Below are 122,260 nucleotides of genomic sequence, written 5' to 3'. Positions count from 1 at the left end.
ACATGAAATCTTTCCACCTTTATCCACCTTTGTCATGGTAGGGAGAACACGTCAGTGTAAGGGTGGGCTCATCTAAGATAGCACAAGGGTTAACTGTATCAAATCTGTGTTTTTATGAGTTGCTAACAAGTTTGGGTGTTATATATATGCCAACGCAGCCAACATGTAGCCTATTGGGTGTTTTTTAACATGTTGCTAAGAAAGGTTGAAAGTTAGCATAGTCACTGTAAAGTTTGTTTTAGTGGTATCAGTGTTGTTTTATAAGTTGTGAACAAGTTGGGTTGTTATTATGAAAAAACTAATGCAGCTAACATGTAGCAGTGTTTTTGCTAACAAGGTTAGGAATTAGCCTAGTCACAGTAGTGTTTGTTTTAGTGGCATCAGTCTGTGTTTTTTACGAGTTGTGATCAGGTTTGGGTGTTATAAAAACGCCAATGCAGCTGATGCATTGTTTTTTTTTTTTACGTGTTGCTAACAAGGTTGGACGTTAGCATAGTCGCAGACCGTAACATTTGTTTTAGTGGCATCAGTTTGTTTTTTTCTAGATACAAACCCATTTGGGTGTTATAACTACGCTAATGCAGCAAAGGTGTAGCCACGTCGGGCTGTGTTTATCTTTTTATGTGCTACTAGCAAGGGCTGTGGATGGTAGTTTGTCCCTCATGGTGCACCATAGGCTAACATTCATGGCACCACCTTTCTGTTGAGCTGTGATTGGCCCATGACGCTGATAAATAGCAGCTGTGGGAGTTCCAGCTAAACCCTGGTTTCCTGGTTTGGCCTTGGTGGTGGATTGAGTTCTGACCCTGGGGCATGAGAGAGTTGCCACTGCTTATGGTACACATAAAAAATAAAATAAAATTTGTTAATGCGCCTAATGGTTTTTATTAGTGATTCTCATCTTGTTTTGGCGTCTAAACAAACGTGATTAAACCTGCTACAAAACTAAGAAACTGATGAGAAGTTTGGAGAGTTTAGTTTAGGTTCAGCTTTTCTCTACTGGCTTTACGTCACATGGTGCAGGTCAGGGAGCAGCGTGACCTCGTGAACCTTTACGGCTGTGGAGTTTCTCATTCTGTCATCTTTGGTTAAGAGACGTTTCCCAGTCAGGAAGCAGCACCTGGGGGGTATTCCTGAAAGCAGGTTGTGATAGTTACCACGGTAAGTTTGAGGCTATGGAAGTGGATAACCTCAGCTTTCGGTTCCAAAAACAGAGGTATGTTTCAGGGTATGTCAAGTTGTCATAGCACATAGTTTTCAGACAGTTATTTTACTTTCATTCAAATTAATTCAGTTAAGTGGGTGTAACTTTGGTGCTGCTGTGAGATCGGCAGCACAAGAAATTGTGGGATACCATTCCCTTTGCCTGTCTGGACGGATTTGGGTTTAAGTGTGGGTTTTTGTCCAAATGTGTTTAGTTGTTTAGCAGTTTTACTGTGTTTTGTTATTTTTACCTGTTATGTTTAATTCTTTCTGCACCATGAGTGAGAGGGAGGGAGAGGATGATGAGTTTATCTACCACCCCTAGTCCAATATAAAGTTGTAATAACTGATGTAAAAGTTGGAGTCATGCTAAACAATTAGGGGTTGTATTTTACAAATCCACATTGCATCATTCATTTAATTCAATGTTATAAAAATGAGAATATCTGCAGCCTCAAACTTTGACATATGGGATTTCAAAAAGTACAATAAATTAAGATCGAAAAACATTTAATTGAATTGGAGTAATATGACATTTAGTTAGATAAATATGTAAATTTTACTTGTATAAACAATTACTGAGTTGGATACCCCTCTCACCCTCCGCGGGTGGTTTCTCCTCCAATCTCGGGTCCTCTACCAGAGGCCTGGGAGCTTGAGGGTCCTGCAGTATCTTAGCTGTTCGTAGCACTGCACTTTTCTGGACTGAGAGGTCTGAGGTCTTTCCAGGTATCTGTTGTAGCCACTCCTCCAGCTTGGGGGTTACTGCCCCGAGTGCTCCAATTACCACAGGCACCACTGTCACCTTCACTTTCTAGGCTTTCTCCAGTTCTTCTCTGAGTCCCTGGTATTTCTCCAGGTTCTCATGTTCCTTCTTCCTGATGTTCCCATCGCTTGGCACTGCCACATCCACCACAACGGCTTTCCTCTGTTATATATATATATATATATATATGTGTGGTGTGTTGTGTGGTTGGAGATCTCATTATCAATCATTTGATGTATGCTGACGATCTAGTTGTGTTAAGTACAAGTACTGCTGGTCTTCAACAATTGCTTAACATCTGTTCATCTTATGGGCTTGATAAAGACATCATATTTAATGCACAAAAAAGTCTGATTATGATTTCTCGGACAAAAGAAGACAAAAACCAAAAATTCCCTGATTTTTACCTATCAAATGCTGTGCTTGTGTGTACTAATAAGATTTCTAAAAAACACCTCAGATATAGTTCGGACTTACGGCCTATAAAATAAAGGTTTTACTTTTTTCTTTAACCAGAAAAAAGCGTCAAGCATGTTCCATTGCAGCAACTTGCAGATGAAAAACTGATCATGTGGGGAAAAATATTGATTTGAGAAAAAATAAACAGGATATATATATTTATTAGCAGGTAAAATTGAACTCTTTCATGCCGTTTAGCATCACTGGACTCTAATGATGAAAAAAAACATCTCAGCTGAAAGAAAATATAAAATGTAAAAACATGTTAACATTGAAATGATGGTTTTATACACAGCTTTACTTCTTAATCATTCTGGTTTTTTGTTTTACATTTCAAAGGTTTCAGATGAATTTTTTAGTATGTCGAAATCCAAAGCAAATTTCAAGATTCTATCAAAAAAAGCACATTGTCATCTGCAAACCTGCTCACACACCCAAACATGAAACTGTTGTTTCCATCAGACCTGCACAGGAATTCATATTTTAACAAACACATTTATTAAGTACAACAGTAACAATTGTTTGTTGAATTCACAAAATAAAACACGACATATGTATATAGTCTAAGGATCAATTAACTGAAGTTCCCCCAGACTTATTAATCATTATATTTTATGAATCAAATGTGGCCAGAGTGTGTTTTTATTTATTTATTTATTTATTTTTACTTCATCGTTTCTGTAATGGGTTTGATACATCAATGTGATTTCTTTTATTGTATTCCCTCATTAAATGTTTTTATTTTTAAAACTTGCTTCACCTGGAACAGAAGTATGGACCATCAACGCGATCAATATTTCAGCAGGGATTTTTCCCCAGCAGCTAATTGATTTGTATAAATGTGATTTAAAACATAAAGCAAAAATAAATAAACAAAGGTTTATTCTGTAATTTAAAAAATCTCCCAACCCATAAAATAAAGTTAAAATAAATAAATAAAACAAAAATAATAAATAAATAAATAAAAAGTTACTAAATTTAGACAATTTATTTAACACATCAATCAATAAAAAATAATATTTTCCACAAATTTTAAATGAAAAACAATCTATACACATTAAATAAAAAAAACGTTACATTCAAAGGCTTTTATTATTTTTCACAAGTTTAATCAAAAAGTAAACAAATAATTTATTTTGATAAATTTCATGCTTGTGATTAATTTTTATATAATACATCCAGAGAAGTGACTCGGCGCCTTTTTACCACAAAAGAAAAAGATGTAAATATTTTTTACAATTAGTTTTCATTTTAATTGAGTCAAACAATTGGAAAATTTGGCAATCAAAAAATATATTAATTTTAACCCTTTTTTGTGTTCCTTCTAAATAAATCAACTTTGGGGGGGAAAAAAATAAGACGCATTTTTTCTGTATAATTTACAAAAACAAACTTTAAGTTGACTTGATTTACAGTCAGAGGAAAACAAAAAATATTTGGCCTTTTTCCTTCAAAATAAAACAGCTTTATTGCTGCAAATGTAATAAATAAAACATTTAAGAAAAAACTTACATTCAGTGACTAATTACTTTTCATAAGTTTGACTAAAAAAGAAAACAAATATTTCATTTGGTACATTTTGAAAATTGGTTTTACGTTAATATGTTTTTTTAAAGATTTATTAGATAGAAGTGACTGAGCGCCATTCTTCTGCTTGCTCTGAAAATATTCCCTGAAAAAAACAAATGTTTTTTCCTTTTGTGTCTTCATTTTGTTGCACAATCAGAATGTTTAGCAATAAATGAATAGATTCATTTAAATGTTTTTTTGTGTTATCTTAAAAATAAATCTGCCTGATAAAACAAAAATCATATAAAAGATAATATTCATGTCACGTGACTTGCTTCATAGTCAAAACAACAACCAAAACAATAGTTTTATTTTTTTTCTACAAAATAAAACATCTCAATGGTGCAAATTTTTTTTTACCCGTTGGATTTCCCAACAAACACATGTGGTTTCTGGTTGGAGGATGCATCGTCATGCAGGAACGTTCATTCACGTGTCGTTCGATTCCCTCGGTACATACAGGAGGAAACTCGGTCATGCTCAGCGACGAGTACAGAGAACTTTCACGGATGACGCTCACGTCCAGAGAGGGTCACATTCACATTCGAGCGCGAGCGCAAAAGGCACAAACGTCGGAAATCATTTGTCCGAAACTGCAGAGAAAAAAACAACCCGGAGAGGCGCTGATGCAGGTCAGGGAGCGTCTGATTGGCCGATCAGACTGCAACATCCTGAACAAGAACCGATAAATACGGAGGTCTAAACAAGACTAAATTAATAAAACCTTGATACAAATAATGTGTAAACAATGTCCGGAGGTTTGTCAAGAAATTTTGTGACACTAACTATGGTAATTAGGTGGGCGGGGCCTCAGTTCTTGGTCCTAAATTTAAAACCTTAAATGTACAGATTGCTAGCGTGTTGAGCTTGATGTAAAATAATTTAGCGTTCAAATATAGAAAATTTGGGGACAAAAATCTAAAAAGTGCTACTAATTGTTTTAGCTAGCATTTTGTAGTTACAAAAAAAGCAGTGGCTAAGCTAAAGCTTAATTATTACAAGTTAGAGTTTTAAATACATAAACAAAGCAAATATTTGTTTTAAATGTGTTTGTAGGATGTTTTTCTTTCATTTGTGAACATTCTAATTTCATGCCTTATTTTTCCCCTCAAATGAATTTTGTCACTTTGGGTGTTCCATAGGTTTGCATCACAACTATTTCACTAGACCGTAGATCTGCAAAAATGATGCAGGACGAGAAAAACGGCAACAAATGGAATATTTGAGAGCATTTTCTTTTGTGGATCCGCAGTTTTGCTAACGTCACAAAACCTTCAAGTTTACAAAAACAAACCATTTTTATAGATATGGTTTTAGACACAAACTTTAGACAAATGAAGGACAAAAATGAAAATGACGAAACATTCAAATGTCTGCATTTGTGTGTTTTCCTTGTTTGTTGCTTTCTTAAAGGGTGTGTTTTGGGTGGCGCTCCTTCAGGAGGTCCGGCGGTAGGCGTGTTCCGGCGGCATCCTTGTCTTCCCCTCCAACAAACTTCACCTACAAGAGGAACAAAAAAAACTACCGGAAAATGGGGAGGAGGCTTCCTGACGGTGCCACAGGAGGAGGGGGGCGGGGCTTGTTGTGGGCATGCGGAGAGTTGTTTACTGTCTGCAAAATAAAATTTTAAAAAGCGATGAAGCGACAGTTTTTAGAGCAAGAAAAGCCATCGACGGCCGCCCAGAACCTCACCTGTGTGGGAGTTCAGTTTAGGAGCGGACCGTCCCGGTTCTGACGGAACCACAGATCGGGGACGCCGTGGGGGGGTGACCCGGCCTGATGGGTTTGGCTGAGGAGCAGAACCAGTTAAATTTAGAGCAACCTCTTTGGATCAAAACTACCAAAAAGCGGGTAGAAGCTCACCGATCTGCGCGGAGAACCCCCTCCTGGCCATGTTCTTGGCGCGAACGGCCTCCTTGATGCGGTCCACCTCCTGCTGGTAGCGCTTGCGGTCCCGCATGGCGTTCTCCTTGGCCTCCTTCAGGGCGTTCTCCAGCGCTTTGACGCGCTCGGCCGTCACTCGCAGACGCTTCTCCAGCTTCGGCAGCTCGCAGCGGAGGTCGGCGTTGTCGCGAACCAGCTGGAAACACCCGTCTGAGTTAGCTTACCCCAAACAACAGACTTTGCAGAAAGATTTTTTTACGATTTTGATCACATGCTTCGGGTAGATTAATGAACACTAAGCAAAAATCTGTTTGAAGAAAAATAAAAAACGTGCCCGTGTTTGCTAATTTTTGCTTTTAAGATTTTTAGTAAAATTCTCGAACAGATTTGCTGAATTTGTTTTTTTTCTCGTATTTTAGCGCCACCTATGAATATTTTGTGGAACTACATGCTGGGTTTAAGTTAAGCCACAAAACTTATTGAGTTTCAACTTCCCTCATCATGATGCTGCCATAGCCGTGCTTTAGAATAGGAAACTGGTCGGAAAAGGATTTCTTCAACTGTTTTTCTTTTTTTACAAAAATTAAAAAATGAAACAATTTTTGATGTTTTTTGTTCCATTTACTTAATTTTTCTATGAAGCCATTCAGCTAAGTTCCTCATTTTAGCAGAGGAGCCTCAACATTCAACATCCCTCAACATGACACTGCCACCACCATGCTTCACAATAGGGATGTACTGGTAAAGAAAAGTTTCACTGGCTTTCTTTGTTGTATTTTTTTTTTTTTGACATTAAAAATGACTTCTGATGTTTTTGATTTAATTTACTTAATTTTCCCATGATGCCACGCAGCTGGGTTCCCTATTTTAACTGAAGAAACCTCCAATCAATTTGATTGACGTGAATGCGAAAATATAAAACTGTTTTCTAAAACTAGCTGCGTTGAAAACAAAGAAGTCTTTAACCGTTAAAGGAAAATTTGTTGGTTTTGCGATCTAAAAATGATAGAAAATAACGTAAACAATTCCGAACTAAACTCACTTGGCTGAATGTTCTATTGAAAGGATAAAGTGTGTTTCTCAGCGCTTGCTTGTCTGGATTCAGCTTCGCCGTCTGTTTATCGTCTTCTCCAGGAGGAAGCACGGTTTACCTGCTTGTGGACCTTTGTTAGCTGCTCCAGGTTGTTCTCCAGGAAGGAGATCTTCTGCTTTTGGGCGACGTTGCTCAGGCCTTCCTCACAGTCCAGCTCTGCACTCTTCAAACAGACAAACAGCAGCTTCAGATCAGAGAACCAACTCTACAGGAAGTCGAGGCCAGTGTGTTTCTGAAGGATCTGCACCTTCTTGACCCGAGCGGTGAGGTCCTGAACGAAGAGTTTGCGCAGGTTGTGCAGCGTCTGCAGCTCTTTGGCCTGAGAGAACGGAAAAAACAGAATCATTAAAAAAAAACAACTGTTTGAGCGAAGCTGCAAGGCGCAGCGAAAAATAGAAAAAGAGGGGCTGGAGAGGGTGGGGGAAAGCCATCCCATAATTATTTTCTCACTTTTGCACAATATTGGAAATAAAATTATTCACGCAGTCTACACAAAATGTCACACAGTAGTGCCAGCTTAAGTGTCTTAACGACAACCAGAGTTTTGTTGACCTTTGACTTTGAAAAGAGGCAGCCATTTTGGACCCCCTTCAGTAACGTGGGCGTGGCTAACAAAAACCTCCGCTGCCCAGGAAATTCAAAAATTAACTTTTGCAGATTCTTCCAAAAATACATAGACGTGTTCGTCACCCCCAGGCGACCAAAACATCAAATGGTTGCTATGGAGATAAACCAACATAAAAGCTGCCGTTTTGAAAAAAAAGAAAAAGGTTATAATTTCTACTTTTTACAACTTATTCAATGATGCCCTGACTAGGGTGGGACGGGGCGTGTAGCAGCCGCTCAGGCGCAGAGGGCGGGGTCAAGAGGAGGTGGTGAGGGTGGGGGAGGGTAGCACCTGTGGGCCATCCCACACAAACTTGGGAAAAAACTTGTTGAAGCAATTTTTACATGATTGCACACACACACCACCAGCTTAGGTCTATCACCGCATCGAAAAGTTTTGTTGACCTTTGAACTCCAACAGAGGCTGCCATTTTGGATTTTCTAAAAAAAAAAATCCTCTTAGTCGCAGCTACAAATGTAACCATCTCTAAGAGATTTCGATCTATCACCTCCTAACACCTTAAGCATCAATGGGAGGCTAGTAGCGGAAAATAAGAACTTGCAGATTTCAAACGGCGTCAGCGTGGCAAGCTCGCAAAATGTGGCGTTCCCTTGTCGCTTGCACGTCTTTTTCTCTGGGGATATTGTAAACCTTTATTATAAGTTGTTGGTTTAAGCTGAACAATGGCATACAATGTAGGCATGGTTAACAAAAACCTCCGTTGCCAAGGAAATTCTAAAATGTACTTTTGCCGATACTTCCAAAAATTACACAGACTTGTTCGACACCCCCAGGCGACCAAAACATCAAATGGTTGCTATGGAGATAAACCAACAGAACAGCCTCTTGCAACTCTGACTATGGTGGCAGGGGCAGAAAGAGAAAGTGAGGGGCGTGTGAGCTACAAAGGGTGGGTCAAGCGGGGCTGGTGATGGTGGGAGAGGGCAGCACCTGCAGTAAAAAATTTTTTTTTTTTTTGGTCTCACCACAGTCTCCTCCAGACCTTTCAGCTCCTCTCTAGCCGTCTCCTGCTCTTCATTGAGCTGTCTGAAAGAAAAAAATCCGGGGAGACGCCTTCTATTGAGACAATTTCCTGAAAGAAGCTTCATAAAGGAGCAGCAAAAACTTCATTTGGTCCCTACGTGAGCTTCTGCAGCTTGGTGTCCTTCTCCTGCTCCTTTTCCTTCAGTTTGCTGAAGTCCGCCATGAGCCTCTCCTGCTCCAGCAGCAGACCCTGGTTCAGACTGGGATCAACACAACAACCCGTCAACACAACCCGTTCGCCGTCTAACGGCTGAGTTGGACGCGGTTGGACGTTTCCTCACTCGGTCAGCTCGTCCAGCATCCTCTGCTTTTCCTTGACCTCGTCCCGGAGGCGGCTCAGCTGCTTCTGGTGAGCTTCTCTGTGGCTCTCCAGCTGCTCGTCCAGAGATTTCTGGATAAGGGAGACAAAAGGCATCCGGTTCAGTGGTCTGGATCAATCATCAAAACATGTGAAATCACAAAATTACGCAAAAACAAAATCTCCTTCAAATGCCTCGACTGTCATTTGAACTGAATATTTAAACTCATTTCTGGGTTCAAAGATTCTTCTTTTGATTCCTGACACAGCTTTTGCTATAAAACAGAGGTGGAAGTATAAAGATGTGGGGTCATTCTGCTTTTGTATGTGATTCAGATGAAAAAAATTAGGTTCATTTTGAAATACTAAGAAATAAAAATGCACATTTTTATTTTTTTTGTCCATTAACAGTTTTTGGGCTCTGCTATCTAGCTCCCTTCTTTGCTAGCTAATTGCGGCAAAACATATTACTGCTCAATTACGTTGTGTTTGCTAGTAAAGATGTTTTTTTTTTAAGATAAACAAACAAGAGAAACAAAATAAATCTATACTATGCTAACTTGTGGCTGCTTTGCTAACTTTGAGAGTATATGCACAGCTAAGCTAACAGACAGATTAATGGTCCAAGATATGACAACTAACGCATTGTAATAATATAACTACAAACCAATAATCATTTTTACTTTGCTAGTTAGACCTAGCAGTTGAAGAGATGATTAGCTAAAACTAGCTAACTAAGTCTAGCTACAGCTTGTTCGGTAAGTTTAATTACGCAATGCTAACTTCTGACCTAACAGATTTGCTAAATATGAAGTTAAGTGATAATGCTTTTAATGTGTCCTCCTTTCTATTCAGATGAAAACAAGAATATTTAAGTATGCTAACAAGTATGCTAGCAAGTTTGCTAGCAGGCTAGTCCGGTGGGGGACTCTTCTTTTTTACTAACTTCTCTGATTCTTCTCTTGAATATTTTTCTCTCTCTAGTATGTTGGTTAGGGTTAACTAGCTGTTAGTGCTGTGGCTAGTTGTTTCCCAGTTATCAAATACGCAAACTGCTAATAGCTAAAGAACAATTAGCTTTTTTGTTGTTGGATGAGGCTTAACAAAACAGATTGTGGAAAATGTGTTCACCTGAAGACTGAGAGAAGAAGGGTCATCCTTATATAGTCATAGTGACACGTTTTTTGCAGACGATAGCTTAGTCTGTCTTCATCTAATTTGGTCAAGTTCTTCCGTTTTTCTTTCTTACCTTTATGTCGTCGCCTCTGTCCTTAGAGAGGTCCACCGTGGCCTCGCCTGACAGCTCATGCCTCTTACCTGGAAAAACATCGGATCGTGTAAGCAGACGATTGTCGCATTAACCCTTTAACTTCACTGCTCAACGTTTTATTGAATTATGGTAACTCTTGTACCGTTTACGCATTGACATAATTCCAGCTCATTCTAAGGCGGGGAAAAGCAGCTTTGCGCTGATAACAACATTTTACAGTAGTGAACACGTTTTTAAGTTATTTATGTGAAAACTTAAAGTAGCTACGTTTTGACGCAGAGAAAAGCGGCTTTACGCTGATTTGCAATCATGGGTAATCATGAGTGGCAAATCATTGTAAACACGCAAAGTTTTTAATTATTTTGCGTAAAAAGTAGCTAATTGTTTACGCAATTATCGTAGATCCGCTAAATATGAAGCAGAAAACAGCGGTCTTGCCTGTTGCGTAAAGTGTTTAAAGTGTTAACAATAAATTCGTAAACACTTCACAGTTGTAAATTAACCCAAACTAGCTGATTCTGATATGGAGAAAAGTGTCTTTAAGCTAAAACTTGACAGTCGTAAAGTTTTGCATATCAGTGTAAAATGATTGTATTAACGTAACTGGCTGTTGACGAAATTTATGTAAACCAGCTAATTCCAACACAGAGAAAAGCAGCTTTACGCTAATATGCAACACTACAGTAATCACGGGTTGCAAATCAGTGTCAACACGTAAAGTTTTTACGTATTTTACATAAAAACTTTATTGTAGCTAAAGCGTTTAAGTATTTGTCGTGAATCAGCTAATTGTGAAGCGAAGAAAAGGAGCTTTGCTCATTGTGTAATGTGGTTTTACTGTTAGTGTTAAATGTAAGCTAGCTGATTCTGACGATGATATAAGCGCCTCCGCGGCAGAATCAGCTGATTTATGTTGATCGCGTCAATGGTCATAGAGTTTCCATACGACCATCTCTGCTGTTTAAGGGTTAGGACGTTTTTCTTTGTGTTCTCTGCCGACCCTGAGCCTGAAGCTCGGCGAGCTCCTCGCTCAGCGCGTCCTGGCTCTCCTCCAGCTGCCGCTTCCTCTGTTCCAGGTTCTGCATGTAGTCCGTCAGAGACCTGATCTTGGCCTGATGCTGCACAAACAAGCGTTTAGTGTTTGGAAGTGATGGCGTCGAGGCTGGTCAAGGTTTGGTGGTTACCTGGGAGACGAGCAGCTGACAGGAAGCCAGCTCCTTCTCGTTGGCCTGGATCTTGTGGTGGGCGTCGGCCTGAGCACTCTCCAGCTGTTTGCAGCGGTTCACCAGAGACTTGACCTCGGACTTCATCTTGCTGATGTAGAGGCGAGCGACGGTAAACTCCTCCTCCATGGCGGAGCCGTTCCCGTTGGTTTCTGAGGACTACAGAAGGTCAGAGTTAGCTTTTGTCGTCTCGCTCTTTAGCTGACGGACTCCAACGTGTCCCACGTACAGCGGCGGCCTTGACGTCGCTGGTGCAGATGATGGCGCCAATGTCGCTGAGGTCCCGTAGCAGCAGGTTGAGCACCTCCACGGCCCTCTTCCTCTGCAAACCGTTGATCTCCTGCATCTGGCTAAGTTCCCGCTGTGCCGCCAACAGCAGCGCCTGAAAACACAACAGAACCCGTTTTCCGTCAACTGTTCTTCGCTCTGGAGTCCGCCGCGTCGAAAGGGTCAAAGCCGGGTCGTCGCACCGTCTTGTGCTGCAGCTCTTCGCTCAGCTGCAGGTTGGCCTGCTCCTGCTCCTCCACCTTCTGGCTCTTCTGGTCGTAGTTGACGGCCAGCTCCTCCAGCGCCTGCAGCACCTCCTTCACTTCCTCCTTGGCCAGCTCGTTCTCCATCTGCAGCCGGCACAGCTCCTCCTGGATCTTCTCGTAGTCGCGTCGCGTCGACGCCAAGAGCTGAGAACGCCAGCTTTCGGTTAACGTTGCGCAAAAAAGAAGAAGGTTTATAGAAAGAAACACAAACCTCTTCTTGGTCAATCATCTGCTCCTTCAGCTTCTCCGCCAGCTGGCTGTGTTGGTTGATCTCATCGTCCTGCACAGAGGAAAAATACAAAATCTGAACAAAAAAACTCAATTTAAACATTTCCAAACTTTACGTTAAAAAACAACCAGACTTGGGCCTAATGGCACTAAATTCAGTTGTGATCTATACTTCATTTGAATAAAAAAATCTAATCAAAGATATTCACTCGGTCCTGCAGATCCCAATTCCGCCAAAATGTTGGATGTGAAGGTTTTTAGGTCAGACGTTTCCGTTTGTGACGCAATTCTAAAAAAACACGTCGGACACTCAAAACTTGAACATTTTTCAAAAATCGTCAATATAAAAGTTTTATATTATATTTAGCTTTTCAAAGTTCAGCTTTAGTACATCACTAAGTGCCTCAATTTACAAAGGAAAAATTAAAAGGTTGAAGAAAAATGTTTGATTTGAAAAATCTGTTATAGTTTACATCGCAGCCAGGGGATTTTTTTTTGTGTTTATGTTTATCATTTCATTTATTAAATTAAAAACCAAAACAAATACAACAAAATAACAAGAAATCGAATCAATGAAATAAAATAAATTAAATCAATTACTCAAATCAATAAAATAAAATCAATCAAATAAAATAACAATTAATCAAATCAAAAGCAGTCAAATCAAAGTATTTGATATCTATGTCCAAAAAACTAAAGTATCATCAACATACAGTAGTATTCTTTAAAGCAGGGTGTAACCAATTAATTTTTCTACACACTGTTTCCAGGCAGAAAACAGCCTAAACGAGCCCACTGATTGGCCATGGGGTAAGCTTTTTTTAAGTTTATTATGTTTTATAAAATTTTCCCCTTTTAAAAAAATCTAATCTTAACTAATCTATTTTAATTCGTTTCATTTTTATTCTAATATTTTTATGGAAACTAGGGAAGTAGTAGTTCCTCCAAAGTCCACCAGGGGTTGGTGTCAGTGGTAAGCGTGCTCCCACTGTTGATTTATATACATAGTATTAATACATAACATATATTATATATTTCATTGTTATATTTAATTTTAAAAAATGTGCATATTCAGCGCTGTACTTTTTGATTTGCGGGTTTTTTGTTTTGTTTTTTGTGAGTCCGTCATTTTTCAAATATTATGAATGTGGACGGAGCTAATGCAGATCAACAAGTTTTTTATTCAGTTTTATTTTATAAAGTCATAATTTTCACCACAAGCAAACATACTTTTAGCCTTTTTAGCTTATATATGGCTTTATATCTAATAACTGTAATTTTAATATATAAATTAATTTGTGCACACACAATAAAGTGCACGTGTCCTCATGTGACAGAGGACTCACCTTGTCGTCCAGCTGCTTGTACAGGTCGCCAATGTCCTCCTCGTATTTGCGCCTCTCCTCGCCGCACACGGAGACGCCTCCTCCAGCCGGCGGCAGGTTGTCGATGGTGGGAGTGTTGTCGTACGGCTCGGCGCTCTTCTGGTCCTTGGCGCTCAGCTGCTCGTCCTCAGGAACGTCCTCGCCTGTGTCGGACATTGTTCTCGTTTAAACGATTGTCGCCCAAAAAAAAAAGACAAAGATCCCATGCAGGTATTTGTTGTGGAGCACCACTAAGCCATTTTCCTGTGATTTTCATCAAGTTTTGAGGGATTCTTAAAAATGTGTTCCTTTTTGCAACAATTTTTATTTTTACTTTTAATGGCTCCGTTTGTAAAAGTAGCTAGAAAAGTTCTAAATTTTACGAATTTGTAACACATTTTCCTTTTACTTTTTTCTAAACTATACAAATTGTGTTTATTTTACCTATATAACTACCATCTATTGTCATAAGTAGGAACTGCAATTGAGTAATAAGTAATTTAAAAAAAATATGCTTAAACCATTAAACGTAAAGTAAAAATAGGTTTAAAAATACTTAAAGTATTGAGTTTGGTAAATGAAAGAATGAAACTTAAAGGAACAAAACGATAAAAAAAGGGGTGTAGCAAAGAGCGGACAGGGAAGATGGTAAGAATCCAGTCTGAAGGGAGCAGCAACGATCTGACTCAGCAGTTCTGAGGTCATTTAGCACAGAGAAAGTGGGGGCGGGGCTTGAGGCATTGCTATGCAACAGGGACCAGGATGACCAGAGGGAAGCGCTGGCACGGATGGCAGAGAAAAGGTTGGAACGTAGGAGAAGCTGACCCCTCCTCCAGCGCTCTAGCTCCGCCTCCAGCCTCTGGATGACGCTCTTCAGGCTCTTGCTCTTCTCTTTCTCCTTCTCGTATTTCTTCTTCCACTCCTCCGCTGTCAGCTCCAGGTTCACGCAGACCGTGTTCTTGATGGTCTTGGCTCTGGAAAAACGCCAGAGGTTCATCAGATTTAACAAAAGCAAAGTGAAGCAGAGTTTAGATCAAATTTGGATTTTATATGCAGCTAAATCTAAACAATGACGCTCTAAAATCATTCATTTTTTTGGTTACAGTACATATTTGCTGGTTCTGCAGATGAAACACAAAAAAACAAAAGGAGGGGAATTAATAACTTACCTCATATGTCTATTTTGAAATCCAATACTTATTTTTACGCATTGAACTGTATATTTAGGGTTTTTTTTAATATAAAAAAACTGACGTTTTATCATTTTCCACAAAGACAAAAGTTAAAATTGGAAATCTTGGCGCTAATAAGAATTCCGATTTTATTAGATCCTTTCTCCTACTAAACACAAACTATAGTAAACCTGATAACACTGATCTCCATATTATCTCAACTCTTCAAGCGTTTACAGAATTAACATAATTATAAGAGATTCTGAAATCCGAAAAAACAGCTTTGCGCCGATATGCAACACTCTACAGTAGTAAAGCGTTTACGCAATTTACGTAAACGGCTTTTGTCCGCATCAGAAGAGGTTGGAATTACAAATTTAGTTTGAGTGTTGACGTTTGAATTATCGTAACTCTTCAACAGTTAACGCAGTTAACATGACAACTTTGCGACAAAATGCAACACTTTGCAGTAGTGAAGTGCTCATCCGATACCCATTAGGCAACTTAGCGTAAACGGTCGAAGAGTTACAGTATTTTAAAGAAAGTTCGTTAACCTACTGTTGCCACCAATATCTCCCGTATTGTCATATTGAATTGTCATAAGTTGACCCGTTTACGCAATTAACGTATAAACGGTCAATTAGCTACGGCAGATCAAAGTACGTGCGTTTTTATTTTGTTGTCTTTGGCGACATCTCTGGTCTTAAAGGATTTATCCTTTGACACTGGAACTTAAAGCTTCAATTACGTTCTTTCATTAGTCGTCACTCTTTTACCGTTTACGAAGTTAATATCATTCCGACGGATTCTGAGGCGGAGACAAGCTTCCATTGATATGCAACACTTTACGGTCATGACGACTTTACGCAAATAATGTAATTCCAACACATTCCAACGCGGAGACAATGAAGTTACGTTAAATTGCGTAAAGAGTCGAAGAGTTGTGATCGTTCAAAGAGCGTGCGTATTTTCCTGTTGCTGGCAACATCTCCGATATTAAATGGTTATTCACCCTTTATTGGCAAAGTTCGTCAAAGGGTTAAGCTCCAGCATTGGTATTCTTTCAATTATCGCAACTCAACCCTTTACGCATTTATCATAATTTCAACCGATTCTGAAGGAAAGAGTAGTAACTTTGCGTCAATATGCAGCATTTTACAGTAGTAAAAACTGATCGTAAATCGGAGAAAAACTGTTATATCTATATCAGAATCCGATGGAATTAAGCTAATTGTGTGAAGAGTCGAAGAGTTACAGTAGCTAAAAGAGCGTGTTATTTTGTGACAGCTATTCCTGAAACTTTTTCAACATTTGTGACGATATCCAAACTGACAGATTCTCAAAGGCGTTGCGCCAATAAGCATCACTTTATAGGAATGAAGTGTTTAAATAATCACATAAACTGTTTTCGATGTAGAGAAAAGCATTTTTCACACATATGCCACACTATGTAACTCAATCCCATTTATCAGTAACGTAAAGTTTTTTCGTAAAAATCATAATTATGCTACGTAAATTAGGGCTGTTAGAAGTATCCGATACGTAATCTATCTCATGGCAAAACTGCTTTTCTCCATGTCAGAATCTATTGAAATAGCGTAAACAGTTGAAGAAGAGTTAGGTCAAAGACTGTGTGGTCATTTTGCCGTCACCGATGAAGCGTCAAAAGCTAAAATAATGTTTTTCTTTCAAATAATCTAAACGGGAGCCCTGGAGGTACCTCTGTCCAAACATGAGCGTGGACTTGGTCTCGGCCTCGTTGTAGACGGACGGCGAGCAGCAGATGATGATGGTGGTGCGGCAGTTTCCTCCCAGCGAGTCCTGCAGGATCCGCGTCATCTTGCTGTCTCTGTACGGCACGTGGGTTTTCTGGGGGAAAAAAAACACACCCACTCATCACCAGGAGGAGGAGAGGAAGCTCCTCCTCCTCCTCCATCTTCATCCTCCTTACCGTTCCCTCTGCTAAAGCGGAGATGACGTTCCCCAGTGCCGACAGAGACTTGTTGATGTTCTTGGCCTCGTCCAGGACGGCGCCCTCCGCTCCGGTCTTACTGACCTGTTCCCGCACAGCACAGTAAGAGCACAGGAAGCTGCTGCTTCCAGAAACTTCTCCTCAATGGTCACCTTCTCACTGCCAGCCAGGTCCACCAGGTAGAGCTTCCCCGACAGTTTCTTCTCCGTCTCGATGTTCTCCTGCTTGATGTTGATGAGGAAGATGCTGTGGCTCCGGGAGCTGTGCTCGTTCATGTCTGGAACAAAAACAATCTGTCTGATGAGTCGATAGGCACGGCCCCTAAAACGTCCCAGTATTGATCAGTTGATACGGACTGGTCACGGCCACGTGTCGATTGGATTTTCCCTCGTCGATGACGTCCATCACCTCCTCTGGGCTGGACACGAAGCGCTCAGTGCAACCCTGACACACAGAAACAATCTGATCGTGACCAGACATACAGTACACAATTACTTTTAGCTACTGGAGGAGTCTGCGGAAAAAAAGTGAAAAAAAGTTTAATTTGGCCATCTAAACCTTATTTAAAATCAACCAAAATAGAACATTCAACTTAATTAAAGTATCTTTGAAAAAAATGGGGTTACTGCAGATCCCAATTTAGCCACTAGAGGGCAAGGAGAGGGCGGAGTCAAAATTTCGAGGATGTGAATGTTTTTAGCTCGGATACTGAGGGTTGGGCATTTCTGAGCTGCAAATGCAGGTATTCCAGAATTTGTATAAGAAATCCTACAAAATTCGTTGGAGACTCAATATTTAACAAATTTTTCAGAAATCATCCGGGCAAAACTGTTGTCAAGGTTTAGTTTTAGTACGTCAGAAAATGCAATAATTTAAAATATAGTTTTTTTTTGTAACATCAATATAAACAAAATAGCATTTTGGATAATTCTAGCGTTTGACTTTAAACATCTATCATGTGTTTTATGAAACTGCATTTTCTCCTTTAAAAGCAGATCCCAATTCAGTCACCAGGGGGTGCAAAGAGGGCGGAGTCAAAATATCCGGGATTTGAATGTTTTTTAGCTTTGATTCAGAGGATTGGGCCTTTCTGAGCTGTTAAAAAAAATTGTAGACATGTCGAACACTCAAAAGTTATATTTCAAACATATTTTTCAAAAACTGTTTGCGCAAAACTGTTTTTAAGATTAGCTTCAAAACGTCAGAAAATGCGTAAAATGGAGGGGGCGGAGTCAAAATGTCAGGAGTTTGAATGCTTTTAGGTCAGATATTAAAAGTTGGGTCTGAAAAAATCCTTAATGTGTCGAACACATTTACGATTTAAAAAATTGTTTTTTTAAATGTCGCTTTAGAAAGTTTGACAATTTAAAGAGAAAAAGCTAAAAGGTTGAAGGCAAAATTTTGATTGTGATTTTGATTTTCATCTGAAGGGGATTAAAAAAAACGAATCTAATCTGAGGTCCTTTGGTCTTTCCCTCACAAGTAAAACATCATCAGCATAGAGGAGTCATCTTAAAAGCAGCGTGTAACACTGTTTCTAGGCAGATTAAAGCCCAAACGAACTAAGATTTTTTTTTATGCTCAGCATGTGTTTCTCCACATTTACAAAGAAAGAAACTTGATTTTAAGAACAAAAATGTTGAAATATCTGAGGGTCTTTTTTCTTTGTCAAACATAATCAAACAAATTCTTGAATTTAAGCAAACTCCTTTTATGGGCGTTCTAGAAGTGTAGCTATATACATGTAAACTCCTGTATATTTAAGATACGACATGGAAAAAATAAACAAAAAAAAGCAGTAAACAAACCTTAACATAGGGCACCCTGTTTTTGTCTTCGTGCACGGCAAGGTTGGTCTTCGACACTAAAGGACGAGCAGAACATGTGGTCTGAAAAAACTGAAAACACCCTCACACACTGAGGTGACGGACGTGACTCACCATCCAGCAGGTCTCTGATCTTGTCCAGGTAAATTTCAAAATAAGAGACCTACACAGACCAGACGGTTTTTAACACGTGTAAATCAAATAATCTCTAAATGTATACATATATTTGACATTTAAGTGTTACGAACTGCTTGAGAAAAGTCTTACGTATGAGCACAAACCATTTAAAGACAGTCATAAGAAATTTAAAACAGTTGTAAAAGTTGGACAGAAAGTCCGAAGAAGTTCTCCACCTTGATGTGAAATTCCAGGTTCTCGTCCATGGAGTAGATGTGGTCAAAGATGTCATGGGCGATGCGAGGGATGATCCCCATCAGCTGGGGGTCGTGCAGTTTGCCCTGAACACAACAACAACACAATCACTGTCTATATTCCTGTTGCTGCCAACTTCTCCCGGATTAAAGGGTACAAGAGCTTCAGCTCCAGCATTGATGTTCTTTGAATTATCATAACTCTCAACCGTTTACACATTTTTCCTCATTTCAACCAACTCTGAAGGAGAGAATAGTAACTTTGCGGTGATGTGCATCAATTTATAGCAGTAAAAATGTATCTTCAATCTGAGAAAAACTATTTTTGGCCATATCATAATCTGATGGAATTAAGTTAGTTGAATAAAGAGTTAAAGTAGCTAAAAGAGCGTGTTGTTTTGCTGTCACTGGCGACATCTACTACCCAGATCTGAATTCTGACGGATTCAAAAAGGCTCTGTGCCGATTGGAAACACTGTTTTTATTCAAATGTTTACGTAAACTGTTTCTGATGCGGAGATAAGCCTTTTTGCGCTGATATACAACACACTATGTAAATCGATCATATTTCACAGTAGCGAGTTGTATTTTCGTAAAAATCGTAATTATGCTACGTCAATTAGCGCTGTTAGAAGTATCCGATAAATTAACTACGTGTTGTATCTCAGTCCAAAACTGCTCGTCTCTGTGTCAGAATCCACTGAAATCACATAAATGGCGTAACCTGTTGAAGAAAAGTTCGTTTAAAAAGCGAGTGTTAATTTTGCCGTCACTGGTGACGTCTCAGGCGTTAAGGGCTAAGCTCAGGCTTAGAAGAACTGAAATGGGAAGACCAGTGTGGATGTGAAGGCGTCACCTCCATGGTGTGGGTCTTCCCAGACGATGTTTGTCCGTAGGCGAAGATGGTCCCGTTGTACCCACCCAACACATCTGCAACAAAAGCACCATTTCCTTGACCTTATCCTAAAAAAATATATATCAATCAAATGTAACATAAACAACATTAAAAATATTTTGTGGTTTTGGTTAGATCTAGGAATCGTGAGTAGAATCATTGTGTTTTTGTAAAAATCATTACAAGTATCCGAAAACTAGAATATACAAGATCTGTTCCAGAAGATTTAAGTACAAATATCAATTACATTTTTGTGGATACAAAAGTTGATTTAAGTCAGGTTTACTGAAATAAGTTCTGGAAAAAAAAGGTTTTTTTCTTTTAAATATGGCCGGGAATTTGAATACAAATATAATGAATATGAAGTTAAATAGTTTAAAAAAAAAAAAAAAGTGATTTTGATTAAATCTGTGAATCGATGATCTTAATTTGTAAATAAAATTGGATCGTCGCCTAAGTAACGATCAACAGCCCTAGAAAAAAAACATATTCGAATCATTGTGTTTTCGTACAAATCGTAGTTATGCTACGTCAATCAGGGCTGTAACAAGTAAGGAATAATCGTATATCCACGATCTGTTACAAAAAAATTAGAGTATTTGTGACGTCCAAGATCACTTATTTGTGATTTTTATAAATATAGTGAGAGTCTAGTAAAAATACAATTTGAGAATTTTAGCTGTAATTATCCCTCTAAGATGGAGAATAGTCATGAATTTTAAGTGTATAAACAAAGCTAATCGAACGCGCTACTGTTACCAGAAGTACATACATCTTCAAAATAAAGTTTTGGTAAAGGTCCTTAGTTTCAAAGTAAAACTATCGAAGGTTTTTCATGTATAAAAAATCTGATTAAAATTCGGTTTACTAAAACAGGTTTTGAAAAACTGATTTTTTAAAAATATGGTCGACAATTTGAACACTAAATATAATCATTGTTAATTAAGAAGATTCCAAAAATGTCGTGATAGTAGTTTGATCTGTGCATCGTTAATCTGAATTTGCGAATGGAATCGGATCGTAAGCAATATGAGATAAACGGGTTGTATTTTCGTAAAAATTGTAACTATGCGACAACAATTGTAAGCTGCTGCGGTAATTAAAGCCCAAACTTATAGAATTACAAAAATATAAATAATTATTTTTTCCCTTTAGCAGCTAGCTTGAGTTTTAGCCCCAAAACATTTTCAAAAATGCACTGCGAATGCAGAAACACTTCAAAAGTCATGTCCTTTTTATAATGAGGCTGATAGCTCCACCCACCCCTGATAACCATGGAAACCATAGAGTGGGCAGACACATTCTACTTGTAAACTTTTTTAACATTATCACAGCTACAGTCTCAAACTACGGACGCTTAAAAGGCGCAACAAATAAAAACTTTAGCGTCACTCAAACAACCTTAGGAAATGTTCGGAATAAATCTGAACTAATATAATGAGAGTGTCAGCAGTGAACAACAGTTGCTATGAAGAAGCTAAAATTTAACTGTAACGTAAAGAAACAAAATTGACATAACAATAACTATGGCAAGTGATTGGTGTGGCAAAAATAAAAAAAATCGTGAAATAAAACAACAAACCCAAATTATGCTTGAAATAAAAATCTATGAACTAAATATCAAAAATATCAGGAGTCTTTGCTTTACTACACGCCTACATTTCCGTCTCATTTTTGGCTCTACAACATCGTAACATGTCTAAGCCCACAAGATGATACCTATACCGCCGTGCTTGTGACTAGAAGTCAAGGTCTACAAGCTTGACTTTTTTTTCAGCTTTAAAAGGATTTTTCCACAGCTATGTTCAAATACAAACACACAAAATTTGAATTAAACGCTTTAACGCCAGAGCTTTAGCTCCATTGTCCCGACTACCATAATTTGACTGTTTACACATTTAACGGAAGCAACGAATTTAAAGGCGTAGAAAATACGTTTTCTGCTAGCTTTACAACTGTTGGTTGTCAGTCCGAAGCCACTTCTCTTATCATTCAGAACCTGTTGGATTTGCGTTAAAAGCAATAAACGGCCCAAGAGTTACAGTACGTCACAAAATGTGTTATTTGCTGTCACCGGTGACGTCCCCAGTGTTAAAGGGTCCATGATAAAAGAATCATTTTTTTAAAAGAAGGACATGATGATAGTTGTTGTTGTCTTACCTTTGACTATCTGTTTGGCACACTGGTCGTAGACCTGCCCCTGTGTGGTGTTGGGCGGCAGCACGCGGTCGAACACGTATGGTTTGGCCTGTTTCCACACAGAAAAAACAACGACTGAGACACACACGGACACAACTCTTTTCTGTTAGACAAACCACTCAATAACCACTTCTCAAAGAAAACCGTACAGATTTAAGTTACTCCTTCACCCAAAAAAAAAAAGAAGAAAAGTTTTACCGAGAATCCAAATCGTATAAACACAAACAGTGATTCGGTTTCTATGAAAAGCAAATTATGAAGCTTTTCAGCAATAATTGGTAATTTTTCATCTCTTATCTGTTTAGAACAAAACGAACTAAGAATTCACAAAACCTCCTTTTTTTCACTTAGAACATTTTTTCGTCAAATTTCTACATTTTATCAAAAAATTGTAATGTTCAAAATTTGCTTTATTGTTGAAACTTTGATAAACAATAAAAGAATAACAATTTGAACGTTTGGAAACATTTTAAAGCCAAATGTAAAAAATAACAAATTACATTAATTAATAATTTATGTAATTATGAATTACTAATTGATAATTAATAATTATTACGGAGCTATTCTTAAAATCTAAAATGATTTACTTTTACAGGACTTGTAATTGGCAGGAATATTTTACCAAAACAAACCAAATAAACGGCTAAAAACACAAATCATAAAATCGTAGTGATTTTTAAAAATAAATGTTAACATTTTCATTTTTTTAATTTTTAATTTTTTGTGGCTATAATTGAGCTAAAATACCGCTTTATTTTGCGCTGAAAATTTTCAGCTGGATTTATGTAACTTATCAAAATCATTTTTGATTTAGACAAAAAGTCCGAACAGAACCATTTTACATGCAGTATCGTGGTTTGCCACTAGAGAGTGGTGCTACAAAAAAGGGAAAAAAATGAACTTTAAATCAAAAATATTATGAAAAACTTTGTTAAAAACATGCTTTGATTTGTTTTGTTTAGAAAATTGAATTTTTATTTCATTTTTGGAACCACAAATGAGACAAATTCCCCATTGCACTTTTTTTTCCTGCACTAAAACCACAATTTTTGATGAGAGTTACACAAATTCTATAAACGTTAAAATTTATACCAGCTACACTATTAACTACCCTCATGTGTAAAAAAACGAAAAAGGCTACAAACTGAGTAAAACAGCAAAACAGAACCACTTTACATGCAGTACCATGGCTGGCCACTAGAGGCTGGGTCCTAAAAGAAAAGCAAATAAGTCAAACTTAAAAATAAATTGATGAAGAAAATAGAATCAAAAAGACGCTCAGGTTCTTTTTTAAAAACTGGAATCTTGATTTTATTTATATTTTTTGGGGGTGGGGGCAAAACTGAGCTAACATTCCGATAATGGATTTAATTTAAAGACATAGACAAAATTTACAACATCTATATTTATAGACAATTACTGTTAAACACCCGGTTTTGTGGAAAAAACAAAGAAACGCACAGACTGTAAGAAACACACAAAACAAAAACAGGATTACCGAACATGCAGTACCAGAGTTGGCCACTAAAGACTGACACCCAAAAGAAAGAAAGCAAATATTCAAACTTTAAATCAAAAGATGAGATGATTTTTGAAATTTGAAATTTTTTACTTTTATTTTTTAATGAAACACGTCTTCAGTGACTAAACGCAAATAAGTGAGTCTCCAAACTTCAGCAGCTCGTTTCGTTACTCCTGACTCTCATCCTCTTGGGATCTGAGTTCTTATTTGGACCTATTTCTGAGGCTCAAAACACCTCACCCATAATGCAACAGGGGGGTATTCCAGGAAGCATGTTTAAACTAGCCTGACTTTAAGCCTGAACTCTGGCTGAAATCCGCCTGAACTTGCTTACTCTGGGTATGTCGGTTCCAGAAGACCGGATATGAGTTGGCGTAATTACTCTCGACTTGGTAACCCTGGGTTAATGCACAGCAGGTACATAAAGACATTCTCAATAGATCGCCGATTTACGGAGTCACCATGGAAACGCGTGTTGAAAAAAAAAGCGCTATACTTCGGTGAGACGGAGTCTGAGATTTTAATGACGGCGTATAAAGATTATACGTCCATCAAAAAAAGTAATACGGCTGCATCATCATCAAAAAAAAAGAGTTTCTGCTTGTAGTAGAACAGACAAAGTAAACGCACGAGTTTCTGATCTTATTTCCATTTTCCTTGTGACGCATATATATGTAACTTATCCAATTTTGCCAACTTAAACGAATTAGTTCTATTGACAACAAGTAATTGAGTTAAATTTATTCAACCTAATTTCTTACGTCTATAAAACTCAGTAATTTTTTTTACAACTCAAATTTACAAATTTATTTAACTAAATGTAATATTACTCCGATTCAATTAATCTTTTTTCCATGTTAATTAATTATGATTCTTGATCTCTCATATGTCTAAGTTTGAGCCGGCAGATATACTCATTTTTATAACAATTAAAAGGACAGGGGGGGGGGGGGGGGGGGGGAATGCATGGAGTGCAAATTTCATCAAAGAATCCTCCGTCATTATAATTACAGTCATAGAAGGTAGGGGTGCTATATAAACTCATCATCCTCTCCTTCACTCTCACTTATGGTGCAGAGACGTAAGCATAGTAGGACATAATAACTCGGCAAAACACAGTAAACAGCTAAACAACTAAACACATTTTGTCAAAAACCCACACTTAAACCCAAATCCGTCCAGACAGGCAAAGGGAATGGTATCCCAGAATACCTTGCGGTGATGATCTAACAACAGCACCAAAGTTACACCTACTTAATTGAATTAAATTGAATGAAAGGAAATTAATTGTCTGAAACTACGTGTTATTTTTAAGGTGACCTAACAAAAAATGATTTATCTTAACTGAAGCAAATAATTAAGTTAGATCAAAGTAAAAAAGTTGATCTTTCCAACATCCATGCGTGGTCATATCACCCTCTCACGGTGGAAAAAGTATTATCTGAGCTTTTTCATCCACTAAATTATCTTCAAATGGACACGCCATGCTGCTTCACCTCTCTGAAAACAAACTAACCTTCAACTAAACCTGCTCCGGACCAGGTTATGTTCAGACCACGAGTTGCTATGGCAACTTGACCTACCCTGAAACATACCTCCATTTCTGGAACCGAAAGCTGAGGTTATCAACTTCCTTATCCTCAAACTTATCGTGGGAGCTAACATAACCTGCTTTCTGGAATACCCCCCTGAAGAAGATAATGCTCTATTTATTATATGATAAATATTTGAATAGAACAAAATACCTTTTGATTTCATATTTTTTGTGTGAATTAACATGATTAAAACAAAACAACCAAAAACAGCAGTGACGCAACTTTTTAAAAAGTAATATTTTTCATAACATCAAACACCAAAACAGTGAGATGGGTCTCACTCTTATGCAGATGACTCCCTGTTCTACATGCGTCTGGGTACCACCCAGGACAAATGACAACAACCCCCCCCCCCCCCCCCCCCCACACACACCTAGATGTGCTATAGCTATAATAGTCCAATAATGAACCTGCTTTTATTTTGAAATACGAATAAGCTATAGCAATAAAAGTTAAATAATCAACCTGCTTTTATTTTGAAGCAAGAATATGACACAGTAAAAGTAGTCCAATAGTCAACATGCTTTTTAATTGACACTCTAAATAAAGATTTAAACATTCATCTATGCAGTTAATAAATATGCCCTAGAAATAAATGTCCACAATTAACCAGCTATTATTTTTGAAACACTAGTATTTATTGTTTATTAAACTGTTTGAATAAAGATTCAAAACAGTTTGAAAAATAAAACAAAAAACTTTGGATCGGAATTTTTAGGACATTCAATCTTTATTTAAACAGTTGGATATTAACAGTTTCCACAATGAAAGCTGGTTAATTTTAAGACAAGAATTTATAATCAAAATCAAGTTTTCAGGCTGGATTATAAATTAATCAGGTCTGCTAGGATTTAAAATTTAAATTCAATTTTTTCCCATTATTTTTTTTACTGATTGTTTTAAGGAAATGACTCTCAGCAGTCCTGCTTTTATCCTTAAATTGAATACTGACATTTTCTGGGACTGATCCAAACAAACTTGCGCCATCATGTTGCATCTTTCTGCAGCGCGCGCACTGCGCAGTCAGCGCGCGGCCTTCCCAGGTGACATTTCCCTGCAGGTTTGTGTGTATGTGTGCATCCGCGCGCGCGCTCACTTGCCGTTATCAGCACCGTGTCGTCGCCCTTGAATTTGGGGATGTACTGGTCTCCCCGCTGGACCTCGGCCTGGTTCAGAGGCCTGAAGCGGCACATCACCCTCACGCCGCACTCCGACGCATCCACCATGACTGCGGCTCCGCTGACGCCCCCCTCTCTCTGGAAACAAAATTCAAAAAGGCCCCAAAAAATAAACCAAAATAGACCTGCGCAGTCGGATTTCAAAACGACAGTCCCGTGTTGATAGAGCTTGAGCTTCTTCCGGTGCTCTCCTGAGCGCGCGGCTCCCGTCCCGGCCGGAGCTGCGTCCCGCTTAGGACCGGCTTCACGGCGGAGGGACACTTAGGCTGTTGCTCGGCTGACAGCGCGGAGGATGCACAGAGAGGTGCTGCGTACTCGGCCGCGTGGAGAGGGCGCGCTTCTGTGAGAGCTCGCGCCCCAGCATCAGCACCGCAACTGTCATGCGCATGCGCTGGACGCGTCCACTCATACAAGCTAGCAGTTTCCATGGCTAGTTGTGTTTTTAAACATATTTTCCAAATAAATGTATCAATTTAAAGTATAACAAACTATCTATACTAAAATTTAATCACAATTTAATTTCAATTTGCCATATACATTTAATGTATTGTTACATTTTATTAGTAATTTCTTGTACTTTAATAAATAAGTTTTCACAGGAATCATTTCAAGACTAAATTAAATAGTAATAGTTTTTATAGCACAGATTAGCCATGTTTGAAAAGTTAACAGGTAATACTAGAAATAGTGATCTAAATTAAAGGATTAGATACTTTTTCTGTCCAAATGTAATGGTATTAGAAATGGATAAAAAGAACAGTTTCGTATTTGTATTTCTCACGCAAACACAGCCTAGTATACAAGTAAGCTAACAGTAACTAAAATGAAAAATTTTATAGTTACTGAACTTTTTACCCCTTAAAAAATATTTTGTCTGATGAAAATGTCACGCAACCGCTAATATGAATTTTTAGCAAAAATTCAAATATTTATGAAAAGTGTACACGATTGTGACGGGTAAATTACAAGTAAATCTCTTCAATAAGCCAATATTGTCCAATCAGGTCAAACACGCCCTTCAAGTTATCCAATCATTTACTCATTTTTCAGTTCAAATGTTTATTTTTTAATAATTTAATTTAAATAAAGCTTTCATATGTTCAAATTCCTAAACTATAAAACAAACTCGAGTTTTTTTACTTTTTAATTAGCTCACGCAAACCCATCCTAGCATACCAATAGGCTGATCAGCAAATAAAATGAAACATTTGATATTTACTGACCTTTTTTTATTTTAGATCTTTTAGATTTTATATTAAAAGTAATTTAAATAAAGCTTTCATGTGTTTGTATGTTTAATTAAAATAGAAACGTATTTAATTAGGTCAATAAAACAGCTTAGCTAACGTTAACTTATCTTATGTTGACTTAAATTCAATGTTTGATAATTACTTACCTTTACATTTCACAGAACCTTTCGAAAGTTTTATTTTTCAAAAGGTTTGTACCTTTTGAAATTTGTCTTTTATAGCTAACGCTAGCTAACCTTTGTTTGACCAACAAAAACTAAAATGACACTTCTATTTACTCACTTTTTCAATCCATGCAACTTTTTAAAATTTTGAAGTTTTCTTTTAAGTTCGATAAAAATGTCACAACCAAGAATAGGAATAATAAAAAAAGAAAGAATGTAGTAGGTTTGTTGTTTTTAAAGGAAAATTTACTCAATAGTGATTGGATAAAACACTTGTTAATGTTTTTAAGCTGCTGATATTGACCAATCATGTGAAAGCTCTTCAAATTACCCAATCCTCTACTTTGTTTCCGAAAGTATTTATAGGTGTATCGTACAACCCGCATTTTTCATTTCTCCCACTAAGGGGCAGAGTCCAACAACAAACTACTATAGTTCAACACTTGTACCTTATCATATTTTTAATTTTCAGGGAAAATAGAAGCAGAGAAAAAAAACTTTGTAAACAAATATTCAAGTAAGAGTGAACATGTTTTTAATATCTTAAACATCTGTGCAACATTATTCAAAATGTTACATCACTGCATGACCTGTAATGTTTCACAATATTTACAAAATATTCTGCTGCTTACATCAAACCATTTAAAAAAAATGTCCCGACAATTTCAAAATAATGGACTGACAAACTATCCCTAGCCCACATTAATGCAAAAAAAAGAAAAAAAGAGCAATCAAGTACACATCATACTTCACGCAAAGTTTATTTTTCTGTTAAGTATATATTAGGGAGAAAATATATACTTAATTACAAGCTGAGGAAAATAAAATACTGATGAGAAAAGGGAAGAGAGATCTGAAAGAAGAAAATAAAAGTCACACTCACACCTCAACACACAGTAAAAGGCAGAGGAAAAACAACAACCTCAAACACAAAAAATGCTTCCAACTTTTGACCACGAACATGAAAACGGACAGATCTGTAACACGTAGGGGGGTTGGGCCCACCCCCGGTGGGTTGGGGGCGGGCCCCTGGATGTCATTGCACAAAAGAAACGGGGCAGAGAGCAGAATGAACTTTACCGAAAGAGCTCACGTTTTTAACTATTTTTAGTTTGCAGAAAAAGAAAAGGTCTTTACGGTTCAAATCAAAAAAGCTGTCGATTTAAAAAAGTCGCTCGTGTAGTAAAGCTAAACAAATGTGACACACTAAAGAAAGACGTTTACAATCAAATGCTCTGCGGTCAGGCAGGTTCCTCCGAAACGCTTAGTGTTTTGAGTCCTAAATAAAAGAAAAAGCTTATAAAGTTACTAGCAACAATTAGGGAACAATTTTGCTTCCGCAACTGATGCTGCGTTCACACAAACACGCGTTCGAATGAGCACTTTTAACGGAAAGTCTATGTAAGCGTACATGTAAAAATCTGCACGTTTTTCAGTCCGTTTTCATACGTACAAAATGCGCTGCAGTTGAACCCGCGACAAACTGTCAATCAGTTGTAATTTTGACCAATCTGGGACGGGTAACGTCTTTTCCAAAATGCAGAAGTGCCGGCCGTTTGATAAGTGATAACAAAGGAGAAATTAATAATTGCTGTTATACGATATGTTTTGGGACTGAAAGAAAAAGTTTGCACTGCTTCGATATTCCGCACTAAGCGTGCGCTAGTATTGGGTAGTGGACAGCCGTATGCTAAAAGAGCGTACAAAAACGGTGCAGTGTGTACGTAGCATCGAATCTCGCAGCTGCTCAGACACTGAGGAGAACTCCTAAAGAAAAAGCGTTTGAAATTCGAGCACATCAAAAGAAAAACAAAAACAAACGTAACAAACGACACTGATCAAAGGGACGCCAGCTGCCGCCTGTTACCTAAACGTTTTTATTGCACTCGATCGTTCTGTAGCGATTTCGTTCGGGTTCCGAGCAGCTTCAGCACCGCCGGTTAAAGTCTGCCGAGTTAAAACGTATCAATCCGAACCCCTCTCATAAACTTACGTTAGAAAAAACCAAACAAAGAACCTGCGTGTCACTTACTTCCTGTAACACTAAAACCATAAATAATATAAAAAAAACGTTATGATGAACATGATTTCTCACCGTGTCAGCTGAAAATCACACATATACACACGTAAGGCTCGAGTTCTCAACTCCTGGTAGTATTATTGCCATTATTATATTTGTAAAGCTTAAAATAAATATGCAGAACTGTACACAAATAATTTACATTAAAAAAAGGCCCCTAAATTAAAAGTTAGTGTTATATATCTAATAATTCTATCTAAAGCTATAGTCCCGGCATAAATGAACACAATCAAAGGTGCAGGCTGGTTCTCTAGAAGGAAAAATCCACCCCAACAAGAACCTTTTGCTGACGTTAGAACTGTTTTTCTGTCTTTTGATGACATCATCGGTTTAAAAACATCCCCCAACTTTGAGAAAAAAACTAAGAACCCTCCACCTGATATTACTAATCTTGGGACAAGCGGTCATCGTTGCTGCGCTAGTACTTTTGGAAAGAAGTCAAACAGAATTACTGCCACATAATTGTCCTTTAGTCAGATTACGCTCCAACTATTTATCATCCAAATATTTCAAAAAATTTTACCTTGAAAACAACTTGAAACTGGGTTTGGCTAAAACCCAACATTAAGCTTAGATTGGATTCGATTTTTTTAATGAGGGATAAACTAAAATTTGCACAAATATTTATCAACACAAGATTTGAATAAAACTCAATGGTTGCTATGGACTTTAACCTTCATGGCTGCTGTTCTCACCCCAGTATTAAAAACTATTGAACATTTGAGCTTGTCCTGTTCTGAAAGTCCTCCAAGTTGAGTTGTTTTACATGAGTGGTTTAAAGTTGTCATAAAAGCTTTACTGAGACTTATTTCATCATTTGCTGTGACACAAAAATGGATATCACAAGGAGTTCAGCAATACTCAGAGGTAGAAATCAGTCTGACAGGTAAAGACGACTAGAAACATTTTGTGGTTAAAACACAGTGAGATGGAGTTGTTTCAATGTATTTGTGCTGGGTTTTGAGCACAAACGCTGGTTGCTAAGAAAAAAATGGAAATTTTTTGTGCGACAGATCAACCAAAATTAGTGCCAATATTTATCAACCCGAGAATAAAATAAAACTCAATGGTTGCTATGGACTTTGACCTTCATAGCGGCGGTTTTGATCCAGTTTTAAAAACAACTGAAAATAGTAGATGTCTTTTTTTCCTGTCCTCAAAGTTGTGGGTTATTTTACTGGTTTAAAAGTGGTTTAAAAGAAACTTCTTTCATCTGAAACTTTAAATATAAAAAAAGTGATTTAGAGACGTTTAAATGTAAAAAATTTCCCTCCTTTTGGTTAGTTTATCCTGACAACTGACAGCAATACTGAGAGGTAGAAATGGATCGAACAGGATTCTGTTAAAGGTGGACTTTTCCTTCTTCACACTCTTGTTAGTCAGGAAAACATCTTACCCATAAACCAGGCTGCTTTGAAGAACTTTTTCTGTTTGTGATGGCAAAATTGGAAAGACTGAACACTTTCAGTTGGTAAAGTTCATTCTGGTTATTTTTTTTTGTAATAATTTCTCCCCAGCACAAATAAACACTCAACTGGTGAGAAGTGACTTTTGTAAAGGAGAGCTAGGAAACTCATGCCTGTTCCTCTGCTGCTCCCTTACAAAAACAAAAAGATGGTAAAAAAAAAAAAAAAAAGTAAAAATAAAAACAGTTTGTCATATAAAAGTTTAGGCTGTATTCTTATTTATCCTATGCATGCGGCCGTACGCAGCCGCATTTCTGATAGAAACCAAGACCTTGGTACACTTCTTCTGCTTTGATTTTGTACAATAAAAGATAAAATGTGCATTAAGTACGCTTGTACATGACATTGTACAATATTTACATACAATTTTTAATAGCATGAAATTTCAGGATAATCTATATACATATTGAAAATGTATCAGAAATATTTGGACTGTCTATTTTTCTTAAATATGTAAGGTAATGCTTGCAGCTTTTTTTTGTTTGATTTTTCTATTTATACTAGAAAAAAATAGTTAATTCAGTGAGCTGTAGACAAATTGCAACAGTTTTTTGCTGTTGTTGTTTTTTCATCTTCTACAGTTAAAACTGTATCGGTGATTGGAATCTCCGGCACCTTCCGGGGGTCAGTCGAGTCGTGGTAACGGAACGGTACCACCAAGAGTCCATGTGTAGCACCTGTGAGAGCTCGGATCGCATCGAGGCTTGAACGGACGAAGTCTCTGGAGGCGGGGGAGGGGCAGACACATTCAATGTTATCTGGAGATCTTCCTCCTCTTGGGCTTGGGGAGCTTCACCTGACAATCCCTCGATGAGATCTGATGATAGAAACATTATGGTGACCGCTGGACGGGACAGGAGGGAGGGGGGAGGGGAGAGGAGGAGGAGAGGAGAATGCTTTTAACGGCGGGAAACGGAAGTACTCACTGTGCCTGACATCTTATCTAGCTCGCTGATGGCCTCGTGGAAAACAGCGTGCAAGTGATTCAGTTTCGCCGGTCTGTTGAACAACATTTATATTTGACATTATTCACATTTGAGCCGACTGGGCAGGGACCCCCACTCTAACCACTAGGTGTCAGTGTTTCCCTGGACAAACAGAGTGTGTGTGTGTGTGAAGAATCAACCCTCTGGTTGATGTCAACACATCTGTGCGGTTTCTTACTTCAGGCCTCGTTTGGCAGCTCGGTCCAGTGCCTCCAAGTCATGAGTTAGTGTTTTAAGCTTCTCCGGCTCCACCTGCAGAAAGGGGGCGGGGTGACAGTGAAGCATTGGGAGTGACAAGTGTTTTTATTTATTTTTGGGGGGAGGGCTCACCTTGGCCTGTTCTCGCAGTTGCATGGCGGCACCGTGCACCTGCTCGTCCCCGGCTAGCTTCGCGGGCCACGGGGGGAACCCCTTCAGCTGGCCCCACACCAGCTCCCCCATGTTGAAGGTCCGGGAGCGGTAGTGGAGCAGCTCCGAGGAGGGGGAGTCTGGCTGCCGCAGGTCCTCCTCGCTGCTCAGGCTCTTTGTGTCCGACGGGCTGGGCGCCATGCCGTTGAAGTGGCCATTGTAGTGGCCGTAGTCTTTGGCCGTGGCCAGCGGCCCTTCCAGGCTGGTGGACGAGCTGGGCGACTGGTCGTCTCCAGTGAGCTCCTGCCTCGGGGGGCCCAGGACGTCGCCGTAGCCCCGAACGTTGAAATGCTGGGCAGCGCCGTTGATGTGGGCGCAACGCTCTACGGTCTGCTCCAGGTGTTCCTTGTAGTTTGCAGGCGTCCGGTTGCAGTTGTTGTACCGGTAGCCTTCTTCCAGGAAGGCCTTGTCGTGGACCATGGCCAGGGCGTGGTCGCCAGACCCGTCGCCGGGGCATGGAGGGGCAGGGGCTAGACTGGCAGGCCTCTCCATGCAGGGACTACTTCTTACTTGGGTGGAGCAATCCACCATCTCCTCCCCAGTCCAGACACTGTTGTTGGTCTGAGTGTCAAACCCTCCTCCGTGCTGCACCTCCCCATCCCATTGTCCTCTAGGAGTCCCCCGGCCGGGAGAACGGAAGTAATCCCCGGCCTCGGGGACCTCTGGAGTCCTCTTTCCAGGATCCAGGCTCTTCTGGCCACGCCCTGACCTCACGTGCCTTGCTCGGACCTGCTGTAAGGCCTCCCCCTCTTGCCGGCCGTGCAAGACGCTGTTAACCGCCTGGGGGAGGTTGACAGGCTCCCCGATTGAGGCGGTGAAGGCACTCATGGCACTGAGCGCGGGCACGGGACTGGCCTGCGTGGTCCCGCTCACGGTGGTGGTGATGGTGACGTGCATGCCCTTGCTCGCAGCGTCCACCACGGCTCTGTAGATGGCATCCACCACTTCCGGGCCTCCACCGGGGCCCCTGTCAGATGCCGGTGTTCCTAGGGGATGGCCCTCGCCTTGGGGCTGCTGCTCCTCGCCAAACTGTGGGTGTGACATCGTTCCTTGCTGTGGAAAAAAAGGGGAAAACATTTTCTTTTTAAAAAGAGTCAACATTTTTGTGGAAGACATACTGAATGTCTGCAGAAATCAAAGCATGGCTCCACCTGGTAGTTCTGGTAGAGGCAGGACATGGAGCTGGCGTTGCCGTCTGTGAAGGCAATGCTGTTGGAGAAGTGCTGCTGCGCCTGGTAGGCCGGATGTGGAGACATGCCTTGCTGCATGCTTTGGTGCACCTGCTGCTGGTAAACCTGAGGCCCGACTGCGTTGACGTGCGGCTGTAGGGCGCCCATGCCGCAGCCCAGAGACGAAGGGTTTGCTGAAAACGCAACGGGACACGAGGTCAGAGAATTAAGCCTGGTAGTTCAAACTCCAGGGGAAAAATAAAAACATAAAAAGTCAAATGCTTAAGCCCCGCCTCCAACCGCAGCTAGTCACTTTTCATGCTGCTGTTAGGAACCACACAACATTGTTGTTGAAGATTGTAGCTTCAAGGAGATGATCCACGGCAACCATAGACTTTCTTACACATATGGGGCTCTTAAATATGTATTATGAGTTTTGTGTCTGTTCTGCAAAATAAATTTAAACATTTTCCTTAGCGACCAGTGTTTCCACTGCTAGGTCACATTAAAGTGCTGCTATTTACAGAAACGTTTTCACTTTTAGACAGATTTAAGATGAAGGAAAGTTGTCAAATTTTAAGAGAAACTATTGTCCCATGTGCAAGCGTTTAGCCGATTACCGCTAGCTCCGTGGAGAACGTATGCGTATGTTAGCCTGGGGGTAGAGCAGACTCTTCTCACTTTCATAAAAATGAATAAGAGAACCTGCTCATTTTCCTCCTCTGTAAAACCACCATTTACAAAATTGGCTTCATCCGTAGCCGCTCCCACATGTAAGGAGCTCACTGCCCCATGAATTAAAGATGACGCCAACGGCCCCCTCTGATAGATGATGATGATGAGCACTAGTGCCGTGGCAGAAATTTAAAAGTACCTGCTGTCAATCGTAGTATTGTTCACATCCGCTGCCATGTTTTTGAATCATGTGAGTTGGTTTGTGTTTCTTTGCATAATTAGGATTTAATCGAAGCAGTGTAGCTCCGACATTTCTAGAATTTTGATAAAAGTTTTGCACATGTGTGATGAAAGGATAGTTCCTGGTCTTAATGCGAGGAACACGTGACAGTTTGTTTTCATTTTTATGCCATAGATTGACCATAGAATTATGGTTTGCCAAATTTGGGGTGTATATCAAATGCCTTCAATGTTTTAGGGGTGCCTTTTTATTTACATAGGGGCTTTATGCTACTTTTTAAAAAATGTATTCGGGTAAATTTAATTGAGGGACTGAAGGACCTAGCAAAACCAGGATAGTTACTTCTGTACATCTTTGAATCCTCGTCCAAAAGTCTTCGGTGTTGAGCGGGAAAATCAACGGCAAGGCTGTGAAGAGGAGGTTTCTGCTACAGAGAGTTGTAATGAAAGGAAAAAGTTGAACATTAGCAATCTGTTGCAGCCAGAGCTAACAGATGGACGAGCTGCCAGATGAACAGTGCAGCAGACTTGTTAGCGGAGCGTCCGAGGGCAGGGCAAGGAGGGCCCGCATCAAGGCCACAGATGCATCAATGAATGAGGAGACGGGCCCGCCAGCGACGTTGTGCAGACAAAGGCGGAGCGGGTTCTCAGAGGCCTCGTGTGTGGTATTTTTTTTTTTTTTTGGTGGGTGTGTGCGTGGACGAGCGGCGACGGAGCAGCTGGTGTGATGCTGCGTAGCTGAAGGGCAGCTGTGTGTGCGCTTCCCCCCTCCCCCCAAAACCCCTCCGCCTTCTCGCTGCTCTCCAACGCTGAGAGCCACGACTCGGCCAACCCCCCCCCCCCCCTTCCTCCCCACGTCCTCCGCTACTGCTATGATATAGTGACGGCTGTTGCCGGGGGAGGTTGCCATGGGAACCGAGTGATGATTGGTGGTGCTGTCCGCTGCCAGGAAGCTTGTTGGTGGAGTTGGGTGGGAGGATGAGGGTGAGGGTTGGGTGCAGTGAATTTAGACTGCTGGGGGATGGGGCGCCGGTCAGCTGGGGCGTAGTGGTGGGAGGTGGGGGGTCCGGAGGGGTTTGAAATGAACTTTGGCGTATTTGTTGATGGAGAGTGTGGTTTGGTGGGGGGCAAAGCTCCTTGGCTGTATAGCAGCAGATGGCTAGAAGCTAGTGCTAAAGCTGAAGAGGCCACTTTCAAAGACTTCTGTCTGCTCGTCAGATCTTTACCCAGAGAACAGAAAGCAGAACATCTGTCATCCGCTAACAACACATTGTCTCATCCTCTCAGCGTCTGAGGGCACTTTTGCTAGTAAAAATGACCAATTTAAGGGTCGCTCGATAGAATAATACAGCCTTTTTTAGCCTCTGCAGTCTGGTTTGGTGCTACCCTAACCAGTAGAGGCTAGTATGAGCGCACAACTAAGCTAATGTGACAAAAATAAAGCCTTTGATGTCTTCTAGAAGTAGAAGATACTAGAAACGTCAATCAGATTGATATGTTGGCAAAATAGAAACAAAAGGCTAGCCAAGTTTGCTTCGTACAGTTGGCTGATGAAAGATGAAAAAAGAACATTTTCTCTGAAGAAGCAGAACATTTGACTGTCAAAAGCCTTGCATCAGAATTTAATCATGGGAAGCGCTTATGCTACGTTCACACCAAACAGGAATTCATTCGTGTCCTCCCCTGTATTTTGAACTGCAACAAATTTGCAACCGTGCGTCAAATTTTCGCCTTACACGCCTTCAACACGCGTCAAATACCAATGCTTTTGTTGCTTCAAATTTGCGTACTCTCTTTTTTGTAGTGCGTCACATTTTGTGACTGTCATACTCTTGACGCGCCTGGAATTCGCATCCTTCGCTCTATTTTCACCTACATCAAATTTGCATCTGTCCATCTATGTTGAAGCGCCACAAATTACCATCAGCTGCTTTTTTTTGACACGTGTCAAGTTTGCACCCTCTTGTTGCGTCAAATCCGCGTATTCTTCTCTTTTTGTTCGTGCGTCAAATTTGTGACAGTCATACTATTGACCTGGAATTCTCAGGTTTCACTTTCATCCTTCGTTCTAGTTTATGTTAGCAAACCACAAAGAAAAAAGCTAGCCAAGTTTGGTTTGTGCGGTTGGTTAACGTAAATTGTTGGAAAAAGAACGTTTTCTTTAAAGAAATCAGAACGTTTGACCTTCCAAGCCTCCATTTAACACCAGAATCCAACAATGGGCAGCGTTTATGCTACGTTGTTTGCGAACACGAATTGGGTGTCAATTTTGCGTCCTCTGTTCCATCTTGCTAACTCTGAAAATATTGTGCAGCACTGCAACACCCAAAACACGCCTTCCGCTAGGTCGCCACACCACGCCTGACAGATCAAAACCTGCCACAGGACCTCTTAACCCATCTGAGCATCCGTGACAATCGTATTTGGTGTGAATGTAGATTAAAATTTCCTGCCTGATTCTGTTTTAAAAATCAAAATACCTGGAGCCCGACCAGTTCAACAAGTTACCATTAGGAGGAAGTTTCTGTTCACATCAATGAGAAATCAATCCCCAACTGCCAGTTTGACATGAAAATTGTGTCTTTTGGGGGTGTGGCCTCTTGATTGTTAGATCCTAAGCTTTAGAAAGTCTCGCTGGGCGTCTTCCAAGTATTAGACTCATCTTCTTTAGCTACTTACTTATTTTCTCAAAGGTGAAAGTGGGTTCATATCATTTTCTGCCAAAACCGGAAAAGCGCAAATCAGACCAACACAAAGCAGTATCGCTGAGTCATCATTCGGCCCAGGCGATGACTCATTCATCTGCTAAAGGCTTTAGAGGTCAACAAACAATCCTGGGAGATGGTTGGTCCCCATTTAAAATCCATAACCGTTTTGGCGGCCACATAAGGTGATACCAGACGATGTTTCGTGCTAACCCTAAGTCCATTTACAAACAAAACTATATCAGTTTGTGGAGTCAAATCCGTGGAAGGGTGATTTTTTTCCACCCTCTGGAATCACCGGCGTCTGAATTTCAATGAATGCTGGGGCTGATAAGAACAGCTGGCCTGCAGCGGATCTCGGTCACATCTCTATTAGAAACCATATGAGGACACATGGACTCCAAATGAATACTAAAGCTCAGTCCAGTCCTGCAGCAAGCGGGCACTCAGGGGGGGGGAGGGTTCAGAACAAGCACCGACATGTGCGGCGACACACAAATGCGGTCATGTGCCTCGTCATTCATATGCGCAGACACACACACACACACTGTAACACGTAGACATGTACACACAAACCCTCATCAAAGCCTTCGCTCGGGGCTCTATTCAGGGTCTAACGTTACTATGGCGACCGGCTTGCTGGGAGAAGCTCTTTAGAGCTGCGTATCTGGGCTGCTTCCCTTAAAAAGCGGGATGCAGAATCCCATTTCTATCTTCTTTTTTTAAGATGCTGAAATACAATTAAAACAAAGACTAACACTGAGTGACTCGCAATTAGCCGAGCCTCCAAAAGATAAGGGGGCCCAGCTTGTCAAGCTTCGATACAGCAGGAGCCCCCACTGTCCAAACGCAGGGGGCCCCAGCGCTGTAGCTCACTTAAGTGGAGAAGCCTCACGCTCATCTCCATCATCTATATCCAACAGAAAGGATGAGGTCAGTGGAAATATGAATGCCTTATTTTGACCTTATGAATTTTGACAACCTTTTTTTTTTAATTTAAAGGTTGTAAACAACACTTATTGTTTTTTCATACAATATGGCATCTTAATTTTCTTTTAAAAAACGACTTATATTCTATAACGTCTTACGTGGAGTAATTCTGGTTGTGCGTACTAACGATAAAGTGATTTTGAGACATTACTGCACTCCGTCAAAACATTTGCTTAATTGTGAATACGCTAAAGTGTCGCTGTGTCGGACTGTTTTTTTTAAGTGTTACTACAAGGTTGGGAAAATTAGTGGGGTCACAGTAACGTTTGTTTTAGAGGTATACGTCTGTTTTTTAACGTTTAAAAATGCATTAGCATATTCAAAATACGCTAATGCAACTAACAAGGCTAGCATATAGCTGTCACACTGCATTTTCATTTTTACGTTTTACTTATGAGGTTACGAGTTAGCATTATTACAATAAAGTTTGATACAGCGGCATTGATAAAAAAGGTTGGGCGTTAATGTGAATATGCTAGATAGGCCAGTGTGTAGTTGTGTTAGCTGCATTACCGTAATAACTGTATGCTAATGCAGAAAACATGTAGCTGTGTCAGACTTCATTTTAGGTGTTACATACGAGGCTGTGAGTTAGCCAGGTCAAAGTAACGTTTGTTTATAGCAAAATTAGTCTATTTATGGTGGCCACCAAGGTTGCTCACTAGTACGGCTAGTGTGCAGTGGCTTTAGCTGCATTGCCATATTCACAATTTATAAATGCTGCTTTGCTGCAATGCTGTTTTCATTCTTACGAGTTACTAACGAGGTTGTGAGTTAGCTAGGTCACAGTAGCAATTGTTTTAGCAGTATCAGTCTGTTTTTTTACGTGTTGCAGACAAGGTTGGCCGTTATTGTTGATAAGCTAACGCGGCTAACGTGTTGCTACATTAGCTGGATTAATGCAATTAAAATATGCTAACCTGGCTAACGTGAAGCCGTGTCAGACTTTATTTTACATGTTACATGCAAGGTTGCGAGTTAGCGAGGTAACACGTTTTAATTAGTCTCAGTCTATTTTTTTTCATGTTGCAAACAAGGTTGGCCAACGAGGTATTGTAAACATGCTAGTATGGCTAGTGGCCAACGCTTCTAATACAGCCAACGTGTAGTTGGTTACAAATAAGTTCTAGAGTTAATGTGACCGTAATAAACAGTCTGACAAACTAATAAACAGTTTGACAAACAATTCTTTGACTGGTCTGTCTCGTTTACTGCTCCTTATAATCTGGCGTTCCCTATAGTGTATGATATACGGTAAATAAATGTCAACAGAGAAACCAACTCTAAGGTTTTGCCCACCTGTCTCAGACAGACTCTGGTTGCAGTTGACATCCCCGCCTCCGTGTGGCGTCACCATGTTGGTCCTCCCCATGCTTTGAAGCTGTGAATGGTGAGGGCCAGGATGGGACAGTGGTGGTGGGTTGGTGCGCCCCACCGGCGGCCCGCCCTGCCCCATCTGCCCGCAGTTGCTCATGGAGGAGACCTGCATCTGAGCCATCATGTCGGGAAACTGGCCTGTCCGAGATACCAGGTGGCCTCCAGGGGCCTCCATGCTCTGGCAGTGCTGGACGGCTTCTGCTGGACCCCGATGTCTCTGTTGTACCAGGAGGTTCTGTGGAGGGGCGCCGGTGGGGACCATCCCCACGTTGTCGTTGTAGTGCATCTGTGGCCCTCCCTGAGGGCCTATCCCCAGTCCCGGGCTCAGGCCTGGACGATGGCTGTTTCCAGTCAGGTTGTGGGAACTCTGGGAGCTCATGGACTGCAGGAGCTGGGACATGGAAGTGTTTGGGGGGAGGTTCCCCATTCGGCCCACTTTACGCAGCTGCTCTGCAGCACTAGGCCCGGGCATGAGGTTCCCTGCCATGCCTGGTTTGTTGATCACATTGTAGACAATGTTGTTGGGGCCGTCGTGGGTCACGGTGCTGCCCGACGACTGCTTCCGTTTGCGCGCAGGGTCCCTCTGCTGGGCCATGAGTTTGTCTCGGAGGGCGGCCCGCCCACTTGGCGCCTCGGGGGTATTGAGCAGCATGCTGGAGTTTGGGGGAAGCATTGCGTTTAAAGTGCTGTGTCCCTCCATGCTTCGAGGGCCACTCATAGAGCCGGGGTGCCCGCTGCCCCCTCCGTTACTTCCACCACTTGCTCCCATGCCCGGCATGCCAGCACCACCAGTCACGCCTGCCGTGCTGTTACCAGAGGAGCCCAGTTTGTTTTGATTTGCTAGCTGTGCTTTGGCTGCAGCTGAGAGGAGGCTGCTGGCAGGGAAGGAGGCAGCGTTCTGTTGGTTCAGGATGTGGTTCAGGGGCATCCCAAGCAGTCCGGGGTGGCCTTTCTGGGAAGCACTGGGCGGGGCCAGGGAAGATGACAACATTGGGGTGGATGGGGTGGGGGAATACATGGGACTAGTGTGCTGGTGAGCCCCAGCCGAGTTGCCCATCCCGGGAATCAGCTGGGACTCTTTATACTGGTGGAGTGGGTCGGTTTTGTTGGTTGAGGGGCTCGAAGGCATGGATGGCCTGGGAGACCCCATTGCCGGCCTCGGGGAGCGAGAGGGAACTTTCATGGTGCCACATGGGGCCTGATGCCCGGAGGGCATGGCAAAGTTTCCGTGGTCGGAGGAGGTGGAGGACGAGCGAGAGCGGTGAGGCGAGGCCTCCAGCCTACCGAGCACGGGGCCCGTCATGTGCACAGGAGACGTGACGGGGGAGGGGGACATGGAGGGGGGTGGGCCACTCTGCTGAGTCCTTTGCACATGACTGCCATGCCCCACGGGCCCAGGCTTCACTGTGGGTAAAGGTAAGTTGCTTGGCAGGGGAACGATGGCAGGAGGGGGGATGTTTACATTCATCATTGGTACCTGAGAGTGAATGTTGGGCTGGAAGTTGGAGGGGTTTGGGGTGCTCATGGCAGGCTGGCTAACTGGCTTACTGGGGATGGGGTCAAGGATGCCTAACGGGTCCTTTTCTGATGACACTGGTCTTTTCTGGAGAGAGCAGGGTGGGGGTATGGATGGCGGGGGCGGGACGGGATGCAAAGGGGACTGAGTCTTATGGTGAAAGGCTGCACGGGGCACATCAACTCCTGGGGGAAAGTTCCCCCGGGACAGGTTCATGTTCATGACGGGGCTTTTGGCAGTGGCCGTGGGGGAGAGGGGTGTGCTAGTCCTCCCAGTCATGGCGCAAGAGGGCTGGCCAGCGGGGGAGCCGTGAAGCATCATGCTGGGCGGGGAAAGAGGCGTCCGTGGGTTTCCGTGCATGGAGGCCGAGCCAGGGCTCCCCACCGCCGGAAACCCACAAGAATTGGTCCTTGAAAAGCCCTCAGGACTGCCCAGAGTGTCTGCCCCAGGCGATTGAGACCCGTCTCCGTAAAGTTTAGCACCGGAAGGAGGTGGGCTTAGCATGCCTCCATACCCAGCCCGGTACGGGGATTTAGGGCCAGGCTCTCCACTTCCAAGCCGAGGCACCCTCGAGTATCCAGAGTAGAGCTCTGGCTGCTGGGCCCCGCCCACATCCTGTGGCGAGTACAGCCTCTGGTGCTGCTGCTGTCCCGCCATAACCATTTTGTAGGGATTCTTGCAGTCTGGGTTGATGGCGTTGGGCGGGCCCTCGTGGGGTTTAGCTCTTATTGCTCGATGAGTTGCGGAATGAACTGTGACCACGGACGACGTACCTGTGATAGCACAGACGACAGAAAATTTTTTTTACTACTTCGGTGCGCTTAGGGGGTAAACCAAAGTCCAGACTGGAACCACAAAGCCCTGGACTCTCACCTGCCACTGCACTGTTGAGCGTCAGGGGCGGGTGCGTCTCCATGCTCTTGTGCAGCGTGGCCACGGCCAGCAGCTTCCTCTTATGAATGCAGAGCTTGGTCACGTCTTCATCCGCTTTCACGTCGTCCGCCGTTCGCTGCTTGACAGCTGCCCCCGGGTCGAAGTTGAACACCTGAGGAGGAACATTCAAGTATTTGGATCAGATGCACACAAACCAGAGTCATCACTGGTCAGGATTCAGACTCTACTAGACGTGCGTTGTATACAGATGAGGGGGATGACTGTAGTTTTGGCTCCAGTGTTAACGTTGTTTGAACTACCGAAGCTCTTTAACCGCTTACAAAATTGACATAATTCCAAAGATTCTGAAGTGTAGAAAGCCAGGCAACAAATGGTAAATGTCATAAACTTATACGTTACTTTAATACCTTCTAAGAATGCCGAAAGTGCTACAGTCACAGTCCCATTTACTAGGGGTGTGCCAAAATATTGATATGGTGATATATCATGATATTTAGTCCTGTGAGTGATTCTCGATGAGTCTTCATCAAGTATCAACCTTTTATTTACGTTTAAAGACTCTGTAAAACGTTATATCAATCATCCTTTGGTAAGACGATTCTTCGGAGGGTCGATAGGGGACGCTCATTGCGAGATTGGCTGTCGCGGGCAGACGAAGAAGAATACACGTTCAAACAAAGGGGAGGGGAAAAACAAGGAAAATAGCGAGAGCAGCAAGTTAAAAGACACGCCGGCTGTACTGAAGCTGCATCACCCGGAGTTGTGTGAGAAAGCCGTGGTTGTTGCTGGCCTGAAGCCGACACAGCCCGGTGTGGATACCCTTTTCCGGGCGAAGCTACCACCGTCGTCTGCGAGAGCAGAGACGATAACAAACGGGATTGCTGTTTAAATGTACAAGGAGCTCCGTCCCTGCAGCGAGGGATTTTGTTTTTTACTGGACGCATTTGACATTCCCTCTCAAAAATACTGAAAAAATGATTCCTGCACTGTCCGCCCAAACCAGAGCTATGGTTGAGATGGAAACAAAAGAAAGAGTGGCATCCCTGCCCTTAGACCCCCCTTCTCCTCAAAGTAGTGGTAGACAAGCAGCGTCTTGACGCTAAAAAGCCTGTGGTTCTCAAGAAAAACATAAACATATAAACATACATCACATGTATGCATGTACGCTTTTCCCCAAACGTTTTGTTCACAAAAGATGTTTACTTTTAGATGCACTTTAAGTTCATGTATTTTATCCCTGGTCATTTATTTTGAAAGCAGTTTATGTCTTAAATAACTTAAAGAAAGTTCCTGGCTACCTGATTTTTTTTTCCTGGGAGAATTTTATTTTTGGTTACACCACATTTGCACCAAATGGTGTCATTTATTTTTAACAAAGACACTAAAATTTGTTCACAGAATTAATATATGATTTACAGCTATTTTTATAAATAATGTGATGGCTATGGCTTTGTTTTTCAAAAGTTAACACCAATGTGCCTGGGAGCTACTTGACTTATTCATTTATCATCCTGTTTACAGCAATTTTGTACTAAATTATGGCTGCTGTTCATGTTCATTATTGTTTACACTGAATTTTACAGACATTTCCAAATGAAAATTGTCATTGTCAAAGACAGAGTGTTACTGATTTCAGCAATGTTACACTTAAGTCTGTTATTCATTACACCAAATTGGACACAAGTTGTTTATTATCATTGGGTTTAAAAACTAAAAAAATAAATGGGGAAATATTTTCCATAAAGCAGTTTTTCATTTCTTCTTTCTTAAAGTTTGATATATTGTGAGTTGTTAGAGACGATATATAGCGATTATCGCATTATCGCCATATCGTAAACATGAGTACCGTTATTGTGAGCAATGTATCGCAAATCGTATCGTGAGGTACCCAGTAATTCCCAGCCCTACCATTTACACACCGATAGCAGCTGCGGTGCCTGACACTGTTTTTACGCTAGTCAGTTTGTGATGCGTCTCCATTGCGATGGCACAAAAATAGAATGTAATTATGTTTTCAATGCAATGCAAGCTTTACAGAGGAGTTTCATTTCCTGTCCGACACGTCTATTCCGTGGCAAAAAAAAGCCAGAGGAACACGCGGCCGTGGTGCAGAGGTAGGGCGGTCGACCCATGATCGTGAGATTGCAGGTACGATTCCCGCCTTGCACACCCATGTGTCGAAGTGTCCTTGGGCAAGACACTGAACCCCACCTTGCCTCTGGTGGGAGGTTGGTGCCAGTGTTCGGCAGTGGAGCCACCATCAGTGTGTGAATGTGTGTGTGTGCATGGGTGAATGGGACTGTGACTGTAAAGCGCTTTGGGCCTTCAAAAGAAGGTAGAAAGCGCTATATAAGTATACGCCATTTACCATTTAAAAGCTTTCCTTGTACTTTTGAAAAAAAAAATTATTTAAACTTTGAATTTATACTTAAGCTGACTCGCCTATCCAATAACACACAGCAACACTGTAGATAACACCGTTGTCAATTTTTGCCAGGGACAACAAAAGTTTAATTTTGGAAGTATACAAAAAGATAACATCATTTATGACACAAAACAAGCATTTCACAAAGTCTCAGCGACATTGAAGAAAACATGGGGCCTGATTGTCAAGGTTTTGGATGAGTTACTCAACACGGGGGTGGCAGGACAAACCACTGCTCCGGAAGTTGGGGGGGGGGGGGGGGGGGTGTCAGAGAGGCAACAGAGACCGTGTAAACTAACCAACGAGTGTGAGACAGACACCCTGTGCAACGCAATGGAGAGGCCAGTAGGAATTAAGCATTATACGGGCGCTAACCTATAACCACCAGGACCAATAAGGGTTTCCGGGTTTTGCCCAAGAAAACTTCAAGACTTGAACTCTTTTTGCGAAAAATGCTTTTTCCCGTTTCCGAAACTGTTGGATTTACGTTACTTGCGTAAACTTTCTACATGCTTAGGTATTCCGAAGAGCACGTGTTTTTTCCTGAGATCGAATAGCAGATGATAAATAGTAATCAGAGTATAGCACTTTTCCATCATCTATACGCATTGCGCATGCATATCGGTCCCCAAAGCTGATGTGAAACGTTGCATTTATCCATGGCAGAATTAGCTTTGACTTACAGAAATACAGGAAGTCAAAGAGCGTATGTTATTTACGTGACACCGGTGACATCTCTGATGTTAAAGTGTTAATGTAAACCAACGGACTCAGAAGCAGAGTAAAGCAGTTTTGCTAATTTTTCCGGTAAAGTGAAGCGTTCTGGTGCAAAAAAGTCGAAATCGAAAAATCGAAATGGTTCAAGAACTACAGTATGTCAAAGAGCGTGTGCTATTTAGTTGTCCCTTGCGACATTTCTGGTGTCAAAAGGAGTAAACCAAAAGATTAGGAAGCTAAAAATCGTATGGTAAAAAGTGGTATATTAGCGCAAAAAAGCAGTATTGAGCAAAACGCAAATTTAAAAAAATACGCAAATTGCGTAAATGTTCAATTGCGACGGTAGTCCAAAGAGCTTGTGTTATTTCCTGTTGCCGCTGACAGCTTTCTATAAAAGCAGCCGATATATGGTAATTGGCCTACCTTTTTAGGAGCCACAAAGCACATGCAGTAGCTAATTCACGTTGATAGCGTCCAAAAATTACAGCAAGTCAAAGAGCTTGTAAGCGAGTAAGCGTCGTCTGTGACATCTCGGGTGTTAAAGGGTTAATGTAAAAAAAACAGATTAAGAAGCGGAGAAAAGCAGTTTTGCTAAACTTTTATCGTTAAAAATTAGCACGTCGCAAAAAAGCTGTTTTGCAAAAAAATTTTTTTGCCACTTCTGAATCCATTGAAATTATGTTAATTGTGTAAACCGTCCAAGAATTACGGTAAGTCATGGCGCGTGTGTCATTTAGGCGACACTGGCGACATCTCTGGCATTAAAGGGTTAACGTAAGCCAATGGACTCAAAAGCCGAGTAAAGCAGTTTTGCTAATTTTTACGGTAAAGCATGGCGTACTGGCGCAAAAAAGCTGTTTTGCGCAAAGCAGCGTTTTTCAGCCTCTGAATTAGTTAAAATTACATTAATTGTGTAAACGTTTGAAGAGTTACGATAGTGCAAATAGCATATGTTTCCTGTCAGCGGGGACAGACCCAGAGAAAAACAACTGATCAACGCTAATTAGTGTACACTTTACTAGCCATTTCAGAATCTATTAGAATTATGTTAATTGCGTAAACGGTCCAAAAATTACAGTATGTCAAAGAGCGCGTCTCCTTTAGGCGTCACTGGTGACATCTCCGGCGTTAAATGGGTAAACGTAAACCAAAGGTATCAGAAGTGGAAAAAAGCAGTTTTCCCAAACTATATAGTAAAATTTAGCATATAGGTGCAAAAAAGCAATTTGCGCGAAACCGTTCTTCGCCTCTTGTTGAAATGACGTTAATTGCGTACATGGTCGCAGAGCGTCTGTTATCCCCTGTCGCCGGTGACAGCTTCGGTGTTTAAGGGTTAATCTCATCATTCCTAACGTCTTTTTGAGGGACTCTGTGTAAGAAGGCATTTTCCGAGAATCCAGAATTAAAGATGTGTTTTTTTTTTAATCTACTCATAAGATCATCTGTAAGGAAGGTAAGTTGCGATTGGGCGACCCTCACACCACCCCAGCTTTCGCTGCTTCAGAGATCAGTCAAGTGGTGGTCTTGGATTTATGTCAGCCTGGTGTTGGAGGCAGGGAGCAGAGCACGCTTCAGGGAGGTTTTCAAACATTTTCTGACATCCCTGCACCATGAAATCCAGTCTCTGCGGGGATTAAGAGTAGCTGAGGTAGATTCATGTTGCTCGTGGGCCGACACCCTCGTGACAGGCCAAACTGCAGGCTCTCTGAAGCACTTTAATCCACAGAAAACACTGCACCAAAAATGAAAAAAAGGAGTCTGGGCTTCCTTCTGCCCTTCAGACAAATACACCACTTTGGTATTTGAATACATGATTCTACTTAACATGAGTCTGGTGCAACAGCAACGCAGAAAAAAAGAGGACAAGGTAAAAACCAAGACAGAGGCTTTTAAAACCTGTCTGGTGGTGGTTTAGTGGACCATGTGAGCTGCCATACTTGCTTGTTTCTCCTTGTGGGTCTCCTCTCCTTGCTGTGTTCGACAGTTGAGATCATCTCTTAGCTACAATGACGCATGTCGCCGCTCTGACATTGGCCTAAAACACAGGACCACCATGCCCTTTAACATCGCAGAGGTCGCCAGCCACACCTCAAGGCCGTGTCACACAACCGATATGCACATTTCTTTGTATTTTCCACGCATGACATGTCTGTCTTTCGTGATACGAGTGATGATATACGAGTGATGATATAAAAGTGTTTGAGTTTGTCATTAGTGGATAAACGCAGATATCCCTTGAGGCTTTAGATGAATTCCGTGCAATTATTACGTGCATCATACGCAACTGTGTAATTTTTGCGACGTGCATCCGGCTATTTGTGTCTTTCCATGACCATTCCACGTACGTCTGACGGATTTTTCACGCATGTACCACCGACGTATAACTTTTCTATCGTGCACACATCGCGTGAAAATTTCACGCAAAGAACCACAACTTTTCAAACTTTTTCCAGGTATGACTACTCCTTATGCCCAAAATGTAAGAGGCACCATGACTCGGCAGCTTTTTCTTAGCGACTTGCTTACCTTGTGGAGGATAAGCGGGCACTCCAAGCCACATTTGCAGGTTCCATCCGTCAGCAGGTAGGTCTTCACCTGCTCCAAGCTGGACAGGACCGAACCACTGGGGCTGAGCGTGGGGGGAGACATAAGCGCTGTGTTGGTCACACCGGCTCTTTCTTTTCACTTCACAACAACAAGAAACAAACAAATCCAAAGGGGGCAGGAGTTTCCTTCAGCCTTAAAGCAATGCTTCCACTTTCTCCGTATTCCAAACATGACATTTTTTTGGGGGGTGACGCAGAACCTGAACATGGGTGATCGGCAACAGCTAAGAAAACACGGACTTGTAAGACGTTAGGAAGGTGGGATCCCATCCAACAATGTTACAGTTTGATGATAAAATAACTGTAGAATTCAAAAAATTATTATTAAGAAAGTTGGTAAAAAAAAACATTCCTGTGACTTCATGTGACAGGTCGTTGAATGTTCAAACAACTTTATTTAAAGATTCGGCTCATTTTAGTTAAACTTGGAGCAAGTTTCATTGAGACTGTTGAGCCAAATGGAGGTGATTCAAAAGGTTTTTCAAACTAAAAGCACAAAATGGAAATAAATAAATAAAATAAAAATACTTTTTTACTGATCTTCATTTCCAATGTGCATATTTTGATTCATGATTACACCTTTTCCTCTACCGTTGCAACATAAAACCTCATTAGCTTTCAGTTGTTATTGTTAGCATTCGGGGACAGGTTGAAGACGAAAAAAAGAAGCAAATATTGGGATCACTTGATCTTTATGGTTTCAGTTCATCCAATTTATGGCTCAATCGCCTTGAAACAGTCCATCTATATAGGTTTGCCTTATTTTGCAGTGAACCCACGTCTATCGTAATTGTAGTCTTGTACGGTGTTCTGTTCGATTTTGCAGGTTTCACCGTTGTTTGGTTTTAGGGTGTATTCCGACCAGAAAAGTCATTTGGTCCATTTGGTCATTTGGTCGGGTCGAGTCCTAAGCTTTGCCTTTGGTCTGTGTTCGGACTCCCGTCTACCGGACATTTCTGATTCGGACCAAAGGTTGTTAACAAAATGACGTGACTAAGGATTTCATGAGTCGTTGGCCAGGAATGATGAGGGCGGGGATAAAGAAACTAGAGAAAGCATAGTAGACGTCTTGCGCTTTGCAATCCTTGTCGACGTAGTTCAGCAATTCAAACTTTCTATTTCGCTGACCAATTTTGAATAGACATCGGGTACACCATTTGTTGCTTTGGTACAGTGGAGGCGGGCTGCAAGGCGGTTCCTGAGGAGACGTCCACTAATAAATTTATGAAATCTAAATCGTTACTTACACGCGTTTCCAGCCAATGTGTGTCACATTAAGAGTTGTTTTAATGAGACCGCATTCACATTTAAATAGGTTGTTGTGTCTAATTTGAACAGATTCCGACACGTACAGCTACTTTTCTCAGCATCAGAATCTGTTGAAATTTAGCTAATTGCGTAAAGGATTGAATAGTTTGGTAGATTAAAGAACGTCAGAGTTTAATGATTAAATTGTTATGACCAAGAAAAAAATAGTTTTTTAAAATAGTAAATTGAAATATTAAATGTGTAAATTCTACCTCTTTTGCAGCTCTGGACACAACTAAACAACAGTCACATAACGTTTTTGCAATTCTTAACAGAGTAGTACCAAAACTCTTTGCTCTCTTTAAGACCACTAATATTTTTCCTGCTGAACCTGAAACCCTAACACAACTTTGGATTACAATCAGTGACTGTATATAGAAAACTGGACTGAGTGACCCCTCTCCCCTCGCGTTCCAAACAGGAAATACCCACTGGTGCCAAGAAGCCAAAATCCCATAGACATCTATTAATGAACCAACAGTTGTTACACAGTCATTCTATTGGTCAGAAGAAACATGATTCGATGAATTGATTCGACACATTCTTCTCAACACTGCCACTATGTCCATTTTGCACAGAGGAAAATTGGTCATACATGAATAAACGAGGAAAAAGTGAGAACATTGCGTGAAACTTTCACAGATTTATCACGAATGAACCACGTTAAGACCAAGTAAGAAATTTGAATAAACCACGCAAAAAAACATGTAAATCGACACAGAACATGAACCGTTGTTCACCGCGCTGTTTACATGTTATTCATCAGCAATTTGTGCATCGATTTCGTAATTTTAACATATGTGCGCTGTACACGCCATATAATATATATGTATCACAACATCGGTGGTACATGCGTAAAGACATATCATGGAAAGCCATAAACTTGCGTATACATCTCACAAAAATCACAAAAAAAAAAAAATTCCACAATTACAGTAGATTTACGTAATAACTGCGTATAAACTGTGTACACTATGCCGAAACTGCGAAAAATAACAACTAAAAAATTTGGACAGCTCAAACCCATATTACCAAGAAGACCCGTCGTTCCAAACCCTTGACGAACATCAAGAACGCAAGCTCGTATGAATTACGTATATCATAATTGTATTGCGAAAGACCGAAATCTAATATGCGGAAAAAATACGGTAAATGTACATAGCGGCTGTGGCCTGCAACGTCTTATTTTTTCCATATTTTTCTCAAGTTATTAAAGTTATAAACTGACCAATCAGAACCCTCAGTCAAAGCATGTGGTGCTCGCTGGCCCCCACATGGAACGTTTGATTGACAGATTCTCCCGTGCTGCTTTCAGTGAAAGGGGTGTGGACTTTGAACAACATTATTCATGATTGGCGACAGTAGTTGCCATAGAAACGTTGACTCATTTGCCTCGAACCGATTACTGTCGCCTGGCTTCAACAAGGCGACGTCTGTCTCGTGGAAAAATGGCAACTGAATTGGCTTCATTTCGCAGGAGGGGTAAGACATTTTCTATGGGTGATGTCACACCTGCCCGGTCCAGCTCTCCATATACAGTCAATGATACCAATGATGTAGCTGATTTCATCTGATCATTCAGACACCAGGGAATTTTCGGGGCAATGTTCTTTTTGACCAGGAAGGAAAGGTAGTCGAATAGTTTCTGGTGTGACCGGCAACTGTTCTTACCTCACATACACGACACCGCCATGCTCCGCCCTGCGCTGCCAGCCGATGGGGACCTGGACGGGGCCGGCCGGCCGGTCAGCTCCCTCCTCGCAGTCCTTGCCTCCGTTCATTGCTCCGCTGGTTTTACGCTCGACACCTCACAGGTTTTTACATCAGACATCAACCAGCGTCTCCACGACAATCGTCATCTTCCGTCTTGTACAGCCGTGGTGGGGGTGAGGGCAGGGTGGGAGGGAGGAAGGGGTGGGCGGAGGGGGAGGGCGCGGTGGCACCTCTCTGCTCCGGCAAACGGGGAGGCGGAAGGGTCTGGGTGAGGCGAGCTCACGGCAAACCCTACCCTTCCAGCTGCTTCATGGCGATAGTGCTGAGTGGCGCCTGGACCTCCGTCGTCGAGTCACTCTGAGCCATCCGACTCAAGGGGGCGGGGGTTCGGTGGGGTAGTGGTTGGGGGCCTTCTCCGTGACTTTGAGAGGAAAAACCTTCACTCTTAATCCTTCAACATTTATCTGTCGACAGCCTGAAAATGGTCACTCAGTCAGACGCGAAGAGTCTGCTCAGCATGATGCTTCCGGAACACGGTTGGGCGCCTGTTTTCCCATGATTCCTGTGAGGGTAAAGCAGCACAAACACACATCAATGCACGTCTCTGCAGCTCTCTGACTGGAACACACTAAAGGTATCATCTACAACTCTTGTTTTTAGGACCAACGTCTATCCTTTCTGTTCCAATGGAGAAGGGATCAAAAATTTGACTGGTCTCAGAAAGAGTGCACCTGAAATCGACTGAAAAACGATAGTCCCGTAAAATAGCGAGTAAAAATAGCAACCATTGCATCACAGCTTTATTCAAACCTAACATGTAACCAACCCAGTACAGGTTAGGGCATAACCAGCGACTTTCTGAATCAAACTTCCCTCATGCGAGTCAGAGACTCACATTTGAGTGGTCAGGTAAAAAAAGACTATCAGTCTAAATCAGCCACTGTGTGCAAAGATAGACAGGCTCTAAAATACCCCTTGACCACTTAAGTTTTAGCTCCAACGATGGGGTTCTTTAAACTACCGTAACTCCTCAACCGTTTTCGCGATTAACGTAATTCTGGCGGATTCTGAACCGGAAAAAAGCATTCTTGCGTTGATGCGCGAAACTTTACAGCACAGTATTTCCACGATTAATGTAAGTCCATAGATTCTGTTGGAGACAAAACCAGTTTTGCATGCAATTTAAAAAAATAAGTCAAATGTTAAAGTGAGTGTTTTTTGGTGTTGTTAGTGTTCGAACGATCTGTCTGAGATTTTTTCAGAATTATAGCCATCCAACTATCCTTCCTACCTTAACAGATAATGCTACCTATGAAAAAGCTTATTAATGATTGGTGACAGTAGAAACGTTGACTCATTTGCCTCGGACCAATGACTGTCGTCTGGCTCCAACATGGCGGTCTGTATTGTGGAAAAATGGCTCAATTGGCTTTATTTTGACGTTAGGTCGAAAACACAGCAGAGAAGGAAAGATTCATGGGGCCAGTAGCTGTTTCACCGGTTAAATTGTATACGTAGATTGTTGTCGTGTGAGCCATCAGTGTGGAAAGCTAAACAATGTCGACGTTGCATCTCTGTCTTTGCGTGAGCAGCGCAGAATTTGAATCACACCTTGGCTCATTGTAAATTCATATTCCATGCCATGCTCATGGCGTTTGGTTCAACAGACCTCGAGGGTCTTGAAAAGTTCACCGAACAAACAAAGAGACATTGTAGACAAGGATTTGTCGGTGTAAAAATGTACGAGTTTCAAAGCTAAGTAGCACGCTAGCCTAAAAGTCCAGAGGCAAGTTAATAAGTGAAGCGCTGCAATAGTTGCATAAAACATAATTAAATGTAACCAAAAGTCATGAAAACTGCCAAAAACACTGTACCAACCACAAGATCAATTTCGTATTGTGCAGTGTTGGTGGGTAGGACGGATTTATAGACTACTGGAAACATGTCCGATGTTAAAGGGTCAACAACGAAAGCACTCAATGCAAACCAGAATTTTCTAGCGCTGAGGTGAAGTTGAACAGTCATTCTACATTGGTAATTTGGAGCAAAAATGTCTGTCATTAGAGGGAAAAAAATGTCCAACAGATCCTGTTCAAACAGGTGGGAAATAAAGAAAGATAAGGTCAAGAAACTTTATTGTCCACACTACGTACCACATACATGGTACATAGTGAAACGTGTTGTACCTAATAAAGTGGCCGATGTATGGGTTAAACTCCCTTTTTTGCAACTCAAAGCAGAAGTTCTTCCCATTAGATGAAGTAGAGCTCTCAAATTACGAAACGTTCACCACCATATTCAAATCCGTAAGCACAGGAAGTGAGGGCTGCCTCTTCCTCGCTGTAAATCTTCAAAGCCTTGGACTGAGGGGGAAAACTCGGACTGAAGCCATTTTTCTCCCTCCATTGATTGAAATGGTGTTGCAGGTACATCTTAATAAATCCACCTCTGCGCGTCTGTTTTTTTTTTTTTTTTTTAGAACAATAAACGTGAAAAGGCCGAAACTTCAAAGGATCAGGGTGCAGGAAAAGGTTTTTTGACCACCGCCTCGGTTCAATGTGAAGGTAAAAATGTACACAACGTCATTTGCTGTTGTGACGTCAAATATCATCCGAAGCGGCGACACTAAGGCGAGCTCTTGGCTTTCTTCATCGGGAACAAATTAGAACTGACGCTCTCGTCGTTTGTTCGTCTTTGGCGCTGAAGGAGAAATTAGGTTTTAATGATTTGGTGGTTTCGCTGATCGCAGGCTTGGGAGACAAATCCACAGTTCCTGCTGCGTGTTTTCTCAATAAACATGGAACCGCTGCTATTTTTTTTCCTTCCTCACTCTCTGGCCTCCTTTGTGCTTCTGTCACTGGGTTTGCTAGTGGCGGCTCATGCGCCTTGTGTGAGTCAGCAGCTGAGAGGAGGCGTCACACGGAGCCACTTCCTGAAAGCTTTGAGGAGCATCCTTTAGAGCAGGGGTGTCCAAATCCAGGCCTCAAGGGCTGGTGTCGCAATGGTTGGCACTCTTACACCACAGCTAGAAGGTTCAAATCCCAGCTGCTGGACCTGAACAAGAATCACGTGCAACCGGGGACTCCGGCTTCCTCCCACTGTTCTTCATATGTAACTGCTTACTGTGAGTTGTCCCTAGGTGTGAATGCGAGTGCGTATTTGTGTGTAATTGTGGCCCTGCGACGGACTGGCGACCTGTCCAGGATGTCCTCTGCCTTTGCCCGGGTCTAGAAGATGAATGAATGTGTTAAAAAAATGAATTCTAAAACTCTAAATAAGTGAGATGACAACGAGGCAATAAATCGGCCGGCACAGCAGGATACGCGTATAGCTTGTTACCTTAAATGTGTACAAAAATGCTAAAGTTATCTCTTTGCAGTTTGAAAATCTGTCATACCCGGCAAACCAAGAAATAAAAAAAACCCTAAATATGTCGTAAACCTAAACAGATGGCTACGACGCAAACATATCCCAATATGGCTCGTGCAATAAATTGTAAATTTACAGTTATGGCGAAATGAGCTTGTGTGAAACGCAAAGAATGGCGAAAACTTAGATAAAATGTTATCTTAAGTGTTTAGAAACATCCCAAAACAATCTCGTGGCAGATTGAAGTAGTTAACGCGTTGGACCAATCGTACAGAGCCCTTCACGCTGCTGACCCCTGCCTGCGTGGACGTGGATAAATTGGGAGATTTATTTACGCAAGGTTGGCTTTCATTTAAATAAAACTGTCAAATTAGAATGGAAATGATGTACTAGCCATTTTTTGATTTGCAATTTTTTCATGTATAACAAGTCATATCATCATTGCAATATTGATCGCTAACGCGCAACGCCTATTTTTTTTTCTTCTGTCGTGAAAACCTAATTTTAATATTAGAAAAACGACTCCTGGTTTCACTTTGACTTGCTAAGTTGCTCATCAAGCCTCTAGAGGAACCGTCAGCTTTGGAAAAGAGACAAACTTCCACCGTTTGAAGTGTTTTTGGATCGTCGTTGCTGTAATCCAGGTGACTGGTATTTTCATATATAAATATATGAACGCAGAAGCATACACCTATACGAACATAATTACAGGTAACAGAGACGGCCAAATGCTAGCTCAAATTAGAGCTAGGTATTAAGACTCAAGTAATGAATACGCTTGATTTTTATTGACGAGTTCATGATTTTGTTTATTTATTTTAACTTCGGTTAATAACTAAGCTGTAAAAAACACTTTTGACAAATCAGTAATATAGATTGAAAAAACTGGAAATTCTAATAGTAAACTAATTATTCTACATTTTATTTATTTATACCAGTTTAAAACATTACCGATTTAATTTGTTTTTATAGAATTTTGCTTATTTTAACTTTAATCCTTAAATATAATCTAAAAGTCTTTAAGGCCCCGTCGCTAAAAAAAAGAAGCTGAGTGCTGGACAAGTTAAGGTGGACTGGATGTTTTTTCTGTAGCACCTGAGAATACAATCGATCAAAACAGCAATCGAGGGTCGGTGCGGTCGCTAACCGGTTGTCAGTTACTGTTTGCTCAAACTGCTATTCTAAAGCCGCAAACTGGAACAACAGTAAAAAAATAAAAATAAAGAATGTTACATGAGCTAGTAAACGGCAAAAAATATAAAGAAAAAGAAGTTCAAGAACTCGTGTTCAAGCGACCACGTCCAAAGAAAAGTGTGTAAACAAACATTTTGGGCTTCCAAGCTCAAAACTTTCACATTTATGCAGAGCTACACAAATTTCTATGTTGGTTTTCGGGCTCTCGGACTACGTCGGCATTTCGCACTAAGCCACTTCACTTCCAAATGTAGTAGGCTAGTAAACAGTAAAGAAAAGGAAAAAAGAAGAAGAAGAAGAAGCCTCTCTCTGCTTGTCCAGTGTGAATATAGAGGACTAAAAGCATTTTCAAGAACAAACCCTTTTTTTTTCTTAAACACATGCCACACCGCCCTCGGCAATGCGCATTCAATAGTCCACTTCCGATAAAAGTCTACGTAAATGTGTGTTGATGCATGTTTTGGGTTTCCGCGTAGCTATGCAAATTTTTAAGACCTTTTTTATACGTGACATGCAAAACGTGCTGTCATTGAAATAATAAAAAACAATAAAGAATGTACCCTGACAAAATAGCAACAATTAAGTGAAAAAAACTGTAACGCACGAAACAACATAAAACTTAACGTTGTTCAAGTCTAAGATGAATTGCGAAAAAAAAATTATGGTTTTTTTCGTAGAAACGGTCTGAGGAAATAGGCAAAAAAACCTACTTTCAAACTAAGTGTCCAGATATTTTAAAATTGACAAATAATCAAAGTTGACGTAGAAAAGCTAACTTTTGAATTTACCAAAGGAAAAACCCGCCTTCAGACCCTATCAAAGTAAAAGTGCGATATGTTTTGAAATCAACAAAGATCGGAGGTTGATGTTGAAACTAACTTTTGAAATTAACAGAGGAGAAAAAAGTGCTTGAAGAGCCTTTCAAAGTAAAAATGCAAAATGTTTTGAAATGGACAATGAACGGAATTTGGCATAGAAACACAAGCTTTTATTTCCGCATTTATTTTTTTTCCTTAAAGCTCAAACGGAAAAACCAAACAGCTATTATTTTTTGGAATTAATGTATTCATGAAATATTTATCAACACTTGTTAATGGAACGGTTAATTTCCAACATTTATTTAAATCTATTTCATTAGAAATCAAACAAAGTTTTCACGCTGATAGGAAGACGGGCGACGAGGTTCCAAATATATTCCTTCTTTTAAACACGCTACTGATTTTTAGGTATTAGATTTTAGGCTCATATTTTTTACAAATTTAGCTCATATTTAATCCAAGAAGCTTAAATATAAACGTTAAACCTGGCTTTTGCAGCATAAAAGGATATTTTGATCATCTGATCATCATGACAACATCATACCGAACGTCGTTGTGAACTTTGTGAAATTCCTGTCCTCTGGGAGAACCGCTGTCCTTAACCTGTCACCGTGAAACTGCAGCAAGCAGAAATGTCCTTAAAAACCAAAAACCGACCAAAGAGGCGGTGATGAAGCAGACAGTGATGTCTGCTGGGGGGGAAAAAATGACAGTTGAGAGCGCCTAAAGCCGGATTGGTCTCAACAAACAGCAAAATGGGATCGATTGTCTTAAAACTGCAAACGAATCGCTGTGCTTTTTAAGGTGACATTTTTAGACAAAAGACAGAAACTCCAATGCCAAAATAAGAGGCAGACCCATCAGAAAAATTCAAATTAACAAGAATTGAAGGCCTCTGAATTTTATAGCATCCTCACATCATTAAAGAGGCGTAAAATTTGATGTTTCATTTGTCGGATACACACAAAAAAAAACATTCAGCTGCCAATTATCACCTTAGGAATCAGGTAAAAAGCAGCAAAAACTGACTATTAAAACAAAAAAAAAGGTTTTTCAGTCAAAGACTAAAATATGGACGCCGGCAGTAGGGTTGTGCCGATGGATGATACCATCGTGATGGCTGACTGGCATCACGATGGAGAGACACCATCGTGATGCCACGCCCCCGCCACGCTGCGAGTTGACACCATAAGCCACGGTTACATGTGCAAAATATCTTGATCGCATCAATGGTCGGATGTACATGGGCCCAGAAATACTTCTTCAGAATATAACAAACATTCACATGGTTACACTTTCGGTCAGAATAAATTATTTGGGCATGCGCAGTAGTGTTTGAAATACCGGAAAAAGTAAATGAGTCCCACTAAGAGATGATCTTCTAAACGTGCTTTTATTATTGTTATGGTTCTTATGGAGCGCCGGTTCGCTCATCATTTTAATTTTAATCCGTCTGGTCAGTGCTTTGTCTGTTGAAGAACGGAGCTGGACGAAGCCAGGGTTAGGAGAAGGCTACCACGGGCTAACAACATTACCCTTGGATGAACATAAAATCCATGCGGGACTGAACGACATTTCTGCTTTGAAAAGCTCACACACCGCCCCAAAGCCGCTGCCCGGACACACACTTTTACCGGGAGACCCGGTTCTCCTGAGTTCGGTAGCTCGTTCGCCTAGAGCTGCGGGACGGATCGCAGTCCGAAGTCTCCCACACATAGCGCACACGTAACAAAGCATCCTTCCTTCCCCTCAAACACAAAGTCCGTCTGCTCTGCTCAGAGACACGGTCGCTCGGTCCACAGGTCCACTCGACTAATCAAGTGCAGGAGTGGACTACCCCTGGGAAATAAAATAAATGAAGTAAAATGATAATTATATAATAACGAAAAATAAAAAAATATTACACCCCCCACCCCCGCCCCACCCCGCGCAATGATATCATCGTCCATCCCGATGGTTTACTGCAAACATCGTCAACTGCCAATTTAAGGGACATTGCCCAACACTAGCCGGCAGCGTACGAAGAGTCTGAAGATGAAGATGGGCCGAAAGCAGAAGCAGGGGGGGGGTTTACGAACAAGTTCATGAGAAAAGATTCACTGCGTATAGTCGGAAAATTAACAGTTTTGATGAATGAATTAACACAACAAAAATTGACTGTACCAATTTCGACAGACGAAGATCAAACAACAAAATTCATCAGGTATCGTTTTGTCTGAAATGAACAATTTCAATGAATGAGTTTACGCAAAAAATTTTTAAAAAAAAATCTTCAACAATTGTCTAAAATTACCGGATTCACGGAAGACGATACTGCAACTAAATTCATAAACTATTGTCCAAAATCAACTATTTCAACAAACAAGTAAAAAAATTCACTGGTTAAATATCTAAAATTAACAAGTTCCCCAATTGACTTTACGCAACAAGATTCAAAGTATCGTCTGAAATTGTGACGATTCCAACGATTCTCCAAAATTTAACATTTCAACAAACAAGTTTATGCAAGAAACACAGATTGTCTGAAATTATTGATTTCCAACGAACAAGTGTATGCAACAAAGTTTATGGATCATCTGAAATGAACAATTTCAATGAAGAAGTTAAAACAATAAAATTCCCAGATTATTTTCTGAGAGGAATGACTTTAACAAAATGGTTTACGCTAAAATGGATTATCATCTGAAAGTGACGATTTCACAGATGATTGTCTAACATTATTCATTTCAACGAACAAATTGATGCAACAGAGTTCGTGAATCGTCATAAATGACCAATTTCAACGAAAGAGTTTACGCAAGAAAAATCAGTATATTCTCTTAAAACAACGATTTCAATGAAGAACTTTACGCAAGACTCAGATTTTTGGAGATTACAAATGTTAACGAACAAATGTACGCAACATAGCTCACAGATTGTTTGAAATTAACAATTTCAGCAAAGGAGTTTACATCCAAAAATGTACTGATTGTCTGAAATTAGTTATCGTCTAAAATCGTGATTGTCACCGTTTGTCTAAAATTAGCGATTTTAATGAACAAGTTTACGCAAGAATTAGAGATTATTGGATATTATTGATTTCTAACAAACAAATTCAGGCTGCAAAGTTCATGGACTGTCTGAAATGAACAATTTCAACAAAAGAGTTTACGCAACAAAAATTTAGAGTATCATCTGAAATTAATGATTCCTATAAGACTTTTACGAAAAAATAACAGATCATCATCTGAACTTGACAAAAATCAATGAAAGAAAAATCACAGATTGTTGTCTAAAATGATTGCCAACAAATTCAGGCAACAAAGTTCACGGATCGTCTGATTTGCAATTTCAACACAAGAGTTAACGCAAAAATTACTAACATGAAATCCGTCAATTAATCAAAACAAAGTGGCTTGAGATGACGCCGATTCTTCACCTCACATATAGGAGATGGTTTGTTTTTCTGCTTCTAACTGCAATTTAAACCTTTGTTATGCTGCTTTCAAGTATTTTTACATGACGAACTGCCTCAACTTGCATTAAAAAGGGCGTTTACTTGGTTTCAAACGAATGGAAATGCGTGGATTTTGCTCGAAAACGGAATGAAAACACAGACGGGTGAGTCACTTTCCTCCATCCGAGCGCAGACGCGGGGATTCGGAAGCATCTACGGGACCGTCACGTGCGCGCACACCGCATCGGATGCAAAGCAGCAGCAGCAGCAGCAGCAGCATCCCTCATCGTAAATGGTCAGAACCGCAGCACACGCAACCCGGCTGCTCGGCGGGGCAACTCTCCCCCCACTCCACCCCCACCCCGCGAGCGCGGCGGCATCAGAACTGCAGCCGTGCAGCACTTCCAGGTTCGGGCTCCGTCCCCGGGCTGCGGACGTCCCGCAGCCGCCGTCACAGGGTTGACAGCTAACACCAGCAGCTAGCGCGGCGTTCTGCGCTCAGACCCGGAGGGGGCAGGTGGGGGAGGGGGGGGGGGGTCCTCGACGGACGCTTTTGTGCGGCACCAAAACAACCGGAGGTGTCAAAAGATAATAGCCAATTAGCCTGGCAGACGCTAGCCCCGTCAACACTCACGGCTGCCGTGACCGTAACGTGAGCCGAGGCGGGCGCGCGGGTCAGGCTCGGCGGGGGAGGAGTGTCGGCCTCTGGGGGGGGGAAGGCGGCGGGTCGTCTGTCCCGGCCGAGCCGCTCTTCGGTGCAGCGCTGCCCGCGTCTGCTGGGCTAGATGGGGGGTTAGCGAGCGTCAGCTGTCTGGCTAGCTAGCTAGCTAGCCTGCTACTAGCTTGTTGTAACGAAAATGAATCGGACGGACAACTCGGCCGCGCGGGGGGAGGGGGGGGGGTCCTTCTCCCGAATCTTTAATTGGCGAACCGAAACCGGACTCGAACGCTTCAACGAGCCAGCAGCCCATATTCCGTCTCCCAATCTGCCGAGGTAAAAACAAGAAGGGCCCACGGTGGGTGTCGAACCCAAACCCCAGGCTAGGCCCGGGGCCAGGCCGAGTTAGCTTAGGTTAGCTTAGCATGCTAACTAAGAGCCGTGCAAACCCGTTGCGTTTGCAGAGGCAGACGCTTTTCAGCCGCCAAAGCTCCAGTCAAATGACACCGTGAAGCAGCCGTTAGGACCCGGACCGAACCGAGAACACGAACCGGGGCTGAAACGGGGAAGTTTGAGAGCGGAACGCCGCCTCCGCGCTAAAGAAAAATAGGAATAAGAAGCCTACCCATTAGTTCTGTGCCTCTGCTGGTTCTCCTACACTGGGATATTGGAAATGATGGAGAGCCGCACTGCGCATGCGGGCCAGGAGCAGCAAGCAGATGCGAGAGGTGATGCACGTTTCCTCCAGAGCGCGCAGTCGGGGGCGCGCATAGTGTAGAGAAAGCATTTAAAAAGCGTCCAAGAGAAAAATTACAACGTTTTATGAACGCAGAATAAGAGCAGTCATCTGATTACTAACATTTATTTACATTTGACAAACGACTAAACTTAAAATGAACGCAATTGATGAGCAAACGAGAAAGTTTGGGTGTTTTTTCTTTTTTTTTTCAATAAAGTTTTATCCAATAAAGATTTTTTAAATAAACTTTTGACATATTTTATAATAACTACTATATATACATATCATAGACCCGGCCCATTCATTTACGTCCATTATAATATATGTCATCATCATAACCCAAGGTGTAGGCTGTGCAAAGAAGCGCCTGAAACAATCCAGCACATAACTGCAGGGTGTAAGATGCTGGCAGGTAAAGCATACATGGAGCACCACAATCAAGTGGCTGAAATAATATGCAGAAACATGTGTGCAGAATATGAACTGGAAACCCCAAGGTCAAAATGGGAAACACCTCCGAAGGTGGTAGAGAATGAGAGGGCAAATATCCTGTGGGACTTCCAGATCCAGACTGATAGGATGGTAATGGCGAACCAACCAGACATTGTAGTGGTGGATAAAGAACAGAGGAAAGCCGTTGTGGTGGATGTGGCAGTGCCAAGCGATGGGAACATCAGGAAGAAGGAACATGAGAAACTGGAGAAATACCAGGGACTCAGAGAAGAACTGGAGAAAGCCTGGAAAGTGAAGGTGACAGTGGTGCCTGTGGTAATTGGAGCACTCGGGGCAGTAACCCCCAAGCTGGAGGAGTGGCTACAACAGATACATGGAAAGACTTCAGACCTCTCAGTCCAGAAAAGCGCAGTGCTAGGAACAGCTAAGATACTGCGCAGGACCCTCAAGCTCAATTCCTGAGCACTACTTTAAAGTTTTTTAGTTGTTAGGAATTAGGCTGGGAATTCTACGGAGACCCTAAAGGGACACTGAAGAGAAAAAAAAATCCAAATAATAAAAAAAAATATTTAAAAATCGAAAAACAAAAATCTTATCCCTGTCATTTTTTTTAAACTTTGATTTCTTTTTTATTATTGTGTTCTTTTTACTATGAGAAAAAAATTAAAGTAATTACAAAATCACTATTATTTTTTTTTCTTTAATTTTCTTTCCTTCTTCAGTGTCCCTATAGGGCAGGGGTCGGGAACCTTTTTGGCCAAGAGAGCCATAAACGCCACATATTTTGAAATGTAATTTCGAAAGAGCCATACAATAATGTAGTGTCCCTTTCCCACACTGAGGCACGGAGACTTAACCTCTTTTAAGGTTCTTTATTCGGGTTACTGCAGACCACAACAAACGCCGAACAATTAATTCAGCAACTCCTGAATCTCTCCCGCCGAGACGAGACGAGAGCGCGTCTCCCAACTTTATATTCCCCTGCTCCCGCTGCAGCCCTCCCCTTTCCCTTATTCGGCCCATAGCTGAACCCCATTGGTCCAAACTACCTAACAACAGGCTGAGCGACAGAACTGAGAGCCAATCAGCTCTCTGCTTGATGCGGTCAATGAACTCCAGAACTTTTAACGCGGCCCAACAGCCATCCAACTCAGTCCGCGACAATATGTTTAAAACTAAAATACAAGTGAATGTGTGCATTTGATGTAATTTCAACATTTTTAAAGTACAATAAGTCTGTGGATTCTTTTTAATACCATTGTTATGCTGTTTCTAATAAATGATGAGTATTTCTCGTGGTAGTTTTGCTGATGGTCTAGTCTGGTTTACGTGGTGAGTTTCTGCTTCATGCAGGCGTTGAGACTTTAAACGTGATCTTAGGTTGGTATGAATGTTTTGTAGATGTGAGACAGACTGCTCACATGCGGACCTGGAGCCAAACACACACTCACACGCTGCAGTGAGTGACAGGCAGTGGGTTTTACCTATTTACAATCCCTGCGCGATTCACCTGCTGTCCCCACAACCCCCCACCCCCACCCTCTGCTAGAATTTCTTGAATTGGTTTCATAATGAAACAAATAAGTAATTCAAGAACATTTTTTTTACACGTGTATTTTCTTTATAAAAACAAGAAACCATTGACATTAACACATAAACAAACATTCATAAAAGCATCCAAAAATTGTAATTTTATTTAAATGGGATGATTTTGACAACGTTGCATGTAAGCATTTATAATAATATGATGTGTTGATGAATAGTTAATGAAAAAGTGTTTTTTTCAATGCTATAAATCAGCTCAGCTGCAGGTTTTTTTCCCCTCCTGCAGCTTCTTCCTCTCTAGACGGATGACAGAAGCACCGTAAAGCCTCACATGTCTGCGCTCGCACTCGTCTGGTCCCATTACTGTAAAATACGGCGTGGACGCCTGGCTGTGCTTTTGCTGGCGGACACGCCTCAGCTTTGACCTTCAGAGCGGCGTGGTCCTCACATCACTCAGTCTTGATGCCCTTTTTTTTTGTTGCTATCTTTCATCCTTGTTTTTATTTTTTCTTTAACCGCACACGCTGAAGATGTTGAGGATGAGGGGAAGTCAGAGCTTTTCAGCTCACATTCACCTAAAGGCCGTGTCACACAGCCAACACGTACATTTTGTGCATATTGCATGGATGAAGCTTTTGCATTGGAATATGGAGTTTTCATTGGAAGTGGTCGCTTGAACACGCGTTGCTGAGGGCGGTGTGAACGTAGCTTAAAGCTACGGTCAGTCAAAGCGTTCAAAAACGTGCTGAACGCGAGTTCTAGAATGTGCGTTTAGCCGACGGTGTTCGCACTGGACGCCGTCCATACGTCACGACCAAATAAGAGTCCCTGGTTGGCCAAAGTTGGACCCACTTTAACTTGCAACATGCGTTCAAGTTTAGCATGTCCAGCACAAAAATGGTCGTAAAGACTTGCGTAGCTACACAGAAACCCGAAACGTGCATCGACACACATTTACGTAGAGTTTTTATCGGAAGTGGCCTCTTGAATGCAAATTGCCGAGGGAGGTGTGGCGAGTGTAAAAAAGAAAAAGAAAAGGCTAAACGTGATTTCTTGAACACGCGTTTAGTCCACAATGTTCACAATGGACTAGCGAGAAGGGGCTTCTGTTGACTAGCGCCTTACCACCACCTACAGTTGAAAGAGGCTTAGCGCGAAATGACGAATTGGTCATTTAGCCCATGGTTGTAGAAATTTGCGCATCTCTATGTAAATGGGAACGTTTTAAACTTGGAAGTCCGAAATACGTGTTTATACACTTTTATTTTTTTGGATGTGGTTACTTGAATGCAAGTTCTTAAACGTGCGTCTAGCCCACGGTTTTCACAATGGACAAGCAGGGAGGGATTCTTCCTCTACTTTTTTTTGTTCACTGTTTACTAGCGCATGTGCGCCATCTACAGTTGGTAGTGGGTTAGTGCAAAATGTTGAAGTGGTGCGAATCTTGGGAATTCTTTTTTGTTTTTTTTCTAGCACAGCTCTATTCCGGTATGAAAGACTTTTCAACATGTTAATTCTTCCATGAATCAAAAGGGACGCCGTTTGTTCATCACAACCAGATCCGAGGGCCCCGATTGGTCAAAGTTTGACCCGCTTTAAGACACATTCAATGAACATTTCGTTAGTCGAGCCCAAAAATGGCCATAAAAACTTGCCTATTTATGTTTTGAACTTGGAGGCCTGTCACATGCATTTACACCTGTTTACATAGACTTTTTATTGGAAGTGGTCATATGAACGTAGACTGGTAGCTCAGAAGAATTCTACGGAGCTCCTAAAGGGACATTAAAGAAGAAAAGCATTAAGGTAAAAATAAAAAAGGTGGCAAAAAAAGCTAACTGGTTTTCTTTGATTTTTGTTCTTTTTTGTTACTTTGTTTTTTTCCCTAGTCATTAACAACAAAATTAAAATATTTAAACAAAATAAAGTAAATTTTTATGTTTTATAAATCTGTGTTTACATCGAGATAATCTCTTTTATTTGCATCATAAAGAAAAAATGAAAAATAGACCCCCCAAAATTATTATTTTTTTCCCAAACTTTTTTCTTAGTTTGGTAATAAAACCAATTAAAAAAAAAAAGAAATTGCACATTTCCAATGAAAATGAATCAGTAAAAGTCATCATGGGATTTAGATTAAATGTAATTTAAAAACGGACACAGCACTGAGAAAACTCACAAACCATGCTTCTGTTTGAAACAACATTATAATATTATTATTTATCAATTATTTACATATTTTAATGCCGTTTCTGATGTTTTAAAGCGTTTTACTAACCTTTATTTTAAAGAAAAAATATACTCATCCGCTTTCAGTCAATCACGAGTTTTCTTCCAGCCAATCAGAGACCGGAGATTCAGCCCATGCCGGAAGTAGTCATCTCGTGTGTCGCAAAAGTCGCGGGAAGATTCCGGGGGGCTACTGTTTGGTGTTTTCTGGAGCCGCGTGAGTGTAAACAACTTTTGTTTACTAAATGCAACTTTTTGTGCTCAACTTCTCAACATTTCGTGATCACGTGGGGGTGTTTTTTTCTTCAACGTGATGTTTCTTTTAGGTTCATCTCCAGCAGGATCACCGAATAGCCGAACTTCCGTTTTAAATGTGGTTACATTAAAATAATGTTTTCCCACGACGTATTTCTTACGTCTAGAAACGGAATGCGCTGTTTATATTTGATAAATAAAACTTTATTTACAATTCGGCTGACATTATAACCTCAGCAAATTCACTTAAAGGCTTCATTTTGACGGTTTAACATGTTCAAAGCCCAATCATTGGAATCAAATCAAACTTTATTTATAAAGCCCTTTTCATACAACAGCAACGCAACATGTTTTACAGTATCTACCCGGCACTAGGAACATCGGACTTCCTGTTTACATTTCTTTAAATATAGAAATTCCTTTTTTTGGGCGGGGTTTATATGTCTACAAACACAAAAGACTTCATTCTTGATACATAAAACTTTATTTACAATTCGGCTTCCAATGTGACGTCAGGTGGGATACTTAAAGGGATCATTTTAACGTTTTAACTTGTTTACTTCAAAGTCTGATCATTTGATTTAAATCAAACTTTATTAACAAAGCACTTTTTTCTCGTCAGGCCATCATGAGTAAGAGGAAAGGGAAAATCTCCCATCAGCCCCTGGGAGAATGCATCACACAGGCTTGTATCCCTTCCTTAAACCTTGAGTTTGCGTGGTAGTGACTTGGAACTTAATGAATTTGTTTGTGTTTTTATGAATTTCTAGGTTCAACGGATCTTGAGGGAGCGATACTGCCAGCAAAAACTAGCCAAAGGACTCGATGGAGTTGGAGCTCAACACAAGTGGGTTTTTATTTTTATTTTAGCTATGTGTCTGATTAAAGCAAAGACGACCCGCAGCTCTGTGACCCAGTTCAGGCTGACGGCGCCGACCTAGTTTGGTGCCCCACCCCCCATCGTTTGTCAAAGCTCACTTGAAGCTCCGCCCATACAGGCACCTGGAGGAGCTGCTGAGGCGCACCGCTGTCTACGGGGAGAGCAACTCGGTGCTGATCGTCGGGCCGAGGGGAGCGGGGAAAAGCTCGGTGAGGAGGCGGCGAGGGAGGGGTGCTGAGGGTGGGCAGTGCTGGTTGTCTGACGGCGTCTGCGTTTGCGCAGCTGCTGAGGAGCGTTCTGCAGGAGCTGCTGGAGGAGAAGGAGGTGCAGGAAAACCTTCTGCAGGTCCACCTTAACGGTAATTGCGACTTTGTGTCCTCCAAATCTGCCTGCTCCTCTAGTAATTTAGTAATTTTCTTTGTTTTTGTTTTTTGTTCCAGGCCTCCTACAGACCGACGACAGAATTGCACTTAAAGAAATAACCAGGCAGCTCCACCTGGAGAACGTCGTTGGAGAGAAAGTTTTCGTATGTTTTTCTTTTTAGTTTGGCGGCCATTTTTGCCTTAAATCGGATCCAAAAATGTTTTCTTTTTTTTTCCCCGTTTCAGGGAAGCTTCGCTGAGAATTTGGCTTTCCTGCTGGAAGCTCTGAAGAAAGGTTGGACGGGTTAAATTTAAGTGGATGACGGTGAAATCCGGTCCTCTCCAGCACTCTGGTTGTGTTTGTGGTTCCGTCAGGTGATCGCACCAGCAGCCGCCCCGTGTTGTTCGTCCTGGACGAGTTCGACCTGTTCGCCCACCACAAGAACCAAACGCTGCTCTACAACCTGTTTGACGTGTCGCAGTCCACCCAGGCGCCCGTCGCCGTGGTGGGACTCACCTGCAGGCTGGTGGGTCTCTTTTTTTTTACTTTTTCGTCAGGGAAGAGTAGCACCCCTTTGACGTCTTCCTGTCTTCTCAGGATGTCCTGGAGCTGCTAGAGAAGCGGGTGAAGTCCAGGTTTTCTCACCGACAGATCCACCTGCTGAGCGGCTTGACGTTCAGTCAGTACCTGGACCGAGTCCGGGCCCAGCTCAGCCTCTCCGATGATTTCTGCGACAGCAGGTTCGCTCAGGAGTGGAACGCCAGTGTAAAGGTAAACCAAGTGAAATGTTTCACTAGGTGATCAAGAATCTAACAATGTGTCATTTGATATTGTGTAGCAGGCAACAATAGTCGTTGCTATGGAAACTTTTCACACATATTTTAGGATAGAGATATGAAACGTGTCGTACTTGTTTATCAGCCCAAAACATGAAAGAAAGAAAAAATCTATGGTTGCTATGGACTTGATTCCTCTAGGGAGCCTGTGGAAACATGATCTGGTAAAATTCACTGATTTAGTTTGTTTTTTTGTCTTGCTTAATTTTGAGTGAGGATAAGTGTTCAAGACATTTGGCAGAAAAACTTAATTGCACCAAAGACCTCTGGTCGGTGCAACTATTTTTGATCTTTAGTTATGCGATCAATGTAAATCGGCTGATTTTGACTCAGGGGAAAAAGTTGCATATTGGTGCAAACATCATTTGCAAAGCTGCTTTTTCTCCGCATCACAATCCGTTTCCCAATTCCGTTAATTATGTGTTAATTGTGCTATTTTCATGTCACCGGCGACAGCTCCCACGTTAAAGGGTTCATGCTCGTGTCGAGCTGAATGCAACATTGTCTGACAAGCTTAAGTATTGGTTGCTATGGAAAGCATTGATATTTATTTAAGGATAGAGATATGAAACTTGTTTCACCTGGTCATCAGCCAGAGACGTAAAACATTTTCAATGGTTGCTATGGACTTGGTACCTCTGGAGACCTGATTTAGGACGACTAACATTTAGTTTTTCTTCCTTAGAATCTCATCGAGGACAAGTCTGTTCAGGACGTTTTGCAGAGACACTTTGACTGCAGCAAAGACTTTCGGTCGTTGCACGTGCTCCTGGTAAGGGATACGCCACTGTCCTTATATTAATTATTGTCAGTCGTTTATAACTCTAAAGTTACAGATGTTGTGTCTGAGCCGGGTCACCCTCGCCAAACCCACCATCAAAGCTTCAGACCTGCTGGATGCCAGCCGCCTCTGCCTCGCCGACTGCAAGACCAACATGCTGCACGGTAAAATCTGTCGACGTTTGTTGGTTACGTCAGTTTACCCGAGTCACGTCTAACGGCTGGCCTTTAGGTCTGTCCATTGTGGAGCTGTGCCTGATCATCGCCATGAAACACCTCAACGATGTTTACGAAGGAGAGCCCTTCAACCTGCAAATGGTCCATAACGGTACAGACTTTGACTCATTTTTCTCCAAACGTGCGACGACAGGACAGAACCCGGAGCGTTTGTGCTTTCAGAGTTCAAAAAGTTCCTGCAGCGCAAGTCCAACTCCATGTATAACTTCAGCCCGCCCGTCATCGTGAAGGTGAGACCTCTTCCAGCCGTCCAAAGGAATTTTAACTGTCCAGGTGTCACCCACTTCGGCCTTGTCCGCTTTGTCTGCAGGGGTTCGAGCACCTGCAGCAGCTGGAGCTCGTCCGGCCCGTCGACGGCTCGCCTAAAACCCAGAGGGAGTACCAGATGATGAGGCTCATGGTGGACCGCAGCCAGATCATGGAGGCGCTGCAGAAGTACCCACAATGCCCCACCGACATCAAGCAGTGGGCCCTGTCGGCTTTTGCCTAAACCCACAAAACACCTCAGAGGAAACTGTTGAATTCCATTGAAGAGTTTTTTTTTTTTTAATATATCTATTTAATAAAACGATAAAATATGGCCTTGTTTTATTTTTTTTATATCAACTTTAAAGTTCTGGATTTAGAATATATAAGTGAAGTTTTTCACAGCTAAATGCTGCCATCTAGTGGTAATCTGTGAAATCTCTTTAAAGAAAACCTCGAAACTTATTACGGCTTTAAACCAATTATGATCTTTAAGATCTAGACTAACCCTTGTGCTATCCTAGGCACTTTAACATTGGGAGTTGGGTCATCTAGACCCACTAGACAGTGCGCTGAATCTTTTTTCTTCAATGATTTGTGATCTTCACTGGTGTCCATGGATTACATGAAATCTTTCCACCTTTATCCTGGTAGGGAGAACACGGCAGTGTAAGGGTGGGGTCATCTGGACCCCATAAGATAGCACAAGGGCTATAAATACCATAAGGTAGATTTTATTTGAAACATTTAAAAGTATATGATGCAGAAATTAACTAGAACTGACATTTGTTTTCTAATTGTTTTTTTCCTAAAACAGGTATATTCATATATTGATTGTTGTGTACTTGATTGAGACTTTATAGAATTGTTGACATTTGAAAGGGGTAATTATAATCTAATTACAGCCAAGTAAAGCTAGAAACTAAAATAATTAGGTTGAAAATACATTGCAAGAATAGGCTGAAAATAACTAAACACTAAGTTAAATGCGTTATTGCTAAAATATAAAAAAAGGGCTAAAAACACAAAAACTTAAAGCTATGTTACAAGATGAAATTATGTTAAATGGCTAAATAATACTAGAAACTCAATTGCTTTAAGAAATCACACTAAATTCTATATTGCTAGCCGCTAGGCTAATATGTAGTCAAAAACACTACACGTGTTGAAAACGTGCTCTAGAAGCTAGCAGAAAGCTAATTAAGGCAAAATATGCTAACTTGGCTCCAAAATTCTGTCTCAACTGTCATTAGTTGTGGTTTTTTGTTCAAATCTATTTCCAAGTGTGTAACCTTTTTGCAAATTTTTGAGTCGGAACACTTTCATTAACCCTTGTGCTATCCTAGGGACTTTAACATTGGGAGTTGGGTCATATAGACCCACTAGACAGTGCTCTGAACCTTTCTTCTTCAATGATTTGTGATCTTCACTGGTGTTCATCGATTACATGAAATCTTTCCACCTTCATCCACCTTTGCGATGGTAGGGAGAACACGTCTATGTAAGGGGGGGTCATCTGGACCCCATAGGATAGTACAAGGCTTAAAAGGTCAACAACAAAAGCTGCTGTGGTTCAATTTCCCCTCATCTTTGTGAAAGTATGCTGGAAGCGTGACAAAATGACAAAAACACTCACAATCTAAAAACACATTTATTTACATCGCGTGGATGAATTCGGCTGATAAAAATCCTTACAGGCTAACGGCAGCCCAGAGCGACAGCGCTGACCTGGGATCAGTCGTCTCCTTTCTCCGCTCGTCTTCATTCCAACACTTTCCAGTTTCAGAGCGCCTCATCCATTTTTCACATTTTTGTCAGTAACATGAAATTTACAGTCACATGTATCAGGAATAGAACGTCATCTCCGAGGATCTCGGATCAGCGCTGCCACTCGCAAGCCTCCAGAAATGTACGGTCAGAAAATCGCTTGTAGTGTTTGTTTGTGTGGTTTCCTGGTCAAAATTCCAGATGTGGGTCCGACTTTGCAGTCGCAGCAGCGGGGGTGACTGCGTTTCAGTGTTCCCTCGAAATTTCCCGCCGAAAGGGGGGAAAAAACAGAGATGCTGGAATGAGTTGTCACATAACGGGGAGTACTGCAACCGTTGGGGCATCCGAACAGGCTCCCTGAGGAACTCCTCGGGTGATTGCATTGTTTCTTGAGTTGTAAAATTCATGTTGCAATTTTTTTTTCCGTTTTCTTTTCTCAGCATCGATGAATGTAGAAGGAAACACTGAAGTTCAACACGTACTTATAAAGATTCAGCTCAGAGTATATAGTTGATACAAGTATTTATGTCTGTACAAATCCTGCGTAAAATAGTGGGGGGCGGGGCAACAAGACACAAATGTTTCACTGGTAATATATGCACAGCAAAGTGAGGTGCTGGAAGGGGGGGAGGGGGGTCGCAGCAGAAAATCGTAAAAGCTTAGAAAAGTTTGGACGTCTTTAGATGGCGGGCAGGACTGGAGGTGGCCAAAGATCGGAGATTGTCCGCGATCACCTTGTTTGATTACGTTTTGATTTTGGTTTTCTCAGCCCGCTAGCTTACAAAGAGGCGCTCAAACCCACACAAAAAAAAAACAACCTTTTTACTATTTTCAGCTTTTACTATTTTCTACCGGACGGGGCACAATCGCAAGACACAAGCCCTTGACGGTTCGGCGGTCCGATCCGTCAGGTTCCGCGCTGTACAACCAGGTCCAGGCGTCTGCTGAACATTCATTCTCTGGTCGCTTTTGTCCGTAGATCAAATAGAGTTAAGCGGGTCACAGTCCGTTGTCTGTTCATTTTGTCGTTTTGAAGAATTCCTGAATCGTCACACCCCGCCCACCCCGTCCCACCCTTACACAACAAGAACAACAACCACGAGAACAACGAAACACTTATCCTCGAGCTGCACACCTGAGCTCCGAACCCCTACCTCAGAAAACAAAACAAACAAAAAAAAAAACCTCAGGCCAGTAAATTAAAAATAAATACAACACGTCAATATGCAAAGGTCACGGGGTCAGAAAAATGAAGATGCTACAAGTTTCTGGTGTCTTGAAAGTCCCTCCTGCAGCGGTTGATTGCGGCACTGGTTGCATATAACTCACGTCGAAGAGCATAGTACTGAATCCCTGAATGGTGTTTGTCGGTTGGGGTTGGTTCCGCCGGCGCAGTTTCAGCTATTTTTCTTCCCCAGAGGAACCGGCAAAAATGGAGGACTTCTGGTTTCGCCGTCCGCACCGCGAATGAGGTAGCTCTGACCGAGCCGATCGTCCATGGAGGGCGGCGGCAGAGGAAGCAGCAGCTGCAGACGTCGCTCTCGTGCTACGGTTGGCAAAGATGGCTTCGACTTCCTTCGCGCGGGGCGGGCGGGGGTTGTTTGCGTGTCTGTTTTTTTTTCTCACCACGTTTGAAGCCTTAGTGTAAAACTGCGCCGCGCGGAACCGACACCCCAAGCTTGAGGAGAGACTGCAGGTCTGCCGACACCGGAGTTTCGACGTCCCTCGGAGAAGGTAAAGACTCGAAAGAAAAAAAAAAAAAAAGGTCACGGCAGTGACTGATACATCCGTTTCGCCTGACATCGATTAGAAGAGCTGATGTATGTGTGGGGGAGGGGCGGGGAGGGGCAGGGCGGGGCGGGGATGGCACCAGGGTGGTTAGCGTCGATGTGAGCAACACCAAACTGCATAACCGGCAGATTTTTTATGGCTGAAATAAAAAAGAAAAATCCATCAAGCAGAGCTGGACTCCACCAACGACCCGCAGTTAACCTGGTTAGTGGTATGAGTCCAGACAGGAGGAAGTGAAGGCGTTCCAGCTCCCGACGGGTGAGGAGGACAGTAGCAAAGATTCCTGAGGTGTTTCGAAAAGAGAGGACAAGCTGAAAATAAAACAAAAATGTATATATATATATATATTTTTTTTAAAAAGCAGGTTGGCCCAGCTGAATATGATAGAAGGGATTAGGGGGTAGGGCCCCTCAATCTGGCACCTCCCCACCAAAATAATCACCAAACCCCGAGAGAATCCGTCGGGTTTCTTTGAATTTTTGTTAAATCGGGGGGGATGAGAGGAAACCCAAAATAAGGATTGAAAAAAATACTGACAGACATCGCAGTGGGAGGGTAAGGGGGGCGTGTCCCATGGCCAAAAAAACGATGAAGGTGACGATGAGCAGGGGGTGATGATCAAGTCCGTCTGAACTGAGGTATACCTGGTTGAAAGAGGTTCATGTTTTCTTTTTTTTTTTCTTTTCGTTTTTTGTTTTGTTTTAAATTGTCGTAATGCTTGAAAATGGACCCGCCCCCCCTAAGCCCCGCCTCCCCTGGTTAAAGTACGCCTAATAAACAACCATCAGGGTCCATGATACACTATGTACAGCAGCATTACACTATGAACATTCAGAAGCCGTTGCTTGTTGGCAGAAAGACAGCCGTTTCTTCAGAGGAACGCACACAGGAAACAGCGATGCATCAAAAGCGGAGCCCTCCCCCGCCTTTTTATGTGTTTTCCTCTCCAAATGCTAAAATGCAGTTCAGTTAAAGTCTGAGAGCCAAACATCCTGCACGCTTGTGTGTGTGTGTAAAAAACGATGCGTGGTAAAAGCGTCCGCCGTTCCCGGCTCGTCCCAAGCGTCTGCTTGGGGGCGACGGGCTCGAATCCTCAGGCACACAGATCAAAATGACGTGGACTGATGTAGTGAGGTGGGCGCGGGTGTTTCCTGAAGTAGCGGCCCGCACTTAAAGATTAAAAAAAAAAAAAAAAAAAAGCTAAAAAAAAAGAAGGAAAAAAACCCAAAAACATCAAACCGACCAACCAGGGTCGGAGGTTTCTCTCCTCCAGCTGATTTGTCGCTGATCATAGACTAGACTCCTTTGGGGGGAGGTCCACGTTCGTCACCATGGTAACAATCTCGTCCGGGCCGATGATGGGGGCCTGGCGCTGCATCTGGCCGATGCGCTCCTCCACGCAGCCGGCCGACAGGCGAGCCTCGGCCTCGTGGTCCCAGCAGTCCTCGATGGTTTCGCAGAGGATGGTCAGACCCTGAGGAACACCAAGGGACACATTTTAACCTCTGCGCTTCTCCGCCGAGAAAAAACGCCCAAAATACGACAGTAGCTCACCGCGTGTTTCTGCCAGCAGTCCCTAAGGCAGGGCCGCAGCTTCTTATGCACCACCACCTCCTGCATGTCCTCTAGGGACGGGTGCTGACCCACCTCTTCCTCAAAGGGGAGCATGTACTCGTCCACCGGGCCTGTTGACATGTGTCCCCCCATGAATAAATCGCGGTAAATACCCCTAAAAGAGCGTTTGTGTTGGCGTCACTCACCATCTGCAGCGGTGCAACGAGACGCCAACTCCCATAGGACGAGACCGAAGGCGTACATGTCAATGCGCAGGAAGGAGTCTCGCTGGAAGTTGATGGCCCCCTCCAGGACCTCAGGGGCCATGTAGCGACGGGTTCCCACCTGCGTGATCCAAAACCGGCACGGTGAAAGTCTCCATATGCCCCAACAAGTGATGAGGTGGCGTTGTGTTCGCCGGTCGTACCTGTCCGTGCGTGTCTCCAGCAGATTTTCCGGCCTCAAACTTTAGAGCAAGGCCAAAGTCAGCGATGCAGATGGTCAGGTTGCTCTTCAGAAGCAGATTCTTACTCTTGATGTCCCTAACAGAAAGAAGACGCCCTTTCAGTACGACAAATCAGAGCTGGGAGAGCCAAAATATAAAAAAATACCGCAGTTCGCCGATGTCAATCACCTGTGGGCAATGGAGGGCTTGTGCCCATCCTTGTGTCCCGGGATGTCCTCGTGCAGGTAGGCGAGGCCGCGGGCCGCCGTCTGAGCAATGTGGCAGAGCTCGTTCCATGACACCACGTTGGCTTTAAGGAAGTCTGTCAGGGAGCCCTGAAAGGGAGAAGATGCAGCTTCTTAATGGCGGCTGCTGACCATACCTCAATTGGGTGAGAACAAATTCCAAATAGCGGCCCTAAAAAAGGTGATGGCCCATAGCAACCATAAACCTTTTTTCTTCTCTTGTTGGGATCAATGTCTGTACAAACTATTGTGTCTCTATCACAAAGTAAATTTTCCTATTTTCGTTAGCAACCAGTCATTTTGTCTCCCTCATCAAATCCACAACAAAATAATGTAGCTTTCACATGGTGCATTTTGATTTATAACATCAAAGTTCACATGTAGCTGTGTTTAAGGTGGTCTTTCAGGGAGTACTAAGGAATAGAATATGCAGCTTCCAAATGCTTCTGCAGATCATATCTGTATTGTGTGAGAACAAGTTCAAACTAGCAGCCCTAATAAAGGTGATGGCCCATAGCAACCATAAACATTTTTTCTTCTCTTGTTGTGGTAAAAGTCTGCACCAATTACTGCGCCTCTACCACAAAGTAAATGTTCCTTAGCAACCAGTCATTTTGTGTCCTACATCAAATCCACAACAAAATTATGTAACTTTAACAGGGTATATTTTGATTTATAACATCAAAGTTCATATGTAGGTGTGTGGTAACCTAACTAGCTAAAGTTTCGAAGACTTTTGCTAAGATGTCCCCCCCATTTTGACTGAGGATGGTGCGATTTGTTAAGGTTAGAGACAACCTAAGAGTTTCTATACCATGTTGTGGTGTTTTGCAACTGAATGTGATAGCTAAAATTATGATGAATTGAGTTGGTTGCCATGGCAACATAATGTCGGAGTGTAGGAAGCATTTCTTAGGTTTTGAGATCAAGAATTCAAGCTCTTTGGTGGTATTTTTTTCAGATTTTCAAGCAAAAAAGGAAAAAAAAAGAGTAGATACTTTCAAACTGATCACCTCAGTTTGTAAACAAAGTCCCGTTTTTCACAATAAAACGAGGAGTTCGAGCATCTTAATGAATCCTGAGGAGAATGCGAATTTATAAGGAACACACTAAAGACACAACGTTTCTATGGCAATGACAAAAGACTTCTAAAAAAACAATCAAATTTCCTGACCTGAACTAACCTGATCGTCAACTTCTGGGATGTTTTTTTTCCCCATCAGGCTTTAATGGATGTTTAAACACTTAACTACTTTGTGAGTTGACCTTAAAGCTCCCGACACGCTCCTTCTGTTTACTTCCTTTCTCCTTACACAACATCTCTGCTCATTTATTAAACATGCCGGTATAACACAAGGTCACTTCGGCAGAGGCCAAAGGCACCCGCAGCTCTGGACGTCCGCCACTAGAGGGCAGGCAGGACCAACAGGAGGAAAGGGACGGGTCGTTCTCTTCTTTCCAGGTTTGGAGAGCGTTTCTTTGTTATTCCCTAAGAGTTTGAGAGGTGTGAGGCAAGCCCCCGCACGCCGCCGCAGCCGCCACAAAATCCTAATCAAAGATGGGGGCAAAATCAGCGGTGAAGGAGGCGCTAAGCCCTCCCAGCTGTGCGGCAGGAGGTTCAACCGCGGTTTCACACCTCCTCCGGAGGGTGCGCCAGGAGTGCCAGGTCCCATGCTGCGTGGACACAAACATGCTGCATGATGGGGAAAAAATGCGATGCTCTGCGTCGGACTCACCTTCTCGTGGTAGGCCGTGATGAGCCACAGCTCCAGGTCGAGGTTGTTGTTGCGCTTCTCCACGCCGATGAAGTGCAGGATGTTCTCGTGCTTCATGCCACTCACGGTGTAGATCTCGTACTCGTTCTGCCATGACAGTTTGTCCTGCGGGGAGGAAGGCAGCGGCGTCGTTAAGCGCAACCGGAAGAAAAACGGACAAAAAAATTGGACCTCAGGGCTCCGCTCCGACGCCGGCGCACCTGGATGGGGAAGATCTTGACGGCCACGTATTCGCTCAGCAACTGCGCCTTCCACACGCAGCCGAAGCGCCCCCTGGCTTTCACCTCGATCAGCTGCAGGGGTTTGTGGCCCAAAATGGGAGACGGGGGCGAGGGCCCGGGATCCTGCAAAGAGAGGACACAAACAGACAGAGGACATGAGGGCGGGAGAACTCACACGGAATGATATCGAGCAGCGCAATCTGTGAAGAGTTGGTTTGGTTTTTCTGTTGTTTTTTTCTTTTGAGAAGGGTGGGGGTGGGGGGCTCTTCTCTCAGGAGGAAGGACGTGGTTCGAATCCCGACTGAGACCTTTCTGTATGTGTGTAATCCTGTGGGATTTCTCCAGTTTCCGGACACCATGTTCTGGATGGATGAATAGATGATTGGATGGATGAATAGATGATTGGATGGATGAATAGATGATTGGACGGATGAATAGATGATTGGATGGATGAATAGATGATTGGATGGATGAATGAATAGATGATTGGATGAATGAATAGATGATTGGATGGATGAATAGATGATTGGATGGATGAATAGATGATTGGATGGATGAATAGATGATTGGATGGATGAATAGATGATTGGATGGATGAATAGATGATTGGATGGATGAATAGATGATTGGATGAATGAATAGATGATTGGATGGATGAATAGATGATTGGATGAATGAATAGATGATTGGATGGATGAATAGAGGATTGGATGGATGAATAGATGATTGGATGGATGAATAGATGATTGGATGAATGAATAGATGATTGGATGGATGAATAGATGATTGGATGGATGAATAGATGATTGGATGGATGAATAGATGATTGGATGGATGAATAGATGATTGGATGGATGAATAGATGATTGGATGGATGAATAGATGATTGGATGGATGAATAGATGATTGGATGGATGAATAGATGATTGGATGGATGAATAGATGATTGGATGGATGAATAGATGATTGGATGAATGAATAGATGATTGGATGGATGAATAGATGATTGGATGGATGAATGAATAGATGATTGGATGGATGAATAGATGATTGGATGGATGAATAGATGATTGGATGGATGAATAGATGATTGGATGGATGAATAGATGATTGGATGGATGAATAGATGATTGGATGGATGAATAGATGATTGGATGGATGAATAGAGGATTGGATGGATGAATAGATGATTGGATGGATGAATAGATGATTGGATGGATGAATAGATGATTGGATGAATGAATAGATGATTGGATGGATGAATAGATGATTGGATGGATGAATGAATAGATGATTGGATGGATGAATAGATGATTGGATGGATGAATAAATGATTGGATGGATGAATAAATGATTGGATGGATGAATGAATAGATGATTGAATGGATGAATAGATGAATGGTTGAATAGATGAACAGATCATTGAATTGATGAATAGATGATTGGATGGATGAATAGATGATGGGATGGATGGATGAATAGATGATGGGATGGATGAATAGATCATTGAATGGATGAATAGATGAATAAATCATTGAATTGATGAATAGATGATTGGATGGATGATAATTAGAAGATTGGATGAATGGATGGATGAATTAATAGATTAATGGATTGACGGATGGGTGGATGGATGAATGGCAGATGCATAGTTAGATGGATGGCTATATAAATGGGTAGATTGACCGATGATTGAGGAGGGAAAGATGCATTCATGGCCGTTGGAGCTGCAGTGGGACGGCGGCCAGTCCCGACTCTACCCATCAGCTGTTTTTCCTGAATGTTAATAAAAACCTGGGGGCAGCTGCTGGTCTTCGGTGCGGTAATGGCGTTACTGCGGAAGCACGCAAAGCGCCACGGCGTCTGCCTTCCGACGCCACACACACACACACATCAGCAAAACCCGCTGCTCCACATCCAAAGTGGGTTAAACACAGCTGGCGATCGGCGTTAAGCTGATCACTTTCACATGTGACTTCACAGAGAAGGCCGCCAGCCAGCGGAGACACGGAGGCGTGAGGGGGAGGGGGGGTCAAAAACAAGCATGCGGTGCGGGGAGTCACATTTCCGAGGGATAAAAGGTGGAGGAGAAAGACGAGCACATGACGGATGGCGCTTAGATGAAACCCGATAGGCAACAAAAAAAAAAATCTGGAGGAAAAGCAGGCGTTTGGTTCGGCGGACCCAGGGAGCGCCGCCGGTCAGCACGGCGCTGTTTGCCTGACCTCCCCGTAAAGAACCCGGCTTTGAGTTACGAGCTTTGTGGCAGACTTAATAGCTGGAAACATCTTACACCTCGGAGCTATCTTTGGGATGAAACGCCCCGGCCGCCTCCAAGGTCCAAGTCCTCCTCAGGAAGCCTGTTCGGACAAGAACGGCACAGCTCGGGGGTGGGGGGTGGGGGGGGGCAAACTCCCATTTTACGAGTCGGATTTTTATCGGGAAGTTTTACAGCTCCTGGTGAACTTTGGCCTTTTGGTGAAGCTCCAGAGGCTGAACTGAAGAGAGTTCTTTCCCTCTCTTTGTCGGCTGGATGATGCAAGTGAAGGAAAAGACGAGAGGCGTCTTTCCTCCAGGTATGGGGGTGGGGGCTTTCAGGCCAGGGAGGGGGGTAGTTCCTTTGTTTACTTAAAATAACAGAGAGCTGTCAGGCAGACCTGCCGTCGGCGTGAACCGCGAATGGCGGAGAAAAATACTACCCCGCTGGGGGGATCGGGTTTGGATGTCAGAGCGACGCGAATGCACCAGGACTAAACGGTTTCACGGCGGGGTCCGCCCCCCCCCCCTCCATCTGGTTCCAATGCTGGTTCTTGAACACAAACGGGTTCTCGGGGAGTTACGTTTTCCCCTCGTCAGTTGTTGTGCTTTAGTTTTAGGTCGAGGGAGACGAGAGCGATGACAGATCATTGGTGGGAGGTGACCGGGTCACTGTTGGAAAGACTGTTCCGGGTCCATAGTCTCACGCAAAACACACAGTTCGCATCCGAAGTTAGGAAACTGGGTTTTTTTTCGGAGTCAAGAAAAACAAACTCTTCCATTTAATATGACGGGATTTCTTTTTGGACTATACGTTTGGTACGATATTTAAAAGTTTTTTGCTATTTTACAATTATTTTAGATATCGTTGTCAAAGCGGTTGACCGAATAAAGTTTAGGTCCTACTAGGTCAAAGGTTCTCAGTGTTCATGTGGGGAAGCCAAAGGCGCTTACAAATCCTTTTCATCAAGTCTCAGGTCTTTATGTCTCAAGTCTCAAGTTGTAACTTAATTTAAGTCTCGAGTCTCTGATGTAATTTCAATTCAAGTCTCAAATCTTTACTTTTATTATCAAGTCAAGTCGTCATAAATTCACGTCCAATCTCTGTTCTTTATGTCTTTTTTCATGTCAAGTCTCAAGTCGTAAACTCTAATTTCAAGTCAAGGTTCGAGTCAAACTCTAATTTCAAGTCAAGTCTCGAGTCTTTTACTGTATTATCAAGCCAAGTCTTGAGTCATAAACTGTAATTTCAAGTCAAATCTTGAGTCTTAAACTGTAATTTAAATTCAAGTCTCGAGTCTTAAACTCTAATTTCAAGTCAAGGTTCGAGTCTTAAACTCTAATTTCAAGTCAAGTCTCGAGTCTTTTACTGTAATTTCAAGTCAAGTCTCGAGTCTACCTGTACTTTATTGTCTAGCTGTAACTTTAAGCCGTCGTTTTTAAGTGACTTGTGGCAACACAATAATAAAGACAGATTTTTCTACTTCGAAAAGAGCGCTTTTTTTTGACTCAGTCATCAATGTCCTTAAGACAAAAAAAAAACAAAACAAATGGACACTGTACACAATTCTCACACCTCGAGTCTCACGGAAATCTCCTGTCTTTGAGGTAGTCAACGTCTAAAGTGCAACTTGTCTCAAGTCCAAGTCTGTGGTCCAAGCCATTGTATATAGAGATGGACAAAGATCTGGATTATACCACATTATACGACACCCTTTAGTGTTCTCTCTTTTCCATTGACGATGCCTCCGTGTTGGGAAATTCCGTCATTTTCTTTTCTTTGGCTCCAGCGTTTGAGTCCTTCCTGTTTCGCTTCCATCAGGTCTCAGAAGCTCCGCTGACGTTTGGTCACGCCTTTACCCTCCAAATATTTCTAGCAAATGACATTTTGACTTTCGTCACGTGACGCTGTCCTTGTTTTACCCGCGGTAATGAAGCGACATTATAAATGAGAACACCAACAAAGGGGCTCTTTGCTGAGAACTGGATGTAGATCATTAAAAAAGTGAAGCATCTGACGGCTATTGACATGACAGACAGAAATGTTGGATCCAGACATACAGGCTGAGCAGGAAACGCGGCAAAATGGCTGCAGCCCAACGCTTTTAGGTGATTTTGATGATCCTGTCATCCCGTCAGAAAATCCCCTCAACACTATTCCGATCACTATAAATCACTATTCCGAAAAAATTAAATTTCTAAAAGTGGAAATTAGCATGAATCCCAAAAATGCTTAAAACGTCCCTGTTTTCCAAAAACACTTCATGAAGAATAATGTTGGAATTGGTTGATACGTTTGAACTATTTGGCCAAATAAGGATCAGTGTAAAGTGAACAAAAAAATCAGATTGTAAACTTTTAAAAACATTTTAAACTCTAAATTACACATTGTTAACTTGAAAGGAGCATTGAAAAAATGTACGTAGGAAAAACTATTTTAAAAAATCTTGGGAAAAGCGCTACTACTGCTGTATGCCACATCAGCGGAAGGCGCCGCCAACAACAGACGCTGTTCTGGAACACAAATGACGTCCTATTAAACTTTACCACCCAACGTCAATCATGTCACGTGAATTGAGAGAAACCAAAACACCAAAATGGACAAAAGCAGCTGTTACAAAAAAAAAGAATTTGGTTTATTGAGTTTTACGTACATCTACTTTTTTCGCATTTTTATTATTTCTTTTAGGACAAAGATCTGGATTTGTACAATGTGTACTTTTAAATTTTAAAGCGTTTTTAACTTTTTTTTTCCTTCAGATTTCCAACTTTTTACTTTATTTTTTTAAATTTAGGCTAAAATAATCTTGATTTGACCCCCTAAAATACTTTGGCTGAGATAATTCCAAAGATTTAACTGCTCTTTTAAGAAAATAAAAGCCCAAAGGTTAGCTTTCAAATTAAAATTTAAAAACGTTTCATTTCTTTAGCGTGGTTCTCCTAAAAAGAAAACAAGCAAAAATTTCCATCCATTTAAAATAAATTCTCAAAATCTGACTTTAATTTTTTCCTGTAAATTGCGATATATCGAAAAAATGCAAAATCTTTCATGTTCTGCCAGAAACAGGAAGTGAACAGTCACATCAAAATTGATGGTTCTATTGTGTTTCATCGCAGGATAAACCAAAAGCGTGCGACGAAAACTGATAATTGTTAAAACGACAGAAGTGATTCCCAACTTTGTGTCGGGAAAGCGGTTTAGTTCTTGGTTTTGACACAAACTCCTGAAACAGGGGTCTTAACCCTCCACTGTGACTCTTATGTGTACGTTTTTAATTTTAAAGAGTAAACTAACTCTATGCTAAAGTTAGCCTGAGCTGGTGAAGCGTTTGTCGCTAGCGGGAGAAAGTGCTAACAAAGGCATGCTGGGAAATTAGCTAGATTAACATCTGCGCCAACAGTCTCGCCCACAACGCAAACGCAAGTTTCTAATTAGCTACTGCCGAGGTGCAGAAACTATGCCTTGAAAAAGGACACAGGCTTGTAGCTGCATAAATATAAATACATGACCACTAGGAACGATTTTACGATGGACAAAAATATAGTTGGAGTGGGACTTTAAGGTGGATTGTAAAGCTACGTTCACATTAAATTCGGCAATATGCGTTGAAGTGGCCACTTCCAATGAAAAGTCTATCTTAACAAATTTTTTGGGCATCCGCGTTCCAAACTGCCACGTTCATGGATAGCAACGGACGTTTTTACGACTTTTTTGGGAGGCTCTACGTACAAAATGCGTGGCTAATGAGCGCGTGTTGCTAGCTAAACCAGGTCGAACTTTGACCATCAGGGAGTTGGATTTGGTAGCGACGTATGGATGGTGTCCTTTTTGAAACATGGACTTGCAAACTTTAAAAATTAATTAAGGAGGAGAAATTTATAATCGCGGTTCGTACCCGACTGGAATTTAACGGAGCGAGATTTCCTGTGACATTTCGCAACAAGCTGTTGGTGGTGGGCAAGCGCCAGAAAACGGTAGATAGAGAAAGAGAAGAAGAAGCATCCTGTGGATTGAAAATACGGTAGGCATCACTTAATTAGCTCTTATTTCACGTTAGTATTTTACATATATGAATTTCTGGCTGAGAATGTATATTTTATTAATACCGCTGATATCAGACTGCCTTCTACCACATTTGCTCAATTGAGGAAAGAGGCACAGGGAGTCTTTTATTTTGAAAGGAAGCCATGTCAAAAGTTATAAAAAATTTCATATATTGAAAACAGGCTGTTTTCTCTTTGTTTTATTTATTCCAAAAACAAGACTTCATGTATATTTATAATAATAGTAACAATAACACAACTACAAATCATTGTTTTCTTTTTTTTTAAGGTTGAAATGAGACTTTGTGGTTCTGGTCGGGTTGTAGTTGGTTAGATATAGACCCAAATAGTGCTTTAAGTGTTAAAGGTTGCAGCCTCCATCAAACACCCTGCTGTTACTCCCCATGTTTTTGGAGCCGGTTGACGCCGAGACAGACTGTGCGATGAAATGTAAGCCGCCGATCCCTGAAGGAGGGAAAAAACAGCCACGCTTTGGACGCCGTCTTTTAGCCTGAAGGTGAATTCCTGCTCGGGAGCCGCGCGATGATGGAGCCGGCTGACTTGGACGGGAGTGCTGACACCTGGATTTGACGACGCTTGCCCGATCGGAACTGCTTAATGCGGCTAATCCTGACTATCTGGTCCGCAGGCGTGTTCCTGCAGGAGCTCTTATCTCGGTTGCTCTCTGGAATCTCGTGCCTTGTTTTTTTGTTTTTTTTTTGGGTCTTTTTTTTCTCCCTGACGAGGCGAGGGGGCCTCCCGCGGGAGTCATCAGATCTGCCGTCCGATCCAGGGGCGCCTCGGCCTCCGACGGGGCGCATTTCACTGATTCAGCACACCGCAGGAAGCAGAAAAACACAAAACTGCTGGTTCACGTCGTTCTTCTCAAGCTTCTCCCGTGGCCTGCTCGGGTTTCCCGTCTGACCGATGGCATCAAAACACGTCCTTCTAGCGTTTAAACCGGCGTAAACAAAGAAAAGGACGGCGAGCGGCTTCCAGAAATTCAGTCCTGATGGCGGCTTGTTGACTTGAGACGACATCACCAGGCAAAGCGGCTGATGTGACCTTAAGAAGAGCTAACCTAAAGTGACAACACGCCAGACTTTTGTTTTCTAGAAGAAAAGGCACAGATGTTTGCAGCGCCACCTCAACATCTGACCAAAGGCGACGTTGCACTTCGCTTCAGTCTGTGGTTTCGGCATCAAACCCACCACAGAACTCCCTCAAAAGTTCGGAAAAAAAAGCTGGTTCACACCCATTGACTGTATCTGAAAACTGGACCGAGTGAAAATGATTTACAACAAAATCAATACGGATGTTGCCATGTAAGCAGAAATTGGTCAGAATTGATCCAAGTCGACATTTCCGTGGCAACCACTCTAGCCAATCAGTAGTGAGCTTGTTGGAAGGCCACACCCCTACCGTTTCGAACATTCTAAACACTGGACATAAAGGGCCAGCAAGAATTAGCAATAAACACCTTAACCCTCTTTCAACTGCCGTAACTCTTCAGAGCAATTAACTATGGCCAATCAGGAGTGAGCTTGTTGGAAGGCCAAACCCCTAACGTTTTACATTTTTTGAATGTTTCGAATGCTGATGTTTGGGCCAGTAGACACCGCCTAATTGTGGAAGCATCTGATTGGCTAGTTTGTGACTTTAATAGTTAGCACTATAGAAAAAAATATGAAAAAAAGTTCAGATTTGCAAGAACACGCTAACCATCTTTCGATAACCGTGAATTTTCAACTGTTCACACAATTAATTCTTGCCAATCAGGAGTGAGTTTGTTGGAAAGGATTCAAACATTGGATGTAGATGGCGCCCAAGCATCACTTTTATGGAAGCGTCTAATTGGCTAGTTTATAACTTGAATAATAAGCACTATAGAAAAAAATATGAAAAAAGGTTCAGATTTGCAAGGACATGCTAACGTTTTTTTAAACTGCCGTAACTTGTCAACCATGCAATTAACTCTAGCCAATCAGAAGTGAGCATTTTGGAAGTCCACACTGCTACAGTATGAACATTGCAAATGTTTCAAACTTTGGACATGGGGGCCAACTTTACTTAGCGAGAAAATCCACCTAATCATGGAGATCGCGGAAATAGGCGAGGTTTGCGATCTATCAAAGCGCATTATTTAGACGTCGCAGGTGACGTCTTCGGTATTAAAGGGTTAAAAGAAAAAATGTTAGCAAAATTTGTGTTCTGACAAATGACAGCTGTTTATTTCTCCATAGAAGTCTGCAATTTGGGCTTCTTGAAGCCACTTCCTGTTTGGAACTCAGTCCAGTTCTCATATACAGTCAACGGTGAAATCACAAATACAAACGATACAAACATCACAGGCGGTTATTCATACTGTTAAATGTGCGTGTGTGTGGGGGGGGGGGGCTGCATTCATTTTCCCACCATGCACTGAGAGTTCTGGCGTGAAAACATCAAAGGACGTCCGTCCCCATGCAGCGGAACCAGGCAGAGACAGAGAAAAAAATGCGACGGAACATGGGAGAAACTCAAACAGGAGGTGCGTGAGACTGAGTCAAGCTCGGAACCCAACGTAAATAAATAAAATCAATAAAAAAATAAGTGAAGGAGGGGGAGAAAAGGTGGTAGTTTGAACGGTAAACTGCTCTTACCTCCACCATAATGTGAAAGGCGTGCTGGTTGAGAAGGAGCATAAGAAGCACAGAGAGAAATCAATGCTACCATCTGCCAGTTAGTGATGCAGCAGAAGCAGGTTAAAGGTAGGCGAGGATGAGTCCAGCTTTGTTCCCGCTCTTCATCCGCAAATGGCTACGGGGGGGGGGGGGGGGGGGGATGGGGAGGTTCATATCACACTGATGAGGTAAGGAGCAACCTGAGCGTTTGGCGACGGGAATGCGGGAGAACAACTACGACTCCAATGATGAGGAGAAAAGCAACAAATGAAATCATGTATTTTTGATTGGATTTTTCTCTCTAATGAAGCTCGTTTGACTCCCACATTAAATATTTAGCTACTTCAGAGAACGTTTAAAACAAATTTATGAATTGAAAAATAAAGGTTTGATCAAAATAAATGCCATAAATAAGAGAATTGATCAGTGAAATGAAAGTCTGCTTCCAATAACTGGTGTCTTCAATCACAAACATTCAAATTTTCCTTTATATCTTTAAAAAATGTCACTTAAAAGTGAAATTATTGGTCCCTCTTTGGGATTTAAACTATTATTACTGTTGCTTCAATTTGAAAAACATGCAATAGTTCATATTTTTGAACAAAAACACGCCCCCAAAAAATCGTCACTTCAAGACCAGTGCAACTGTTTCACTGAAATTTTTATATTACAAAATAAAAAAACTATTTAAAAAAACTGTGGTTTTTCGCATTTTTGACTAGAAAATGAAGAAATTCGCAATTTAATGACAATAAAACCATTTGAAAGTAGTTTTTATGGAAATTACAAAAAAAAAAAACACAAAGGAAAACAGTAGATTCTATTAAAATACCTGGACCATAAGTCAGACGAATTTAAGACTTCTTCAAGGTTTTTGAGACTTTTCCTTAAGTTATGACAGAAACAGCCAGATCTGTTAAGCAGCTTTCGAAAAAGAAAAAAAAGCACCTCCTCATCAAAAAAAAAAAAAAAAAAGGAGTTAAGGCAAAATGGGTCCAAAATGAGAGTGAAGGTGTTAGCGCTGCACGTATCCGAAAGGTCGGATATTTGCGATCTTTTCCCAAAAAAATTCAAGCGTGAATATTTGTGATGTCAGGGATACAATCACAAACATTCATGCTCAATTTTTAGGAAACAGATCGCAAATATTCCATTCCTCCGAAATTTGCGATCTTTGCCCAAAATATAAAAATAGCTGATCTATGATCTCTGATGTCACCGACAATTTCTACCCAAGTTTTCCGTTCAGGATCGCGAATATCAGAGAACTAGAATATTTGTGATGTGTTTTAAATAATTTAAGGACACCCGAGATTGCTCATTTGCGATTTGTGACATCAGAAAATATTCATATTTTAGTTTTTAGGAACAGAACACAGTTATCAGACTACTATTCATGATATGTTCAACGAAAATGTAAGTACAAATATTTGAGATTTCTGAAGTCGCAGATTTGCGATCTCTGATGTCAGAAATATTCATACTCAAATTTTGGGTTACAGATTACAAATTTGCGATCTCGGATGTCACAAATGTTTGTACTTTAATTTTCAGGAAAAGATCATTAATAAGAATAATCGGATATTTGCTATTTGTTTCCGAAATTTAAGGGCAAATATTTGGGATAGGAAAGATCAGCGAGTTGCGATCTCTGATGTCACAAATATGTGTACCTTAATTTTTCGGTACAAATTCCAAATATTAGTACTTGGATATTTGTGATCTGCGCCTTGAAAATTAAAGTACAAATACTTTTGATTTCCGACATCAATCTCTGACATTACACATACTACAAATTTCGGGTACAGATTGCGAATATCAGAATACTTGAATATTCTGTTGCAAAAATTTAAGTAGAAATATTTCTAAAATTAGAGATTTGCTATCTTTTTAAAAATAGTAGAGTTAACATACACTGTATTTATGGCTCTAAACTTGCATATTAATGTTGGAATTTAGGGATATAAACTAAAGTAAATAAATCTGTAAAAAAAACTATTACGTATTTTCATAGTCGAAAAAAATTCCAAACTTTTGACCAGAAAAGTCACATGGAAACGTTTTAAACATCCCAATTTTTAAGACCAAGACATTTAAGACTTTCTTAAGACTTTATAGGACCCCGCGGGAACCCCAAAATACAGTCAATAATGATAAAAAAAAAAAAAAAAAAAAAAAGACGAATATGAAATTAAGAACATTACGGGGAAGAAAACAAAAGAGACCATTGAATAATGGAGGCTGGGGAGCAACGGAATGATGGCGCCAGAGAGCCAATGTATGCTGAAGAGACGCCAGCACGCCGTTTTTCTTCATCTGATCTCCCTGATTAATTCCACCTCCGCCAATATGAAGACGACAAGTGGACGAGGAGGTGCAGGAAAGGATCACGAATGACCATTAAGTGGGAGAACAATCCTTCCTAACTAGAAGCGGCGAGATGTTGGCGGAGGAAAAAAGCTGGATGAAGATGAGAATATGACCGTCAAGCTCGACAACCGCCTATAGAGAAGAATCCATAATGTTCTGCCAGATATTAACAACATTTAAAGGTGAAATACACAAAAATGAATAATAAAACAAGCAAGAAAACCCCCAAAATCTGACCCGAGTAACGTCGACAACGTGACGACAAACAAATATGGTGGGAAAACCAAAATAGCAGAAATATGAGAGAAAAAAAAAACCCAATTTGGAAGAAAATAGCACTTAAATGCAAACCAAACAACAAAAGTTAGACTACAATGTCCGGAATTCTGGGAAAACAAAGACAAAAGACAATCAAAAGAAGACAGAATTATAAAAAAAGTGATGAAATAGATGCAAACTATTACAAAAAAACAAAAAAAAAAACAGCAAATGTTGGGGGGAAATACTCCAAAATGAAAAAAATAAGAGATGTGAAAGAGCTTATTCGGACCAACGTAAGCAAATATTTCACCAAATTCGTGCAGTTAGGACCACATTTTACTCAAACGATGGAATGCAAAAAGCATCTTAAAAATGCAATTTCCTCATTTTGTATTTTTTTCTCTAAAGGATTTAATGTCAAGAAAAATGCTTTAAAAATTGTTGGTAGTTTAATTTGGGTTAGATATTTAAAACTATTGTTTTAAAATAAAAAAATGAAATCAAGGTTGCTTCAAAACCTTTTTCTGTTTTTTTTTGACTCTACCTAAACAGCAGCTTTAAACCAAAACAGTGGCTAATGCGGAGGTAAAGGTCCATAGTAACCATAGATTCTTTTTGGTCAGTTGAGCTGATAAACACAACCTGATAATATCAAGCCTCTAGGTTAAAGCAAAATGTCATAGTTTCCTTAGCAACCAGTGATTTCATATGATTGATATGGAGCAAAATATTGGAAAAATCATTGTGTTTCTAAATAGGAAGAAACTGTAAAATAAACCAGAGGTTGTTGCTGTAGTTAGATAACCTTTTTTTGTTAAAAATTTTTAAAAAATTAATAAAATTGGTCTGTATTCTTTAAGACAAAAGTTTCTACACTCCTATCTTACCATGTATTCAAAAATATCTTCATTAACGACTGTAAAAGTATTTACAGTCTGGTTTGTCAGTTGTTTGTATGTAACAAGCCACCTAATGGCTAATTAACGATGCCCTTTAATGTCAAATAAAAAAAAAAAATCAAAATTGCTTCAAAGCCTTTTTTTCTTTATTTTGACTCTGAAGCTTTAAACCACTTGGTTGCTAATGCGAAGGTCAAGGTCCATAGGCAACAATGAATTTATTTGGGGTCAAATGAGCTGACAAACATAAACCTGTTAATATCAGACTCTAGGTCAAAGCCAAATGTAATTGTTTCCTTAGCAACCCGTTTGTTTTCGACTCCGCAACTTTAAACCAAAATGGCGGCTAATGTGAAGGTCAAGGTCCATAGCAACCATAGACTTTTTTTCATGCCTTGGGCTGATAAATACAAGCTGATAATTTTAGGCCTGTAGGCTTAAGTAAAATTTTAGTTTTCACATATAAACCACTGTTTCCACACTATTAATATGGTGGGAAAGAAAATCCATAAACACTTTGGAGTTTTTTTGCTGCTGTAGTGTCTGCGAAAAACGTAAAGATGGATCAAGTATTAACCCCCCTAACTCAGAATTGGCGCAAAGGGTGTATTAGGAAATATCCTATATAACTGAAGGTAGTAAGGAAACGTTTTTGTTGCAATGTGAAAAAAAAACGTTTAGAAACCGAAGTGTAAAAGTATAGATGTTTTTCTGTTTTTAATCGTAATCTGCCACCTAGTGGCTAATTGTTTATTTGCGTTTCTGATTTCTACAAAATAAAATCAGGGGGTTTTGCTTTAGTTACGCAAATATTAAATATTGAAACAATAAATGTGAAAAATACCAAACTTTTTTTGTTGAAAAGTAAATAAATAAATAAAAATAATAATAATTCCAACATGGCGTCTATTTTAAAGATGTAATCGATCAATACTGTGGTGAGAAAAACAAGGGGCTACAGTCGGCAGCAGCTGCATGCAGCCACTGCAAACAACTGAATCAACATCTCCCAGAAGCACACGGGAGCTGCTGCCCCCCCCCCCCCCCCCCCCTGCCTCCGAACACCTACTCATTCGTGGAGCGATGCACACCCAGTTCCACACCAGCGGCTATTTTCTTTCATCCATCCGTGAATCTGGTTTTATAGCCGCTGCCTCGTGGGTCGATACCTGATCTACTGCTTTCAGGTCATGATCTCGTTATACGTTGTTTATATTCCCCCCCCCCCCCCCACCCCCACCCCCCAATTTATCCCTTTCCAGGTAAGATGCTCCATAAGCCTCTTAGCCGGGTTGTTTTCCCCGATGCGCAGCAGCTTTGTTTCCAGATTGCGTTGTGTAACTGTATTTTCATCTCCCGCCGAGCAGCGCAAACACAATCGAGTGAAGTTGAGAGAATAGCGGGACGCTGCGCTCACTCCCCTCCCCCACACTCCCACCCACCCACCCACCCACCTCCATCCTCGGAGGGCAGAGCTGCAAGCTTCTCTGTGTTTAGTTTTGTTTGCCTATATAAAGCCTCATCAATAATGCAGAGGCCCCTGACTCCTCTTCCATACGCTGGAGAGCTTCGCTTTTCTTTTCACTGTTGTGGTGTTGTTGTTTTTTTCAGAGCAGCATATAGCTGCTGCTACCGATGCAACCAGAAAAAACCCCGCAGACACCAGCAGAGACCATTAGAAAATTGCAAAAATGAGTGGAAAAATACGAAACTTTGCAAAAAGCTGAAGAAAACCCGTCGAATCCAACTGGATGGACCTCACAGAAACCATCTACAATGGCAGTTATTGGCAGAAATCTGTGGGAACTCGCAGAAACCGCCAGAAATCTGCAGAGACATCCGAAAAGCGTCCAAAAATCGCAGTTATTTGCAAAATTCTGCAGAAACCCGAAGAACTCGAATAGAGGAGTAACTAGTCGAAAATCGGAAAACTCGCTGAAGCCGCCTAAAATGTCGGAAATTTGCGGAAACTGGCAAAGACCTACAAAAACCCGCAGGAACCCGAAGAAACTTGTCGAGTGCAGCAGAAACTGGTCGAAAGTCGGGAAAAACTCAGAAAGTCGCAGAAAGTAACTAAAACATTGGAAAATCGCAGTTCTCCGCAAAAATCTGCAGAAACTGGCAAAAACTCGTAGAAATTTGCAGAAACCCGCAGTACGTCGCAGGAACCACAGAAACCCTGAAGGAACTCATGAAATGGAGCAAACTCACAGTAGCTCCAAAAGATTTTGCAGAAATCCACAAAAAAACTGTGAGAAACTCGTAAAAATCCACAGAAGCTCGCTAAAACAGGCCAAAACTCACAAGAACTAGCGGAAACGTGCAGAAATGTGCAAGAATCAGAAACGTTATCATTTTGGGGAAAAGGCCCTAAACTGAAGCAAAACGTTTATCCTTTAAGCTCCGCAGACGTCTGGAGCCGGGACAGCGGCCATCCTGAAGTCCCGGCCTTCCTCTGCTGGGTCGGGCCCGTCTCCAGCTCCGACGGACGCAGAGGCCTGGCGCCTGAAAGTGGGACGGCGGCTCGGACACTTACGTGGGTGGGGACCAGGGCGGCTGGGTAGGCCAGTTTGTGGTGCCTCCACATCCAGAAGGAGAATAGGACGACGGCGGCGAGGCCCACGATGGGAACCAGCGAGTACAGCATGGTGCTGAAGAGCTGCGGCTTCTGGGGGAAGGGGTTGGAGGTGGCTGCGGGGCGGGAAAACAGAAAAACAGCGTGAGCTTTCATCTGGATCGTCCTGACATTGAGGATCAGCGCTCAGCCGCAGGATTAGCGGACGCGTCTCGTGCCGGGGCGTAATCCTCCTGCCAAAAATATCGCAGCTTTGACCCGTGCCCAACCCCCATGGGAGTCTCCGGGTCAGCCCGCACGTCCCCCTCGCAAGGTGCGACAGACCGATTCGGCGAGAGCTGTCAGAGCGCTGCTGCCTTGCTCGGAGGCGGCGGTGGTTTGGGGGCGGGCACCAGCTGCACTGCCGGACTCTCTGGGTGTTTGGTGAAGAGTCAAATCCAAAGGAATGCAAAGAGACAGACGGGCCTCTGGGCTCCGAGTCAGACGAGGAAGGACGTCAGAGGAGCTGCCGCAGCGCCAGAACCCGCAACTGCACCCGGATGCGGCGGAGAAACGGGTTGTCTTGCTTTGGTGCGTTTTATTTTAATTGATGTTTTTTTCTTTTGGGATTGATTCTGAAAATTACGGCTTTTCTTTGTGTTTTCATCAACTATCAAAAGCAATTTAAACAGATTAAAACCTTTTTTTTTTCTATAAAACAGCTTTAAGTACGGTTTAAGTAACGGTTAATATCAAACTCACTTGACAAATCCTTTATCAACTTTTAGCGACTTTATTTTTTCATTTATGTAACCCTTTAACATCAGAGTTTTGGCTTTAATGTTGACATTCTTTGACCTACGCTAACTCTTCAACCGTTTATGCAACTAACGGAATCCCAACGGATTCTACACCTTAGAGAAGCAACCTGAAATGTAACACTTTACTGTAGTAAAGCGTTTACGCAATTAACGTAAACCGACGAACCGCAGCTCGAAAAAAAACCACCGATGGGCAACACTTTGTTGTATAAACCGACTTATTTTGACATGGAAAAAAGGAGCTTTGGCTGAAGTCTTTACGCAACTAATGCAAACCAGCAGGTTCGTAAAGTAAGTAGATTTTGCGCCTATGTGACACCTTACGGTAGTAAAGTGTTCATGCAACTAACATAAACCAGCAGATTGTGACGTAAAGAAAGTATTTTTGCGCTAATATGCATCATTTTACGGTAGTTAAGTGTTTACGCAACTAACCTAAACCAGCATATTTTGACATAGAAGAAGTAGCTTTGGGCTAATATGTAACATTTTATGTTAATAACTACGTAACTAACGTAAACCAGCAGATTTTGACGTACAGAAAGTAGTTTTGCGCTACTATGTGACATTTTACGGTAGTAAAGTGTTAACGCAACTAACGTAAACCTGCAGATTCTGACATAGAAGATGTAGCTTTGAGCTAATATGCAACAGTTTACGTTAATAACTACGCAACTAACGTAAACCAACAGATTGTTACGTAGAGAAAGCAGTTTTGCACTAATATGCAACAGTAGTAAAGCGTTTACGCAACTAACATAAAACAACACATTCTGCCTTGGAGAAAGTATTTTTTTGCTAATATGCGACATTTTACTGTAGTTAAGTGTTTTACGCAACTAACGTAGACTGATCGAATTCACAAAAAAGTTGCTTTGTGCAAATGTAACCATTTTACTGTAGTTAAGTGTTGACAGATTCAGATGCAGAGAAAGGCTGTTTTGTTCCACAATCGACTAAAAACTGCTGAAGACTTAGCCCTAGTGATGACGTTCTTCAAACTGTTTTCGTTTTTTTACAAAATAATAAAACGAAAAACCGATTGAAATGTTAGGTTTTTAACATCAAAAACAATTTTTAGTCACTCTGATGTCAGAGAAAGTAACTTAGACCAGGAAACCGATTTCAGTCGTTTTGAACAAAACTGACCCTTCAACATAAAAGCCTCTATTTATAATTTTTCATTTAATTATATGTTTTATTATGAAAGACTTGCTAAGTACCAGAAAAAGTGTTTGGGGTGCACGTACTGTAAGCGGTTGAATGGTCATTCTGCTGGGGCCCGTCCGGGCCGTGCATGAACCTCTCGTTGCACAGGTTCCCTTCGCAGCAGCAGAAGAAGACATCTGGACTCTCCTTCTTCTCCACGCACTCATTGCTGCAAAGATTTTTGGCAGAAAAGAGACAATTAGCATCCGAACGAGCCACAAAGCCTTTCAAAACTAACTCCCACGCAACCAAATAAACATGCAACAGAAGACGGAAGCGCGCTCCCAATCACACGCTCCGGATTTCACTGGCACTCACATCAGATAAAAGCCAGAGGAAGCGGCAGCCGCCCTGGACTTGCTCTGCGCTCTCTGGGGACGCCGGCGGCGCCGTCTGAGCAGAGGTACCAGAACCAGACCCCTGCTGCAACTTTATCGCTCAAGGGATCAAAGCAAAAACACAAACTGGGCTCACGTCCCGGCAAGATAGGGAGCCATCGCAACAGCCTCTAAATAACGTCTGTTTGCCGGCCCGGGTCTGGGCGCGTCCATCAGCCTGAACGCACCTCAGATGTCCCCAGTGGTGGTAATTAAAGTGGTGTCTTGAGCGAGTTATTCAAAGTAAGAGCGCACAAAGGGACGGATGCTGAGCTCAAGGTGATTTCAACTGTATTTACAGCTCACACTGCCGCTTTTTGTTCCTGCAGAAATCTATTCCTGCCGCTTCCCATCACCAATAAACGCCCTGATTTGATTCACGCCAAGATTCGCCACCTCAGAAGGTCCAATTCGTCCGGCAGGTTAGACTGCCGAATCAAAAACGTCTGATATACGCTTTCGAACTGAAAGGAGTGACCCCTGCCCCCTGGCATTTTAAAGTATCTGCCGCCTCCAAGAAGCCAAAAATCGACTTCTATTGCACAATAAACAGCTATTACTCTTTTTAACTTATTTGAACGTGTTTTTGCTAATTCCCTTCTTTTCTTCGCAATATTTTTTCTGTAAGCTATTTAAGTTATCAACTGACCAGCCAGAGGCTTCAATAAAAGTAGGTGGAGCCAGCTGACCCCCACATCAAATATTCGAAACGTCAGACAGAGTTTTTTTTAATGTATTTTGCATTCTAGTGGTAGGAGTGTGGGCTTCCAAACAAGCTTACTCCTGATTGGCCAAAGTGGGTGCCATAGAAACCACTCTGGCCATGTCACACAGCCGCTACGACATTTTGGGCCTTTTGTCACGTATGAAATAAGTCGGTCTTTTGTGATATATGCGTGAAATACGTAATTCGTAAGTGTTTTGTCCTTCGCCGATGTGTGCAAATGTCTATCAGGAATTCTAACGACGGGTCTGAACATGAATTTGGTTTGGATCTGTTCAAAAATTTTGATGGGTTGCGAATTACGCAATTTATGCGTATTTTACGTAGTTCATACATAATTATTATGTAAATCCTACGTAACTGATTGCAATAATGCATTTGCAAATTTCTGACTTTCCACAACCGTTTTACATCTGTCTATCGAACTTTTCACGCATGTACCACCAATGTATAACACGTATACGGCGCACATATCACATTAAAATTACGTAATTGACGCACAAATCACTAATGAATTGCATGTACAAACGGTGCAATTATCGCATACGACTCATGTTTGATGTTGATTTATGTGTTCTTTGCGGGGTTTATTCGACTTCTTCCGAGGTTTTAACATGGTTTATTCGTGATACATCTGGGCAAATTTGACGCAACTTTTCTTGTGTTTTCTTTGTATATTTTATTTCGTCAGAGCCGGAAATACCTCTTTTCCGATGCATGACGTCAGCTTATCGGCAGCTAATCTTTGATTCTGCCGATGCCTCCCCATCGCGCTATGGCAGTTGTATAAAGGAAAAACTAGCAGATAAGATTTGTTGAACATAAATGATATTATGGTTCTTCATTCCATTCATTTCCTTAAATAACACAAAAAATGTTCTGAAGAAAGAAAGATTTCTGAATGGACGACACACAAAGACGGCGAGGCTGGGAAAAGTGGTCGTCGCATAAACGACGAGCTCCAGGCGTCATTTCACAGCAGCGTTTAACAAAAAAAATAAAAGGAATAGAGGACAAAAGAGTAATGAAACCGCTGGCCTCACACTCCCTCTGACATTGGCGATGTGTCTGAATAAACTCATCAGGACTGTTGACAGAAAAGCGCCTGCTGTGTGAATGAGTGAAGGCCGTCGCTTTGACAGGAAGGAAGGCATTGATACACTTCCTCCTGCAAGAAGCGCCGAACTGAAGTTTTACCTCGAGTTAAATCAGAACGACATGTTCTGTTTGACAGCAGAAAGGAAGGTTCCAAGAATTCAAAGTGTGCCTACGGACGTCTTTACCTGTCGTAGCAGTTCATATCATCCAGCCAGCAGCCCTGCTTGACGATCTCGATGTTTCCCGAGACGTTCTTCCACGTGGCGTAGCAGTGCCGCCGCTTGCCTTTTTCGCCATAGCAGGGCTCGATGCCGCTGCGGTTGGTTCCGTCTTTTTCAAAGCTGGAGTTGTAGTAGACGCACTTCTGAGTCTCGGAGCGTCCCAGGATGGCGCCTGATGGCGAGAAAGAAGTCATACAACTGTATTCAAACGTCCTACCGCGTATTCTCAATATCTGTTTGCAACTCGTAAAAAAACAGGCCGACTGTGCTAAAACAAACATTACTGTGACCATGCTAACTTCCAACCTCTTTAGTAACACCTAAAAAACACAGTTTGACGTGCTACACGTTAGCATATTCACAATACTGTAACTCCCGAACTTGTTTGCAAAAACAGACTGATAGCGCTAAATCAAACGTTACTGTGACCACGCCAACTCCCTACCTTGTTAATAACACCACAAAAAACCCAGTCCGATACTGTTATACATTAGCAAAGCATAGCGTTCTATACCATGTACCTCTCAAAGTCGGCTCGACGGACATCTGCACACATCGACGAATGCAACAATGACGTATATCATGCAGAGTATCACGAAAGACCACCGTGAAAAATGCGCAAAATGTACGCAGTGTTTGTGTGACACAGCTTTTAGCTCCAGTGTCGACTTTCTTTGGGCTACCGTGACCTGTCAACCGTTTACGTAAATAACCAGCAGAGTCTGAAGCAGAGAAAAGAAGCTTTGATCTGCTCTGATAGGCAACATTTTACAGAAGTAAAATGTTCACAGACAAAAAAATCAGCTGATTTTGTTGTGGGACAAAATTTCTTTGCGCCGCTTTTCATAGCGTCAGAATCTATTGGAATTACGTTACTTGCGTAAACGGTTGACGTCACCAGCAACGTCTCAGGTGGTGAAGGGCTATTATAATGTTAAACTGTTACTGAAAAACAAGAATAATTTGCTTAGAAGGAAAACCTATCATGAAGTTTACCGACTCCGTATTGTACGATGATTATTAGTTTTGGTAATAACAGATTAGCAACATTTTTGACTTAACACAAAGCTATCATAATGAGAAGTTCATAAGTTGATGCTCAAATCAATAAATTGATGCTCCGGATTTTAAGGCCGACTGTCATTTGTTTTTGAAAAAAATGAAGGCTTTTAGGAGCCCCCTGTAGTGCGGAAAATACAGTAAAGTATTAATTGTGTTGAAACCGAGATCCAAACAAACTGCTTTTATTTATGTAAACGGTTGTCTAAATCGTTTGTGACAAATCTTTACAAACTCATCCCTTTCTGACCAAACGTGTAACTTCCAGCAATCACAGTGAGGGAAGTTGCACATCAAAGCGTTCATTAGCAAAAGAAGCAGAAGTCCTTAAAGTTTTAAGGTAGAAAATGAGTAACTGCACCCAGGAGAGATGCCCGTCCTGTGAGGGGGGGGGGGGGGGGGGGGGGGGGGTTCTGCTGATCAAAGTCAATAAAGGTTTTTCAAAATCCTGGGCTGCCATCCAGCTCCCGAAGGCCTCATTATAAAGCATTTAGCAAATATGGTATAAATGCATGAATTGGAATAACGCTGGGGTTTCTGGGAGAAAAACATAAAACACACTTTGTTGGTTTTACGCCTGCTTGTTTGTCGTAAAATTCTACGAATTTAACCCCTTCCCTTCCAGCAGCTGCTACTGCCACCAGTTGCTGTAGAAAAGTGTAGGTTGGATACAGAATCATGCAGCTATTCTGATGAAAAGACTCAACTTAAGTGCTGGAGGGGGAAAAAAAACCAAAAACGATATTTTTTGACAGGAGTGAAGCCCACTAATGCCACGCGGGGCCCGGAAGCACCTTGAGTGTCGTTTCAGGGCCGTCAACAGCTGGAGCGACTGCAGAGTGCCTACTCCAACTTGCCGTGCCTCTCAGCAGCCCTGGCAACGTTTTTCTGTCGTCAAATCCATTTGTCCCTCCCCCGACGCCCCCAACTATTTCGCAGCAACAGGTGCAGCTGTAAACTGTTGCAACTGAGTGGATTGGAAGCAGTGAAAGGAGAGGAAGAGAATAGCCTCCTGGACTTGCTCGCATTAAAAACAGCGAGTCGCTCGCAACCGATAGAGAACCTAAACGCAGGAAAAACCAGCTTCAACTTGAGCTTTTGGATCTACGTTTAAGATGAAAACTGTTGACATTAGAGATTGAATGAAACCTTCGTAACATCGGATCCGTCTGAGCTTGAAAATCTCTTTTTTTGGTTGTCGTGGAAAAAAAAAAAAGACGCCTCGAGCTAAATCTGAGAATTAAGTGAAGAGTTTGCCAAAAAAGCTGGGTCTCTCTTTAGAAACAAGACACCTTTTGGGGAAAAAGGAAGCTCCCCAGGATTGAGATGATTATGGAAACAACATGGGGTGGGAGTTTGCCCCCAGCGACCCGACTGGATCCAGAGGTGTAGAAAATTAGTCTGTTTGTCCGTGACGACTGACGGATTTGGAAGAAGAAAATGAAATGTGGCTGGATGGTAATTTCCGGTTAAGTAAACCCTGGAGGCATTGAGGGGGAAAAATATGTTTTGCTTTTAAGTTCTCAAAGTTTGAGCCACAACAGCTGCGCGCACTTCTCAATCAATACCTGGGATGGAAAGTATGCTTCTGTCCGCTAGCTAGACTTGGGGTTAGCTGAACCATTCCTATAGGCTACTTTAGCAACTTATTAGACCCTCTAACAACTATTTTCTGGAGGCGTTGAACTCTGTTGAACACAAAACTACTCATGGAAATGTTATAGATATCTGTAACTTGTTTGCAACTCGTGGAAAAACAGACTGACTGCGCTAAAACAAATGTTACTGTGAGTATGCTAACTCCCAACCTTGTTGGGACACCTAAAAAAACCCAGTCTGACATGCTACACGTTAGCATATTCACAATACTGTAACTCCAAAATTGCTTTGCAACACATACAAAAACAGACTGATAGCCCTAACACATATATTACCGTGAGCACAAAAACTCCCTACCTAGTTAGTTATACGTAAACTTCTCAATCAACACCTGGGATGGAACGTATGCTTCTGTCCGTTAGCTAAACCAGGGGTTAGCTAAAACATTCCGATGTGGCTACTTTTGCAACTTATTAGAGCCTCTGACGACTATCTGGGGGGTTGTGTGTAGGTACAGGGAGGGGGGCCCTATTTTAAATTTTTTTTATTTTTGTGCTTATTTTTAAGTTTCATGCCTGTTTTTACATGATTTATTTGTTTTTTTTTTAATGTAAAGCACTTTGTGATACTTTTATGTGAAATGTGCTTTATAAATAAAGTTTGATTTGATTTTGCGGGGGCAACTCAAAAACTAGAGAAAAACTAAGGTCAAGGATTTAGCAGCTAAGCTAAAAAAAAAGTGCTAAATAAAGGGAGAGGAGATTTTTATCAGCTAGCATCTTTTTAAAAAGTCTACTCACTGAGGAGTTGGTAAGAGACATGCTTTGACACATTGGCTTAAATTCCAGCTTTGCAAGTTTCAGTAGCCTATTTTTATAAGCGAATCAGAATAAGCGATCAGATCATGGAAAAGCCCCCGCAGTTTCCTTTACAGTTAATCTGTCAGAGTTGTACAGTCGAAAACTTTTGGCATCAGTGTTTGTAAATGTTCATCCCGGCCATGCATCAAGGGGCCTTCCATAAGTGGACAACATCAGTTACAGCCATCTTAACGGATAACTAAAAAGTTTGATGGGTGGAAAAGACATTTTTGTCTATGTTTGAGACTATAGGTGGCGCTCATTGTACTTTTTCTGTCAACATTTTCTGATCTGACTTACAAGCTGTATTGAATATTCAAATCGGTGCAGGTGGCCACTGGAGTCACCAAAAGGCGGACTGCAACCACACTTGGATTTTACCTCATAACCACTGATTTGTGCTAATTAATTAGCCCAACAGAGCGATATAACAATAATACTACGTTCACACTGGGGTTGGAAATGTCACTTAATGCGGCCACTTCCCATGAAATGTCTATGCAAATGCGCAAAAATACGCAAAACGTTCAGTCATTGAGAAGTCAAACCAATTGAACAATATCATTGCACTGTTTATATGCAATTCACGAAAAGACCCGTCGGCTGAAATCCTCAACAGACATCTGCCGACATCGACAAATGATGAACACAAGAAACACTTATGACTGACGCAATGTATCATGAAAGACCAATGTGAAAAATGCGCTAAATGTACGTAGTGTTTGTGTGACACGGCCTTTAGATCCAGTGTCGACTTTCTTTGGACTACTATAACCTTTCAATCGTTTACGCAAATAACCAGCAGCTTTTGAAGCAGAGAAAATAAGCTTAGTGATGGTATGCAGCATTTTACAGAAGTAAAATGTTTACAGACATAAATCAGCTGATTCTGTTGTGGGATAAGATATCTTTGCGCCGCTTTTTATAGTGTCAGAATCTGTTGAAATGACGTTACTCGTGTAAACGGTTGAAGAGTTTCCATGGGTCAAAGAGTGCGTCTTATTTAGCCAACGGCGACGTCTTAGGTGGTAAAGGGCTAATAAGATTTTGAATTGTTACTTCTAAACACAAGAATAATTTGTTGAGAAGGAAAACCCATCAATGTTTACCGACTCATTTTAGTGATAACAGATTGGCAACATTTCTGACCCAATACGAGAAACAAAGCTATCACAATGAGAAGTTCATGCTCAAAAATGTTAAATTATAAGATTCTACGCCAAGTAAAAGATTGAAATTCGGAAAAGATGAGACCATTTTACCTGGCTTACATCAGGTGAAACCTACAGTAAAATACACTGAGTCTCCACTGTTACGTAAGCTAGAAGCTGTGCTAATATCCAGCATCCATACAGACAGAGAAACCCACACATAGCAGATGTATTTCTAAGCACGACAGGTTTCACTTTTTCAAAGCAGGACAAAGAGCCTGTTGTCTTTGTTCTGCAGCGAAAGGCAAGCAAGCTGCAATACTTCGACAGCTCCACCGAGCACACTTTCATTCAGCCATTACACAGAATCTTCAGGAGCGGTGAGCCGTGTGAACTGCAAATATAGCACTCTGTTATTAACACAGTCGCTGAGAGCTAAAAAAAAAAAAAAATCAATCACTGCTCTGAATTGGGTGACAGTGCAGGTCGAGGTGCCTATAGCTCGGTATGCTGAAGGTGGGCAAGAGCTGTCGGGCACACTGAATGACATAAAGCAGAGGAATCAATCTCCTGTCTCTGCTTTCAGGAAAGTTCACCAAAGCGGATCATGTCTCAGAATGCAGAGATTGTGTAACGACGCACAATAAGGCTTCCGCCCACAAGCGCACAGCCGGCATAAAGAGGGAGGGCTCTTTTGTCTGCCGAGGCTAATTCACACGTGGAAATGTCAGGTAATAGTGGTGAAAAGTTCACACTATTTACACTAATGTTTGATAAAGGAAGGGAACATCAGAGGTGGGAGAATAAAAAAAGTATACGAATGCACGGTTGTCTTCTTAGAACAACGCATGACTGTCATTTTCCCAACTGAAGAATAGACGTTCTCGGAAAACCTTGAGTCAATGTGGATCTTTATTATCACATCTGCACCGCGTGTAATTAATAAATGACGGTAGTTTCTTTTTGCAGAAGGGAAATTAGCCTGTAAGCTAAAAGAACTAACAGCCTACATTTGTTATCACTGTCAAAGCCACATGACTGTTTCTATTATTTAGCATAAATCGTCTTATAGCTATGCAAGTAACGCCCACTAAAACATTGCCCAAATGTACAATAAACAAAATTACGGCTAGCCAAATCATTTTTTTCATAACTAGCCAAACATTCTTTACTGAAACAAAAAACGTAAATGGTGACTTTCCTGTTAGCATATATTGTATCATAACAATGCCAGTAACATATACTAAAACGTTACCCAGATGTATGATAAACAAAAATACAGCTAGCTAGATTTTTCTGTTTGTTAGAAATTGCCAGTAGTTCTTAATAAATAAATAAAAATACATAAATGGAGACTTCCCCGTTAGCATTAACTGTATCATACCTACGCTTGTAACACCCACTAAAACATTGCCCAAATGTATGATAAACAAAAACACGGCTAGCTAAATCTTTTTTTTTTAACTAGCCAAAGGTTCTTAATTTAAACAAAATATGTAAATTGAAACTTTTCTGTAAGCATGTATTGTATCATAAATACGCAAGTAACACATACTCAAATGTTACTTAGATGTAAGATAAACAAATACACAGCTAGCTAGATTTTTTTTTGCCAAAATAAATAGACACAAATTATTAATAAATAAAAAGTAAATAGAGACTTTTCAGTTAGCATTAATTGTTTTATAACTACACAAGTAGCACAGACTAAAACATTACCCAAAGGTAAAATAAACAAAAATCTGGCTAGCTTGATTGCTTTTTGCCAGAAACTAGCCGCAAGTATTAAATAACTTAAAAAAAGAAGAATACAAAGAATCTAAATGTTTCTGACCCACTTATCAACTCATCTGGGCTTTTTTTTTTTAAAAAAAACGACCTTTCACCAATCTGGAATTTCGCAGTTTTGATAAAAGTCTGTGTCACCATTTAAATCAAAAGGAAGCACGTTACAATGCAACAATCTCTAAGAACCACAAAAAAAAAAAAAAATGAATTAATCACTGAAACAGATGACGGTAAAAGGTAAAAAAGGTTTTTTTAAACATGACTATCGGCATTTTTGGTAGACCGCAACAGCGCTGAGATGTTCCAACCCCTCTTTTCTCAACTTGCCAGGAGAATTTTCACACTAAAGTACTTCTCCTTCAGTCTGCAGGATATGGCTGCATGCCACGGTTAAATGTGGTTTATGGTTTCATAATGGAACTCAAGTATTGTTACACTTTTCATAATAACACTGTGTTTTACTCCATTGCCTCCCTAAAGACTCCCTGGCTTCCTGCAGCCGCGCTTCAGACACACAAACGCGCCTCACCTTGCTGCGCAACACCGTCATTTTCAGGGCAAGCCCGTTTAATTTGGGGGTGAGTTCCATCAACAGCAGGTGCTCTGTGTGTGTGTAGCACAGTCCAAAGCACGGTAATGAGGAGAGAAGTCTGTTGGTAGTACTTTTCCAAAATAGCCAGTGTTACAGGCAGTTGAGGAGGTGAGAAGGAGGCAGGGGGTGAAAGAAGTTATTCAACAGGAGGAAACAAATTCATAAACGGCAGCAAAAATGTTCAACAAATCATGTGCATATGGTTTGGGTACAGAGCTAAAGTTGATCGCTGTATTTTCCGCACTGTAAGGTGCAGTTAAAATCCTTGATTTACATTAAAATAAGAAAAGATTTTGCGCCAATTTCAGGAGTGTCTTACATTTGATGTGTTCAGTGATGTCAAAGCGATTTTGAGAGAAACACGGTGTTTTGTGAAAATCTCAGTCGGTCTTTTTTTCTGAGTTGCAAACAAGGTTGGATGTTATTGTAAATTCATTAAAGCGGCTAACGTGTAGCAGCGTCAGACTGTGCAGTTTTTAATGTGTTACTAAAAAGGTTGTGTTAGCGTTATTACTGATACCGCTAAATGTTTGTTTAGCAGTATCAGTAACAAATTTAGGAGTGGGGTAGTCACAGCATTGTTTGTTTCAACGGTATCAGACTAATTTCTTTTGTTGTTACTAGCAAGGTGGGGAGGTTGCGTTGTTTCTGATACTGTTATATGATTGTTTAGCTGTAAACATGCTAACATGACTAACGTGTTACTGACTTCACACTTTTCTCTCGTTTAAACTCAACGTGTTTAACCCCTGTAGATAAGAATCGTCCTATATGGTAGAATAAAAACAAAAGACCTGATAGCGATTGAACATGGCACGGACGAGCTTGATTAACAATAGTTTACAGCCAATCAGGATGGAGAACACAATGTGCAAAATTGCACACAAAAAAATCTGCGACACAGCAAGGCGACTTTTAGCCATGACTATGGATAATTGGGCATCAAAGAAACATGCAAAACAGAATAATTATTTTGAAATTTCAACAACTAATATCCTTTTCCTTCAAGTTAACTCCTTAACACCTTAGATGTCATCGGCGACGTCTAAAAAATACATGCTTTTTGACGTACTATAACTCTTCAACTGTTGACGCGATCAACGCATGTCAGCTGACTGTTGCGGACAATAAAAAACAGCTTTTTATATCAACTTTGCACCAAGATAACCTTAACGGTGCAAAGTCGTTTCTCTCTGCGTCAGAGTCAACTGGTTTATGTTGACTGCGTAAACGCGTCGATACTGTGAAGGTTTGCACTTCAGTGCTCAGTTGCTTTTCTTCCCTTCAGAATCCGCTGGAATTACGTCAACAGTTGCGGTAGGAGTGCCAGAGTCAGAGGATTAAACCTCCAAACTGGAAAACCGTCCAGTGTGCCATTATCCTATCACTTTAAGGCAAAATGGAGCAGCTGGAGTACAATAGAGCTGCAAGTAGGGACAGCAAAGTAGCTAAAAGCAGCAGTTTGTCATCCACTTTACATGAGTACGTCTGCTTAAAGGTAATAAAGCTCTCTTTCAGAGTTAGTTGCTAGCTAAGCTAATATGGAGGCTCTTTCTATCAAAAAAGAAAAAAACAGGTTCTTGAACTTTGTGAAGAGTCTGCGCTCCAAATTTGGAGAACGCTTCCAAGATCTCTCAAGAATAAAGGTCTTTGTTCTGCACCCCCGGATGAATATCTACAGAGCCCCTCTTCCACTCATACAAGACATTTATCAAGTTTAACCGTGACCTACTTTAGCAGCGGACATTTCAGCATTACCCCCCCTCCCCCTTCCCTTCCAACCCCTCCACCCCTTTGCAAAACGTCTCAACACCTGACCCACTTTTCAACTCATCTGGGCTTTTTTGAAAAACAACCTTTCACCGATCTTAAAATTCTCTCTCAACATTCAAAGTTTTTACATCTCGAGCTTTCAGCTTGTGATTCAAGCGGCGGAAAGCAAAGAACAAACTGTTTGTGTGCGTGTGTGTGCAACCACATGTCTGTAAGATTTTTTAACGGGCAATTAGGGAATGTCGTTCACTGGGGAGCATCGGGAGACCAAGGAAAAGGTGGAGAGAAGCAACAACTCAAGATTACCGATCACCAGCCAAAAGTTGGTGATCGGCTTCCCTGACACCCAAGTACAGCCAGCTGCTGAGATTTAAACACAAAGGAGAAAAATGTTTGCTGCGTGCCAATAATTTCGAGTTCCTTTGGTGATAAATCCTCAAATTGTTGGTTTCGTGTCATTAAAGCCGAGATGTAGACAGACTGCAGTGAATCTGACAGCTTAATAACTGTTATCAATTATCACAGCTAGACAACAGGACACCAGGACTTCAAAAACATCTATTCTAGTAGAAAAATGTGTTTATTTGGGAAATATCTCTCACACGGACGGCTATGCGAAGTTGAGTCCCGCTGTCGAAAAAAATACATCAATGTCTTGCAGTCAAGGCCCTAGTGGCAGCCTCCTGCATGACTTCATCACTTGTTCATATATTATTTGACACAGATTACAGTAGAATAACACACCCTCTTTGAACTACAACAACTCTTCGACTGTTACTACAAATAACATAACTCCAACGTATTGTGTAAGATGAGAGAAGCAGCTTTGTGCTAATAAGTAGCACTTTATATAATCAATATGCAACAAACTATGCGATATGCGATACTTTACGTTAGCCGATATGCTAAAATTTACATTAGCCGATATGCAACATTTTACGTGAGCCGATAAGTACATTTACTCAATGCGCAACACTCTACCTTCGCAGATATGTACAATTAGTCAATACGCAAGACTATATGTTAGCCGATATGCAATGTTAGCCATTACACATTATTTAGTGTTAGCTGATATGCTACATTTTACTTTCACACACCCTTTTTGGACCATAATAACTCTTCAGCCTTTAAACACAATTGACGTAACTTGGATGTATTGTGAAAGATGAGAGCAGTTTTGCGATAATAAGCAGGACTTTATGTTAACCAGTATGGAAGACTTTACGTTAGTAGATATAAAACACTTTATGTGAGTAAAGATGCTTTTCTCCACATCAGAATTAGTTTTCTTTGCAATAATTGCGAAAATGGTTGGTTACAGTAAATCAAATAACACTAACGCTCCAGTGTTAAACAAGGCAAAAAGAAAGAAAAGCTACATTTGCTAAAACTTTTCGGAGAGCCATGATGGTATTGGGATTTCCGCAGTTGCATAACCTTGACGTGGCGCCTGAGTGACAGTGGTATCCTAGATGAAGCATCAAACGCAGTAGAGCTGAAGAAAAAGGGGAGCAAAGAAGAGGAGGAGCTAAAACATCATCACAGACAACAAGAGCTTCTAAAGTTGCAGGGACAACGACCGCTACCCAAACGTTAGGACTAAGCCTCAGTGGCAGGTTTCCAGGAAACGTCCCCACGGATTTGTCGTTCCAACTTCCAGCCGCCTGATAACCCATGAGCTGGAAGTTTGTGCTGCGCGAAAAAAAAACTCCCATTTTCGGCCTGGAGAACAAAGCCGCTGGCTGCTGCAAAGCAGACAGAATGACCCGCCGCCCAAAGTTCATCTTTCAGACTTTTGACTGATCGAGTTGGTGGGGTCATGCGGTGCATGCGAGCTACAAACCCGTCCTGCCCCTTGCATGTCATTCCGCGGTGTTATGTCTGATAACTGTTGGGGGAAACATGAAGGGATTTCCAGTCTCCTGTGACGGAAGGGAGGGGGAGGGCCCCGCTCTGTGGCCTCATAATGAAGTGGCATTTTGGCGGGTCAGGCTCACACTCGGCGCTGCGTGCACTCAAGTAGGTAAACAGCTCATTCATCAAGGCTCCTTTTGTGCGGCTGCCAGCACCGGGGATTGTTGGTAATGATGGAATTTGTTCTAAGGACCAACTTATCTTTGTCCAGGCGGAGATTAAATACTGGGGGGAGGGGGCGGGGGTTTGCGTGTGGCTGCTTGGGGCTCCTTGCAGTGGACATCTGCACACAAAAAACCCAGTGACTGATGATTTCTCAGCATGTTAGGATGATTCCATGGGATAGGAAAGTTCTCTTCCATCCCCGGTTTGCCGCTTTGTTGACGCTGCTGATGCAATCTGACACTCCTCCCCCACACGGGTGACTCAAGCCCCAGCTAAACACGGCCCTGCATGTGCGAAGAAACAGAATACAGTCGGTAGAAAGCATCTAATCATAGCGCCGTTAGCGCCTCCATGCCTTCGGAAGCGAACGCGAAGAGGTGTCGGTACGCTTACGCATGTGAACTCTTCTCAAGGAAAAGGCACGGCGGTACCTGACCGTCAGTGGCGTCCATGGAGGGGAGGGATTGACGTGCCTTCAGGGGGGTCACGGCGGGTTTTGAAGCTGAAATGTTTTGTAAGCTGTCAGGTGCGGTTTGAGTAACAGCTGTAAATAAACCTGACTGGAGTTTTACAGGGGACTACTTGGAGGGGAGGATTCAATTGCGGCGCACAAATGCCGTTATTAGGCAGAAAAGTGGGATGTCATGAACCTGAAGCACCTCAGAAATGCCTCAGAGGACAGACAAACACCAGAAAAAGTCACACATTTCCAGTTTTCCTGTCTGGAGGGGAAACTGAGAAAACTATAAGTCTGGTATAACAAAATGAAGGTCCAACGAAGTAAAAAAGTTGAGACGAACTGAGGGAGCCAGAGAAATACTCTGGAATTTTATTTTGAAAAACCTTTGATCTCCAACGACATCCTGACAAGCAGTCGTTGACGTCAAAACCAGATCAGCAGCATATTTTTTTTGTTGAGTATGAGCAGCAACTGTGATAAATGGATTAGATAAAAACCAAATGGCTACTGCACAACTTCCACCTTGAAGCAGGTTTGGAGAGGAAACAGAGTGGAGCCAGGTGTGTTCACAGTTCACGGCTAGTGCCATGGCAAAAAATGTAAAAGTATTTGACATTTTTGGAATTTTGATCAAGTTTTGCGCACATGTGAAATGGAAAGGCAGTTTGTAATGTTAATCTTAGTATATCGGCAGAGAAGTTTAACTAACATTACCGAAAATTTGAAAAGGCACAATCAAAACCACTTTGGTTGGGCAAAAATAATCTTTCAATTATTTTTATGGGTGGAACTACTGAAGCTTACAGGCCCCCTTTCAGCCCCTCAACCATTGACTATAAATGAGAACTGAACTGAGTGACCCCTCCCCCATCGGGTTCCAAACAAGAAGTACTCACTAGCTCCAGGAAGCCAAATTCCCATAGACTTCTCTTAAGAAAAAAAACAGCTATTCCTGTCATATGTAAAAAAAAAAGAAAAAAACATTCTTGCTCTAATACCTTGTTTTAACATGTTCTTGCTAATCCTAATGTTTTCTGTAGAGCAAGACATAACTGGCTAATCGGGTCCCCTTAATAAAAGTTACTGGTTTAACGTCAAACGTCCAAAACGTATTATTGTCAGCTTTTCCTGGGCCCACTTTCAAGTGGTAGGGATGTGGACTTCCAATAAGCAGACCCCTGATTGGCGAAAGTGGTTGCCATAGAAACAGCGACTAAGACCGACTATGACCAATCGCCGCTTACTGACGTATTCTGCTTCCAACATTTCAACCATTTGAAATGTTAGCGTGAAGGATAAAGTTTTAGTTGCGGTTTTTGATCGGCCAGAATTACATGACACGAAGTCTTTCATACATCATATTAGAGCTGTGAGAGAAAAAAAAGCCTGGAACATGATTTGCTTCATTTCAACCGCTTGCACCAACTTCGAGTGCGGTAGTATTGGGTAGTGACAGTCCAATAAACACCTTCGGGGTTGAACGCCCCGCCAATGCCCAGTGTGTACGTAGCTTAAGAGCTGATTGGGGTTGCAATATTGCCGTTCATGTAAACAATGCCACCGATGGAGAGCAGATTTATTATTTCAAATCAAAAAATATATGAAATACTATAGAGATCCATTTTGTAAAAATAAATTATGAAATTGTACAGGTAAGTATGCAAACTGAGAAAAACCAAAGGAAGTTTTCCCATTTTTATTAATGGGATTTCGGTAAGCAGTCATTTTTTTAATTTTTCTAAAAAACACAGGTAATTCAATAAACAAAGTTGAAGTGTTTCTACACAAACTGTCAGAGGCGGTCCGATAGAAATCTACCGTTTGCCTTCAGGGCAGCTGGTAAGGATAAAAATGTATTTTTAAATCACTTGCACTTTTCTTTTCAGGCTGAGGGGGCACTAGTCGGCAGTTAGTTTGGCATTTACTGCTGGATTTTCGAGGCTTTAGCAGGATTTCTTTGTTTGACAGGAACTTTGTCGTCCTTAAGTAGCGGCTAATAGGAGAATGTGAGCAACATGTCGGAGGGAAAGTTTAGATTCTCTTGGCTTAAAAAAAGGGAAACTTACAGCTGGATTATATAATTGCATTAAGTCAAGTTTTTTCTTCTTCTTCTCAACAGTGGAATGTTCCTGCCGCGGTTGAATGAATGGACAGTCATTTTACAGCCTGGAACTCTCTAGAGGGCTGTGTTAATGCTTAATCAGATGTTGTCGTGACACGGCAGGGCTGGTTGGCTCTGGCGAACCGGTTACAAAGACTGCACTCTCTCCCCGGTGGGGAGGAGGGGTGGCGTTTAAAACCACGGCACTCAGCAACTGAATCCAATCCCTCTAATCCTCGATGGAATGCCAGAGCCCGACGGTCTCCGCCTCCAATTAAGGCCGATGGAGCCGGTTGTGGGACGGGTCCGCACCTGCGGCCTTTTGCAGTGTCCCCGCCGGCGGTAAACAAGCGTCAGTGGGACGAGCTGCAGTCGCCTGCTGCATGCCATGCATTCCTGCGCACAGGGCAATTTGAACTGCCTTGTTATCTCTTGCAGGAAAGCTGCAGTGTGTGTGTTAGACTCTCGTTTCCCCAGAAACCGCCCTCCCCCACCCCACGCCACTTTGAAAGGTTTGTCCCTGTAGGCCACGTCACGGAACCATAAAACATGTAATCAATGAGAACATTTCTCACAATCCACTGCTGCGTGACTGGTTGAATTTGGTTTGCAAATCCAGATATACAGCAATTTTCAGTCATCAAAATATGATATGCCTGCCGCTCGGCTCAAACGGGACGCCAGTTGTGACCTCCATTGACCGATAACCTCTGCGAGCCAATAAGTCCGACCTCGGTGACTCCTGGGTTTATATGTGGCACAGGCTAATGACACATCCTGGACACCAGGCAGTGCCGCTAGTGCAAAGCACCAACACTGGTGTATTTTTAATTTAGATTATATAACAGGTGCGGCGGCAAGCAAAGGATTTCTTTGAAGCAGAGTGGGATGATTTGAGCTGATACTTCTCTGTTGAAGTCTGGGATGATCACTCAGGCACCTCTTAAGACTTCCTTTTTCACAGAAATGAAAAAAAAAAGATAAGTCTGAACAAATCCCCTCTTCACCTGCCTGCGAAGAAGTCGTACGGAAAACGGCGCTGCGAGCCAGCAGCCGGTCCTAGAGGAGCTGAAAGGTCCTTGTTGCTAAGGCGAAGGAACGTTAGCCAGATGTTTCCATTGGCTGGCGTTTCCGCCAACTTGATGACACACTGTTGCTTTTTTTTTTTTTTCTTTCTTTCTTGGTGATATGAACCGTCAAGGAAGCCCGAAACAAGAGAACGACGGACGGACGGACTGTGCTGTTTAAGTGGAGGATCAAGAGGGGTCTCGGTTTAAAGAAGCCAGCCTGTCTAGACGGTAGAGTGTGGCGCGTATGGAGCAACATCTGCAGGATGCATTAATTACAGTAAAAGGCCCGATCTCCTGAGAGTTCATCTGCCGCCGCCAATTTGTGCAGCAAAACTCTTGAGTCTGTTTAACCTTAAAGGAACAATGAAAAAAGGCCCGTCGAGAACAGTTATGCAACACTTCTGAGGCACTAAAAGTGCAGCGGCAACAACACATTAACACAAAGGGATTACAGCGCCTGGTTTCGGAGGTCTTTTGGGTTCCGTATGGAAGCGGTAGAGGTAGAACGTGGCTCATCTGCAAGCTTTTTATTGTCCTTCGACTCCTCCATCTGTTCCACTGTTTGTTGGAATTTGCAGTGATTGCGGCAGGTCAAACAACCCCCTCCATTAGAGGGGCTCGGCATTTACATTTCAGGCTTTTAGGTTGAGCAGCAGGCAGATTTGCGGGAGCACCCGCAGCGCAACATGTGACTCTGGTGACCCTCTTCGCTGAAGCGGCCGATCCACATAAAGATGAAAAAGATTTCGCCAATTATCAGGAATACCGGCTCCACTTGATGTAAAGATGGGATTAAATATGCGTTGCTACCACCACCCAACCCCCCCACCCCCCCACTCCCAATCTGGACCACCGCTCCAGAAGGCAAAGTAAAGCGACAGCGTTTGAAAATAATCCCTGCATTTGCTTTGACCTGTTTGCAGTATCGAATTTTGGCTGCAGCAGACGGTGACAGCCTCAGGAATCGACACCGAAGTCGACAACTTCCTCTGCAGACGGAACCTGGGCCTTGTTTCCCGTTCAAAAACCACCTGTCCAGTTGCGCCAAACCTCTCTAACTAAAGAGACTTATTTTTTTCGATTTTTATTGCATTTTTATTGGTTAAAAAATAAAATATAAATCAACCCAAACGATCAGATTTCTTTTTTTTAATTCCTATGCCAATCATCTTTTGATCTATTCATTATGATTATGACATTTTTAGCCAAAATCTTAAAAAATGTGCCAAACTATGTGCAACATAGTTTCTGCAGAGCGGCAGACAGTCTTTTAAAATTTGCATCCGAGTTGTGTCCTCCTTCCCCTTTCTGTTGCTGAGAGCTCTATGTTTACACTCTCTCCTGCTAACTTATTGCCTATCATAACCCCAAGCTAACATTAGCAGTGCAGCCAAAATGGCGAGTGATATCGGAGCTATCCAGTCGTACTGTTTTAAGCCAGAATGGCAGTTCGGACGAAGAACACGAAGACGTAGATTCATCTAGCTGTCTACCAAAATGTAACGGAGAAGGGAGCTTGTAGCCTGCCCACTGTATTTTCTACATAACATCTACAATCTTATCCAACAGGCTTTCTTTTAGCTAAAGTTTCTTCATTTGCTTCCTCTGTCATGAGAAATACATGTCAAAATGACTTAAGTCTTAAAATAGCACAAGTTACCTAAAACATTTGGGCATCCTGCTCAGAAAACACCAAACACCTGGTTGCGGGCTAAATTTAACCAGTGCTCCGACTGGTCCAGGGTCATAAATTCCCAGCCGGCACTGGAGACGTTTTGTCTTGGGTCAACATTTCACCTCTGTGAGACGCTGCGGCGCTTGTTTTTTCAAGGGGGGAGGGAGCCGAGACACTGGATGATGCACAGCCCTGCAAGGTAGCGGTCCGGCTTAGTTGGGCCCAAAGGGAAATCCGGGCTCCATCTGGGCTTAACGAATACACCTGTGCTCCTGGAACCTGATGCATAATGCAGGATAACGTATTAGGCATGGAAAGAGGGGAGAAAATTGGGACACGAACTGGAAGACAGAGAAGAGAGTGCTCCGGTTCTTGGTTAATAAGAAGCGGATTGACCAATATTTGAACAAATAACCTGTCTCAGAAGATGGTTGGTGTTTCTTGGTAAGATGTTCCTGCTTCAAAAGCAAACTTTAATTTCCCTGCTGCTTTAATTTAAGCTGTAACGTTTAAACTCTTTTAATTATTAAACTGGAGACCCGAACGAAAATCATATACCCTCTGCTGTTAGCGTACCAGAATAACAGAAACCGACGCTTGGACTGAGATCACAGTCACCTTTTTCACTGACTCTTTGAAAATTGAGGGGCTAAAATACCTCAATTCAAAGCTCAAAACATTCATAGTTTGGTGGAAAAGCAGCTGGTTCACGTAGTTTGACTTGGTTCATATCCAGTGTCAGGTTTAGGGGGATGTGTAGCAGAGCTGAAACTGAATCACTGCATTAGCCAAGCTGCTGGGGATTGTTAGAGGCAGAGAGAGAGAATAGAAAACGAGCTTTCCTGTCCCGGCTGAATCGATGCGGGTTTTGTGCTGGTGAGTTTGCAGCGCGATCAATGAGAGCCAAACTGCTGCTCAGAAAACAACAGGCGGAATGTGAAGCCCACGAGTGGGCGCACACGTACCAAAACAGTGTGCACTTCAAGACGGACCCCCACCCCCACCTTTCCCCGGTTAACCCACTTGCATAGAAAACACCTGCATGGACAACTCGATGCAAGCGTTTAACCGGTTTGTGTGTAAACACAACAGATCACTGAATCGCTGCATGTGATGAGGTAAATATTTGTCGTTTTTGGCGTCGAGCGTCACGTCGCACAAGATTACGTCTGATCGTCAGGTTCGTCAAGGCGTTACATTTGTCATATTTGATATTGTTTTCTCACATTACACCAGGTTTTTTTTTAATAAGCCAACTGAAAGGTTTTTCTTCATTGATCCTTGCAAATTGAAAGCAAATGTTTTGGAAATTTCACTTTTTGTTTTGTGATACGCAAATCATGTCAAACCGAAACAAAACCTTGACCCAAAAATTGAGACTTGAACCGATTTGTGAGGAAAGTGAATCGTTGTGTCCCTACTAGATACGTTCAAAGTGTCAAAAACTGCATGTTTTGCAAAACGTATTATATTTGACATTTTTCTATCCCAATACAACACTTAGTACAAGCCAACAGAAAGGTTTTTCTTCATTGTTTACTCCTTGCATCCCTAATTGTGTCTGGTTTTTAAGGCTCGTCTGCAGAAGGCATATAAAGATGAAAATTGGTATTCTGGGCCATCCATAAAGCTGCAGACAGTCCTATCGATGCTGAACAGTCGCCAACTTGTGGCTTTACAATTTAAGCGCTACATTAACTCACTTTAAACAAACAAACAAACAAAAAAAAGGAGGGTTGAGAGAGAACATGGATTGTATTTCAAAAACTGGGACGCTAACAATTATGTCACCAAGCATTCCAAGTTTCAAAACTCTTATTCAACCTTAAGTTTGCTTCTCACCGTGGTGTTAATTGGGAATAATCAAGTGCACTAAGAGTTTGAGTAAAAGTTCTTTATGTCTGTTAAGGGCAACAAGGCACAGAAAAACATTAACAGAGTTCCCTGAGCATTGATAAGGTATAAATACTAATATATTTGATATGATATGCGTAATTTTTAAATAGAAATCTGATGTAAATATTTTAAACACTAAATCAAAACTCAATCGAAATAAAATGTTAGACAAATTTTCATATGTAGCCGGAAAAACTTGGTGTTGACTAACTTGTTTTTGAATTTCCAAACTTGGAAACAATTTGTTTGAATCAACTCTGACCTGAACTATTTTGCTGAATTCCTGAAAACAAGTTAGATATTACATTTAAATTGGTCATGAAGTTTTGGTTTTATTATTTAAAAAAAAGGCAATATTTGAAATGAATAGTCTATTTTTTATATTAAAGGCATAGTTTTACATTAAAACAGCTGTGGGTTGTCCTTTGGTACTGTTTATCTTCTACCATTATTTTCCTTCTTTTGTTCATTTATGTACAGTTGCAGTAAGCGTATGAATTTCCCCTTGTGCGGAAAAAAAAGTTTCCTCTTATCTCATCTTTATCTCTATGTTTCCGTTTTTAAGCCCCCATTTTCTCTCTAAACCATGTGTCAAACTCAAGGTCCGTGGGCCAAATGTGGCCCACCATGTCATTTTATGTGGCCCTCGAAAGAGCATAAAAGTTTTTAATTTCTTATAATTAAAATTGGTGTGTATTTATTCATATTTAGGGGGAATTGGACTTGAAATATCGGATTGGACCACTATACATTAGGACTTAAGCACTGTCAAATAACCTAACCTGACAGAATCAAATTTAAAAGGATTTATGCTAGAGTAACAACCAAACATTTGTTTTCTATGCAACAGTAATTGTCACTTTAAAAAGTTATAATAAATAATGAGTTATTTAACATTAAAGAGTAGTTACATTTATCCACTATGCTGATGTGGCACTCGGTGAAAATGAGTTTGACACCCCTGCTCTAAACCATAAAGTTAAATTGTATCAAATCTGTGTTGTAATCTGGCACAAAAACTTTGCTTGATCTGTTTGCAAAATACAAACTATTAGTTGCGTTTTTTTTTTGTCTGAAGGATGATCTGATCTTCCTCTTTTCGTACACATTTAGAACTGCAAATGTGTTTTTTTTTCACAATCTGAATTAGATTTTGAGTCACTGGGTGTTTGAAGATTTCCGCTTCATATTCTGCGACACCCAAACTTCCCACCTCAACATAGACAAAAGCGTCATCAGCATAGAAGCAAGCCTGACCGCAAAAAAAGAGTGAAAAGGGAAATAAACTAGGAAAAAAACAAATAAATACTTGAGCTTTCAGATCTCTTAAGATGATAGTCATCGTCTTATTCCTCAAAAAAAAAAACAATTTTCTGTTATTGTTGAATATAAAAAATGATATTTACCATTAACTGGATGATTTCATGCAAACTATCAAAAAAATTGGGAGATATTTAAGTCTCAAGGTCTCCACTTGTGTGCGATCCCAAAGTTCCAACCTCGAAGTAGACATCAGCATTGTTAGCATAGAAGTCAACAAACAGGAAACGAATAGATAAATATCCATTTTTCTTAAAGTTACTATTATAAGCATTCATTGAGTGTGGTTAATATGTGTTAACAGGGAGGAGCAGGAAGGGTATTTATTTGCAATATTGTGTTTTTTTTATGTTAAAGCGCTTCGAGTTGCTCAAGGTATGAGAAGTGCTTTTTTAAAAAAAAAAAAAGTTTCATTTGTTTTGATTTGAAAAGCAATCAAATGATAAAGCTGTCAGATCGCTAAAGTAGATAAAATTGTAAAATATTAAAGATTACGGGTCTCTCGTTAACGTAGCTTTTCCTTCGAAGTCCTTTTGTAGTTTTTTTTTTTATACAATTTTTTTATTCACCATGAACTGTATGATTTCACACAAAAAAAGAGCATTTCTGTATCTGTAAACTGCCAGCAGCAGCAAAGCAAGTGGCATCTTATGATTTGAAATCTCTGAATTTGTCCTTGTGTTTTCACAGCGCAGCCTCTCCGGGCGGATCGCCTCGGTCTAACCCATCCTTTTTAAAAGCCATTCAACTTGAATTTTACAAAGAATTATTATTCTAACTCAAGTGGAAACCATTCATTTCCCCACTTCAGACGGTAACGAGCAAGCAGAATAATCATCCGCTGCGGTCTAAAAACGCAGACAGCACCTGCCTTGCACTCCATGCGACCTTGACTATTACCCAATTTCCGAAACCTTCTTTCCTTCCCAACCAAAGATCCTCCGGGACTTGCTGGAGTATTTTCCTTTCTTGCAGATTTGCTCAGTATTTTTTTTGCCTTGTTCAAACTAAATAAACAAGAGAAAGTTCTGCATTTTTTTCGGACAGCACACGCTGCAACAGAAACCTGCGGCACCTCAGAAAGCAAAAACAAACTTTCCTCATGTTTGATGGGACTGCTTTGATCCAATAATCCCCTTCCTGCTTGCACACAACACCAGGAATTCTCGCCACCAGGCTTGATCTGTTTCGAAACCCTCGATTGGGCAACCGGTAGAGATAACAGGAGCTGATCTGCTGAAAGGCCCCGGTCACAAAGCATGGCACCTTTCCCGTCAGGCAAGGAAGTAACACCACCAAAGTCCACGGTTTACAAGGCTTCACCGGTGTTTGTGCATCGTTGACCCATAGAAGAACGTTCTCTTGCCTTTCCATACCGTCGAGTATTTTTTCTAGCTACGAAACCAGAGCATGAACCAGTAGAGGCAAATCTCCCCGTCACGCAAGAAGTGGCATCCAGGTCCACCCACGTCCATGTTTTATCTTGTTCAACAAAAACACACTAAGTGACAAGGGTTTGTGAGCGTGCACAACATGTCAAGAAGCGTCGGGTGAATCTGGTCCCTTGAGGGCCAAAGGCTCCAGAGAACCGGACTACGACCTACTACTACTACGTTTTGTTACCCACCCACCCCAGAGGGTGCAGTTGCATTCTTACAAATAAAATAAAATAAAATAACATCAGGGTTGCTGTGCGTTGCAATCTCCACCCGCACCACCACCACCTTCTACACACCCACCTGAAGAACAGGAGATGAGGAAAACGGCTATGGCCAGCTTTGTGGCGTCTCCCATTTTCCATCCGAGTTCGATCCGCTCAATGCAAAGAATTGTTTAAAAATATATATAAACTAATTTAAAAAAAAAAAGTCAAAATATTGTCAGTTAAAAGTCCTCTAAACAACCCAGTGTGTCCGAGTCGACCATTTTAATTCACTAAAGAGTCTAAATCCGAACGATCCCAGGTAAGTCCACACACTGAGGAAGAGGAGGAGGAGGATGAAGAAGAGGGGATCGATGGTGGTATTTCCAGGTTTACAGGCAGGCGAGGGGGGTCGGCTCCGCGGCGGTGTGGAGTCGCCAGATCTCCGGCTTGACGGACAGATCGCCGGTGCACGGGGCTTCCGAGGAGCGGTGCAGGGAGCCGAGCCACAGCCGGGCAGGGCTAACATCCATCGGACTGGAAATTAATCGCACTCCGCCGTCCAATCAAACTTCTCCTAGCGGAGCTCCGGCCGCATAGCTAAAACACATCAAAACGCTACGGAAATGCTCATTCCCGTGGATTTTATACTCCCAAAAATGGACGTTTTACTCCGACTAGGAGCTTCGGCTTCGCCCGACAGTCCGGCGGGGCTGTCCTGCCACCAGCACCGCGGTTCCGGCCGCTCCAGCGGGAGGGGGATAAGGCTATTCCGAAGAGCTCCGAATAAAAGCGGCGTCCCGCTTCAAAGTGGCTCCAACAAGCGAATCCCTCCGCGGTCCAAATAGGTCTCGGTGCACGCGGGGAACCCAGGTTCGGTTCGGTAGCAAGAAAAGCTAAAAAAAAAAACGACAACAAAAAAACAAAAACAAAAAGGCTGCAGTTAATCCGCGCTGTTCAGGACGAGCTGAATTTTCCAAGACCGTCTCCTCTGCTCGGGACCACTTCAAAATGGCGTCACCCTGCCGTGTCAGGCGTGCGCAGCAGAAACGAGCAGCTTCCGGGGGGAAGTTTCAAAATAAATGCAACGGGGGGGAAAATTAAACAAATTACTTAAAAATGTATATTAAAAAATACATGTTACTTCTAATTAATAATTTAATCAATTTCTTTACAGATATTCCTGAGAAATTCATAAATAAAGAGTTGCAGAATTTACTAAAGTTCTTTACAAAACAAATTGGAATAATATTTTTCGTAAATTGTAAACTTTTCATATCAAAGTGTTTTCTAACCTCTTGAACTCAACTGTTTACAGTACTTCAAATTAATATACTTGTTTATAAATGTTCTATCTTAACCCATAATATGTAATTACACTCTACCAACATTTTAAATTAATCAGTTGTCTCTCTTTCTTATTTATCAACACCATTTTTTCATTATGTACATTTAATTGAATTAATTTGTCAACATTTCCCACCTTTACTTTTTGTTAGCTCAGCTGGTTTACTTTGCCCGTTTCAAAAGTATTTCCAAATTGCTATATTTAAAATTTAAGTTTGTAAAAACCCTTAATCTTGTAATATTCCGTGTTCTCCACAGTTTGATTTCATTTGCTTAAAGTTGTTTTTTTTTGTTTTTATTTTGAAGGCAGAATCTGTCGGCTTCCGGTTGCCACCGTCTAACTACGGCTGGCTGTCAGCAGCTGGCCTGAGCGGCTTTAGGAGCTTAGGGATTGTTGTTATTCCTGGAGGGCGCCTGGTTTATACTCCTGCCCGTACCGCTGGATGAGGTGGGGTGGAGCTAACGTGTGAATGTCACCTTTTCTAGCGGAAAAAAAAGCAAAATCAAATATTTGAATTTGTAGTGCTAAACTTTATTAATTTCAAATAAATTTTTTTGTGTTTTTACGATGCTTTAAACAATTTAAAATTTTATTTTCATTTTTAAAGTTTAAGCCATTAAACAGGGAAATTTTTTCCATCTTTCGCATAGTGCTTTTTAGGCCACGCCCCTCATATCCGGGAGATTGTCATGAAGTACAGATATAGGTTTGCCCTCTTACCAAATCTGCGTGACATTAATCCCTGCAACAGCCCACAGCAGATCTCCAACTGTAAGCGCTGCTAAACGATTAGGAGGTCAAAGGTCTCGGGGGATTTTCCTGCCAGACTGGAAGCTGAGTCACCTGTTCCATTGGGGAGAGTTGGTTTTCGTCTCCTCTGGAGCACCGGTGGGCCCGGGGCTGCGGGCGCCCCCAATACTTCTGCGGAGACGCCGCCATGGGACAAGAGGAGAGGAGCCTCAAAAACGAAGGGGGAGGGGGAGGAGCATCAATAAAATATGCGTTTCTGATTATTCATGTGGTCACTGCTTGGTAATCAGATTACAGTTCACCTGTCACAGGAAGCTGCCGCTCAACAAAAGCTGCACGATCACCTTCAGGTGCGGTCAAGGTCGCGGGTAAGGTTTCCACCTGTGAGGACCTCAATTGTCCTCCACACTTCCTCCTGGAGTCTGCACGTAGACGGCCAGGCTTCAGAGACGGGGGGGGGGGGCACCTCAGGGCAGTCCCCCCCCAATCCGATCGGGGAAGACCTGCAGTTCTGGAGATCTGTTCCCCCGAGTTAATCCCATTACCCGACTATCAGATGCCAGATCCCCTCTAATGGCATTCCACGTGCCTGCAGCCACGTACGATGATGCTAGCTAATGAGCGCTCAGCTGATATACCTTACTGGAACCAGGAGGAGGCCCCCCCCCCATGCACAGGGTAACCCCCCCGCGTGCGGCTCCATGGCTTAATGGACTCAGTATTGAGTGTCAAGGGAAGTCAAATTTATTGACAAAGTGCTTTTAACAAAAAGCTGGTTGCTCTCAGCGTGTTGCAGCGCAGCAGAGGATGTAAATACTGCAGGAAGTGTGAGCGCAGACAGGTAGACGGTGTGTGTGATTGGACCTCAATCACACTCATCAAATGTATTCACGAAAGCTGAAGATGCGCATTTAAAAAGTTCAATAAACTGCTTAAAAATATTGATAAAGTGCGCCCTTCAAAATAAAAGCATCTCCTTTTTGTTCTGAAAGGATATTTTAAAAACTCAACTGCAAAGTTTAAAGGAAAAATTTGAAACCATTTGGTATTTTATACGAATTATTTACTTCAGTGGTGATAGAAAAAAAACATAATTAAGTTGTTTACTTCAAAAAAGAAGCATCTGTTTCTACTCTTTCAAATGTTTTATTTTGAAAACTCAATTGTACTATAAAAAGGTAAAATTGAAATCATTATTTTTCATGGATTTTTGCTCTTCTGTGGTGACACAAAAGAACGATTTAATTTCTAACTTCAAAATGTAAAAATCTTTTTTTGAAAAACATAGTTAAATGTTGTACTTCAAAAAAAAGCACCTGCTTCTATTCTTAAAAATGATGTTTTATTTTGAAAACTGAATTGAAAAGTTAAAAAGATAAAGTTGAAACAATGTTATTTTAGCGGATAATTTTATTTCTGTGGTGACACAAATTAACATTGTTTAATTTCTACCTTCATAATAATTTGAAAAAAACAACACTTATTTTGAAAAGTCATTTGCAAAGTTCAAAAGGATACTATTAAAGCCATTTCTATGGTTTTAATTTCAACAGTGACACAAAAATACATTGTTAAAATGTATACTTTAAAATGTAAATATTTGCTGGTTATCTCAAACAAACCTTTTATTTTCAAACCTCATCTGTTGGTTTTATCTCCATAGCAACCATTTTATTTTTTTGGTCACTTGAGGATGATGAACAGGGCATAAGTAAACTTTTTGATTTCCTTGACAACTGAGATTTTTGGTTAACCATGCCCACATTTTTAATATTTCCATGTTATATCATTTTGTTCAGCTCAAGCCTGGGATTCATGTATTGCAGTTTTACGATATATTCCCATGACATTAAATTTCCCAATATGCGAGCAACAATAGAACATTTCTTTGATTGCCACACTTACGCAATTTTTAGCAATTAGATTCCCAGTGATCAAATCAAACTTTATTGATTTTTTTTGTGGGAAATTCAAGATGGCATCCTCTTCCTGAGGTCAAAGATCAGCGAAATAATAATTTAAAAACTGATGTCATCCTTTGCGGGGCTGGGGTTGTTCAGTGAGACCAAAATTCCTTTTCACCGAGTACTAAATGTGTTTTTGAGTATGTGGCAAGGGTCAAATTTTAAATATCTTAAGCAAAAACAAAGAAGAGCATCGACATTAGACATTTCCTTTTAAAGATCGTTTTGAATCCATCCATGCATCCGTCTGTCCATCCGTCCATCCATCTTCTTTCGCTCATCGGGGACCGGGCCGCGGTGGCAGCATTCTAAGCAAAGATGCCCAGACTTCCCTCTACCCGGCCACTTCCTCCAGCTCCTCTGGAGGAAGTGGCCAGGAGACGTAGTCTCTCCAGTGTGTCCTGGGTCTTCCCCGGGACCTCCGCCCAGTGGGACATACCCAGAACACCTCCCCAGGGATTCCAGAAGGTCCTTCGAAATAGTTCTAAACAGAAACGTATCATCAGTGACAGAACCAGATGACAGCGGATCAGAAATCAGGTAAAAACACCGACGGGTGTTGAGGAAAAAACACTGATAAGGCAACAATGACCGTAAACCTCCAAAAATCTATCAGTCTGAAGTTGAAACTTTAGTTTGATTATTCCAGGAGAAATTCTCTGAAGAACACAAAATCTCGTGTTAAAAAATTCTTTGAAAAACCCAACGGAAACAAGTCTAAGGATCGCGATATTTGGAAAAAAAAATTGAAGTTACATTCACACCGGGCTCAGAATCATACGTTCAAGTGACTACTTCCAATGTAAACTCCTGTATATGTGTGTTACCGCGGACAAAACC

At 41.7% G+C, this 122,260-nt stretch overlaps 4 protein-coding genes across 9 annotated transcripts; 1 reads left to right on the top strand and 3 right to left on the bottom strand.

Annotated features, from left to right (window-relative positions):
- Positions 1-4,290: 4,290 nt before the first annotated feature.
- On the bottom strand, positions 4,291-26,621 carry kif5c (kinesin family member 5C). 2 transcript variants are annotated; one of them, XM_020707675.2, is made up of 26 exons: positions 26,194-26,621; positions 21,938-22,025; positions 19,739-19,812; positions 18,865-18,969; positions 18,626-18,674; positions 18,494-18,549; positions 17,042-17,129; positions 16,838-16,962; positions 16,665-16,769; positions 16,434-16,582; positions 14,367-14,515; positions 13,524-13,705; positions 12,161-12,229; positions 11,887-12,093; positions 11,646-11,798; positions 11,378-11,575; positions 11,194-11,311; positions 10,173-10,240; positions 8,907-9,016; positions 8,724-8,825; positions 8,568-8,628; positions 7,222-7,293; positions 7,033-7,137; positions 5,861-6,077; positions 5,690-5,786; positions 4,291-5,608 (listed from the first exon to the last, which is right to left on the bottom strand). In XM_020707675.2, the coding sequence occupies exons 1-25, from the start codon at positions 26,317-26,319 to the stop codon at positions 5,707-5,709; spliced, it is 2,856 nt and encodes a 951-aa protein (XP_020563334.1). In that variant the 5' UTR covers positions 26,320-26,621; the 3' UTR covers positions 4,291-5,608; positions 5,690-5,706. The 2 variants fall into 2 exon arrangements, with proteins under 2 accessions (XP_020563334.1, XP_023819879.1); XM_023964111.1 differs by having other exon boundaries at positions 10,173-10,241; positions 11,201-11,311.
- Positions 26,622-28,131: 1,510 nt separating this feature from the next.
- On the bottom strand, positions 28,132-61,579 carry mbd5 (methyl-CpG binding domain protein 5). Of its 2 annotated transcripts, XM_011481371.3 has the most exons (10): positions 61,061-61,578; positions 50,919-51,522; positions 47,860-47,962; positions 42,171-42,342; positions 39,704-42,070; positions 33,777-33,988; positions 32,548-33,678; positions 32,396-32,469; positions 32,158-32,230; positions 28,132-32,048 (listed from the first exon to the last, which is right to left on the bottom strand). In XM_011481371.3, exons 2-10 carry the CDS (start codon positions 51,026-51,028, stop codon positions 31,986-31,988), a joined length of 4,305 nt encoding a protein of 1,434 aa, XP_011479673.1. In that variant the 5' UTR covers positions 51,029-51,522; positions 61,061-61,578; the 3' UTR covers positions 28,132-31,985. The 2 variants fall into 2 exon arrangements, with proteins under 2 accessions (XP_011479673.1, XP_011479676.1); XM_011481374.3 differs by lacking the exon at positions 32,158-32,230 and having other exon boundaries at positions 28,132-32,075; positions 61,061-61,579.
- Positions 61,580-65,490: 3,911 nt separating this feature from the next.
- orc4 (origin recognition complex subunit 4) lies at positions 65,491-69,333 on the top strand. Of its 3 annotated transcripts, none has more exons than XM_023964089.1 (14): positions 65,491-65,618; positions 66,279-66,341; positions 66,427-66,503; positions 66,655-66,745; positions 66,819-66,894; positions 66,977-67,062; positions 67,145-67,193; positions 67,274-67,425; positions 67,497-67,670; positions 68,421-68,507; positions 68,572-68,680; positions 68,748-68,843; positions 68,915-68,982; positions 69,063-69,333. In XM_023964089.1, the coding sequence occupies exons 2-14, from the start codon at positions 66,285-66,287 to the stop codon at positions 69,240-69,242; spliced, it is 1,302 nt and encodes a 433-aa protein (XP_023819857.1). In that variant the 5' UTR covers positions 65,491-65,618; positions 66,279-66,284; the 3' UTR covers positions 69,243-69,333. The 3 variants fall into 3 exon arrangements, with proteins under 3 accessions (XP_023819857.1, XP_023819861.1, XP_023819868.1); XM_023964093.1 differs by having other exon boundaries at positions 65,521-65,624; XM_023964100.1 differs by lacking the exon at positions 65,491-65,618 and adding an exon at positions 65,709-65,727.
- A 1,297-nt stretch (positions 69,334-70,630) lies between these two features.
- On the bottom strand, positions 70,631-118,388 carry acvr2a (activin A receptor type 2A). 2 transcript variants are annotated; one of them, XM_023964076.1, is made up of 12 exons: positions 117,456-118,388; positions 96,258-96,465; positions 93,915-94,042; positions 91,826-91,980; positions 85,739-85,762; positions 76,776-76,919; positions 76,537-76,680; positions 74,745-74,890; positions 74,538-74,652; positions 74,317-74,455; positions 74,111-74,241; positions 70,631-74,030 (listed from the first exon to the last, which is right to left on the bottom strand). In XM_023964076.1, exons 1-12 carry the CDS (start codon positions 117,508-117,510, stop codon positions 73,845-73,847), a joined length of 1,575 nt encoding a protein of 524 aa, XP_023819844.1. In that variant the 5' UTR covers positions 117,511-118,388; the 3' UTR covers positions 70,631-73,844. The 2 variants fall into 2 exon arrangements, with proteins under 2 accessions (XP_023819844.1, XP_004066416.1); XM_004066368.4 differs by lacking the exon at positions 85,739-85,762 and having other exon boundaries at positions 117,456-118,387.
- Positions 118,389-122,260: the final 3,872 nt, after the last annotated feature.

The sequence above is a fragment of the Oryzias latipes genome, chromosome 2, assembly GCF_002234675.1.
Source record: "Oryzias latipes chromosome 2, ASM223467v1".
NCBI lineage: Eukaryota > Metazoa > Chordata > Actinopteri > Beloniformes > Adrianichthyidae > Oryzias > Oryzias latipes.
The sequence above is the reverse complement of the archived record's forward strand: the minus strand, read 5'-3'. Positions and strand labels throughout refer to the sequence as shown.

Coding starts and splice junctions, on each gene's coding strand:
- orc4 (XM_023964089.1), top strand. CDS start 66,285: ATGAGTAAGAGGAAAGGGAAAATCTCCCATCAGCCCCTGGGAGAATGC. Junction 66,342..66,426: donor TGGGAGAATGCATCACACAG/GCTTGTATCCCT, acceptor ATGAATTTCTAG/GTTCAACGGATCTTGAGGGA. Junction 66,895..66,976: donor TCTGCAGGTCCACCTTAACG/GTAATTGCGACT, acceptor TTTTTGTTCCAG/GCCTCCTACAGACCGACGAC.
- acvr2a (XM_023964076.1), bottom strand. CDS start 117,510: ATGGGAGACGCCACAAAGCTGGCCATAGCCGTTTTCCTCATCTCCTGT. Junction 96,466..117,455: donor CCTCATCTCCTGTTCTTCAG/GTGGGTGTGTAG, acceptor TCTCGCCATCAG/GCGCCATCCTGGGACGCTCC. Junction 74,031..74,110: donor ACTGCTGGCAGAAACACGCG/GTGAGCTACTGT, acceptor GGTGTTCCTCAG/GGTCTGACCATCCTCTGCGA.
- mbd5 (XM_011481371.3), bottom strand. CDS start 51,028: ATGAACGGAGGCAAGGACTGCGAGGAGGGAGCTGACCGGCCGGCCGGC. Junction 33,989..39,703: donor CCAGAGTCTGTCTGAGACAG/GTGGGCAAAACC, acceptor TTGCGTTTTCAG/CAAACCCTTCGTCTCTGGGC. Junction 32,470..32,547: donor AACTGCGAGAACAGGCCAAG/GTGAGCCCTCCC, acceptor CCCTTTCTGCAG/GTGGAGCCGGAGAAGCTTAA.
- kif5c (XM_020707675.2), bottom strand. CDS start 26,319: ATGGTGGATGCGTCGGAGTGCGGCGTGAGGGTGATGTGCCGCTTCAGG. Junction 14,516..16,433: donor ACGCTCATGTTTGGACAGAG/GTACCTCCAGGG, acceptor GCGTTTTTCCAG/AGCCAAGACCATCAAGAACA. Junction 11,576..11,645: donor GCGACGTCAAGGCCGCCGCT/GTACGTGGGACA, acceptor GACCTTCTGTAG/TCCTCAGAAACCAACGGGAA.